The 144,179-nt window shown below is 39.4% G+C and overlaps 1 protein-coding gene and 1 non-coding gene across 2 annotated transcripts; both read right to left on the bottom strand.

Annotated features, from left to right (window-relative positions):
- Positions 1 to 52,788: 52,788 nt before the first annotated feature.
- Positions 52,789 to 53,002, bottom strand: LOC120888815 (small nucleolar RNA U3). Its single transcript, XR_005732492.2, has one exon. It is a non-coding gene; the product is annotated as a small nucleolar RNA U3 (small nucleolar RNA).
- A 14,842-nt stretch (positions 53,003 to 67,844) lies between these two features.
- Positions 67,845 to 101,164, bottom strand: Tnfsf11 (TNF superfamily member 11). The gene is made up of 5 exons (XM_005339671.3): positions 100,704 to 101,164; positions 93,681 to 93,848; positions 75,204 to 75,249; positions 75,028 to 75,126; positions 67,845 to 69,355 (listed from the first exon to the last, which is right to left on the bottom strand). The coding sequence occupies exons 1-5, from the start codon at positions 100,932 to 100,934 to the stop codon at positions 68,934 to 68,936; spliced, it is 966 nt and encodes a 321-aa protein (XP_005339728.2). The 5' UTR covers positions 100,935 to 101,164; the 3' UTR covers positions 67,845 to 68,933.
- Positions 101,165 to 144,179: the final 43,015 nt, after the last annotated feature.

Here is a 144,179-nt window from a genome sequence, read left to right as displayed (position 1 = left end):
GAGTGTGAAAATATCTCATTTGACATTTGATGTATATGGAAACGCTATTTTGGCTCTATTCGTTAGCCATTCTTTCATACAGGTTACATAACATTCATATCTTCACTGTGCCTGCATAGTGTCTTCCCTAAATTCACTGTTTTTGAATTGTTGAACCAGAAACCATTCCCCTTTTTAGTACCATTATGCTTCAATGAGGGACTTGAAGGAGAAAGATTAAAAATAACAATACCTATGTTTACTCTGCCTTCTTCAATCAGAGGGCAAGTCCCCAAGTTTTTTTGAAAATTACACATTTAAGTTAAGGCTATCTTTTGTTCTTCATTTATATTTCATCCATATATTTAATAAATGTAAATGAGGAATCAGTTGATATTGTGGATATCCCGAAACTTTTTAAAAAATCTTTTTAGTTGTATATGGACTCAATGCCTTTAATTTTTTTTTTTAACATGGTGCTAGAATTGAACCCAGTGCCTCACATTTGTGAGGTAAGTGCTCTATCACTGAACTAAAACTCCAGACTCAACCCTAAACTTCTTCATGAATTTGGGGGTTCAAATAGACTTTGAGAAGTCATGTGATAGTATTCTTGCTTGAAAAACACTCAATTCAAAAATAAAAACACTCTCCTATTGAAAGATCTATTGTGTTATTCTCCTTTAGGGTAGAAATATAAATAATCCCAAATCCCATGTCCACCTAGGAATTTAGATATTTTATTTCCCAGAATTTTCTGAGCATATGTTCATTACTAATCATATATAATATAAATGGTGTTTGTTTTGCAATAACTTTTATTTAAATGTTTACTGAGATTTCTGCATCATCCTCAAACTTGCTACATACATTGAACTACACAAGTGTAGTTCTTGTCTCACTTTTTTAAAAATTAGCAATTTTTTTAATATAAAAGAGAAGCTATATCTTTTTCCACAGTAATAAACAATGATTTTTCTATCTTATATCACATGCTGGGACAGTAAAAGTCCCAAATTTTCAAGTGAACTCTGCTTTCTCAAAGGTACATTGCTGAAACTTTGGCCTCTGGTATTAAATTCCCTCCAGATATCAGAGTCCATTCCACAGAAGTAGCATTAATCTCCTCTACTGAGACAGGATGTTCCCATTATTCACCAAGATAACTAGTTCCCAGATTTTGCTGACAATATCCTTTTTCAAATGTTCCGACCAAAGAGGTTGGCAAGAACCCACTGAAGAGAAGAAGACAGAGGGTTAAAGATCAGCCTTCCTACTGTTCAGAACATGAGTTATTTCAATTCTTATACTGAGAGATGTAGAAAAAACTCCAAGGTGTATTAAAACAGGTATTAAGTAAGAGATGAGTATGGTTTTCACACACACACACACACACACACACACACACACACACACAAATGGAATTTTATTTTGAGTACATATCACATAAAATCTGGAAAAAAAAACTTCTTGATGTTATATTTTTACTTTGGTTTCATACTTGAAGTATGATTTTTGGAAGCTCTATATATCATCCAGACTCTTTGGTCATTTGCATATAACTAAGTTCCCAAAAAAGCACACATATTATAAAAAATGGAGATGAGCAATCTATATCAACTTGCTAAAGTTAAAATATGCATCTGACGTTTACAAGAGAGGAGTGAACAGCTTATGTTGAAAACTGACTCATATGAAGTTGTCTTTCAAACAGATGTGGGGGGGCTTTTCTCTCAGTCCTTCATATTTTTAAAACATTATGGAGTGACTTTTTTATGACAAAACTCTCTGTATTGGACAATTTAATCACCAAATAAGCAGGTCTTCCAGATTAGAGCTCTACTAACAAGCTGTATTAGTTGAATCTGCATTACTATAATAAAATACCTGAAAGAGTTAGTGCAGCTAACTTTATAAAGAGAAAGGTTTATTTGGGTCATAGTCTTGGAGGTTCAGAGGCATGGCATTGGCACATCAGCCCAGTTCTTGGCTGTATCATATCATGGCAGACAGTAATAGTGAGAGTGCTTCAGGGAATAAGCAAGTGATCACATTTCAAACTAGAAGAGAGCAGCAGGGACCAGGTCTGTTCCTTATAAACATTTCTCTCATGAGAACTCAAGGGAGTTGCACACAAACTACCTCATACCCCACCCCCTGTGACCTAAGGACCTCCCACTGGGCTTTGCATCTGAAGGGTTTTATCACCTCTCAATAGCACTAACATGGCTTTTCACTACAGTGGACACTTCAGGAACTCTCAGATTACATGCATACCATAGCACTACGTAAGTTCAACTCTGTGTACTTCAGTTTCTTATTCTCCAAGAAAAGAAGAATTGTCCTTCATAGTCTCCAAACACATCTGGTTTCTGAATCTATTTTCCTGTAAAATGCCCATTTGGATAAATGGTGAGCTTAAATCAGCTAACATCAGTGGGAGCATCAACTACTACTTAGCCTCAATACACATGTTCTGTAGTCCTATACTAAGACTCTTAAGCATTATAGGATAGAAATATGATTATGAGTTTGGGTTAACTGGCTTTGTGAAGTTGACCATTTCAAAGACTGATAATCTGAGGTCTTCAGAAGAAGACAGTATGCATATGTGCTCATGTATGAGTGTGTGTAGGTAAGTGTGCTTGTGAGTTTAGAGGAAGATGAGAATATTGGTGTAGACAAGTTGAGAAAATGAAGATTTTTTCCTCCAAGGAATGCTGTTTCTGGGTTCTTTGGCAGTGTTGATAGAATATCACAATTTTATAAAAGGTCATGATTTAGTTCAACCATACCAATTTTAGATTATTCTCCTCCCTCTTTCAGGGCAAAGACACATGCAAGGTGCCCATTGATCTGTCACACATCCTAGTGAAAATGTCTGAATTAATGGACTGTTCAGGCTCAAAGAGTTTTTAAAGTTGAACGGCTTGGCATATTAAGAATTTCTTTTCTTTTTTTAGACATGACAACACATGAAGCAGATTATTCTGCTGTCAAATAAAGTTGCTACAAATATTATTTTCAAGGTAAGAGATTACAGGAAAAACAATTTCCAAAGGTAAGCACTTAACAATAATCACATCAGCACAATTTTCAGGGTTATGAAATCTTAACTGATTTAAAAAAAGATTGGCAAATTACAGTCCATAGACCAAGTGTGACCCACCATATATTTTTTTAAAATAAATCCTCACTGATACTCAGCCACACTCATTCATTTATATATTATCTGCTTACCTGCTGTGATGGCAGAATTAAGTAGTTGTGATAGACTATGTGTCAGAAAACCTGAAAAAAAAAAAAACTCTAGCTCTTTGCAGGAGAACTTTGCCAACTTCTGATCTAGATCAGAGGTTCTCAATTTTTACTACAACTTCTTCCCTTTTAAACATGCATGATTTTACTTGCATTTTGTGGACACTGATGGAAACTGAAACAAGGATGTAACATCATATGAATAGTATGAATTCTGAAAGGTTACTAAATGAAATTATTTGTCAGTTAAATAGCAATGAATATGAAGAAACACACACCACTTACTGGACCTAAAGATTATACTTTGTGTAAATGTGGATTGGAGCATCCTTTGAAATAAATCCAAGGATTTTCAAGGTTATATAGCCAGTTATTTAGGAAATCCAAATTAGACCAATCATCCCCACAATAAAACTTTTGGGAACAACATTCCTGAGCAATTATAGTAAAGGCTAAACTTTCAGAAGAATTCACTGCTTGGTGGGTTAGCTACTTCATTTGTGGAAAAATCTAATAAGGAAAGATTATTTCTTCACATGAAATCAAATCTACCTGCAGTCCTATCCCCTAGAGCTGACATGGATAAATCTTATTTCTGGAATGGAATATTCCAGTCCTTCAACTATATGATAATAATTTTCATCTTCCTCACACCAACCTCAGTTTTCTTTTGCCAGTTTCTCCAATTTTGTTTTTATAGCTTGTTCCCAAACCCTTCACTGTTCTGTTGATTTACTACAAATATATCTCAGTGTCTCAGGGTCTTATTTAATGGCAAAATTCAGCAGGACCTAACGTCAACATTCCAGACTTGTGTTCTAACATTAAAACAGGATATTTTAATGCACATTAAACTTCTGGCCCCAAATTGCACATCTCAACAGATTTTTATTTTTCCTACCTGAACCGTAAAGCCAGGAAGCTCTGAATCTGCTCATTAAACACATGCACCCATTCCTCTTTTCCTTTGAAAATAATTCAAGGTCTCTGAGAGTAATAGTACAAAGAACTTCACATATCCTTTACCTAGATTCACAATCATTCTACCCCACTTGCTTTATCATTTGCCCTCTGTGCATGTCTCTCGTTCTTATTCTCTTTTCCCTTCCTTCATCCTTTACCCTCTATTTTTATCTCATAATTTACTGCCATTTTTTTAACTATGTTAGTGCCCAGAGAGTCCCAGCTTGGGTAGTGAGAGCTCTTCAAGCTGGCTTCGGCATCCTTTCTGCATGCCCCATCATTTTTTTTTTTGAGCACTTTCTTCCTTATTTTTTTTTTTTTTGGCAGAGCAAAATATTCCAAGCTCACTTACACTGCACTGGCCCTGGATCCAGCACTTTTCCAAAGGGTGCTAGTTCCTTTTAATGGGGAATTGAATCTGTTGATGATAAATATATATATTTATGTGTGTATATACTGATATTTTAAAATCAATTGATATTTTAAAATCCTGGAAATATCTTAGAGATCCTATGGTACTCTTTCTTTAGATGGATAGGATAACTTCAGCCCACAGCATTCCTATGAATAACTCAAATAGTTATCTGGAAACAGCCAGGACCAAAAGTCAGGTCTCTTAACTTCCGAATATCTTTTTTGTTTTATAACCTTTTATCTCTCACCTAGCATGCAACCACAATCCATGTCACATTCCATTCTGTTGGTTTTGGTCCATCATTTCAAAATCTCAAGACATTAGTTTATGGACCAGTTTCCTCATTGGATATTCAATACTCACTCAAATACTCTAAAAGAAAGTTTCTAAACTGAGATTGGATCTATTTCCAACTTCGGAGGAGATTTTTTGAGCTGAGTTATAAATCTTTGAATAATGAGGTTTTTAATGAAACCAGGGCTAACACATCGTTAACTGTGAAGAGAGAATGGTTCTCCTATAATCACTATTTTTTTGGAGCTTAATGGAAAAATACAGAATATCGAAAATGTTTTCTTATTATTACATAATTTGTCAAAACCCCATCATTTATGCCACATTTTAAATGAGGTGGAATAGTTTTTAAAGATGCAACAGAGATCATTACAAAAGCCCTGGGATGCCAAATATAGAGAGGAAGGAGAGAGAAAGCAAAAAAGGGAAAAAAGAATTACTAAGCTTGCTATGTATCCAGGCACGAGCAGCACACATCAGCTTAGTTCATTGCCAACAGTCCACAGGGGGACATAATGTGAAAGTTAAAATGGGATCGAGATAGGCGTGTTGACAGTTCTGCATCCATAACATCCATCCATCCCAAGGCACCATCTGTTACATCTTCAGTCTTTTTGTGAGTATCAGCAATAGAGGTAATTAAGCAAATGAGCAGCTAAAAATTGAAGTTCTCAGAAAGGAGGAAGAGTTAGCAAAGATATGACAGTGAAGTGTCATTGTAAGAACAGGGGCTAAACACCTGGAGCCTCTTCTATGGGTAAGGCAGAGTGAATGGGCCTTGGAACCCATAAAGCCTCCAGCTTCCTGTTGCTCATAGTTGCAGGATCCGCTAGTGGCAAAGGGAAAATACTCTGATTTCCTTATTAAGAAAGATGGACAGATAAGCTTGGATGCCCTCTAAAAGGAAAAGAGACCAATTGCTTATAGTAGTGGTACCCAGACCATAATACCTTCACTCAAACATCTCCTAAGATCAGAGATCCTTTTAACAAAGTAAGCTGAAGTGCCAGTGGAAACTCCATCCTCTGCATTGAATCTGGGGTGACAGCAACAGACTGGTACTAAGCCAAGGACACAGGAAAGCCTAGCATGGCCCAACTAAGAGGAGGACTGAATCCTGAGCTGAACTACTGGGTCTACCAGAGCTAGGTTAGCTGAAGAGGAATATGGGCCATGATGTGAAATCATGCAACCTCCATAGCCCTTATGCAGGGACAAGCCCTGCACCCCTCTAGGTGCTCAGAGGGCTGAAGAGTCAAGAGGAAGGACATCCATATCCTAAATGAAATATGCTTTTGACAGTGAACTGTTGGGACCACAGAGGCAATTGAACTCCTTTATTCCAATTTTGGTCATATTTGCTTTTTGAGGTGCTGTTTTACTTGCATACCAATCTCTTGGTCTTTTAATACCTTAATCCCTTCCTTCCCTGACCCTTCCATTCCTTTCCCTTCCCCCAGCCTCACCCCCTGGGCCTGCAGGAATCTGACTTCACCTGGACTCTATAATCAGACATGGTCCTCTCCTTCCTGAGGAGGAGGAGAAGCCTTCCTGGAGTACCTTCACTTTGCCACTAACCACTCAGACCTCAGACTGCATTTCCAGTACCTGGCATCTGCCTTATTTTTTAGCCAGTCTCCTGCTAACAACTGGCTTCCTGGTTTTTTTCTGTCCCTGCCTGTGTCTCTGCTGTGCTTTCCTGACCAAATCCTTCCTTCTCAGGGAACAGAACCACATGACCTGGCAATGAGGCTTCACAGGCTTGACCACCACTGTGTTTGGATTTCTTCTGTCTTTTCCATCTACCACGAATTTCCTTCCAAAGGCTGTATATACAGGCTTAACTCTTGGCCTGTGGTAAACCTGTGATCCCCTGCCTGCCTCTAGCTACTTAAGATGCCCTTCACATACTTACTCTGTCCCCTCTCTTCTCAGTGGGCCCTGCTGATGAAAATCCTTCTTGGCCTGAGCCTTGGTTATAACAGGGACTTGTATCTTGAAATAGGTAAATGGTGCCTGTTGAGTGTCAGTCTGAGTAATGTTCTAGCAATACAGACGTACTCAGAAGAACCACTGTCCTGGCTGAGGGTAAGACTAGAGAGTATCAAAACTGTCCCAAATTCATGGACCCTTAAAGTAGTTTCAATTAGTTTCAGTTACCTGAACAAATTTGGAGGTGCAGTAATAAGCTCAACAATGTTTTCACACTGATTCAGCTAATAGATATCAAGCTATTTGCTCTCTGTACCTTATTGGTTAAGGTAGAAAAGGTAAGCAGCTGAGAATCTGCATTAAAATACAATTTAGTCAGTCAGGGAGAATTGTTCCTTGGTGGGAGTTGTTTGGTTTAAAGAAGGAAAATGCTGTCTATATACGCTCATATCAAAACTTTATAATAGCAAAATCTACCTTCTAGAGGACCAGGAACCCTCTTTCTAACATTTTTTTTTTTTGGTTTAGGACAATCTCAGACCAAGATAGAACCTGCAAAATGCCACCAAATACCCCAAGGAAGAATAGAAAGAGCGTCTCCAGCTATTTCGTGTGCATGTAGAACAAGTACCAGGATCACAGTACAATATAGGTAGTAGTACTCCATTGGGTCTCCAATAGCTATGACTCATATCAACAAGGAAACAACAATTCCCACTCTGTCAATCATCATATTCTGGAGTTTCTAAGAAGAAGATCTCTTGATGAGATTCAACATGGAAGAAGTTTATTACAGTACACGCCTATAGAAGAAAATGAGGAGGGATCCCAGGGAGTCTAAGAGAATCATCAGACCACTATGTAGGACTGACCCAGGGGGAAGAGAGAGAGAAAAGAAAGGAGGGTTGGGAAACAGGAAGTGCAATTTTAAGGGAAAATCAAGATGGCTATGGGATCAAAACTGTTTGTCAGAGGGTCATCACATCTCCTAAGAATGCCCTGCCTTATATTCCTGTGGTACTCATTGGAAAGCAGCCCCTAAGAAGGTGACCCCTCAAGTCCCCAGCACAAACTGATCTGGAAGACTTATTCTCATGTCCACCACAAAAGTGACTAATCCAGACTCTTACAAGTTGTTTATATGTTTGCACCCTGTCAGTTGACAACAATAACATTAACCACCACCACAACAAAACCCCTCAGGCCCAAAATGAAAATAAACAGTTAAGAGAAAGAAAGAAAAAGTAATAAGAACTACCTTTTTGGGGGCTGGGGATGTGGCTCAAGTGGTAGCTCGCTCGCCTGGCATGCATGCAGCACCACATACAAACAAAGATGTTGTGTCCGCCGAGAACTAAAAATATTAAAAAATTCTCTCTCTCTCTCTCACTCTCTCTTAAAAAAAAAAAGAAAATGTTAAAAAAAGAACTACCTTTTATTTAGTACCCACCAAGCACCAATCACTTTATGTCTTTGTAACTCTCACAACCACTTTGAAAAGTCATTTAAAGTGTGGTTAAATGACTTTTCTAAGGCCATATAGCCATCATATTGAATAGCTGGGATTTAAAAATATCTTATTATTATTCACTTACAAATTGTAGTTGAACACATTTATGGGGTACAAAGAGGAGCTATAGTTTGGACAAGTGCCCTGCAAAGGCTCATGTGTTAAAGGCTTGTTTCCCCCAACTGTGGTGCTATGGGGGGTTGGTTGAACCTTTAGGGGCCAAAGGGAAGGAAGTTAGGTCACTGGCAGGGACATGCCCATGAAAGAACTACTGGGACTCCAGCTCCTTCCTATATTTCTTTTTCACTTCCCAAATGCCATGAGGGAAGCAGGCCTCCTCTGCCACAAGAGAAAGATTCTAAGTCACAATACCGCTGACGGGCTTTTGAAAGAATTCCATGAGAAGTTAGCATGAGAAGGTGAACGTATTTCTAGGCTTCAGTTCTGTGGAAAAATTGGTGAATCAAATATGAAGATTAAAAAAGATTAAAAGAACCTCAAAAGATAGGAGCAATAATAGATGGATCATATGTCTTCTACAACTTTAACATTTTAGCAGTTACCATAGCAAGAAGGGTTCCAGCACATGTCTCCTCTGTGTGAGCATGAAAAGAATTTGGACTCTACTTCTTCCCATGGTCATGCAGCAGGCCTGAGGTGCTCAAACCCAGCAGATTCCAAAGGAAGGGCTGACTTAACTGGCTGCTAGGAGGTATCCTGTGAGTCCTTGGAATATTCTGCCTGATAAGTTTTATATATTTTTATGTATATGGGGCCTAGGGCCACACCAATTAGTTTATTCGAGCAATGTGCCTTATAGCAAGTTCCTAGTTTTGAATGTCTGAGGCTGTGGGACATACTGTGTCAGTTTCACCTCCACAGGCCATAGAGACTGAGTAGCTGAGGTTAGTCACATGAACCCTCCATGCCCATGTTACTGACCGCCAATAGAATCCCTGCCTTCCAGTCTCAGGTGAACTTCTCTGGTTGCCAATACTTCCGACATTTTGTCACACATCATTGCTGGGAGAATAAAACTGTATAACTCCACTGAGGGAGGACAACCAGGATCTCTGTGCCACATTTCTTCTAGACTCCTACCTATACAGTTCTTCACTTACTGCTTTAATCTGTATCCTTTCTCTTTAATAAACCATAACCAGGAGTACAGCTTCTGTGGATCTGATGAGATTTCCCAGAGAGTTTACCAAACCTGAGGGTGGATCTGGGGACACCAAGCATGATGTCTTTACTATTCCTTCTTTCCTTATCTTCCCCCAATCAACTTTCTTCTCCCTTTGTCATTTCCTTCCTTCCCTCCCCCAAAGCTCCATTCCTTAAAGACTGGCAGACCAATAAGCCCTCTTTACTGAGTATTTTTCTTTCCTCATTTCAAGCCTCACCAATAATGGTAATGTGACTGTGGTGTGCCTGTGTTTATAATTCTTTCTATTTTTAGATCTCAAATCACTTGACAAACAGCATCTAATCTTCTACACAAGGAAGGGTCCTGAAGTGTGATTCTTTCCACTGTACAAATGAGAAAACTGAGATCCAGGTGTGGCAGATTGTCTGCTCCTAGGTGATCCTTAGGGGTAGCAAACCTGGCTTTACTGGCTACGGCTTCAGGTCCTCAACTCCTTAGCTTGTTAAGACCACCTGATTAAATCATGACTGCACAGAGAAAAATGACTTTGAAAACAAGCCGACTCCAGTGCTTTCTGCCTCTCTCTCTGTTCCCTGGGGAACAGGCTTTCAGTCAGATGTTATCCTCACCAATTTCATTAGCATTGAGTTATAAGGATAAAAATATCCCACCTCTGTCACTGACAAGTTACCTTCTGCACTGAACTCTCCGATTCATCTTTTCTTTGGTGATTTTGTCAGTGACATGTTTGTTTTCAGCAAGGCAAAACCAAGCACAACTGATTCAGGGTGACCCAGGCTCTGTTCTGCTCTGAGCATCAATAAAATTGCCAGGTCAGCTTTGATTTCAAAAATTTGTGTTGTAGGTAATGATGATAGATGAGCTCACAGAACAGATTTGATTCTCAGTGATCAGACTGTTTCTGACAGCTATGAGGAAGGGGGAAGAATCATTTTGATCTACGGCATAGAACAGCTTCTTTGGATATGAATGTCATTGATGGGGAACTCAGATGAGCACCAAGATGCCATTTCTTCCCTGACAATTGGCCAATATTGATGAAGGAGTGGAAGCTACACTGCAGTCAGAGAAGCTGAGCAGGGAGAGTTGGGTGGTGGGACATGGAAAAAGCCAATCAAGGAGACCAAGTTTCAAATCAGTGGAATTCCATTTAAGATCTATTATGCCCAGCCACTAGTGTCATTCAGAGGACACAATCAGGTTCAAGCAAATGATTATGGTCCTCACACCGAGGTAATCTAAAAAGACGATTCCAGCCCAAGAAGGCAGTTTCTGGGCAATTGGGATCTGACAAGGGCTGTCACAGCCCCCACCGGAGACAGTAATGAGCAGGCAGGCTGTGGTAGTAATTAAAAATGGACTTTCCATGCAGTAGCTTCTCCCTGCCCCTGCTGTCCCTGAGCGGAGAAGATTCTCATGGATGGTTAGAACTGTCCTATGTAAGATTTTGTTCATGCATGGAATAAAATATACATAACACAAAATTTTTCATATTTTCTGGCATGGTTCCTCTGGGTAAGTTCCATTTATTAATCATTATACAAAAAAAATTGGCATTCATTTAAAGAGAAGAAGTTACTATATCCAAATATTTCATATTTTAGCATTGTGAAAGTTCTAATTTTATAACAGGGCTTTTTTAAATGGAGAAAACTTTGGGAAAAAATTTTTAAAAAGAAACTTAGATTTATTAGAGTACAAGATCCAAAACACGTATTTAGAAAATATAAAGTACCCAAATACCAACTTATACAGGTGATACAGGCTTCCTGGAGCCAAATGAGGCATTTATGAAGAAACACATTTAAAAACAGTCTAGATACATATTTACAGTTAGGTCAGTAAAGATAAAAACCATCTTTTTTGGCTTTGATGTTAGTCTAAGGAAAAAAGGAAATCAAACCAAAAAACCAACATTTATAACCTCAGTATGCTCCATGTTTTCTTAATAATGCATCTCATTAAAGTTAACTCCACATTATCTAATTTTTATCTTTAAATGAGAGTAGTGTAAAATTCCCACAATCTCAGGCAGGATAGGTGTTGTGAATGGTCACATTTTCAAATGCAAGTTCAAATCATCTGACTTTGGATTTAACTGATGAGGAATACAGACACTGGATGGCAATTTCATCAGGCTGGAAGGAACCTGCTGGCAAGTCCCTATCTCTTTCTAGTTACAGCCTTGTGGCCTTCACTTGTTGTTAAGTGGTCTCAGGTGGGTTCCCTGACCCTTGATCATCCCAGGGTTTTCAAAGGGTAAACAAGAAGCAGTCATTCAGTGCAGTGAGAATACTCCCCGCAAATGGACAGACACATGGCGAGGCTGGCTGGATTGTGGCTTCCTAAAACCTGGCTGGCTACAGCAAATGTATTATACATTTTTAAAGCAGAGCACAAAGTAACAAAGTCCTAACTCCCGAGTTAGCTCAACTGGCTAATCACAAGCTAGCTCACTTGAGAACCAGCAGGTGGTGAGTGGTGGCAACTCCAGAGCTGCAGACTCAGTCCCTTCAACTTAGTTACTAAGAACATGGAAAATGAGCCAGGATGCCGAGCAGGGCATTTTAATTATTTTTAAGTGTGCAATTCAGTGTCACACTTAAAAATTGACTTTTGAGTATATATTGAGTATATTCATGTGATTGTGCAACCATCACACTATCTTCAGATCTTTCTCGTCATCTCTAGCACAAGCTATGTACAGTCACTCTGTTTGCTCTCCCTGTAGCCCATGGTAACTATTAAGTTCCTTTCTGCCTCTATGAATTTGCTTATTCCAGATTCATCACATAAGTGGAATCATATAGCATATGTCCTTTTGTGACTGCCATACTTTACATAGTGTTTCCTAGGTTCTTGCATGTTGCTGCACATATTGTTACGGGCCAGGCTTTATAGGCAATGACCAAACAGACTCCGTTTTACCCTGAGACCCTATATCATGTAAGAAATGCTTCTCTGATGGGAAAGCTTGGCCTCTGTATCCATTAATAGTTACCTTGCATAACATACTTGGCAACAAAAAATAGCAATCCTTATACAATGTAAAATTGTTCTCTTTGGTTTCAATTTTTCTTGGGCAATGTACCTTGTCAGAGATTGATTGTCTAGACATTAGTAACCATTCTCTAACTTGTACTCAACTACATTTAACCCACTTCCCTTCAGCTTGCTTGCTGCTACGCCAACCTGGAAAGTCCTGTGGGAAATGCCAATGTACCCGTTGCATTGTCTCGCTAACTGTCCAATAAAGCTTCTGTACCTGCTTGCTTGCAGCTACGTCAACCCAGATGTGGTTTTTCCTTTTAAATATACTAAAATGCTCAGGCTCTGGGCTGTTCCTTGCAGAGACAGTTATGGGTCCTGCCAGGAGTAGTCGCTGGCTGGCCTGCTAAATAGAGGCCCTTCAATTTGGACAAAACTGGGACTTGGTGTTCTCTCAGTGACCTGCCCCACAACAATATCAGGATTTCATTCTTTTTAAGACTGAATAATATCCCATGATATGTAGTACAGAGCAGATTTTTGTTCTCCATTCATGTGCTGGTGTATGGTTGGGTTGTTTCCACCTTTTGGCTATAGCAAATAGTACTGCTGTGAACATGGGAACACCAGCTCCAACTTTCTGTTATTTTGGGTGTGTACCCCAAAATGAAATTGCTGGATGATATGATAATTCTCTGCTTAAGTATTTTTAAAGCTGCAGTATAAATGAGAATTTTAAAGTGTAGAAAACCTCATAGGTCTTTAGAGACAAAAGAGAAGTCATTCCCGACAAAAAGGAATGTATATTAACTGAAGAGGGAAGACATCCAGGCTAAGGGACACCAAAGCTAAACCGAGCACTGAAACCAAGGGATCCTAACTGCTGTCCCCTTGGGTGCCTAGTAGGAGCCAGATGTTAGGCATTGTTTTTTTTTTTTTTTTTTGAACCCAGAACTCTGGGTTGTGCGTTTTGTTTTGTTTTGTTTTCTCAGCACTATAAATATTTCATTCCACTCTTGTTTTGCTTGCATGATCTCTGAGAACAAGACAGAAGTAATTCTTATTTTTGCTCTTCTGTCGATGAGGTGCCCCCTACCTTGGCTTCTTTCAGCACTTAATCTTTAATCATTTTTTGTAGTTTGAATCTTATATGCCTATGTGTAGGTTCCCCCACATACATTGCCTTGGATTTTGTTTTTTTCATCATTTTTGAAACTGCCAAGACCTATGGTTTGGTATCTGACGTTAATTGTGGTGAAATTCTCAGTCATTATTGTTTCTGGGTTTTTTTTTCCCTATTCCTATTCACTGAGCCACATCCCCAGCCCTATCTTGTATTTTATTTAGAGACAGGGTCTGAGTTGCTTAGTGCCTTGTAAGTTGCTGAGTTAGCTTTGAACTGGAGATCCTCCTGCCTCAGCCTCCCAGGCCACTGGGGTTACAGACGTGCGCTACAGTGCCTGGGTAGAGTTAGGCATTCTTAACACAATCTAATTTAATTATCACATGAGCAGTATTATTATCCCTTTTTATTAATGAGTGGACTTTGTGGATGAAAGAAGGAGCAAATCCCAGTACTTAACAAATGACATCTACTTCTTCCCATCTCATTGGTGTTCAAGCCAGATGGTGTGACCAGGGAGGCTGAAGCCACAGCTGTTGTTGCTCATAGTACTGAAAACAGGTTCAGATCACTGCTCTACAATTTGTTAGGTCGGTCCAAGTGTTTGAGGAAATGTGAAAACATTCCACGTGCCTCCTTTCTCTATGTAAATCCAAGCTTATTACCTATATCATTCTACTTTTCTCTAAAGAACTCTTAAAGCAAGTCTTGTAAAGTTGTTCTACTAGCAAGAATTGTCTCTCTCTCTCTCTCTCTCTTTTTTTTTTTTTTTGGTCTTAGAAATTCTTTATTTCACTCCACTTTGGAGGATAATTTTACTGAATACAGAACTCTGGGTTGTACGTTTTGTTTTGTTTTGTTTTCTCAGCACTATAGATATTTCATTCCACTCTTGTTTTGCTTGCATGATCTCTGAGAACAAGACAGAAGTAATTCTTATTTTTGCTCTTCTGTCGATGAGGTGCCCCCTACCTTGGCTTCTTTCAGCACTTAATCCTTAATCATTTTTTTGTAGTTTGAATATTATATGCCTATGTGTAGGTTCCCCCACATACATTGCCTTGGATTTTATTTTTTTCATCATTTTTGGAACTTCCAAGACCTATGAATTGGTATCTGACATTAATTGTGGTAAAATTCTCAGTCATTATTGTTTCTGGTTTTTTTTCCCATTCCATTCTCTCTTTCTTCTCCTCTTACATTCCCATGATGTGTACATTACAACTTTTCTTCTTGTTCCACAGTTCTTGGATATTTGGTTCTAGGCTTTTTAATTTTTGTTTGTTTTTTCACTCTTTTTTCTCTTTGCTTTTCAGTTTTGAACATTTTCATTGATAAATCCTCAAGCTCAGATACTTTTACTCAGCTTTTTCCAGTCTACTGATAAGCCCATCAAAGACATTCTTCATTTCTGTTAAAATGTTGTTATTATCCTTGTTTTTATTGATTTGATTTGACTTTGTTGCAAGAACATTTAGCTCAAGATTTACTCTCTTAACAATTTTTAAGTGTATAATAAATATATTACTATTGACTATAGGTAAAATGCTGCACATCACATCTCTAGAGCTTATTCATCCTACTTAACTAAAAATTTATGCCCATCAATTAGTAAATCCCCATTTCCCTCTTCCTCCCAGCTCCTGACAACCACCATTCTACTCTACAATTTTATTTAATACTTTATGTAAATAGAACAGTAGTTTTCACAGCAGTTTTTATTTTTAGCATTGGTTTTTGGCTTCTTAGAATTGCCATATATATAAGTATAATGATCATTCATTCTTGCTTACTATCTATGCATTAAAGCACTTAGCCTATCAATCATAGTTGCTTCAAATTCCTATTAGAGTAGTTCCAACATCCCTGCCATATCTGAATCTGACTCTGCTACTTGCTCTGTCTCTTCAAACTGTTTTTGCCTTTTAGTATGCCTTGTAATTTTTTTCTTGTTACCAGACACAAGGTACTGTATAAAACGATCTGCCTTTGGTTATGTAGTAGCAAGTGTGGGGAAGGATAAGGATTCAAAAGTTCTACAAGCTTTTTCTGAGCCCATGTCACTGGACTGTGAAGTTCTCAAGTGCTTCTCAGACCACACACCCTTAAGAAGGGCAGGATGCCCTTAGATGCACTAGAGTTGGATATATCCTTACTCTAGGACAGGTAGGCTCTGATAAAAACCCCAGCAGATTAGGCTCTGGTTAAACAATTTTTTTTTCCTTTGAGTTAAGAACAAAATGCTCTCATATATTTCAAAATGGTTCTTTTTCTTTTTTCCCTGCTGGAAGCATGAGGGAATTTTCTCTGATATTCTCTATAAAAACCAAGTTGAGCTCCAGAAAGTAAAATTTACAAAGTGTAGGAGTCCTCCTGTGACTAGGTTCCCCCAGTGTTTTTAATTTCATTCTCATCTACAGTGGCCTCCAGCAATTTGTCAATAATAACTCAGGATTTCCAGCTTCAGTACAGTTTCCTGTGGAGGTTTTCGTTCCTGGCTGTCTGCTCTGGTAAGTTGTAATTCTATCTCTTCACTTGTCTCTCCAGTTTTGAGGCAGCAGTATTCCCTGTAACCTCAAAGATTGCTATAGTTTGTATCTTGAGTGTCCCCCAAAGCCTTGGACCCCAGTCCATGATATTATTGGGAGATGGTGGAAACTTTAAATTAGAGGTGGGGCCTAGCTGAAGGAAATTAGGTTACTGGGGACCTAACTCTGGAAAAGGATATTGTGACCCTTCCTGTCTCTTAGCTTATTGGCAGCCATGAGATGAACAAGTCTCCACTACCACCTTCTCCCACAAGATATACTGTGCCATCACAAGCCCAGAATAAAAGATCCAAATGATATGGAATTAAAAGCTAAAATTGTGGGCCTTAATAAACCTTTTCCCATATTAAGTTACTGGAATTCAACTGTCAACCTTGAAGGAGTAGGAAGTTTTCCTCCTCCCACAACCTTACTGCCAGTTTTTGGCAGCTCATATTGAAAGAGAAACCTGAGTTGAAGACCTGAAGTGTCAGTGCTCAGAATCTCATATAAGGATTTTCCAAATCCCAGGTTAGCATTTGGCAGACTTTTGTGAGGCTAAACTTTGTAATTAAAAGAGGCTGAGGAAACCATGACCTTATACCTTATACTACAGTAACTGTTGGAATAAACTTAAGCAAACTGAGTATGATATGAAAGATTTAATAGAAAAGGCTTGATTTTGAATCCCAGGGATTTTGCAGCCAATACAACTTGCACTTTTCTCGAACCTTCAGTTCCTCATCAGTACAGTGAGACGACTAACAATTATTTCACAGTGCGATGTTTATACATGAAGGTTATCACCATCATCATCATGATAGTCACCCACATCATTGTCATTAGTGAAGTTTGTTAAAGGAGGAAGGTGGAGGTAATTGATAGAATGAGGACCCTGTGAGGACAGGAAGGAGTGAGAAGTTTCCCTGGGGAAATAGGAAGGATACCTCTTTTTCTTGGATTTGATGCCAGGAAGTACTGTGGAATCAAACTTAGGTTGAAACTTATCTGGGTTGGCAGGAAAAGATAAATATGCTTTCTCTTGGCTTAAGAGAACATTATAAGATGATATTCTTTCTAATAATAATAATAATAATGTTCTTTTATGTGATTTTAAATGATTTTTCTAATAATAATGTTAACTTATGTGATTCTAAGCATCACTCTCATTTCCTGATCCTTTATTATATAATTGCAGGGACAAAGATATAGAAGATTTACTTGTGTCAGGGGAGAGAGGACCATCTCTACATGAAATATTTGTGCCCAAAGTCAATAGCTTGCTTACACATGCTGAGATATCAATGGATGTCCCTCTTTTAAGGTTTGTATCATCATTTGGAGGCCTGTATTATCATTTAGTTGCATATGCTATCATTGTGAGGAGGCAACACAAAATCCTAATTCAAAGGCCATCTGAGGCATTAAAGCTGTTTAGAGGAGGCATCTGCATATTGGCTCCATCTCCTGTAGTAACAATATATATACTTGGAGCTCAGAGTGTGCATAGATCAGGGGTAGTCCTGTCTCCGGAAAGAACATCCTGGAGGATTTTACATTATGCATTGAATTAATCAGATTTTTCCAGAGAAACACAGCCAATGGAGGAAGGGAAGGACAGAGCGAGATTGATTTGAATTGGCTCACGTGATTACAATAACTGACCAAGGTCAAGATTTTTAGGGAAGACCAAAAACCTGAAAACTCAAGGAAGTGTTAATGCTTTGGTTTTGAGTCAGAATTTCTTCTTCTTCTGGAAACCATTTGCTCTTAAAACCTTTAACTGACTAAATGAGGTCCACTCACATAATGGAAGGTAATTTTTAGCACTGATCCACATCTTCAGTCCTTATAAGTTTTTATTTTGAGACAGGTCTCACGAAGTTGCTCAGGGTCCTGCTGAGTTGTTGAGGCTGGCTTGAACTTATGATCCTCCTGCCTCAGCATCCCAAATCACTGGGATATAGGCATGTGCCATTGTGCCCAGCCCAAACTCACTTTTTAATGAGTACCTAAAATGCAATATAGAAGGCATCAAACAGTTCTTACTTGATGTGCAGCATCAGGGAAACCAAATGCTCAACAACATCAATGTGTACCTGCCCAGAACATTTTTGGGGAAACAGTTCTATGCTTATTAGTTTCATGGTTTTTCCAAAACTTCTTCTGTATCTAAGCACTTTCTTCATGGCAAAGAGTCCTGTCTTTGTTTTTTTATGCTCAGTGCTTCAGGAAATACAAAATGTTACCAGATAACTCTAGAGCAAGTTAATATAATGAAGCCACTGAGAGAATGCTGCAAAGTATTATTGATATAAAAAGAAGCAAGATATACAGGAAAAACCCAAATTCTGATATTTTTATAAAGCTTCAACTATTATTAAATATGCATAAGTGAAATCTTTATTGGGTTTTTTAAAAAATTATTTGCTACAAAAATCTTGCACCCCACTCCCTTGCTGCTCTTATATTGCTGGAGATAATTGACATATTTAAAATTCTACCTATCATAAGAAAAATGTCTTAACACTGCTTTCTGCTGGTATCAGAAAGGACATTAGTTCTCTGAACATTGTTTTTGCATAAGGGAAAAATGTTTTCTGCCCTATAAAGCTCTAATCTAGTCTTTGTTGTAAGTGACTTTGTAGGAGTTGGAGTAAAAACCACTCCCGTCCAACCAGGTATATGCATTAATCCAGTGTTATTTCCTTATGATGAGCCTTTGCCATTAGGGAACAGTGTTTGTCAGGAATTTTATTTATCCCCATATCTAACAATACCTGCCTCCCCCAAATTGGTGAAACCATTCACTAGCTTCTGCTTCCAGGACTATGCAAACCAAATCCTGACTTAGATGATGGTACTCATTATCTGAACATTTGGTTTTTCTCCTCTAACAGAAACATGGCAGCCCTGCCTTTCCTTAACTTGCTGAATTTAGGGTTGCCATTTAACTTGCTTTGATCAATGAATTGTGAATGGAAATGACTTAATGGGGAAGGCAATTTCCTAAACACATGCTGGACAGGCAAAATGTATACAATGTCACCAGAAGTGCTCCTAAAAGACCATCTGTCATTAAGTTCCACTCTTATACAGAAGTATCCCACTATATCTTGAGAGTAAACAATGTTATCAGAACTGATTTCCCATTTGCCTTAATAAATTCACCTTTACTTCATAAGTAATTTAAAAGAACAATGTTTTTAAATAGCTAATAACCTGCAACTACCAGTTGTATGTTTCCTATGTAGTCATATTTAAAAGATCATCAGGAGGACTTATATTTGTAAATCTAGCTTTTCAAGACTGAGAAGTTTAATATGTCTCAGTCACCCATTTTCTGCAGTGCATCCACAGTGATTTCAAATGTGAATTCCAGAATCCCCTTTAAAATAGAAAACAGAAACCCACATATTTAGTAAGTAAAAGTTTTGCTGACAATGCAGTTATTACATTTAACAGCTTGGGCATATTAAATTTGCTGAGGAATAAAATGAAGAGTTTGAAAAGGCCTAAAATAATATGGCAGCTTGATTTGTGTGGAGGATGATAATCTCTCCTCCATCTCAATTTATTTCATTAATGTGCCCAGAGAGAGAGTACGACATTTGCAATTAAGCAAGATAGAAACACAAACAGTGCCACCTTTTGGACAATGCGTAAACTTGATGCATATACACAGACATACCTACCTGGTCAGGTTACATACTCAAGTATCCACAAGCACCTACCAAAGACACCAATAAGATCTTGCTTTTATCATTAGTGAATTTCCAGGGAAGAAAAGTTTTTATTGGTACAATGGTAACGCAAGCCACTGTGCCTAAAAATAGTGTGTAACTTGCACCAGTCTGGCTTACCTGGAATAGTATATTCAGAATGGCTTTTTAACATCTCTATGGAAATGCTGCTGTGGCCATGTGTTTTTTTCTTGGAGCACATGAGGACATTTTTTTCTCCAAATCTAAATTCCTCTCTAAATCTAGGATGAAATGTATCTGGCTCAGGTGTCAGGTTTCAAAAAGCATGCGGATGGATGACATGTATAAAAATAGAAATGCCATTGCTATTCTGCTCATAACTGTTATTCATAACTGGAGTGGGAGAATAGAAAAGATAAACCTGTTTCACCAAAATTTGTTTTCTGTTGAATACTGCAGATCACGATAGTATTGGGCAATCTGAAAAAGATGACCAGTGCCTAAAAATGTAAGTATTTTAAAAGAAGAATTTCAAATTGTCATTCTAGTCCAGCATTTAAGAGCCATCTTACACTATTCTAAAAACTGCATGAATCCATCCTAAGGCCTCTAAAATTGTTGAGGCAATTATTGCTAGAAGACTTGGTTAGAGGAAAAAATGTGTCAAAGGGTGATTTTAAAGATGTGGAGAATATAAAATTAAAATGGAAGCAATTTTGATGATGATCACGAAGGGGAGGAGAATAGCTAACACTTACTGGGCCTCTACCACGCACCAGGTACGGTTTAAACATTGGAGGTGTTTGAACTCATTTAACCCTCCCCCAAACTTAATAAGGTAGATTCTTTTATAACTGCCATTTTTCAAGAGGAGAAACTGAGACAGAGAGAGTCTTGATACTTTGTCCAATGTCACCTAGTTAGCCAGTTAGCTGCTTACTAGAAAACCTCACATCAGTGGAAGCTGGAAATAACAGGATTTTCCTTGATAAAGAAGTAATGGGCCAAAGTCAGAATAAGGGCATAAATGCCAAGTGCACTTATTTATTCATTCAACAAATGCATAATTATTTGACCACCTATTCTAGGCAGGTACCTTGTCAGAGCTGGGGACTTAAGAAAACAAACTCCTGACTACATGAAACGTGCCTTGGGGTGGGACAGACACTATAGGGAAACATGCTACATTGTCTTTTGAAGAGGTGGAAAGCACAGAGATTGGGGACACTGTGCCAAACTCAAATCAATATGAGATGAGATGCTTGATTCCTGCTTCCAAAGTACATTGAGTCTGATGAGAAATACAGACAGACTGAAGACAAAAATGTGGTGTGACTTCTTGCTATGGGAGAGGTAAGCACTGAATGCCTGGAAGCCTGTAGGATCCCCCACCTAGGCTGGAATGAAGTTTTCAAAGGAGCCTTTTCAGAGATGGTGAGGTCTCCACTGAGAATTATAGAATGACTAGTGTTGACAAAAAGGAACTGTGGGTACACTTAGGAAATAATAAGCACAAAACAAAACCTGAGAATTGGGTACCATCCAGTAACCACACAGTGGGCTTAGAATATGTGTCAGGAAATGGCTGAACACAGGGGTCTGGAAGGTTGAGCAGAGGTCAGATCACACTACACCCCATTTGTCCTGAGAAGGAGTGGGGGCTAATTGTGAGGGCCATGGAAAACACGGAGGGGCTGGTGATGGCAGATGAGGCCACAGATTCCATTTTCTGCAGTGATCATTGCAATGTGATGAAATTCACGGCTGGGGACAGACAAGGTAAAGACAGGAGGATGAGTATGGAGATGGTCAGGGCTACCTAGGAGAGAGATGAGGGCATTGGAGAAGAGCAATGCCATTTCCAAGGCTGAGAAAAAGGCAGTGGTTTCCTGGATTTGAAGGAGGAATGGAAAAGGAGAATAGGAGGGTGAGCAGGTCACTTTTCCTGAGTTACGGGAAAGATGGTAGTGCTATTCACAAGAAGAAAAAACTCAAAAGGAGCAACACATGGGATTTTCAAGTGCTTTAAGATTGCTAGATATTCAGCAAGGCCAAATCTCACTGTTTCTTCATCAAATACACCACAATCTCTATCATCTCCAGGCATTTGAAAAACCTGTGGCCCGTATCTGTTCTTTCATCTTTCATGGCCTCCATTCCTTGACTTTCCCTGGGTAATTCCACTTCATGCCTCATTTCCTTGCTCTGACATCATTTCCTCCCCAGGTCCATAACCCCAGGCAGGGTGGGGCACTGGCTGCAAGGCCCAGCAGCTCCAGACATCTCTCTCCCTGCTGTATCAGAGTTTCTCTTTACTTGTCTCCCTTCCAAACTCAACAATAAACTCTGGATTCTTTACTACACAGTCCCTGCTGCATGACACACCCTCCAGAAATACACAGATGTCTCCATAAATGAGTGTCCTGCAAACCCATAGATACCCATGCCAGCCTCTAAAGAGGGATCTGAAATTAGAGATATGGATTTGGACGTCATCAATGGGCAGAAGCAATTTCCCTTCAATTGATGATCCCACAGTCCTAGGAGAGGAAAGTGGTTTTTTCAACATCATCCTGAAGGGCAGTGCCTATATATATATATAATATTTATTATGTCCAAAGCACCTTACATGTGTTTTCTTTGAGCACTTTTTATCTTCCCAGGAAAACAGGAGATGTTATACACTCATTTTCCTTTTTTTCCCCCTTCTTCTCTCTCTCCCCATCGATTTCTTTTTTAGCTCAGGTAAAAAGTCTTTCGAACTAACTTCAAAGATAACATAGATTCGCTGAAATAATACATAAACAAAAAGGTCTCTCCCCTCAATATCAGATAATGACCTTTCTTCAAGGACAACCGTGAAAACAATCTTCTTTCCTCCCCTGCTCCCCTTTTGTCTTCACCTGTCAGAGGTGCTTCATGTCTCCAGTCTCTCACATTCCTATGTGTCTGTTTCTCTTTAAGAATAGTCAGCTCAGTCCAGGTCCCCAAGTCCTAAATCCTTTCTATTTGTGGAACAGGATTCAGCAACAAATTTCATAGCTTCATTTTCCTACCAATTTCCCCCACTGAGTTAAAGAGATTTTTCTTTTCTGGAAGGTTAATGGAGACTCTGTTTCTGTGCACACCTTGTGTTCAGTGTCTAATCAAGATACAACCTGGTATGCTAATGAATGCTAATCAGGGTGGGTTATGGAGTGGCCATCTGTCACATCAGTTTATATCATTGCACCCCTCTGCTGGAAGGAATTACACTTTCCTACTCTGGTGAAGATTATTTAAATTCAATGGAGAATAAGGAGATTTTTGTCCCTGGTTCATGTCTCAGTAATCATCCTCATTATTCACATTTATTTTGTGCCTTTTTCCATACCCTAAGGATGATTGAACATCATACTCTCAGAGGACATGAAGAATGACACAAGACTAGTTAATAAATATTTAAATTCACAAAGGAATTATGGATTCTTACACAAATAAAGAAGTAAGTACATAAGAGATCTTTCTGAAATGCATAGCTGTGGATCCTCTGATTGCCTTCTGAATTGCTGGGTATTATTTTAAATTGGAAAGAAAGTGTGATTCTTAGTTGAATGGGTATGTCTTTCAAAAGTCTCTAAAAAAAGTATTGTAATAGGAATTTTGTGATTTTGTGGTAGCAGACTTTTTGTTAAAAAGATAATTTGAGTATAAATGTGGGTCCGTTGCAGTGATTGGAGAAGTGACTTCAATGTAGGCTGAAATGATTTACCTATTTGCCAGAATGCTAACATGGGTCTTTCCCTGGTTCAGATACTACAGTATAAGGCAGACCACCAGATGTGAAATTTCAGCATTCTTGGACACTCCTCCTCAACTTTCACATAGAAAGGGTATAACAGGAAGAAACTTTTGGAAGCAATTCAATTGAAGAGAAGTTTTGCTATGCTGGTTCTCTGCCAGTCTCCCTGTCCTAGCTCCTCAAGAGGACCTGGAAGGGTGCTAGTTCCCTTCCATCAAGCCTGATGGGGAACTACGTAAAGAGTATTAAGCATGAGGATGCATACCTGACCTGCTTCTGGGAAAGCACAAGTTTCCTGTGACAGTAGGATATTGGTGGCTGCATTACCATGGCCTATGCTACCAGAGCTGTCAGGGCAAAGAACTTATGAGTGTTTTCTATGCACCAGACTTGGACCATGCAGAAGACAGAGAAGTTGTTAGGTTAATATTTCCCAACAGTAGCTATGGTTGGTCAAATAAATTTTGATCTTTCTACAGGTTTTCTATAAACTCTTTAGTACAATGTTTGACATTTCAGAAATCCAAGCTTTTTCTTCAACACATGCAAAACCTAAAGTCCAGTGAGTGATTTCTCCAAGTCCATGCACATGTAGTTAAGGCTCAGAACATCCAGCAGAAGCATAGTAAAAATCTCTGGGTGAGCCACCAGCCTGCCAATTCAGACAAAGACATGCAATTTAAAACAATCAACAGTCACCTCTTTGTGTGCACAGGTCCACACAGCTGTCCTTTAGCAGAGAATAGGTCCCGGGCACAATTTAACAAAGATAAATGTACAAAGGTAGCACTCACCATTGGCTCCCAGTATGGCTCGGATAATGGATATAATGGGTTCATTTTGACCTCTATTTGTGATGGAGAAGGGGAAGGAACACTAACTGCTAGGCCTACCTTTGAGACCTGAATGCCTGAAGAAATCTGATTGAAGTAGAATGAAATAGAAGATAGAGAATTATGACTCCTTGTTACACAGAGGCACTTTTTCAAGACCTTTCATTTCTGCCATGACAAAACATCCCAGGAGAGGAAGCATTTTGCTATTGCCCAGTCAATAAGAAGAAAACAGAAAAGCAAAGCCACCATAGCCACACTGATCACTCTAAACACCCAGATATTGGAATAAGAGGTTTCCAAAAGAAAGACAAATCATGTTTTAACACCTACAAACACACACTCTTTTGCAAGCTTACTACTCTTTGAATCAATCTCACAGAAACATCTAAAGATTCAAAATTCATACACTGATCCCTTTGGTCATTTGTTTTCCATATTTTTACATTTTTTCCCTTCTGTATCAGCATTTTCAATTTTGAAACATAGATCCCCTGAGCCTGCAACCCATCCTTCTATTCTATAAATAGCAGGGGAGCTGTCAGAGGAAAGGTGGAGACATCTTATTTTCTAAAAAAGAAAAACTTTTTTATTAATAGCCAACTTCTAGGGATAATTCCTTGAATCCTTAATACTAAATATGAAGGAATTTCAAAAATGAATAAATAAGAACTTCATTTAGCAACCGGTCTGCTGGTCATGATGACTTTACCTTTAGTCTTATTACTGAAACCACTGCCTTGGTGGGAGGAGAGCACAATTGATGTTGGTTAAAGTCTACAAAATTTCAGTTGGACAGGAGAAATAAGTTCAAGAGATCTATAGTATAGCATGGAGACTGTAGTTAATAGCATTGTTATGTATACTTGAAAACTGTTTAGAGATTAGATTGCAAGTGTTCTCATCACACATAAACAAGCACATGCTATAGTTTGGGTCTTGAATATCCCACAAATACACTCCCATGTGGAAAGCTTGGCACTCTCTCCAGAGTGGCACTGTTGGGAAATCGTGCTACCTTTAAGAGGTGGGATCTAGTGGGCAATCTTAGGTCATTGGGGAGTATCCTCAAAGAAGAAGATCCGTTCTTCTTCCTCTTCTCTTATTTTCCAATCAGGAAGTGAATGGCTTTGCTCCCTGCTATATGTGTTGCCTACCCACAGGTCCCAAAGCACAGAGGCCAACCAATGATGGATGGAAACCTCTAAGACTATGAGCCAAAATAAACCTTTCCCCTTTATATGTTGATTATCTCAGGTATTTATTATGGTAATAAAAAACTGACTAACGCAGTATGTGAGGGTAACACATATGTTAATTAGCTTTATTTAACCATTCTACAATGTGAGTGTGTGTGTGTGTGTGTGTGTATTAGAATGCCAAGTTGTACATCAGAAATACACACAATTTATTCTACCTCTTTTTTTCTGGTTTCCCAGTTTATTTCTTTTTTCCCCTTGATTTATTATTCTTATTTCCATAAAATGATTAAAGTTCTTTTCTCTTCCCATTCCTTTCTACATGCCAAGATATATTTTGAGGAAAGAGGGTATGACTTCTCCATACCCCTGTCCATTTGAGGACCTCTTTGGCTTGTGTTGGCTTCACCCAGGGCCAGGAAGATTAACCCAGGGAATGCATGCTTCATGACCTGTTACTCATCAAGCTGTTCTTTAGACAGTCACCACATTGACCTGTATTTAAATTTTTGCAAGAGCAGGCCAGGTCCCACGTTGTCAAGAACAATAATAGACATCTTGAGTTGGCTTTTGTATTGTGCTGGCCCCTAGTTTCTTTTTTATTTCAACTCAACAGAAATCCATGCAAATCAGAAGGTGCTTGCCTGCTGCATGATTTATTACTCCATCTTTGAAGGATTCCTACATTTTATTTGGATATTGCAATCACATGTGTGTTGTGCCCAATGCTCTCTATCCTGAATGCAGGAATCTTTATTGCACTAACTAAGACATATTATTCACTGCTCCAGAGTTAACAGAAGGATTGATTTATTCAGGTACATAGTACTCACCCAGCAGCTGTTGAAATCAGAATCATTTGCTTAGAAAATCCATCATAATTAAAGAGTAAATTTCAAAATAAATTGTTATTGTTTTCATCTGCTGCCTGGCTGCATACCCCCTGTAAAGTACAAAAGACCTTTTTTCCTAACTATTTCTTTGAACCCCTTCTTTGGAACAACAGTTATGAAAGCAAGTGCCTTGGGAGGTTTTTGAGTGACAGCAGCCAGGGTTTGACCTCCTGATGCTGAGGTTGGCTTTCAACTTCATCTGACTTATGTTAACAAGCTGGTTCACCAGATGAGTTGGAACTCTTGAATCATCATACATCTCCCAGCTCCAAAGAAGCAAACAACCTAGAAATGGAAAATAGCTGCTCATCTATCCAACCAGGAGCCTGGTTCAATGTCTCACACAGTAAAGCATTCCTTTAGTGAAGGACTTCCCTGTGCTTGGGTGTTTCTCAGTAGAAATGCTGATTTGTTCTTGTCTGTTAGTCCATTCAGCTCATGTATCCCTTCAAAAGCATCCTACAAAACGTCATGGTAATCTTATTGATTTAACAGCAGAGTATGAGATTCAAAGAGGAAGATACTTTCAGAAATATGGTGGCAAATGCAAAACTGACCTTTGCTTAATAAAAAAACTGTTGCTTTCTTGTGGTGAACCACATTGTCTCTGGTGATGTTTTGAATATGATTTGTGTGTCCCCCAAGGGCTAATGTATTGAGAGCTTGGTCCCCAGTGTGATAATGTTGAGGGATTATGGGGCTTTTAAGAGGTGGGGCCAAGTGGGAGTTCATTAGGTCACTGGGTGTACTGCCTTCAGAAGGAATTAAGGTTAGTCTCATGAAGCTCTGAGTTAATTCTCACAGGAGCAAGTGGTGATGATAGAGCCCCTCCCTTCACTCTGGCTGCCTGTCTTGTATGTGACCTCTCTGTTACACACCCACTCCTGGCATGATGCCATCCTCCACAGGGTGATACTACAGGGACCCTCACCAGAGCTGGTCTCCTTATGGAGTTTCATCCTCCAAAACTATGGAGAGCAGTGATAGAAAATGGAAGAGCAGTGTCTGAGACTGGGGTCTCTGATGATCTCATGGCTGTGGCAAACCTAGTGCCTGGGAATGTTCCTGTGCAAGGATGCATAGCTGCAGTGGCAATTCCCTGCATGAGAAGGCTCTGTGGAAGAGTCTTATCAGCCTCCATCTTGATCTCAGACACATAGTTCCTGGAAATAGAGGAACTCTCCTGCTGGACAACCACATGTTTCACCAGTTCCTCTACTTCAGAAGCTGACCACTTCACAGTAACTTTAAACAACGGGACTTTCTTGAGAGCTACACAAAGCTCCTAACATTGCACGTTGCAACTGCAAACTGCAACTGCGGAAAAGCTACATACATGTTTCTAGCCCTGTAACTTTCTGAGTAAAAAGGATGATGCTTGCATAGTCTTTAACCTGATAATGAGACATAGAGAAATAAAGATGGCTGGCATAACTCTTTAGATCTGCTTCTCCATCAGAGAGAAGCACTCCACCTGATCCCAGCCATTTTATCTTCAAAATCCACATCTGTGAGTCTTTGTTTGAAATCCCCCATCATCCCTCACTGGTAACTGCTAGATTGGCTGCTAGATTGGTACCTGCTAATCTTGACTTCATGTTTACATGCCCTCCCTTTTAGCTAAATATATTTCTTACTATTTTTAGTAAGGTTAAGGCCCTGGGCTTGGGAGTCACATATCTCAGATAATTCCCACTCCACCACTTTCCAACAGTGTGACCTTAGACACATTATCAGGACAAACCATTTGAGATATGAGATTGTCATATATGTAGGTCAAAAACAGTCAAATACTAGCAATTTCATATGGTTAACCTTAATTCCTCTACATTTTAGTTTCTTCCTCTGGGTAAAGAGGCAAAAGTAAAGAATGGACTTTTTGGAGTTACTTTGAAAATCAAATACTGTCAAGACAGTATAGATGCTAGGTACAAGGTGAGTGTAGCTGTTTTTATCATGACCAGTATGGAGCCACAATTTCTGCTGAATCTGGTAAAACAGTCATTGTGCCAAATTTTGAGGCTCCAATATATTGTCCACTTTTTCAATGTGGAAATATTCACTTGTAAAGTTTGTAACATACCAAAAATCTGTAATCTGAATTACATGTTGTTCTTAGAGAGTTAGACATTGAGTTAAATTTTTAAATCAAAGTTGCCATCCTTGAGAAGGCATTCTCACTATATCTAAGACCTTGCAAAAAGAACTCTATGTTGTTTTATTTCCTGTTTATTTGGTCCTTGGGGAGGTTGAATGTTTTTCTGTATTTTTACTGGTCATTTGTATTACAATCAGAACTGTTTGGAACCCAAACAATTTGCAGAAGGAGAGGAGGTGGGAGGGTCTCAGGCAAACATTCTGAGTGTCATCACTTTCCTTTCCCATAGGAAATATTTCCTACCCTTTCTCCCCAGGGTCTTAACCAGCTCACAGTATCTAACCTTCTTCCCTACAATAACTTGTTTAACTGAAACCTTTTTGAATCAATATCATAGGGACAAAGGCAGCCACATCTCAATTTTAAAATACTAGCAATTGAGCAAATAAATAATATCAAAATACTAGTGTTAACCTTTTGCACCAATATTTAAACCAGTGGATAGTAATTTCTATGAGGTGTACCTTTTAATCCAAAGCAACAAGTTGATCCTGGCACCCATTCACAAAGTTTTTTTCCTAACCTCAAGAGAGGGAGAGAGAAGGAAGGAGAGAGAGAGTGTGTAGGAAAAAAATCATTATATAACCACTTTTCCTCTAGGAAAAAAACTTCTTTGCTGGTGGGAATCTTTGAGTTGCATGACATTTGTGTTAGCCAAGGCCCTGAACAATAGTTTCATATAAAGGAGCATCTAGTGAAACTAGTGAATGATCAAATGCTAAATTAGTGGTTAGTGGTATCAGCTGTAACTACTAAAAATGTTCAGAAAAGAAAGAAGGATTGTGAGCTGGAACTCAATGTCTCTCCACTGAGTGATCCAGAAGAAGGTGTCTATTCTCTGCTCTGCATCTGTATTTGTTTCTTTTCTATGATATCTGGCCCTTTCTCAGAAACCTCTAGAAATGCCTAATGATCTTAAGGAAATTTAGACTTTCAATCTAGAACGTCAAGATTCTGGACTGCATAATTTACACTCCCCATGATACCAAACTTTCCCCACTCCCAGTGCTGAACATATGGCTCTCGTTCAAGCAATCCTCTGAAGGAAATGATCATGTATCACCCCAAATAAATTGATTCTTCAACATAAATATTTGGGGGCTTAAAGCAATTAAAAAGCAGCAAGTGGTGGAAGACCTTTACAACCCCTCTTCCTTTCCCACCTAAAAACATTATATAAATTCTCCTTTACTGACCAAGAACATTCAGTTCAGAGATGGTAGCTGAAGAATCAGCAAACACACCTTCCTCCATTAGCTTACTCCCATATATACATCCCCATAGTTTCCCACCTCTGTTTTCCTTTGTTTTGTCATTTCTGTAAACTTAATTATTTTAAGACATTATATAAACTAGTTTTAAGCCATTGCTTTTGCATTTTCTTCTACATGATGTATGCATTATATCATGCATTATATACATTCCTCTACATTAATGTGTGCATTAATAAAATTGTTTGGGTTTTTTTTTCTGCCTTTTGTTACTTGGGTCTGTTTTAATGGTGAATTTATGAGGGCCAAGAAATTACATTTCCTCCCCAATACCTCTTTGACTTCGCCCACTTCTCACCTCTTGTTCTTAACTCTGAGCTTCCCCACTTTATGTTTATGTTCCCCTCTTTGGTACGGGATCCCAGGCTAGAGAGGGGCCTGACTTTGAGGACTCCCAATAGATCAGGTCTGGCCACTCACCCAAAAAATCAAATGGAAAAAGTAATTGTGAGGTAGAAAAGAAATTTATTTAGTATAGACATACTGGGGAGGACCAGGAGAACCTAGCATCCTCAGCCCCAACTTTGAGAAGCTAAAAAGAGCTTTGGGGTTAAATAGGGGAAGAAGTGTGTGTAGTCCAGCAGTCTTGGTCAGATTGTGGTGTGCTTGATCATTATCAGCAATAAGAAGTTTCTTGAGCGGCTGGGGATGTGGCTCAAGCGGTAGCGCGTTCACCTGGCATGCGTGTGGCCCAGGTTCCATCCTTAGCAAAGATGTTGTGTCCACCGAAAACTAAAAAAATAAATACTAAAAAAAAATTCTCTCTCTCTCTCTCTTAAAAAAAAAAAAAAAAGAAGAAGAAGAAGAAGAAGTTGCTTGGGGTAGGGGTGGGGTTTGAGGGGAGTTTCCACTGTTATCACAGGATGTTTATTGCTCGGATTCCAGTTGTTCCTGGAATATAAGGTGACAGAATGACTAAGGAAAAAAGGACAAGTTCAAAAGGCAACAGGGAGTTCATTTTAGGGCAATGAATGAAACTTCTAGGCACCCCTCTGGGGGTCTGGAACAGGACACTGGAAAAGCTGATAGCTGATAATCTATTGATTATGATGTCCCTAAAAATCTCAAAAATCCCATCATTACTCTTATTTTGGTGTCTTCAGCTTTGAGAGGGAAGGATTACCTGCTTTAGATGCTCAAATGGAATCTGACCCAAAGTTTAAGGAAGCAAAGGAGACAGATGCAAAACCAAGACAGAGATGCCAAGCTTTTACCCAGCTTTTGGTTAATGATTGGACATCTTCCAGGCAAAGTGAAGAATCGGTGCTTCTAGCAAAAGCTGCCAAGTCCCTATGACACTTTTATGAATGTTGAGACTCCTTCTCCTCTTCTTCCTTCCCCTGAATCTCCACATTTCCATCCAACTCCATTTAGTTCAGGTCACCCAATCCTTCAAACTTGACACAGCTGACAATCATGAAAATGGTGGTGGCCTGGAATTTTGTTTTGGTGTGGTGGCTTGGTTGCTTCCCTCGTTTGCTTTCTCACACAGTCCCATTGTGTGTTCCTGACTGCCCCAGTAAATTTAAAGCTCCTCAAGAACAGAAGCTGTGCCCTCTCTGTGTTCTGATGTTCCCCGTGGTGCTCCATGCTTCACACACAGTGGGTGCCCCAGAGTTGTTACTAACTGATGGGTGTAATGAAAGTTTCAACAGCCTCTCGAACCAATGGACCACAGAGTGGTGTCATCACACTGCTGTTTGTCTCAACCTCGAAACTCTGGGCAGAAAGCCAAAGCCCACCCAAGATGTTGTAATGGTCTTATAATGACACAGTATTTGTTTACAAGCCTCCTTAAGAGAAAGTCAATTTGTAGCATCAAAAGCCTTCTAGACATATTGTCTTATTAGCCCTCCTATTGTGACTTAAGGAACAACAGAAACCTTTACAGTAAAAAAGCAACCACAGTGGGAATGAATCCTGGGTTACATGTGTTCCTTAGTAACAACTGGGCATTTCTAAGACAATTGATGGAGAAATCTCTAGTTCCTCTACTCCTGGACACTTCCTTTGATTTCCTTGGCCAGTGGTGACCATTCCATTTTTGAAAACTCCTACAGTGTCCATTGTCTGGAGCATGCAAATTGGGATTTGGTGTTTTCCAGCAATTAGTAAACAATGCTGGCTAATAACAATGATAGTAAAGAAGTTAAGAAGGACATTCCTGTTAATTATCCCCTGAGTCAGAGTTCACAGCCACTTTTTCTTTTCAGTTTTTGCCTAAAAGTAAGTGGGCAATTAGAAAGCAATAATCTTGTTCTTGATCAACAACAGACTCCTGAGATGAAATAAGTGCATCCCCTAAATTCAAGTGTGTGGTACCACAGCTCCCTTCTCTTCCCCCAGGAAATGGGGCTGAAACATGGAAAGTCTCAGTCATTGGGTGGTGATGATATTAAGATACTTAACTTGTTTTTGCAGATCTTATATGTTTCCATGGAAATAACAGTTGGGAGCCAGCAAGTGAAAAATAAAAATTCTGGATAGTCCTCAGCTTTGGTTGCTGACAGAGAGCCAGATTTCCAAAGGAACTGAAGAATCTCAGAATCTTTGATCTGAAACTATATTATTTACTTTATTAAAATAATAATCCCATGGTTCCTTTTCCCCAAAAAACTTCTATTAATCTTCATGACTTTTAACTAATATTTAGGTCAATCTACAGACCCGGTTGTTGGCCCACTGTGATAAAGGGAATAGCCCTGGTATATAGTCCACAGAATACACAGGTTCAAATCTCACACAATTTCAGCAATGAAAAATGTGGGCAAATTATCTAGGCTCTCAGAGTCTCCATTTCTTTTTATATAAATGGTAAATTATTATTTCCAAGGTGATTATGGCATTAAATGAGAGGAAGTATAAGATACATTTAGTTTAGGATATTGTGCAGATGATCCATAAATGTACACTGGACCTTAAAGAAAAGACAGAAAAGCACAAAATACCTATTTGTTTCTGTTTCAGCCAATTCTTGTATTCATCAATGTTTTCACCAGGCTGAGAGGCAAACTACCCTTCAACATTAGGTTGCAATCCCTGACTCCAAATAAACTTCATGACATGTACCAGTTCCCTCTTGCTGATGTAACAAATTACCACAAACTCTTAAAACCTACACAAATTTATTAGCTTATTGCTTCTGGAGATTAGAAGGCCGGCACCTGTCTGACTAGATACTCTGCTGAGGGTCTTACAAGGCTGAAATCAAGGTATCAGCGGAAGCTGCAGCTGATGTCACATTTGAGGTTCACAGTCCTCTCCCAAGCTCACTGCTTGCTAGCAAAATTTAATTTCTTCTCATGTTCACTACATAGCCCTTCTATCTCAAGCCAGTGATCATACATTAAATCCTTCTCATACTTAAAATTTCTCTGCCTTCTGTATCAACCTAAGAGGAAGCTCTGTTTCCAAGGGTTCATATGACTACGTTGGGTCTGAGCAGATAATTCAGGATAATTTCCCATCTTAAGGCCAAACGGTGGAAGAGAGGGGGTGGATCCATGCAGAGAACAAAGAAGAGCAGACAGGTAATTTTTCAAGAAGGTAGATGAATAATCAGGTCAGCTGATTAGTAATTTAATTACATCTGAAAAGCATCCTTTACCATGTAGCATTTAAGATTGTAACACGAGGGGTAATGTCCATGGAATCCAAAATTCTGCCAAGCACACATGTGTTATATAGAATGAGAATATAGCATTAGGACTCTACCTGTTACAAATGGAGAACTAAAAAGCAGTGTGAAGTAACTATAGTCACCCATTGTCCAGGAGAAGAACCAATACAATAATCCAATTTCTCTTTAAGTGTTTGGATCTCCATGGCAAGCACACTACCTACTACCCCTCCAAGTCTTATTCTTCAAGCTTATTTTTATTCTAAACATCAGCACAGTTTTTTCTTGTCTCTTTTAGTTCAATTCAAAGGCAAGAAAAATAAAATTCAGAAAATTAAAATATACCATTATTTTATTAAATTTGTGTGACATTAAAAAAGAAAAGAAAAGAAATCCAAAAGTGAAGTGTATTTACTTTCTCTTCATAGAAACTGAATGGAGACAGATTTCAATCGTGTGACTGGCTCCATGGCAGAGAAGTTTCCCAGACCACTCTTCCCAGACCAAGGAAATGCCTCCACACAAGTTCTGGAATGCTTGTCAAAAGTTATGGGGCCAGTGAAGCTCCATTCTTGATTCCTCATCCACAAGGAACAGTATGTTATTTCTGTTAAGGAGGCTGGGCATGAAGAAAGCCTATAGTTGGTGAAAAAGGAAAAGTCTAGGCTAAACACATGAAGTTCAAGTATCTCAGTACCTTGCATAAACCATCAAGATGACATAGACAGGCTGAGGCTGCAGCTCAGTCGCAGAGTGCTAGCCTGGCATGTGTGAGGCACTGGGTTCCATCCTTAGCATCACATTAAAAAAAATAATAAAACAAATAAAGGTATTCTGTCCATCTACAACTACGAAAAAAAAGATGATATAGACACTCGCTTGCTGGCAGGTCCTCTGAAAGTGCTCACATTTAATTATTCATGAGAAGGAGTATAATATCTCCCTTTAAGCTCTATGCTTCTTAAGGGAGGTCTCAGAGATGTTACCAAGTTTGTAGTCAAAAGGGAACTTTCCCAGAAATGGTTACCTGATTTTGAGCAATCATTATTTCTAGGTAGGTCAAGAAACAAGACCTAAATTGGAAATGTGACCCATTTAGAGAAAATCTCCCCTAAGGTTCCAACACTGAGCCCTGAACACTCTCTTTGAACACTGATGCTCTGCAGTGAGCTGTGTTGTTCCTTTAGGCAAACAGCCAGGGACTGTAAATCTACTTAATTGTGGCTTCCTGTGAAGGTGTGATTCACATCTTCCCACTCAGAGCATATCCCCATATTAATGGACAGATGTCCATGGTTCCTTTTAAAATAATTCTAATTCTTTTGGAAAACAAGTATCCCCAAGTCCCCCAAAGCATTTGCATTTTGGTTTATAATGTGCTCACCAGGAAATGCTCTTGCTTGCTCAGTAAATATTACATTGACACGGAAGCACCTATCTCTAGAGAAAAACCCCTTACTCATAGTATTGCCTATACTTTCTTGGGGTATTATAGGAAAACCAGGTCACCAAAGCTAGAGACTGACTCATCTAATGCTAATTTTCCATAAGAGAGAGAGAGAGCAACATCCAAGGTGAAGCAAAGTTTGGATTAACAAAAGCAACCCTAGTGATATTTCATGAATATGGAGGTGGCAGGAGTCAGGGCAGACCAACTGCTGAAATAAACAACTCCTTCAAATCAGTGGCATGTCAAAGGAAAAATATATCTCGTTCCAGCCACAGATGAAAGCAGTGTTCCTTGCTAAATGATTCTTGGGCTTCTCCTTCTATGGAAACTCTGTGACCCAGGCTCCATCTGGTCTTCACAATCCCTTAAATCCTCAATGTTTTTGCCATTCAACTGGCAGATGGAAAAAAAAAAAGTGAGCCATGGTTTCCAAATTGTGCACCAAGCTGCTCTGGGGTGCTGCAATGAATTAATGGGAGTGTCATCAGATATTTTCTCTAAAATGTTTAGGGAAATCCAGTGATATTCAACATCTGGACACTCCAAAACTACTAGCTCAAGGTAGCTTTCAATTTCATCATTAAACCATGCTACATTAATTTTTATAACATTGTATCTTTTTTAACCTGAGTTTTCAGCTATTGCTGTGATTAAAAATAAAAACAACAACAACAACAAAATGTCACACGAAAATCAATGTACAACAGGAAATGAGGGCAGTGTATTCAATCAGATTTCCTGGTTAAGGGAGTTACATGTGCCTAAACAGGCATACACATCCCATTAATAAGTAATTGTGGTTATTTAAGAATGAAATAAAAATATCATTTGGCTTTTAATTCACATGTACTATTTTTTAGAAGCACAAAGTTATGAGGACATGAATACTTGTTAACTTGTTTGAATCTAACTATTTCGTAACTATAACTGTTGGGTATATCTTTGGCTGAAGATATCAGGAAAAATAATAATAATACCACAAACTGAGAATAGAGCCAAATCCAGAAGTAGGATACTAAAATTTAGATATGATACATCTTCCAAAAGCTTCTGTGAATGTAGGGATTTTTAGAGGTAAAATGATTAGATTATGAGAGCTGGAACCTAGTCAGTCCAGCCTAGTTTGAATGATTGGATAGTAACTGCAGGCAGGTGGGGCAAGGCTAGAGGAGGTGGGTCACTGGGGACATGTCCTGGAAGAGTACATTTTCCCTGTGGCCCCTTCTGCCTCTCTTTCTTGTTCTCTCTCACTCCCTGCCCGCCCTTCTCTCCCCCACTCTGCTTCCTGATCCACCATGAGCTGAGCAGCTTTTCTCCACTGGGCTCTTCCCCTTGATGTGCTGCCTCACCTTGAGCCTAGAACAATGGAGACGGTCATCTATGGACTAAGACCTCTGAAATCATGAGCCCCAAATAAACTTCTCCTCCTCTGAGTTGTTCTTGTTGGGTATTTTAGTATCAGTAATCTAAAAAAGCTGACTAAAACAGTATACATCATCTCAATCCAATCCCACTGATCAGAATTTACCCGGACGACTGTATTTGACAGCAAGGAAGGATGGGAAATGAAGTCTAGCTGTATGCCTAGGAGAAAAAGGAAAACAATTTAATGAAAAACTTATTCTCTATTGCAGAAATGGAAAGCAGAGGCACAGGACCCTCCCATGTCCCCAGTCTGACTTGCACTGAAATTGATACAGCATGTACTTAACAACTCTGAGCATCCTCATCATCCTTTCTAGAGTCCTTAAGAGTGACAAAACACTTAAAAACTGTAACTTACAACCTCATAAGCTTGGCAGAGGAAGGAGGGTCCTCTTATTTACTGATGAAGAAATAACTTACATGCACATGCTGAATTATTTCAAGTTCCCCCAGATAGTGTATAACAGAAATCAGACCCAAATCTAACTGTGACATAGCTCAAGGGTTCTTTCTACTACAGTAAATGGCTGGGCCAGCAGGACTTTATTAGAAGGTGTGAGGCTTGCACTTAATGACAGTAAGATGATCTCTTTGGCAGAAGGCAAGCAGAAGCAGGAAAGGGGGAGAAAATGGTCAAATAGCCCTTGTCCTACAAGCAGTGGATGGCGGTCATATCCCCAAAGTGATGCTTCTCAGGATAAGAACCCTATTTTACTGAGCAAGTATCGTGCCTGGGTCCCCTTGCTCAGTCTTGCCACTTCTACTAGCCTTGTACAGTCAGCTCTCAAACAGGAAAAATCACTGCTGCTGGGTCTGATCTACCAGGTGAATTGCTTTATAATTTTAGAAAATTTGTCTTGAGGACTCTTTTCTAATATAAATGAGATATGTAAAAAGTAGCCTGTTTCTTCTTTAAGGTTATCATTCCTAATGGAATAAAGGAGGCTGATCACAAGCAAAGCTTTTCTGGGGTTTGGAATCTATAACATGTACAATCCTTGTGTAGCATGTATAAGTGTATGTCTAACAGAGGCAGCTGTATAGCCTCTTCAATTCTCTTCTGCTCCAGTAGACAAAGGTACAAATCTGGAAGCACTGACCCTGAAGAAGTTGCAATCTATAGTTTTCCTTCTCTGAATGGTGGGCATGTGGTGAGGGATGACTGAACTATTGAAGATAGTTGAAAAAGAATTCTCTTGCATGGACAAACTTTATGTTACTGTATTTTCTGTTTACATTCATTTTCTTCTTCAAGCTTCAAATGAAATGGTTAGAGTCAGAGATTTCATCACTAGGTGTGGGTCAAGGGCCAATTGATTTTCTAATATGTTCCTCTTTTTCAGCAGTAAGCTAAAATATGTCCATTTGGGGACATGTGTAAGAGATGATTTGAGACCAGGCTCTGGGAAGAATCTGAGTTCCCTTGTGCTCATCAATGATTTATTGCTGCTTAAACCAGAACTAGCTTGCCTCCAAAGCCATACTTACAGCCAGACCAATTGAGTCTGACAGGGCAGAAGCTAAAATTATTGATGAAAGGATCGAGGACCACATTTGAGAAGTTTATTCCTCTGGTGTGGTTTTTAGATGTGCATGCAAGCGGCTCGCTCAGAACATTTACACCCTGCAGCTTTCTCTAGTCTAAAACATGAGTACTCTAGGTAGCTCTGTGGAGTACAGCATGAAGAATTCCCAGTTTTCTTTCCTGCCACCGAAGAGAAATCTTACAGACATTTTCATTTTTGCAAGGTACATTCACAGGAACTCAATATGTGTTGCTAGCAATCCATTGTACTCATAAAGATTTCTGGAGAGCCAGGGAAATAGCATGATCCTTGTTACTAATCATAGAAAAGAAAAATCCTAAAGTTTTCGGTGATTTGCATGAACTCATTTAATTGGGAAGAGAAGAGAATAAACTCAACCACTGATTTTCCAAGGCCTAAACAGTTTCCCACACATGAGAGCATGGTTTGGCTTAATCCCGTTTTATTCATGCACCCACCTGATGCTCAGTGTAGAGTTTCACTGGGACTACCATAACAAAGCACTGCAGACTTCAGGACTCAAACAACTGTTTTCTCATAGTTCTGGAGGCTGTAAGCTCAAGACCATGGTTCCAGTGGAGTTATTGTCTTGTGGGTTCTCCCTGGCTTGCAGGTGGCCAACTCTTCTCTGTGTCCTCACATGGCCCTTCCTCTGTGACATCTGTTTTTCTTCAAATACGGACACTGGTCCTATCAGATTAGGACCCCAAGCTAACAACCTTATCTAACCTAAATTACCTCTTTAAAGGCTCTACCTCCAAGGATAGTCTCATTGACAGGTTAGGGCTTCAATATATGAATGGGGGGAGGGGTGCACAATTCAATTCATTACTCTCAGCAATCAATACTTTTTGAGAACCTCCATCTACTATATAGCAGATGAGATGCAAATATTTTATATTCCTTGCATCATTTAATGCTCACAGCAACACAAAGGGGTGGGTGAAGCAGAAATCAATACTGAGTGTAGGAAGTGGTTAGAGAACAGGTAGTCACGAGCTCTCTGACTCCAGAATCCACACTCCAAGCCAGCGTAAGAAATTGCTCGTTTTGTCAGGATGAAACAGAATCTTATTACTTCTTTCATGTTTGTGACATATCTTCTCAAATAACAGAACTTTTAGAGGTAACCTAAAGGGATTATTAAGATTCAAAATTGCGCTGTAAGAATCATCAGATATAATCAGTATTCAGTCATTATACTGTGTCACAGGTTTCAATAAAAGCACCCAGAGTGACCCCTCTATTCACCTAATGGCCCTTTGGCCTCAAGCCACCATTTAAGCAGAACTGCTGTTGCCCTGACCAAGAGGCCAAGTTCATACTCATACATATTCTAAAAAGCATTGGACTTTCTCTGATGCTGCCTGTTGTTCTACTGTGCCCTGTTTCTCCCACTTGGAGTAATTTGTGCCCTGCATGATATCAAACTACACAGAAGGGCCTGAACTGTGTTCCACTAATGGTCATCTTTGTTACAAGATACTTCTTTAATTACAAGATAGAGCTTTCTGCACTGATAAAATTTGGCTGCCCAATTATGGATGCACCAGTGTACTGCTACAGACCAAGGGAAGACCCCTGAGCTAAGGCAGAATTGGAAATAACCTCATTGAGCTCTGCTCTTTTGGTTTGCCAAGGAAACCAAAGGAGTGAAATATCTAACTACTTGCATTCATCAAGTCAACAACTTTACAAAGCAAGTACATAAAGCACAAATTCAATATCTGAGTTTGTTTAGTAGCAAGAAAAGACATATTTGTGTATGATTTATGTCCTTTCTCCATGTACATTATTATAGTGTGGGTATGTGTGAGTATCACACCATACTGACAGGCTATGAATGTGTTATTCACATATGACTTTTACCTATTAAGCCATCTTGTAACTTCATGAAGAAAGTGGTTTCATTTCTTTGGCATCTTATTTCTACCCCCTCATCCCAGCCACAATTTGTAATTCTGTGATCTCTGTGAGCTTCACAGTGTTACTGAAGATTGAATGAAGTCATTTAGGGCAACACAGATTTGAAAGGTGAAGGTTTAAAGATAGCATAGACCTTTAAATTATAGGATTCTGAAATTCTTGGGGTCTGGGTGGGCTTGTGAAAGTTACTTAATATCTCTAAGATTCAGGTTTTTTTTCTTAAGAAAAACTAGGGGAAATAATGTCAACCCGGGGGGATTCCATTGGAATTAGAGTCAAGTGCAATGACTGGCAGTTTTCCAAAACCACTGATTACTGAGCAAGTAGATGAGTGAATGGAGTGTGGTGGGTTATTCCAGACAAAGCTCTCATGCTTTGAGAAGTTCTCTGTTACCACTTCTTCCCAACTAGAGGAGGTCAAGAAAATCATTGAAAACTTCAGCATTTTTCTTTTCCACATTTAGAAGCTGGGGTCCATGCTATCCCCTGCCTCTCTTGGAATTTTTATGGGTGGAATGGATTGCTAGTAACCCACAGTAGCTTCTGGAGAAGGAACCCCCCTGAATCATGATTCCAATAAATGATAACAATTCTATTATTATGGGTCATCACAGAATGAGGCTATTCCTAAGTAAGAACATGTCTGGGCTTAGGATGGAATGCAGAAATAATGAAAAAATGTTCACTGAATGAATTATCCAGAGAAGAAGGAATCAACATCTGGGATTAATTTTGTATCAAGAAACGAGAAGGCACCAAGAAATCTTGGTTAGTTAGCAACATTACTGAATTCAGGATGTGAACTAAGGCCCTGGACTTAGGATGGAAGAAATAAAAATGAAATAAAGATCATGAGGACATTTGACCAGTATCCCACTCTTTGGTATGTATACAAAGGAGTTAAAATCAGGACACTACAGTGACACAGCTGCTGTTTATAGTAGCTCAGTTCACAATAGCTAAGACATGGAGCCCTAGGAGCCCTTCAACAGATGAATGGATAAAGAAAATGTGATACATATACACAATGGAACATTACTCAGACTTAAAGAAGAATGAAATTATGGAATTTGCTGGTAAATGGATGGATCTATATAGATTATCATATTAAGTGAAATAAGCCAGTCCCCCCAAAACCAAAGGTTGAATGTTCTCTCTGATGTGTGGATGCTAACACTCAACAAGTGAGGCAGGGGAAGAAAGGGGGAAAGAAGGAAAGGGAGGGGGGCCAGGCTAGGAAAGACAATGGAATGGATTTGATATAATTTTCCTAAGTACATATATGAATACACCATAGTGAATCCCCATATCATGTACAACCACAAGACTGAGATCCTAATTAGAATTAAGATATACTCCATGTTTGTATAAATATGTAAAAATATATTCTACCTTCATGTATAACTAAACATAAAAAAATAATGAATTAAAAGAAAGATCATGATGAATTTAGAATAGTCATTAAAACACATACAACACTCCTAAATGGAGATTAGGCACTACATGACTAGGGCCCTGTAGTATTTATTTGGAACAGTTTATTGAGTACCTGCTATGTGGCAGGAGCTGTGCTACATTGTCACAATGGTGACAAGGCACAACTGGTTACTGACTGTTTTAGTCAGCTTAGATTAGCTATAACCAAAAGACCTGACAAGAACAGCTTGGAGGAGGAAAAATTCATTTGGGCTTGTGGTTTCAAAGGTTTAGTCCATGTTCACTCAATCAACTCCATAGTTCTAGGCCCAATGTGATGCAGAACATTATGGAGGAAGTGCTTGGAGGAGGAAATTAGCTCAGGATTTGGCAACTAGGAAGCAAAGAGAGAGCTCCACAAACCAGGAATAAAAAGTAAACCCTATAGACAAAATCCCAAGGACCTACGTTGTCCAGCCATACCCTACCCACCTATAGTTACCACATGTTAATCCATACCAGAGGAGAGTTAGGATACAACTCTCATAAACTAATCATTTCACCTCTGAATATTCTTGCATTGCCTCACACGTGAGCTTTTGGGGGACACCTCATATCCAAATCATAACACTGACCTCACTAAATTCAGAATCTAGTACACGAGAGAAATACTCATGTCCATTTTAGGACACTGAGAAATGGGTGTGTAGAAGTAAGAACAATGCATACTATGCTAAGTGTAGAAAAGAATGCTGCAGAAGCTCACAGGAGATATTTCTAACCTCCTGAGAAATGTTAGAAAAGATTTCCCAGAGGAAGTGATTTCTAGGTTGAACGATAAATGAATAGGAGTTACTGAGACAAATAAAGATGGAACAGTTTTCTAGAATGTTGGGACAAAGAGATCAGAGACCCAACTAATGAACATATGAAATGAACTAATGAAAATATGTCTATTCAAAACCCATTCATGAACGTTTATGGTATCTTTACTCGTAATTGTCAAACACTAACAGAAGCAAGATGTCCTTCCATAGGGAAATAAGCACCCTGTGGCATACTCATTCACCAGTATTAGTTAGTGATAAAAAAAGAACTGAGCTACTAAGCCATGAATAGAAATGGAGGAGACCTTAAATGTACATAAGTAAGTGAAGGAAACATCCTGAAAAGCCTACATACAGTATGACGTCATCCACATGACAATCTGTGGACACAGTACGATATCAGTACTTAACAGGGGTCAGGGAGGAGGAAGAGAAGAAGAGATAAATAGGGACAGTTTTAGATCCATGAGTTTATTCTGCAGAGCACGACGATGATGAAAACTTATCATAGCACATTGTCACAACCCACAGAATGTATGACACAGGATGAAATTTAATTAATAGTAGTGTGCCAATATTAGTCCATCAATTTTACAAGTGTGCCACTAATACAAGATGTTAACAGGGGAAACTAAAGTGGAGGTGGGGAATATAAGGGAACTCTCTGTATTCTCCATTCAATTTTTCTATAAACTTACATTGCTCTAAAAAAATAAAGTATATTAATAAATCAAAATTTTAAAGACATTCAAGGATCTGGAGGTACATGTTGAGAGCCACAGCCGAAGGGGCTCCAGCAAACTTCCAGCTGCCAGCAAACTTCCAGCTGCCAGCAAACTTCCAGCTGCCAGCTGATTGGCTCTGCGGTGATGCTCATTGGGCTGTTTCCTCGCCCTTTCAGACCATGGAGCTGCTCTTTGGGGGACTTTTTTGGCTCCGCCCATGCGACCCAGCCAATCGGCCTCAAGAGCAGGAGGAGTGTGGGAGGTTGAGAGGCTTGTGGGAAGCAGGTGGTGGCAGTTGGGCTCTGAGGGTTTTTCCTGAGGAGCTGTGTGGTTTGGTGTGTGTGTTCTAAAAATAAAGTTTATTTCTTTTGACAAGTGGCTCCTGAATTGTGCCCAGCCAGACTGCAGCTGGTACACTCAGTTTTGGAGTGCTTGCCTAGCATGTACAAGGCCCTGGGTTCTCTCTCTCACACTGGGAAAAAACAAAGACATTTTGCATAGCTGAACCACTGTCCCAGATATGCTGATGTTTGCTATGGGTGTGAGTAAATAACATTTAGAAAGGAAACTGGAGAGGTAGGTACTAGTTGGATCATCAAGAATCTGAGTCGGTGCACTCTGCCTTAAAAGCAATAGAAAATGTTACATACAACAGTGACAAAATCAGATATGCCTTCTTAAAGGGCAATTCTGATTGTGGGGTGGAGACTTCATTAAAAGGAGGAAGCATGAGAGGAAGGAGGCCAGGTGCTTTATCATCAACAGATAAAAGTGGAACGAATCATAGCAATAAGAACACAGAGAGGGGATGGAGAAAAGACATGCTTTAATATGATATAGATTTATTTGTTGGATGGTTGGATGTAGGTAGGAACAGAGAAAGAGTAGAGGACATTAGAAAAATGCTTTTAAAAAACAATCATACAAACCACATGGGAAATATATAAAGCATGCTTGTCAGAGGTTTCTAGAAAGAAAGCAAATGCAGGTAGGTCCTTCAGTAGGTCATCTGTCCTCCCTGTGATTAGCTGCCCACTCTGTGGTCCAGGGGACCTTCATGGGTATCTGAGGACCTTTGCAGAAGCTGTGGTAATCAGCTGGTAATTATCATTCAAGTTTCACATGAACTTTGAAATATTTTTGATAGATGTTAACCAAGTGTTGTCCAGGCCTCATAGAATGAAATTAAGAAAATGTACATAGAACTTCCTCAAGGAATTTATTTATTCTACTGCCTCTGACTTTGAAAAACTGTCGCTGTTAGAGAAAATATTGGTAGTTAAGTGTGAAGGACAGAAATGAGGCAACTATAGTTATTTATCTTTTTAAAATAGCATACATTGGTGCCTGTCTGATTATAAAAATAATATATGTGCAAAACAAAAAATTAGAAAATGTGGAAAAACACAAATTGAAAATACAAAATATTCATAACATCACTATTGAGAAAGCATTTTGATACTTAGCTTTTTAGGTTTTTTTCCTATGCATATATACCTTTACTTTAAAAGAAAAAAACTTGAGATCATTATGCAAATCTTGGTTTGTTTGTTTTTTCTCCCACCTAAATAATTGAGTTATTAGGGGAGATTGAGTGCTAGGTAGCTGCCTATCACAAAGATACAGTGGTTCCAGCAAGATATAAACCTTCTACCCTCTCACGAGCAGAGATGACAGGGGTTCCAGTTGCTCTGCAGATCTGCTAAAGAATGTTTCGATATGTATAATATGTCAAAATATACTCTACTGTCATGGGAATCTAAAAAGAACAAATAAAAAATACTGATATAGTAAGAGATGCCCCCAAATGTCAAGTATCAGAAACTACCAGATGTTGAATCAAGTGTCAGCTCAAAAGAATATACATTTAAGTTGAAAAACCACCTTCTTCCCATTACTTTACCTCATTTATCAAGAAAACATTTTGATACATCGATGTTTTAGAATCAATTAGATCCTTTTCTCAGGCTGCAAGAACACCGAGAACACATAATATATATGAAAATGAGTAGCTATAAAAAAAATAAAGAATATTTGGGGAAAAATGCTGAACTGAACATGTGAAGATTTCCTTGTCATTATTCCCTGAACAATGTAGTATAATGACAATTTGTACAGCATTTACATGGTGTTAAGTATTACAATTAATCTAGAGATCATTTAAAATACACAGGAAGATATTCAGGTATATGCACATTCTATGTCATTTACATAAGGGACTTGAGCTCATCTCCAGATTTTGGTATATGAACAAGGTTCCTGGAACCAATCCCCTGCAGATACTGAGAGAAAACTATAATACTTGTTGTTCCAAATTTCCTCAAACGTTGCATTTGTCTACATAGATAGAGCAGACCCAGGAGTCCCCACACACTAATCAAGACAAAGTGGGAAGGAGACATTGAGGAAATGGACAGTAAGCTGCTTCCTCTTTTAAGAATGTGCCCTGATAGTTTCTCACTTTTTTCTCACTTGCCATTTGCCAAAATTCACCCACATGTCTACACTCAGTTACAAGAAAGGTTGGGAAAAGTTTATCACTGCACAGCTATATGTTGCATAACCCTAGTGTGAAAGAGTTTGTCTCTAAATGTAAGAAGGAAAAGGATCCTGGGATGACAGTCAGAATCTACCTGAAGGACCACCCAGTTAGGGCTTCCACTCAAAGTCCAAGATTTCTTGGGGACGTGAAGTCTTCTCCATGAGGACAGGAGGTGACCAGATCTAGGGACTTATAAACTAATAGGCATGTTTTCTGATACCTTCCCCATACTTCAGTATAGTCAGACAAGATGGCTACAATAAAAACTCCCAATTTGGGAAGAGGGTGAAGGGGAAACAGAATCATTATGTTTCTTGAGAATGATGAAATCTTATTGAGGAAGAACTGTGACAAGTCTCAGCCAATGCAGAACCTTCCGTGGGCTGCAATCACTCGTTCGCCACTCTGGCAGAAATGCCTTTGTCCACTGACCTCTTGGAGACTCTGTTTGTCCACGGACTTCTGTGGCCACAACTAAAGCAGTGTGGGAGAGCAGGCCCTCCTTGGGGATGCACAGCTTTCCCGGGAGTTTCTTTGGGGATTAGAAAATTACAACTTTTGCAGGCCAGGTTTGTGGTTTCTTTGATCACATAATTCTTTCAAAATTCCTAGCAGTTTTTTGTACTATTTGCTTCCAATTGTTTCTATGAACATGCAAGCATAGCCCAAGATCTTGTCTGCATAAACCTTAAGTTTCTGAACACTGGTTTATTTATTCATCTCTGTATTTGGGCTCTTTTCTCTCCAGTAGCAACTTTGAGGCCATCTTAAATAACAGGCTTGCATGAGACAACAGTATGCTTAATTCTATATTTGCCATTGGATTGGCTTCCATGATGCCATTAACAACAGGTCCTGGAGAAAGGCTCATAGATAAAATATTCTCTCTTCCTGTTTCTGTTACTGAAGCCATACAATTTTCCAACTCCATGACACCTAAATTACTGTACTATTAGTCAATTCGGATTGTAGTCCCAAACACAGCAGACATTCCTATCAAAGCTGTGTTTCCTTCTGTCTCTGCTTGCAAAGTGGCAAATTCTTGCCAAAATTCATCTCCTTTATTGAAAGCAGCAAGAAGCAGCCAACAGAAATGATCATTCAGATTTTTGTCTCACTGTTTCCTCTGGAGTTCCAAGCATGATAAGCAGATAACCTACCTTCAAAGTTATCACAGGGACCAGTTTTATCAAATGTTTTAACATGGTTTGAGAAAAGTCACCAGCTTCTAGTCTGCAATCTCTCTTTTTGATTTTTGCTATCACAAAATTGTTAAATAAGAATGATATAATTGTATGTCTCTGTTACCCCTGAAGGATACTATTTCTGATATTGATTTGGGTTTAGTTATGATTCAGTTGTTATTATTACAAAAGACCTCAAAATGCAGTATTGCAAAATCAAGTGATTTTTTTCTCTCACAAAAAAAAAAAAGTTGGGGAACTGAAAAACATCTCTGTTCATGAGGTTATCCAAGGACCCAGGACTTAGTGTCTCACTTCTCCACTTTAGATGCATGAGCTGAGCTTGCTCACAGATGCTTTCCAGCCCAGGACAAGTGATAAGAAAGTGGAGGGGAAGCACTTCCTTTCTTTAGATGCATGTTACTATCAAGTTTTTCACATCACTCTGATCACATCTCCATTTTCAGAGAGAAGTGGAAGACCATGCTCCTTTTCAGAGCTTGGTGGTGTGGCTATCTACTACGAAATACAAGAAGACTAAATAAATGGATTCTAGAGGCAATTAGAGCCCTTACACACCAATCCATGATGAGTACCTCCCAGTATCCTTAAGTGGTTTTGCAAACAGAAATTTTATTGACTGTAAAATATTTTATCATATCCCTCTTTCATTGGTTTTTGTTTCCTGATTTATGCTGTAGTATAGGATGCCTTATTGAACATCTTTATTTAGTAGTTTTTATACATCTCTGGATCATTTACTTAAGAGAGATAGATACTTAGATATGGAAATGTTCTGTAGAAGCATTTTAAACAACTGCCTAATTGCCATTTCAGAAGATTGTAGCAATTTGTAATTCCAGCTGCAGTATGTAAAACTACTTCCTCCCCCAATAAGCTCTAATATTTAATATTTTACCATCTTAAAATCTTCCTTAATTTAATACATTCTTTTCTTTGAAAGTGCTTTTTACTCTCACAAGTGAAATCATCAACCTCAAATTATTTATTGACCACCTATAACAATAGTTTCTCTAAAAAGATCAAGGTAAGTAAAATGATTTTTAAAGGACTCATCTTGTTTAAAGGAATTATTTGAGGGGACTGGATGAGAATGGAAAAATTAGGCCAGAGTCCTTTAAATGAATTTTAAGCCATATATGTTTGTGTGTGGGACTCGTTTTCTAATTTAAAAAATAAATACAGTCTCCTGGGAAATTTGGAAAAAAAATAATAATAAAAAGGAGATTAGAATCACCCCAATTATACTAGAATAGAAAATCACCTTGTACCATTTCATTGTATATTTGCCGATTCTTCTTATTAACTATGTATATTTACATTTATATTTATTTTTTATAAAATTATTTTCTTTATATATATATATCATTTCATATTCTTTCTTCTTCACTTAAAAATATATTTCCTCATGAAATCCCTCAAAAATCTAAGTTTTAATGACTATATTATATGGCTACAATATAAGCTAACATTATTAAACACTTATTAAAATAGCAGCAGTTGAATTTAGTCCTTTTAAACACAATATAAAGATTATAACCCCTATGGTGGCAGATTTCATTATTGCACTTAATTCTTCATACACACACACACACACACACACACACACAGAGAGAGAGAGAGAGAGAGAGAGAGAGAGAGAGAGAGAGAGAGAGAGAGAGAGAGAGAGAGAGAGAGAGAGAGAGAGAGAGAGAGAGAGAGAGAGAGAGAGAGAGAAGAGTAGGGATCAATTCTTTGGAGCAAAGAATTTGTCAATGCCTGGAGATATCTTTGATTGTCCCACTGCAGGGATGCTACTGACATCTGGTGTATAGAGAGAGGCCAGGGATGCTGCTAATGCACAGGACAGCTCCCCACTCCCACAATAAAGAATTCTTTAGACTCAGGGTCAAGAGTGCCAAGGTTGATAAACCCAGCTGCAGATCATGCCCTTTACCTGTGTACTTTCTCTTCTTCTTCTTTCACTCCTTGGCTTGGAGATTGGCCAGTGTGACTTTCTTCATCCAGTAAAATAAGGTGGAAATTTCAAAGTAACATTTTCTTATACATGTTCACTACACTCTTCTGGCTTTTCTATTACTGTGTAAAGAAGACGCTCATTCCACTCTCTAGCGTAAGAGAGGAGGGTGATTGACACATGAAGCAGGGCCACCTCTGCAGACACACAGTGTCTCTGCAATGAGATGCAAAGCTGCCCAGTTAACTTACACATGTATGAGATAGGATAATGATTGTTGTTTTAGGCTAATGAATTTTGGAACAGGTTGTGTGTGTGTGAGTGTGTGTGTGTGTGTGTGTGTGTGTGTGTGTGTCTGTGTAACTGATACATTCTATGTGAAAACCAACTTGTCCCACATCACAAAATTAGTAAGTAAAAGAGTTAGTTTTCAAACTCAGACCTGATTGACTAGAAAGCCTACTCTTAACCTTTGGACCATATAGTCAGCTCTGTATCCACAAGTTCTGCATTCTCAGATTCAACAAACTGCAACCAACTGAAAATATTCTGGGGGGGAAAAATTGTGTCTGTACTGGACATGCTCAGAATTTTTCTCTTGTCATTATTTCCTAAACAATATAGTATAGCAACTAATTACATAGCATTTTTATGAGATTAGATGATATAAGTCATCTAGAGATGATTTAAAGTATACAGAACAATATGCATAGGTTAAATGTAAATATCATGCCATTTTCTACCAGGGATTGTGTATCTAGAAATTTCAGTATCTTAGTATCTATTGGGGAGTGGGGATGAATCCAATAAGATGGAAATTTCAAAGTAACATTTTCTTATGTATTTTCACTACACTCTTCTGGAACCAATCCCTCAGAGATAACAAGGGACAACTGTACGTCTTTCTAATACCATCATTTAGGTAGCTCTTCTTCTGTTGAATACCTAAGGTGTTTCCTGTGTTTTGTCACCATGAATAAAGCTTTCCTAAACATTTTTTATGTAAGTGTTTATCTCCCATTCTGATTTTTCTAGGTTAGAATTTCTCCACCAAAGGGTATGGACTTTTTTAAAAAATGCATATTTTTTAAGAGAATTAATTATTCAAATAGTTTTACTAATTAATAAAAACTCAATTAGTTAATTAAGAGTTTAATGTGTCCTATAGTCAACATTATAATTTTATATAAGATAGATAATGTATCATAAATGTGCTCTTAGGCAATGTTCATAAAATTTAAACTGCATGTGGAAACTGTCTTACAGATAGCCAAGGGATTTTATGTAACATGCAATATTTTGTGCTTTCGTATTGTATGTCATTGGCTGCACTTATATTCAGTTATAAGTTATTTCTTAAAGAACACAGCCCAATTCTATAGCAATTCCTTTGGGGAAGCTATTTTTAGGAAGGAATCAAGTCCTAAAAAGTGAACCTGTCTAAACAAGAGACTTGCTGAAGGTGACAGGGTTAGCAGCTATTGTGTAGCAGTGGACAAGTTAAAGCTGGCTGGGGGGTGATGGTTTTTAGAGGGCCTATGTCTAGTAAAAGGCATGTCTAACAGTGACATGTGAATAATGTTTTCACCTCAGTAAGCCTCAGTAAAAAAAGAGAGATGCAAAAGGCTCCCCAAAGCCAATACGTGACCCCACTACAGAAGGCAGGATTTATTTGTGTTGATTTTCACTTAGCATAACCACTTCAGCCCACAGAACACCACTGTCGAAACCCTCCTCCCAATGGGTGATGGTTAGCAGAAAACGATCCAGAGACCATCTAGGTTTTCCTAAAGGGAGGGTGAATGGAGAGGTAGACCTGAGGCAAGGAACCTAACCAGGGCTTTACTGTTGATGTTGCCCTTAGAAGACAGCAGGTCTGAGCCAACACCAACTCCGCCTCCAAGCCCCTTACCCTGGAGTATCTAACACTGGGACTCGCTGAGACCAGTGTGGTCCCAGAGGACCCTACACACAGAATGTCCCTGTGCTTGGAGATTGAGGCTCTGATTTAGCTTACCTAAAATTCTCAGAAATTTGATATTTTAATTTATGTTTTACAACTGAAGGCTGATAGGACAATGAAGCATTCACAGGGGACTTGGCATAGGCTCCGCTCCTGGGACGAGTGCAGCCACAACCTGAGGTGCTCACCCATCCTTCCTTCAGTCCATCCTTCCTTCTCCTCTTTTCAATATTCCTTGGATAGCCCTTAGTAACTGCTCGCTGTCCTGGGTACCATGTACATAAAGATGAATAAGACACAGTCCTCACACTAGTCAGGGAACAACAGGAAAATAAATAATTACATTACAACGGATGAGGCTGAACCAAAGTGCCACAGGTGCCCAGAGGAGGGACTGACTGATGATGGCCATGAGAGAAAAGAAAGCTTTACAGGGAAGTCAATGCAGGAATGCAGTGGAGTACCTCAGATAATGAAGCAGAGAAAGGGGAAAGGCTGTCTGACTGGTATGCAGAATTATGGAGGTGTGCAATTGTACATGTGGTCCCTGAGGCAGCAGGTGGCCCTGTGACATGACTGGGGCACAGTACACAGAGCTCTGCCAGGGGACAGAAATTTCAGGAAGAAAAAAAAAAAAACTTGCAAAAAGAGGCTGATGTTTTTTTGCACTCAATCTGCTGGCATCGAGAAATGATGTGAGGCTCGGAAGAGAGTGAGTGACAAGCCAGTAACCCTAGTTTAGAAAATTGTCCTGCTGAATGCAGTGAAGGGAGATTTCGGGAGCCTCACAGAAGCAAGAGTAAGGTAGGAAGAGCAGGCTGGGGCTTGGCCACATCAACTGGCTGACACAAAATCGACGGTTGCCCAGTTCAAACATGTTTCTCAGTCATCTTAATGACCAATTTCTGCAGCCATTTGGCCCAGTTGTACAGTTGATCTAAAGCAGTTGTTAAGTCATCTAGAAACTTGAAATGATTATTGATCTCGTTTGGAATGGTCAAACAAGTGGGGAAAAACAAGCCTTGAATGGGCTCCATCGGGCTAAGAGGGACTGATATTAAAGGAATGAAAATTTTTTATCCCAGATTCTCAGTATATTGAAAAGGGCAAAACAAATTTGATTTCAGTAAATTCTACATGGGCTAGAAATTCAGCCCTAGAAGCATTGCTGGTAAGCCAGGTAAGTTGGCGGTGTAGGGGATCATGGAAGTTCACACCTCTGTGAGGGAATTAGTGTCCAGTAGGGTTTTGCTGCAGAGAAAGCACTCATTTATGTTCTGTACACGAAAGTGCCCTCAAAGTCCTTATCAGTATTGTTCTCCATAAGCTAAGCATATAGCTCCCTCTACTCACATTTGAATTCAGGCTGGAGGCAAGTTTGTGGGAATTGCAAAACATTCTTTTTGCCACTGGGAGCCCTTCAGGGGTACTGTCCAAGCCTGGGCTAGTTTGTTTATTATCATTGAACAACCTTAAAGGGGCGACTTTTCAAGTTCAAGAGAAAAGGTAGCCCTCTATGTCTTTCTAGGTTGGTTCAGTTATGCTGCAACGACAGCTCCAAACCAAGAATTTATTTATTAAAAATAAGAGTTTATTTCCTGCTCACTCTACAGGTCCATTTGGGCATCAGTGGGAGTATTCGCCTCACCTGGTGCTTATTTTGCCTGCTGTTCAATATGCCAAGCCCTGAAGAGATGGATCTTGCAAAAGAAAAATTTTTTATTGATGAGGGGCCAAATATGAAGAGAGGCATTCCCTGGTTCAAAACTGCCTCCCCAAGGACAGGGCTTAAGGGAATTTGTGGGATGAAGAAAACAAGGTGGTTTGAGGTATGGGGAACGGTGATTGGAAGTAGGGAAAGAGGAGTAAACAATGGTCTGAACATACATAAACAAATTTCATGTCTATAGGATGCATGTTTTTTTTTTAAAGGTGGTGTTAGTATGATCTAAGGGTGGAATTTTCAGTCCTATGACATCTAAAGGTAACTCATCAGACAATTAAGCAGGCCCAAATGAAGGGTTCGTGGTTTCAACCAGTTTGAGACAGCTTCTGAGTTTATGAAAAAGTACTTAAACAATTGTTACCATAGTAACCATTCATCAGAGGAGTTACTAATAACAAAGCTAATGGAAATATAACGCTAAGCAAAGTGACCTCTACCATTTTTTTTTTTTTTTTTTTTTTTTACCACTCAGACTGTGGCCTCTCCCTCTTAACCTCAGAAGAGGATTAAGAACGATCATCAATGGCAAAAGGCAGTTGCAGTAAAGCAACACCCAGTGCCTGCTTCACGCTCAGGAGAGACCACTCAACTCCTCCTCGTGGTTTTCGGTACTCTACACGACCAGAGAAACTTCTCTAGTAACATACTATAGAAATGATCCCTGAAAGTATAGTCTTACCTCTACCATTTGTACTAAAAACAAACTAGTAAAAGCAAGTGAGGCTAGAGGGTTGATTCAGGTTTTTTTTTTCTCAATTTTACTTACTCTAGAACCCAAGATATTGGAAGATATGCCATATGGAAAGCTACTGATTTTGGAAATAAAGGAAAGAAATCAGTAGAGGTTTTTGCACCAGGAATTAAACGCTTCTGCGTAGGTGTCACTTAGCCTGAAAACCATGGTCTAGAACTAGTTATGTAAGTCCATCCGGTAATAAGGAGGTAGAGACATGTAATTCACCTTTAAGCTGGAAAGAAGCTAAGTGAATGTACAAGAAGTTTAATAGCTGCTATCACACCTTTCAAAAGCAGATGTAGGTGGCCTACTGCACTGAGCCCCTGGGAAAGCTTCTCACTGTGTCTTGCATTAAAAGAAACAGGTCTCAGAGGAGCTGGGACCCAAAGACCTTGGATGTGACAGCTCCACTTTGTGACCTGCACCTTCCAGTCCACACTCAGTTTCCACATGAGTATATGTCTTACCTTCTGCCAAGGAAATGAGACAAGTTACCTGACTGAAGTTCAAAGGAAGCTCTTCTGCAGGGAAATGCCTCACAGGACGGTACTTTTGACTATTAGGAAAGGTGGAGAACTGCTATGCCCTATTATGGCAAGAGTTGGGAAAACACTGCACCCACCATTAGTCCTTATCCCTTGCATCTGTGTTTGCACCTTCTTCTCCTCTCCACCTCTGTTGGGGCCTCCTTCCTCTCTTCAACTGCCCAGTGGTTTTATATTCCTTCAATGTACTTCTCATCTTGCCAAATCTGTTCTATTTCCCCTGTTTCTCTCTCTGCTCCTTTACCTGATAAACTCATGCTCACACTTCAGGCATTATCTCAGCTCTCAGCTCCTGGAAGTCCTCTCCAAACTTCCTAGCTGGATACCGTACCTCTCTTCTATATCCCCAAAGCCTCACAGGCATATTTTTATATTACTCTATATGGAAATGTAGTCTCCTATTTAACATTTCTAGAAGTTGGGAATTCTTTTGTTCATCCTTTCCCCCACCACACTGTCTGTTTGGCCCTAATAGATGTTGAATAAATGGAGGACTAAACTGCCACAAAGCCAAGAGGCTCAGGATGGTGCCCACAGATGCCCTGAAGAGGCCCCTCTTGCTGCTTTTCTCTAGATGGAAATTTCAAACACTCCAGAGTCACAAGTTGCAAGCCTGACAAAGTTGTGGCATTTTTAAAATCTGGCAACCCATCTCTAATAACCTAGAGCAAGCGCTGGGCAATAAGTGGATATCTACACCAGGAAGACTATTTCTATCATGAGAATCGGGAGGTTTCCTGAGCATAGCCAACAATGTTTATCATTCCATCCCAGACCTTTGTTCTGGTGTCAACTCATCATGTGCTAAATAAGAAGGAAAGGGGAAAGGAGCAAGTAGAACCTGGAATCCACTGTCAAAAGGAACTTTAGACTGCTATGGGTTTATATGAGTCCTGCCTGTGCACAGAGTAAGAAAATAAGAAGAGATGCCTGCTCACAGAAGAGTTGATCTGTCTCAGTTTAAAGCCTGTGTCTCTTGTTAGAACTGTAAAATCAACCAGAGCCCCAGTCATTAGGGGAGTGAAAGCTCCCCTCCATGATAATTCAGTCTTCTACGTGTCAAAGCTTCCACAGGTTCTTCTCATTGGCTAAGAAAGTCATTGTTGAGTATTTCAAATCAGCAATTAGCCAATTTGTTGTTCACAGCAGATCCAAAATAACTCTTTGAAATAAGAAGGACATGAAGAAGAGGAGTTAACTCTCTTCTGCAAAACAGGATATATGTCAACAGTTCTAAAGGCAAGAATGTTTGCTATTCTATGATGAGAGAGTCTTGCTAGTCATCCAGACAGTTGGTAATGTGTTTCTGCTCTTCAGATTGAACTTGTTCTATATGTTCCTTATGTTTGTCTTTGGAGGGTGTGTGGTTGATATGTGTGTATATGTGCATGTGTATGTTATTTAGTAGTTTCTCACTGAAAAACTGGTAGACTACAGGGGGTTGCCTACAATTCCCCCTTTGAAGAGATCTTGAAGGGAATTTGACTTGGTGTCCCATACTCTGGACCTCTCTGTAGAACTCACAATACAAAGAAGTTTCTGCTCATATTCATGCCTCCACCAACAACTCTAAACTTGATTAAAGGATTTGCAAGACCAGAGACTCAGGACTGCCTGGCATGTGTCAAAATTAAGGAGATGTGCTGCTTGTAAGCATGTTGCTAGGATGAGAGGTTGGTGTTTTCTGATAATGTGTGGAAGTGTTTCACTTATAAAGACTCAACCTAGAAGACACTCATGCTGAGGTGTGCAAAACCCAGTATAGAGAAGTAACATTAGAAGTTGGGATCTTTATGAAAAAGACTTTAAAAAGGCTCAACCCTGAATGCTTTTGCTTTGAAACATGGTGCATTAGTAGGACAATATTAGCTATGATAACAAAGAAATCCCCAATTATCCGTGGCTTAATACAATAGAAGTTTATTTCTCACTTATTTGGCAGGTTTTACTGACAAGGAACTGGCTTTTCTCTACATGAAGACTGAGAGGTCCAGACTCCTCCTATCTTGTTTGCCAGGTGTTCCTTAGACCATCAAAATCTGCAACTTCCAGCCTACATAGAAAGGAAAGAATGTTTCTTAACCCTCTTGTCTTGGCTGCTGGTGACATTTTACTTTTACTCATACTCCACTGGTAAGAACTTGTCATGTGTCTCTATGACATGAGCCTTGGAAAATGGAATCCCTGGCAAGGCAACCACTTCCCAGAAAGAAGCACAAACTTTTGATGGACAGGTAGGTATCTATAGCCTGTGTCTGCTGGAGAAAATTTAAATATCTAGTCCTTACATAATGCTCTCAGTGGTTTGGTAAAAGTGTTTAAGGATATCCAAATGCAGGATATGGTACCTTTGAAATCCAAATTGGTCATCAATATTGAGATCTTTTCCTAGAAATAGGGAATTTAAGATGTTGCATCTTGTCGTATATTTTGAACTCCAGAAGTCTGATTCCTTGCACTAAGAATTTAAGAATGAACCTTTGAACTAAACCATAGCCAATCCCTAGAAGGTGACCCATGTGATGCCTGAGGGTGGGGTCTCCTTGCTTCTTAGAAAGGACTGAGAAGGGATGGTCCCTTTAGTCCTCTGAAACCATCATATCTGGTTTTGATGGATGAAGCTGCTGTGATCATTTTGCTACCATCATGAAGGTGAAGCCAACACATGAATAAAAACAGAGCAGAGACAAAAATTCAGATCTGGTGCCCTGACATACTTCACCAGTAACCAGAGTTTCTGCAGGACTTTTTATTATGTGAGAAAACCAACTTACTAATTTTCTCATGTTTGAAGTCACTTTGAGTTTTATCTAATACCTACAGATAAAATCATCCTAAGCAATACCTTCCAAATACCTATGGACACACACACACAACACACACGCACACACACACTCACACACACATGAATACACACACACACACACACACACACACACACACACACACACCATATCTATCTACTCTTACCAATCCTTGCTGTCCAAAATGCTACTCCATAGTGAACCATTTCTTTCACTGGGGAATTTTCTTTTCTACCATAGTGCATATCACTGGGAGATTCTCTAGAAATGTTTTCTTTAAATTTTTTTTAAAAGTTTAAATTTTGTTCAGTGTTTATTGAGTACTTATTAAATATTAGACACTCCAGGCTGGGAAAAGTATAGCATAAAAGACAGGATGTAGATGGTCTTTGAAGATGTCTTTTTTATAAGAAAGGAGGATTATATAGGCCCCCATCTTTTTGGACTCTTCTCACTTTCACCATGAGGCTCCCCACACACCAATCAGCTCTACCAGGCAGAGAACAGAGTATAGACAAGCTCAGCAGAGAGGAGAAAGGTGGATTTGGCTCTGAGACTAATTCACTGATGCTTGGAGAACATTTTCACTTTGCCTGCAGGAGGGAGAAGATGATCCATTGCAACTGTGATTCATGAGTACTTCCCTTCCGCCTTTCCCCTTCTCTTCTACTTTAGTAATGGAAACGATGAAAGAGATAAAATAATTCTCAAGAAGGTGAATCCAAAGCTCACCAGGAGAAAAAAACATTTGAAATGTCAAATCCAAGTAGAATTAATTTTATTTTGTAGTTTCTTAATTAACTGGCAAAATGCCATGCATTTGTCCTATACATCATGATGTTTTGAACTGTAGGTTCACCGCGGGGTGGTTAAATAAGGCTAATTAACAAATGCATCAACTCACATAGTTATCATTGTTTTGTGTGTGGTGACAAAACTTAGCATCTACTGTCTTAGCATTTTTCGAGAATAAAATTTTTGGTCATTCACTATAGTCATCATATTATCAGTAAATCTCTTGAACTTATTTTTCCTACTTGAGATTGCATATTCTTTGTCCAACAGTCTAATTTGAATATTTGGGTCACTGGAGAAGCCAGGGCAAGAATTGATCACTCTGACTCATTAAGTCTTCCCTGAAAATGATTGCTGGTCCAGGAAGTGGCACCAAATCCTCAGAAATGATTGCTGGCTCTCAAAGGAGGGGGACAAAGATGAAGAATGAGCAGGTGCAGGAAAGCTGCTCAGGAAAGCTGCCAGAGGTCCATCAAGTCACACCATGTAGCTTGTCTTATTAGGGGACAGACAGATGTGAATGGTGGGAACAAAGGGTTAAAAGAATAATTCTATAAAATGGGCCCACTGTGCTGACCCCCACATGCTTTCTTTGCAAGAAGCAATTTGTCTGAAATCCTGCCTGACCTCAGTGGATAGGATATGTCACATCCCTCAGAAAACTACCTGTTATCTGCAAGAAAAAGCAGGCAGGAAATAATGCTGATAAGAGGAACCCAAGTTACTTTGAAGGAAGAGAGTTTTGTGACCAGATTCTAGAAAATAAGGATAATTCCTCCTAAACATAATATCTGAAAAAAATGATGAAGAATCCAATTAGAATCTGTCAGCATGGGTCAAGGTGATCCAGAGTTGCCATGGCAATGGGGACTTGAAAGTCAGAATGTCATCTTGCTATCAGTCAAAATTCAAGAGGTGGCCCTGGGCGGGATTCTCTGGAAACTTCCCTGGGAGGGATTCTCTGGAAACTTCCCTGGGATTCCCCAATAAAACTGAAGTGTTAGAGAGACACATTATCTCTCTCTTCTCTGAGATGAACTGCTCTCTTCCTTGAGAGTGTACCCTTTCCCTTTTCTTATTCCTTTGATAATCTCATTCCTGTTACTCTGAGCGGCATACCTGAAATCTTTCTGACTTGAGAGCAAGAATTAAGGTTTGAAGGGGTTTTTCAGGCTACCTCAATTTCCTGGAAGGCCTCAGCTCTGTAACGGTCTGAGTAGCTTCACAAATGGAGGCAGGCTTCAATTCCCATTACATTGTGTTCTTTATGACATATTTGCACATTTATTATTTTACTTGAACCCTCCACAACTCAAAAGGTAGGTGATGTGGCTATTATTTCAATTTTATGAAAAAAGAAGTGAAGTTACAGAAAGATTAAGTGTCTTATACAAAGTTAGGAAAAGATAGGACTAGATTTCTGATCTCCCAACAGAATGACTCCTCTTTCCACTTGTCATACTTCCCTGTCATGAGATTACAGGTAAGGCACTACACCTGAGAAAGTTCTCAATACAAAAAAAAAAGGCCCCCTTGTCTACAGCCTTACCTCCACTATTTACCCAATTTTATTTAGTCCCAGTAAGAAATTTGGGTGAGAATTCCAAGGTGTCAGGCAAAAAAAGATGAGCTGTGGTTACTCATGGTAGACACCGGATATGGGTGAATTCACCAATTATGCATTCAAGGAGCTTATACTGTGTTCTTCTTATTTGGAACTCAGCATCTTGGGAACACAAAAGAAGAACAGAGAACAGACTCTCACAGTACTAAAGCAGTTCCTACTCCTCTTGAAAGCAAGAGGAAGACTCAGGAAACAACTATAAGGTGGTAGAGATAAGACATGCCTTAGATTGTATGATTAGCTAACACAAACATTAGAATGGTAAGAACCTGGTCAGGTAAGAAGTGGGAAGACATTTCAGACAGAAAGAACTAGACCAATCACTTTGTCTGTGATAGCAGGATTGCAGGAGGAAACACTATTGTCTTATATTCACACTTCCACACACATTTCAGATGTCTCTTATATTTTTTTGAGTCTGTAAAATGGTTTAATAATAGTTGCTGCAAGAAATATAGTGAGAACTAAGAAACATATGTCTGAGAAGAGCCCTAGAGAAATGCTCAGTACCTAGGAGTGACATATCTTTCTTCTCCACAATCCCCAATGTTTAACCACGGACACATGCTGGCACTGAACTCCAAAATGGGAAGAAGCAAGCCCAGTTATGCCTTAATCATTGATCCAGGCAAGTGAAAATACATTGCATTGCTGGGTTTCAGTTCTTGCGACTAAAAGGCTCAGGGGTCACTCCAATTAAACTGAGCTGACTGGGCTATGCAAAATAACCACACAAGAGACACAAATACCTTTTTCTTTAGGGTCGCTGTGATGGCTTCTCTGACCTTAAGATTCCTCAGGAAGAGAGAGAGCGAGAGCACGCGCTGACCCCTTTTATTGAGGAGAAGCTATTCAAATGAGGTAAGGGGTCAGGTTTCAGGGGGCTGAGTCTATATTCATGATGTCCACTGTCAGCAGGTTGACTGACACCTGGGTAGGCCACACCCAAGGGCACAGTAAGAGAAGGGGACACACACAAGGCACTTCCATGGAAGATTCTATCCTAACAGGGCAAGGGGTTATATTACAAAGGAACAGGTGAGCACAGCTTCACCCATGGGGCTGTAGCAAGACACGCCCATGCACGAGACACCGACCCTGGAACCCAAGAAGGGTGGGGAAAGCTCTGCCACATTTCTGTGACTGAGCGCCTCAGCACCCAGCCGGGGAGTGAGACTCAGTCAAGTGCAAGGTTGGTCTCCCACATTGCATAAATCCTTTCTAGTAATAAAAAGAGAAATTGTGGGGTCCTCTTGTTGTTTGTGTGTGTACCTGTGAATGAAACCAGAATTTTGAGATGAGACTAGATTCCCTGCTTTGCCAATTTCCTTCTGGGTTCTTGTTGCACACATTTTGGAGAACAAAATCCACAGGCAAACACAGAAAAGAAAAGTAAATGCAGTAGGATTTATTTAAGCGAGAAGGGATAACTCAAGCCATGTGGGAGGGGAACTGATAGCAGAAAACCCCATTTTGGTGTGCTAGCTTAGGAGACTTTATAGTTCTGCATAGGACATGGAGCAAAATCCATGTTAAACAGGCATTGAAAACAGGACCAAAATCATTTTCAAAATCTATGTAAAACAGACATTGGAAATAGTAACAAGACTATGGCCTTTGAGTTTTAACTTTCCCTATCCAACTTCCATCTGGGTTCACCTCCATTCCTTGTTGACTTTCGTTCCCATTTTCCTGCCTCCACGTTTGGTTTCTGCATTTGAACAAGACCTCAATCAGGGCTCATCAATTATGATTGCTGACCTTTGATTATTCATATTCATTAAGACATAGGACAACTTTGCTACCTTTAATAGGTGCTAGGAGCCACTGCAAAAGTATTACATTCATATGGAAATTGGGCTCCTACTGTTCACCTAGGCCCATTTGGGGACTCAAGTTACAAGACTCCCGGAGAGTTCCCATTGGTTGGGGAAGGATGGTAGGAGGGTGTTCCGGGGGAAGTGGAGCCCCCCATGTCCGGTAGGGACACACGTGTGTGTGGACCGGCTTGTTAGGGGGACGCACACGGCCTCTCACAAAATAAAACTTTGTTTCAGTTCCATCTGGCTTGTGTTTTTGCGCTCAGCCGGGTTGCAGGATCGCAAGCCGGCGTGCACTGACAGCGACCCGCGAAAGCGCCCAGCAGGAAGGCGGCAGGTGAAAACAGCAGCGGGCAAGAGCGGAGCCAAGGCTCACGCGGCCCCCGCCGTCCAGCCTGCAGCAAATAGGGCCAAATTGAGTGGCCCAGAGAGGCGAGCCAGGAACTCAAAATGTAAGAAGTTGGAGATGGAGAAAATATATGTCCTTCTCCATATGCTGGGAAGGAATTCATTTTTGGTCCTGAGAGGCACCCATAGGGGTCAAGCTCCTGACAGGAACCATAAGGGAGAAACAATAATCTCCATAGATTCTTAGTTGGAATGAATCTCTGTTATAAAAAAAAAAAATCATTAACAAGAGAAAAACAAACAGAAGCTCATTAACTTGTATATTTTATATACACAAGTATGTATACATACCTTGAGAACAAGTAGCTCTGAAAAGACAACTTTGAATTCCAGTTAACATATCATCTTCCACTACAGAAACAAACAAACAAAACAACAACAACAAAAAACACACAGTAAATTTTCACAGAAGTAACAAGACAAAACCTTTCCTGCATCTTCTTCTTTGCAACTGCCTTCAACTTAACAATCCCCCATGTTTTGGGAAACCATATTCCGATCTCTCAGAGCATTTCCTGTAAACAAAAGGGAGCTAGTCAACTATGCAGAGGGATTCTGATGAACTTCAGGAATCCTTTTACTGACTGTGATGTGCAAGTTTGGACCAGACCTGAACTGCTCATGACAGCCAAAAGGAGGCTTAATTCTGTTACCAGCAACTTTTTCTCTGCCCTTTCATATACATTATTTTCCTCTCTCCTAAATACATCTTGGACCGATATTCTTAAATATTCATTTAAAGTAGATTAAGCTGATCTACTACATGTGGTTCAGGACCCACAGGCTGATAGTCCCAGAACATTGAATGAGTCTTTCCTTTCAGGGATGTCAATGATGACAAAAACCTACCTAAGTCCCTTGTTAAGATTGTGTCCAAAAAATTGCTTGATTTAATAATGTAAAGGCTATAGACATTAATAGTAACAGAGAATTAATTCCAAGGGATTTTATTGTAAGTCACAAATAAAAAAGGTTTTCTAAATCATGTTTTATTCCTTCCCTGTGATGGTTAATTTTAGGTGTCAATTTGACTGGATTAAGGATTACCTACCAAGCAAACTGGTAAGGCATTATCTTGGGGTGTGTCTGTAAGCATATTTCCAGGGGGAGATTTGTATGTGAGTCTGAGTGGACTAAGCAGAGAAGATCTGCCCTCAATATGGAAGGGCATGACCCAATTGGCTGGGCACCAAGATGGAACAAAAACAGGAAAGGCAGACTGATCTCTTTCTTGGAGCTGAGATACATTCTTTTTCTCCTGCCCTTGCACATCAGAGCTCCAGAGTCTTCAATCTTTGGATTGCAGGACTCAAACTCATAGTCTCCCAGGTTCTCAGGTCTTCAGACTCAGACTGAGCTACCCTATTGGCAACCCAGGGTCTCCAGTTTGGAAATAACTGGTCTTGGGACTTATTCTCTTTCCACAATGGCATGAACCAATTCCTTTAATAAATCCCCTCCCAGATAGATAGATAAATCCTTTGAGTCTTCCTCTCTGGAAAACCCTGATACATTCCCTTTAACCAGGTTTTTATGATTAATTTTTTTTTAATTTTGTAGTCCTGTTGGGCCCAAATCTTTACCATTTTCTCAGGCCATTGATACATTGCAGACGATAGCAGCTTGCAGGTCTGGGCTTCTCAGGGACAAGGTCTCAGGCTTTTATAAGAATCCTTAGTTTTGAGAGGTCAATGTTTCTACTTTAAAAGGAATCCTTTCTTATTATTCTGCACATGTACACACACACACACACACATACACAAATATACCTGACTTCAAATTCCTTTCAACAATTCATTAAAAACACACATACCTGGTTAAACAGCCATGCTGCAAGGATACCATCTTTACCTAAGCACTTTACGTGCTCAGGGAACATTTCAATTAATTTATCTCTGCATACTCTCTTGTTAATGGCAGAAAACAAGTTATCAAGCCATTTTTTTAAAAATTAACTCTGAGACTCTAGGCTTTGTTTAGGTATGCAGGAAAACAGCATACTAAATATGCATACCTTTGAAACTGCATTGCATATGATCCTTGTGTATATAAAATATACAAACTTGCATATATAAAGTATGCAATCTTCATCTTGTTTTCTAAAATCCGGAAGAACTGTGAGAAGTCAAGGGTTAGAAGGGATTGGCAGATATTGGATGCTAAACCAGGTTCCTGCAGGTTGCAATCTAAGGCAAAGGCTGTGAACAGCAAAAGGCAGCTCACAGGGAGAAGTCTCTTCTCCCCACTCTGAAAAGCTGGCACCTCAGTCTTCCAGCTCATGTGCTTTTCCCAAGCCTCTAGGGCACTCCATTTCAAAAGCACACAGGCCCACTGCCCAGAGCCTACATTCATTCAGTGCCATAAGCTGCAATTTCTTTTATTCATTAAAAAGATCAGTTTCAATGTGCTTTATTATTGAAATCAATGGCAATGTAGCAACAGTAGGAAAATTTTGAAATGTAGAAAACATTCATAATTCCACCTCCCTAACACAACAACATACTCATGTTTATCTACTCCCTCTGGGATTGTCTCCATGTGTTCACACTTTTAGAAATTTGCAGATCTAGGAATTTGCATCATTCTGGATTTTACTTATTCATTGTTCTCCCAATATCCATCTCTTCCTCCTAGGTTACCTGTCCCTCCCTAGAAGCTATGGCCCCAAAGATTGGATAGCAAGATGACTGGCCCAACAACAGTGGGGCTTAGACAATATCCCTTGGAAAGTATAGTGCACAGACCAGAGATACCCGCAAAAGGATCTCTGGGTCTTAAACCCCAGAACTTGTGAACATAATCTTGTTTAGAAAAAGGTCTTTGCAGATATAATTCAGAATCTTAAGAGATCATCCGGGATGATCACGGGGACACTGAATCCAATGACAAGTGTCCTTATGAGAAATAAAAGCAGAAAATGCACCAGGAGAAGTGAAGAAGGGCAGGTAAGATAGAAGCAGACATTGGAGTGACACAGCTACCAAGAACTCCGAGAGCCACTGGAGCCTGCAGGAGGCAAAGGGCTGTGCTCCAGAGCCTCCAGAGAAAGCACGGCCCTGCCAATGCCTTGATTCCAGACTCCCGACTCCAGGATTGAGAGGACACATTTCTGTTGTTTCAAGCCACCAATTTTGTGGTAATTTGTTATGGCACCCATAGCAAATTAATATGGAGTGTAAAAGCTTTTCCAGTTTCAAGGACAGGATTGCAACGAAGCTTCCAGAATCTGCCCCACAGGGGAACCTGTCTGCCTATCTGGACCATTCAGCCAAGGATCATGAGCATCTGGGGTTTCTACTTACACCCAGGGCTCCCTGGTGTCCTGGCAGAGTTCACCACCTGTAACCCTAGTCACCTGAAGTTCTGGTTCATTTCTGAGGATGTTAGCAGTCTCCTTCCACAACTGAATCCCTGTTTTTGAGCTGTTGCTCACATACTAAATTCATATCCACGTTAATGCCCTCAGGCCTGAATAGACATTGAGCCTCACCCCTGAGATGCACTCCCATCTCATTCCCATGGGCCAGGCACTCCCTACCACTCCTGTACTATTGACCTGGGTCTGAACGTAGATAGGACTTACATTTTGGATTGTGAATCACCTGTGTTGGTGATGCAGAAGATAGAGGAATTGAAGGTGCTGCACCTGTCCCTTGTACATATCGGATGTTCTTTAGGGGTTTTTCACCCCTACTATTCAAGATGTGTCCCTGAATTTTAGATAAACTCATCTAAACTCCTATCCCTGTTTCATGATTTAATATCTCATTTAGATATTTTCAATAAGTATTATATCATTTAGATATTTTCAATAAGTATTATTTGTGTTTCTCATGGAGTTGCATGTAAACTTTTCTCCTTTCATCTATTTATTTAGGATATTTTCCTTCTAAACTTAAATAAGCTACTTCATAACTGACTCAGATATCCCAGTGAAGCATGATGATCAACTTGGCTGGGCTAAGGGATGCCCAGATAGTTGATAAAATATCATTTACGGACATGCCTTATGAAGGTGTTTCCAGAAGAAATTAGCATTTGACTCACCCTTACCAATGTAGGTGGGCATCATCCAACTCACTGAAAGATCTAAATAGTATAAAATATATAGTATAAAAATGTATAAGAAGAGCTTACTCACATTCTTTGCTTGAGCTGGGGCATCCATTTCCTGTCCTTAGACATCAGCACTCCTGGCTTTGTCCATATCTGATTATATCATAGAGATTTTCCCTACAACTATCCAGAATACACATAAGATGCAATAGCAGCAAGCCTCTGCAAAGAAAATGTGTCAACATAAAAAGAGGGGGGAGGGTAATGATTAAAAACTATAATTTTTAAATTACCAAAATGTAGAAGTATCATAAAAATATTATTAATCAAAAGGGTAGTTTTTTGTTTTATAGATAAAACCCAACACTCACTGTATACATTTTGTTATAAAAAGTGACACAAGGCTAAATCATCATAATGTGAATCAATAACTAATTAGCATTTATAAATGCAGCTACTGGGAAACATATTTCAATTTCATTGCAAGGAAGCTGGAGAATCAATTAATAAAGCCAAAGTGAAAGCGAGGACATGTGTGGCCTGCCTCTGCTGGCTCCACAGGCATGGTAGGTTTGCAAGTTGAGTCAACGCTGTGACCACAAATGTACAAGTATAGCCTGATGCCACTCTCCCAAGCCAAGCCAATAAAATACACACACACAAAAAGATGAGGTCTGAGACCCTCAGCTTCCTACCAAAGTCATTGCGGAAATGGTCGTTTTCCAGATGGCCTCATGGAGATAAAGGAGACAGAAGGAAAGAGGGAAAGCAAGGACACTATACAAGAATTGCTGCTTACATAGAGTTTTGGAAAGAGGCAACAGTGCAGGGTCTGGTGCAGTCATAAAAAACTGATTCAAGAAGACAGATGGCTTTGAATTTGGCCTGATTTTCTTCTTTCTTATTTGACATGCATTAAGACTGAAATGGAGGAGATAAAATGAGCAACAATTCAGTTCGCCATTGCAGCCGGTATTTGTTGGTTTCCTGGCATGATTTTGTCACAACTCAATATATTTACTTAGCTGTGGCTGAGTGATGACTTGATCTAGTTCCATCTCAATCAGATGGAGCAGCCTCTTTATACCCTAAAGGCTACCAGAGAGACTAATTGGTCCTCCAGTCAAGAGCCAAGCATAATGGAGGTGGGGAGGATTGAAACACACACAGAAGAGTAAATATGGAAAAAAGGAATAAATGAAAAGAAAGAGCAGAAATGAGAAGTGGCCAAAGAGTGGGAAAATCAGGGTATTTCTTCCTGCATTTGAGACCCTATTGCTCAGAGCCTGACATGAACGTGATAGAAAAGAGAAGTCTTTTCCATACCTTCTGCCATATCCAATTGCTGTAGCTGCCTCCTTCCAGGCACAGGGTAATTCACACCAATATTTCATTAGTCATTATTCCAGCAAAGCTCTAAAACCCTGACCTACCCGGGTGATAATGTACAATAACGTCTGGCTGAATTCACAAGGTCTACTCTCCAGTCTCTCCATTGGTGTTGCAGACCATCTGCCTTGCTAGCCATTTGGCCAGTGCCCAGAATATCCTGGGTGCTTTCTATTCCTGGACCTTGGGTTTAGTTCATCCTTGAGAGATTGCAAGTTGGTTGCCTCTGAGTTTAAAAAAATAAGCTAATGGATATTCCATATCCACTTTTGAAGCTTTTTATCCCACTTCCTATCCAACCTGCTTTTATTTTCAGATCTTCCAATTCCTAAGATTGGATTTAAGAGCCTCCAAGCAGCCCACACCATGCAGCTTACCATGCCTCCCCAGGCTGGCACCCACTGGAATGGAAACTCAGAGGCTGGGAGAGTGCCAAGGTGACCACAGTGCCTGATACTACAACTAGCATATAGTTGGTGTTCAATAAATGAGACAAATAAACAAATGGATGGATGTTATACATCTTTGGAAATGATAAATGGATAGAAGAGCTGCTTAGCTAATGAGGCCATAAGAAAATTCTGCCAATGGAAAGTGGAGAAACTGTGATTGTAGCTCATCAAAATTAATTTTTTTCTGAAGCCAGGAAGCAGCGATTGGGGTATGCAACACAGCAGACATATTTTGTCTACCCATCTACCTCAAATTTACTGACAGTCTTAAAGTAATAGGAGTATTTTGGCCAATCAGTGAGTCCCACCATTATGGCTCTGCTATTTAAAATTTGCAATTTCTATTTTGCAGTATCTGCTGTACCTTCTCAGCTTCTATTCTGTCATAATCATCAAGAAACATTGTGCCTTCCCAAGGGAATCATTTTCTCTTCTCTCTCTCATATGAGTAGCCACCCTGGTTTAGGTAGTCCACCTACATACATTTCCATGAGGACAAGTGTCCAAGCCACTGATCTTTACTGTGTGTGAAGGTAGAAAACATTTAGATTTTCCTCCAGGCCAAACAGTTATTTTTCCAGGACATTATGAACTTGTACAAAACACTGTATTTTTCTCCTGATGTAAACATAACATAAACTTTTCCTTTATGAGTGAAGAACACTGTTTTCTATCTGGCTACATCCTTGCATACAAATCCCTTGCAAATTAATTTTCAAATTCCAAGGTTCATTAATTTAATTGAATCTGTTCCTAGTTTTTAATTAAATCTGCATTTCTCCCAGTAACCTTCAGAAAAAGATAGGAGCCACATTATCATATTGGAGAGAACAGGATCACAGAGCAAGACAGACATAAAAGAGAAATACAAAATCACAAGGCAGGTTTCATATAAATTTATTTTTGTACCAAAAAAATTAACTTTCAAAGGCAATGTTTTTATTGTACAGTATAAAATAATTCCCACTAACTTAAAACTTGGGTTATTCTTCGATGATAAACCACTAGTAGCTTTTCTATTTAAAAAAAAATTTACAATTTGCAGCGTTTGTAGAAAAAGACACCTGTTCAATAATTATATAAATACTCTTGACAGATTTCAGTAGCCTATTATGTATCCTTTTTGGCAATGTCAGCTTTCTAAAGTCAATTAGCTTCTAAATTTGAAAGGCACCTGGTAGCCAACATACCGCTTGTTATTCAAGGCATCCATTTTAATTTTTTTTTACACAGGTTTGACAAGTCTGAAAAAAATCTATTAAGTTAAAAAGAATGAAGAAATATACTACATTTGATATCAGGAAACAGTATTTTTCCCCCTTAGCTGCAAGTTTTCCCCAAGGGATTTACAAAGTGCACCAGTTAAATACGTCTGTACATTTAAAACATTAAATATGTCAACAGTGAGACATTTTTTAAATATTTCGAATCAAATACTATAGCACAAATATAATTTACAATACTTTGCACAGAAAACATTACATCTGAAATATAACTTTAGATATTATATAAAAATACATATATTTTCTCTCCTCACTAGAAAAAGTATTGTTTGCAGGTTCCAGCATGATGTAACAATTCAAAAGAACTTAACCCTTCAGAAGATCATCTGTTTACAATGAGATGATACCCTCTCCACTCGAGGTGCACAGTGGCCCATAAATCATGGGTTTGATCCAGAGAGCTCACCCCTCTTGGAGCCCAAAGAGCAACCATACTTGCTCCAATCTGGTTTAATTCTAGGAATTCATTACAAAATTGTAAAACCATTGTGTAACACGCCACCATAAGTCCAAGCTCACCCATTGGCTGTACATATGCATATTGTCTACAGGGTTGAGAGCATGGATAATGAGTTTGTACCATTGCGGGCCATGCCTCTTAGTAGTCTTACACACCTATATACATATTTCTTGGCTTGTTTAAGAGAAGTTTCCAAATATCTACGAAATATGTGATAATGCTCCACAGAATAGGTCTCAATCTATATCTCGAACTTTAAAAGCCCCAAAGTACGTTGCATCTTGATCTGGATCCAATAGGGAAGGGTTGGACACTTCAATGCTTATTTCTTCACCAGACCGTAGCTTAAAAAATCCTCCAACATTTATGGAATAAAAATGGAACTCTGAATTCCCTGACCAGTATTTGGTGCTCCCTCCTTTCATCAGGGTGTGAGAACTCGGGATTTTGATGCTGGTTTTAGTGACGTAGACCATCAGCTGAAGATACTCGGTTGCTAGATCTCCCGAGGTTTCATGATGTCGAAAGCAAATGTTGGCATACAGGTAATAGAAGCCATCTTGGTTAACCACTAGTTTTCCATTGCTCAAAGTCATATTGGAGATCTTGGCCCAACCCCGGTCATGGTACCAAGAGGACAGACTCACTTTGTGGGAACCTGTGGAGAGAGAGACGCCTGATTTATAATCCACTCCTGGAATGAGAAAGACAGTCTCACAATTCCATGAAGTCAGAGCAGAAAACGGCTTAACTGTCATTGTTCCTAGGGGAGAATAACTTCTTGGAATTTATTTTTCTATACAGGGAGAAATACATTCAGATGTATTTAGTGCTCTTTGGTAGGCACATTAGAGGGTACAAAGGCCAAAAATCTCACTTTTCCTGCCTCAAGGAAGCTGCAGTACATTAGAGTTAAGTATAAAATGGGCTCAGACAAGAGGCAAGGTGTTAGAACTGAACGGAGAGGTACAGATAATTGCTATGGGAATTCAAAGGGGAGAGAGATTATTTCCACCTAGAGGGATCAAAACTGACTTTGTGTTGTTGCTAACTGAGCCTGGGAACTTAAAAAGAGGAATAGGATTCAGCTCCACAGACAAGAGCAGACAGGTCATTCCAGATTGAAGAAAAAGGATTAGAAAGCCAACCACTAGAGCAAAGCAAGAAGCTAGCAGAGAAGGAGAATCCTCCTACCTCACATGTTTCTGCCTTTTCTTTTATTCTATGGAGAAGGATATGTAGGAGATGAAAATCTGGGTCACAGTAACTTTGAGCAAATGGCCAAACTCCTAAAATCTATTCTTATCACCATTTATTTTCCCCACCTCTAAAAGCCCATATGTCTCTCAGGCTCACACAACTAAAAAGCTATTCTCAGAGCAGCTGGAAAAAAAAAAAAAAAACACTTCATAATCCATTGTGACCGAAGTATAGTAAAATTTCTCCCCAGGGACCAAATGTTCCTTTAGTCCCTCCTCATTCCTGGAATGAGGTGACAACTAATCCTCATGCTTTTACCAGAACAGTGAAGAATTTCCAAAGAATATTCTAAATCAGGAGCAAGTCCAGTGCTTTTTTTTTTTCATATTACAAGTCTCTAATGTTTTTTACAGGCTTTAAAAATTGGTAATACCTCTATGACGTAATTAATTAATCAAAGATTTATATTTATGTGGATACTTATTATTCTACTGGAAAAGATGATAACTAATGAAACACTAAGTAGAAACACTATAGAAAGTCTAGAAAGATTTTTTTTTTCTTCAGGGAATTTTGTATATACTTAGGCTAACTGAAGGTCATCATCTCTCTGACATCAAAAGTCAAAACAGAGCTGAGTCTCAGATGGGTTGGGATTAGTTTCTGCAGCTCTGAGTTCTTGTCTATTTGTTATGACTGCCCAACAACTTAAGTCAGGTCTTGAGACAGTGAAGTAAAGAAATTGGCCCAGAGTCTTAGTGGATCCTCTGGTTAGGTGGATTCTAGGAGATCCCTGTAGACTAAGACACCCACTCAAGGTACATTCCCAGACTTGCCTGAGTCCTGGAGAACACTGAACATCTCATGCACCTTCCCCAAGAGAGCCACAAGTTGGAGAACATTCTACTGTCTCGGGGGTAGAGCCTGGAACCTCAAAAGCAGACTATTCCAAAGGCCAAGCAGGAAGTAGGACAAATAGAGGGGAAAAAATGTGACTTGGCCAGTCCACAGTGGGGCAACCCATCATTAGAAGACCAAGAACCCAGTGATTCCAATTCCCCGAGGCAGAAACAGAAGCCTTCCTGAGCTCTGCAGCCATCCACAGAGGGGCCACCACAGTCACTGCGGCTTCAAGGGTTCTCCACAGCAAGCTCCCTTCTTTTTACATAGGAGGTCTTATTTCATGGTTCACTCCAAATGTACATATCATCCTACAGTCCCAAGGGAGTCAACAGGAGACAATAGAACGGTATTCACCACATTGTCATAAACACTAGTGAAACAATTCCTCCAGGCTGGTAAATAGCTGCCTAATTCATGGACAGAGTTAATGAAAGATGTTTCCAACCTCAAGCCAGGCATGGTGGCGCATGCTTATGATCCCCAAAGCTTGGGAAGCTGAGGCAGGAGGATCTCAAGTTCAAAGCTAGCCTCAGTGACTCAGCAAGGTCCTAGGTAACTCAGTGAGACCCTGTCTCTAAATAAAATACAAAAGGAAGGGAGCTGGGGATGTGGCTATGTGATTAAGCCCCCCTGGATTCACTCCCCAGGACAAAAAAAAAAGTTTCCCACCTCAAATTATCCCATACTGCCTCCTACTTGTGTGCTGCATTCAATCCTTCAATTAATTATCTTATATCTCTTAATAGAGAGAAGCAGAATAGTGACATGAAGTCTATCCATTCAATGGAAGGGATTAGTTCATGTTAGAGTGGGATATGGCCAGAGAAGGCAAGGAAGAAATCTGAAATAAGAACTTTAACATTATACCACTCTTATGATTAGGGAATTCAAGTAGAATACATTGTTCTTTTCTATGAAACATCTCTGTTTTTATCCATCCACTGACTCATGTATTCACAGATTCATTCTGTTGATCTGTCGTGAAATAACAGTGTGGTGCTTTCTATAGACATTCATTCTGTCCATAATTAAGAATTATATCAAGTCGTACACCATCATGACACAACTAATCATAGAGAAAATAAAAAATGAGCATACAAAACACGACATTTTCATTTTTGCTGTTGCAAAGCACAAGGTTGACATTCAGTGACAAAAAATTTCCAAGCAAAAGCTACAGCAATTCACAATGATTGGGAAAACTGAGCTCAATGAGAGACAGAAGGGCTAGACAACAGGGAGGATTTGAGTCAAATCTGGACTGAGAAAAGGGAGTATATTGGTGAGGAAAAGTGTTTGAGTGTTCACAGCATCAACAGAAGAAAGTCAGGGAAGCTAAATATTAAGAAGAGAGAGCTCACATGTAGACAACAGTGGGGAAAAAACATGAGAAAAATATGCTGTGATTTGATTGGAGGGACTCCATATCACCCTGGGTTTCCAATACCCATGAGGTGTGCTGGTGGCCTCCTAACCAAGGCTCCCCAGCTTCTTCAGCCCTATGCTATGGTCCAGACTTCTGCAAATAGTTAGCCTGAGCACCCCAAAGAAAGCTACATATTCTGACCCCACAAAATACTTCCCAATGCGTCTTATGCAAGAAGCTTTGAAAATGCACAGATCTTGTAAGGCAGATCCTAATTTCATATGTGTAAATAAATGTGAAACAAAGCCATTAAAATGCAAAATTAAACCATCTTACTTTGGCCAACACTGGGAGATCAATGAACTTAAGGGGATGTTGGCCCACCAGAGCAACAAATTCTATTTTCTTACGCAGAAGCATATACTGACACATTTCCCTTAGTCACAAACCCAATAACTGTCAGAAAATAACCAGAAGTTCTTTCTTGTTATTTTGGCAATAGTTTGATTCTAGGTGCCTGCAGAGAGAGAGAGCTTTGCAACTAAAACATGCTTGCTATTGCCAAACAGACTTTGGCACACAGTCTAATGTAATATTTATCATATGCCATTTAAATGAACTGAAAAGATAAATGTAGGGTACATTCATAGCACATACGGCTGATACATAAGTATTAATTTGATTGCCTTTGCTAATGTGCAAAATAGTTTTCCACTCAGGGAAAATTAGTGTAGCTCCATCATAAAGGACACACAGACAAAGAGACAAAAATTGTTTATGAAGCAAATATCTGGGACAGGAATAGGTAGAATAGAAAATCCTCTAAAAACTCAAGTGTTAGTTTCTTACTTTCTAATGTCTCCAATCAAGAAATAGCCATCCATGGTCCATGCTATGATAATGGCTTCAAAATCACTTACTAAAATCTGGTACTTTTAAAAACTTAATTAAAAACAACGATAACAACAAAAAAAAAACTTGCCTTAAGTCATTTGCAAAACCAAGTGGAATAGTTATAATTATTTAAATAATCTCAAATAAAATAACAAATCCCAATCATGGAATGTTTTCCATATGCCACAATCTTCACAGCTACCCCATGAAGCAAGCAATATCTATGCCCATCTTAGACATGGCAAAGCCAAGGCAGAGACTAGTAAATTGTGCATGGTCATGGGTCCAGTAAGCAGGCCAGTGGCAGTCAGATTTTAGAGTCCCTGTCATGAGATACTCCACTAATCTAATTCTTAAAGGAAAAGAGAACTTAAAGGCTTTATTTTCCTGGGACAAAGCCAACTTGCTACAAGTACTATGTAGTCTGCTTATAGGATAATGTATAGCATAAAAAACATAGATTTAGGGATTAACTAAGTGGAACTCAACTTCTAATCCTCCTACCTCTGTGACTTTGAGCAAATGACAAACTATATAAACCTCTGTTTCCCTCTCTGCAAATTCTGAATAACAGTCATTGTGCCTCAACATTAGAGCAAGGACTACAAATAATGAACACAGACCAAAACGTCTGATCCATAAGTGGATCAGACATATTCAATACGTGTTCAATAAGTGGCATTATAATAATTAACAATGGTGTTCAATTATCACTCTATCTAATGCTTCTTGTTACCTTTTGATCCTTACCTAGCCCAAGGTGAGTGAGCAGTGGGTAGGATGATGGAATGCCCAGGGCATTAAGGTAGCTCAAGCACCTCTGGGTTTCCTCACTTTCAAAGGGTAATCAGGTCTCCGTGCCATTGAGCTAAACCCTACCCAGAGGAAATGACTAGTCTCTGAAGAAGGGGGAGAATGTCTCATTTTCTAGAGGACTGGTGTCTCTTAAAGACCATGCTGTTGAGCTCCTCCATGGGTCTCTACGGCAAATGGCTGAGTAGTTAACTACCTGGAGGAATTCATCCATCTCAGAGGTCAGCAATGGGGCTTTGTTACCTTTAGTGTGGGTAAAAACAGATGAGTACATCAAGGGATTGTCCTTCCCAATGATGTGATCTCAACCAGCAGTCATTTGAAATAAACAGGTAGTCTGATGATCTCAAAATGAAGTCTGCTGCTCCAGAATGAGAAGTGCTGGCTGTGGGGATTAGGAAGAGCAGGAACCCTGGGGTGTGGTGATACTCAAAGATTCTCTGTTAGTTGGAAGTCGAGGCCAGAGGGGAGAGAGCCAGAGGTCTTGCATGGCCAGACCTCTCTCACAAGTCTCAGAATGACAGCCCTTGGTGATGATCTCACTCAATACCTTAGAATCCCTGGCTTAGGACTTTTCTTGAATGAAAACTCTGTGTTAACATAGGCAGCAACTCTGGGTTAACATTGACCGCCCCGCCCACACACACATACATAAAAGCAGATCCTCTTCTCTCCTGCTGTGGGGATTTGGAATCCCATATGGCTGGCCCCAAAGGCCCTGCCTATAGACACCAGGTGGCCAAGGCTGTCTCTGATGGCACAGAGGGAAGACCTGGGTGCTGGCAGCAGCACAGGATACAGTGGTTCTGCCACACCATGTTTGCTTTGGGGTCATCTGGCCCAGGTGTGAATATTTGGCAGCTGCCATTTAAAGGTCAAGGAATCCTCCTCTCCTACTTCTTCAAGGGAAGAAGTAGGAGACTTCACTAGTCCTCATCCTCTGGTCTTTCTGAGAAATTATAATGTCCATTTCCAAAACATAGATCAACTGAAGACGAATGATTTTTTTTTCCGCTCTTGAAAATTTCAGTAACAGGCTAATAATATTTTTGATTATGTGAATGGAATGGTAAGTGATTCTCGAGATAGTTTTATAATTAAAATAGATATAATTAAAACTTACAAAAAACCCCCCAAAAAACAAAAAAACTTACCTGATGGGATGTTGGTGGCATTAATAGTGAGATGAGCAAAAGGCTGAGTTTCAGGCTTGCCCCTCTTGGCCAGATCAAACCAGGAACCTTCCATCATAGCTGGAGATGAGAGAAAGCACATTAACCCAAGGCTAGTGATCCTATGGGATCTCAAATAATCACAGATTCATGATTACCTTTCTCTGCTCGGATATGCTGTGACCCAACAATATGTTGTAACTCCTGAAAGAAAAAGGAAAAAGAGTTTCATTTATAAGCTTATTCTTTCTGTAAAGCAGTAGGACAATTCAGGAGTGTTAGACATGTGATCAATGAACCCTCTTTTCCTTCAAAAGATGCCAGAAGTGCAGAGACAGTGAAATTTCTGGATTATCTCATTAGCTATCAAAGGAGGTTCACCCCTAAAGAATTGGATGTCATTGTGCTTAAAAAGTCAACCATGCTCACCACCCACAAAACCCTTTGGACAATAGGGAGGAAATAGAAGACAAGGTAAATTATAAAACACAAAATAATTGAGCATAATTAAAAACTTGTAGCAGGTACACAAATGGAGATGAAGTTAACTAGGAATGTCACAATTACAGAGAATATATGACTCTCTTAAATCCTCAGGGAGGCTCTATTTATGTCTGTTTCATTAGTGAATTCCTGTTACAATGCTGAAGCTCAGCCCACAGGAAAGAGAATGATGCCTGGCTCCCAGTGGTTAATTTTTTTATTTTAAAGTCACAGTGTATTTAAAGTACTATATGGAAGTCTAAGAGCTTTTAGAGTACCAATAATTAACTCTAAATATTGCTCCAAATAGAGGTCTAGAAGCATAAGCCAGAAAACGAACGAACACGAGTGCATAAAGAGTTTAGGTAATTGCACATCTCAATTTGAGCCCTCAGAATGAAGGCACCAATAGGTAACACATGCCCACCTGAAGCCAGACATTAGCTAGCATTAAATGTGCCATCATGGGACCTAATAAGGTAGAGTGGATGAGAGCCCAGGCTTTCACACGGTTCAAATCCTTCATAAACTAGGATATTAACAGCCCATCTATCATCAGGTGGTTAAGAAGATTAAATGAGATAATGCAGGTAGGCACTTAGCTGAGTGCCCAGTAAATTCAGATATACAGATACTAGAAATGCCAGAGAGATCCCTAACTTCTGTTACTAAGGATAACCATTCATGCTAGCCCCAGCCATGATATTTAAAGGACAGACCATATAGAGCTTCAGTTTTTTGAGTGTCTGGGTAGGAGGGCTTTGAATAGATTAGACAGGCAAACAGATAAATGCAGACAGATGGATTCAAATAGATACAATAATACAGCTTCCATTGTTATAAGCTGTAAGTATAATGGAGATAACATTTATTCCTTTCTGTACCTTCAGGACCTTCCCCTCCCAGAGACAGGAGAAACCTATTCTGTTTTTAATGACCACTGGAGGACACCACTCAGCTGTCTTCGCTTACCTACTTGAAAGTCCTAAAATAGTGTGGTAACTTTGTGAAAGGAATCCTAGGGTTTATCTAAAGTCATCTTCTGCCCTGCTCTAGACTCAGGACACTGCACAGCCCTGGAGAAGTCATTTGTGGGCATTCTATAGGCCAATCCTATTGAATTGAACAATACAGTTGGCTTCTTTCTGCTGTTCACCTCCAGCCTCCCAAGTCCCTTCTCCAGATCTTTGGATTCCCCATAGTCCCCCAATGTTAGGAATTTCCTGGTTTGAGCTCCTCAGCATTCACAATGGAGATCATGATTTTAAACACACACACACACTGAATATTTTCACACATTTAAATACATGGTGAACACCGTGTATATTTACACATTGTATATATTTTTATACATTTACATAGATATAGTGTATCTTCATTCTGTATGAATTTATGCAATTTATATAAATGTATCTTTATGTGTTCTCTCATATGTATACATTGTATCACACTATACATTTATATATACAGGATTGTATCCTTATCCATTGTGTATATCATTACACATTCATAAATACATAAAGCTTCTTTTTACCTGATTACTAGCTCTTAAAAGATTGGAATAGGAACCTTGGAGACTTAAAGCTACCCTCTCATTTTCCCTCCAGCACTGATCTGCCTCACCATCAGAGGAGAAAGGAAGGAGTGCCGAACAAAGCAGAGCTAAGTATGGCATATGCCTGCAAATGCCAGTTTCGTGATTTTTCTCTGCAAACACCCTTATTATCTAGACAAACAAGGAAAGATCCTTTGTTCCTGCTCAGTGGTTTTCAAACTTGAGTGTGAATGACCACCTCAGGGAGGATGATGGAAGACAGATTGCAGGGCCAGCCCAGAGTTTCTGATCCAGATGGGAGGTGGGACCTGAGAATTTGCATTTCTAACAGGTGAGCTGGTGCTGTTGGCCTGGGACATCATTTGAGTATGACAACCCCTTTCACATCCGCAAACATTCACAGATGGGCAAATGGGGAGGTTATCATGAAGCTTGAGACTTGGGCAGAAGCAGCAGAAGATTTAAGCCACTGATTAAACAGACAGGAATTAGTTTGTTCATTCTCACCTGGGAACAAACACTTCTCGCCCATGTAATCAGTGACTTCTAGGTCAGAGCTGCCACAGACCCATTTAGTTACAAGAAAATTCAATAAATAGCACCTCTCAGAAGCACTTTCAATGACTGCTTGTAAAGAAAAAAAAAAGAGAAAGAAAGAAAGCTTCATGCCCCAGGATGAATGAAATCTCTAGAGACTCAAAAGGTAATGCTGCTCTTATGTTATATCTCTCAGGGATCCGAGAACTGCAATTTCTCTTAGAAATTCTAAAGGAAATTTTCAATTAAAAAGAAAAAAAGAAAGGGGGGGCTTGTAATATTTCTACAACTTTGAGTTACAAAAATTGTAGCCCCAATATGTGTATCACCACCCCACATTTTTGAGTTCTAAAATCATTGTTATTTATGTACAAGCATGATATAGCATCCTCTAAGAGAACACTTTTAGGGTATTTGGTGGTTGAGCACCGTAACAAAAATAAAATAAAATAAAGTTAACATGGGAATTCCAGTGAGGAACCTGGTTGTACTTTAAGGGAAGCTTTTGGGTTGCCTTGGCCCCATCCACAGCCAGTCTACTTGATATTTTTTTTTAAAAAAATGCTCCCAGGTGATTCTAATATGCAGCAGGTGTTAGGAAACATTATTGCTAATTGAGTGTTCCCATGAAAAGCTGTTTGGTGACACCTCTGTTTAGTCGAAGGTTTATTATAATCTCACAAATTATTTTTCTATTCCATGTACTGAAAGTTAAATAACTTCTTACATTTGTAGCTAACCAACTGTTTCCTTGTAGGATCACATTTTACTCTTATGAGAATCAGAGCCTGGATACCTATTATTATCCTCATTTTTCAGACTGAGAAATGGAGTTAGAGAGAGAGTAAGGTCTCATCTAATAAAACTGGGGCTTGAACCTCTGTCTTCCAGAGCTACACCCATGCCCCTTTAGAAGGCATCATAACGAATGCTCTTGAGAGCCCCAAGAATCCTCAGAGCATGGTTGTTTCTCTGCAGTAGTTAACTCTGAGGAGGAGGCACACCTTGACTGGGCATCTGGCTTCTGGGTTCCCGGGTGTGACAGGGCAGAGGCCTGCCACAAAACTGAGGCAGCCTCAGAGGCCCCTTCTTCAAACGCTGATTCTTGCAATCATGCCAGGAAGATTTCAGACAAGTTGCTCAGAGTAACGGGCATGAGTTTATTAGAAGGGATAAGAAAGGGGAAAGTGGGCACTCTCAAAAGAGAGAGCGGGTCCTCTTGGAGAAAAGGATATGACATGACCTTCCTGCCCTCCAGTTTTATTGGGGGTCCCAGGGAGGTTTCTAGAGAGTCCCACTCAGGTTCACTTTTTGACTTTTGACTAACAGGAGAAGGATGACATCAGACTTCTGAGTCTCTACAGCCCACAACAACTCTGGGTCACTTTGGCCTAGGTTAACCAGTTCTAATTGGAACCTGTTCTTACAGATTTTGTGGCTAGAGGGAATTATCCTTATCTCCCTGAGTTCTGAGATCTAGTCTATGTAAGGGTCAAACAGTCCCCCTCTTCACTGTAACTTGTGTTCTTCTTATCAACATTTCAGGCCTTTGCAACATTGCAGATAACAGGTCGATCACAGAGAAATGTAATATGTCCTGTGGACTTAAGCCAGGCAGCAATGCAGATAAATTGCCTTTTAAAAGAGAAAGAAAGGAAGGAAGGAAGAAAGAAAAACAAGAAAGAAAGCATGTGTGGGTCATCAAAGTGGTCCCAGATTATAGAATTATTCCCTTAACCTTATGTTCCCACCACTTGAATCTGTTCCCTATCACTGGAGAATGACAAAAGGAGCCCAAACCTCAGGAAACACGACCCCAGACTTTTAAGAGGCTTCAGAATGCAACTGACTCAAAACTGGTCAAATATGTTCTGGGCTAAACTGACAAATTCCCCAAACTAAGGCCTGCAGGCCCTATGAATAAGGGGCAGGACATCTGCTAACACCACAGTGTCAAGTCCGTTCCACAGAACAGAGCCACCCTACTTGGTCACCTCTTCAAGGATCAGATACTTTGCTACATGTATTCCAAGCATAGATCTTTCTCAAATGTCCCCCAATATTTTTGTTTTTTAATATTATAGAAACCCTCCCATAAAACGTACCCAAACTTCACCTCAACTAATAATTTCATTTATTTTCTAAGCTTCACATTTATACTGATTTTCATCCTCATTAGTCCTATATATCTCAAGTTAATGAGAGTGTTTTTAAATATGTAGAGTTCTTTATTCCTAAATCTTATTCAGACATTGCTTCTGGTTTCTTTGAATTCACAAAGTTCTAATAATCTAATTTGGGGAAAACACTACAAAGAGCATCCTAACTCCTTTTTTTTTTTCCTGAACAAATTATTCAGATGAAAGAGATCTTTAAAAAAAAAACCATATATGCGTTTTATCTTACTTTAAGCCAGCTATAAATTAATAAAACCAGTTAAATCTCTGGATAAACATCTAATGCAATCACATTACCTACACTAACAGAATGCCCACAGATTTGCATAAAGAAGTTCAGGTGGCTTTGACACATCTCCCAGAAAATAGCCTGAGAAGAAGCTCTGCAGGAACAGCTTTCAGTGTGAGCAAGCTGGGCAAAGGGCATTCCCAGCCTTCTTTTGGCTTCAAGCCACTATTGAGTTATCTTCAAGAGAACTTAATGTTCTGCACCGCCCGCCTCCCCAAAGCTCAGCTATCGGCTTTCTCTGAATTCGGCAGAGTTATTATCTGCTACTTTCAAAAAGCAAAAAGAATTGGCTCTTGATTACTATAAACTATCCACGATGACTAGGATCATTACCTACAATAAGTTACTAAGAAAGTCCCATGAATGAATGAATTTATTTGTGGTCACTGTAAAAAGTAGCCTTTTCAGAAAATTGATTCATTATTAAATAAGCATAATTTGGGCTTAGTTATTTATGATCGTTTCCTTTAACCCTTCAAAATAGGACCAAAAAAAAAAAAAAAAAAAAAAGGAAAACTCAACTACTGCAGGCAACCAGAGAAATCAGCTGCCAATTCAAGGATTAAAGAAACCCTCTGACACACTGCCACCTAGTGGACAATGTCCAAAATTGACAGGCCTGGGACAACACCGGTTTTTAAAACAATAAAGAGGAAGTTTCTGGATGTTTAAAAAAATCTTTTCATTGTGACGTTTTTCTATTTAAACTGCATAACTTTTCATCTTTGCTGTCAAAGTATATTTGAACAGACAGGAAAACAACCGATATATATATATTTTTTTTCTTTCAAACCTCAACTTTCACTTAACTCATAGAAAAAAAATGTTGAGATTTCACAATTTCTCCTCCAGGAAACAAAGTACACAACAGATCAATGTGATTGTGTAACTGTGGTCTCTAGTGCTGCCTCTCTTCAACTCTTCTTGAACTCAACATCCAAGAAACACAATTCCCATGAGTGTGATAGCAAAATTTACTCCAGTCTGTTAGGACCCGGCTCTCTTCAGAACCTTGAACATCTTTTAATACATTGTTAGGATCTCTTGCCAAACACAGGGAGGAAGGAGACATCCCAAAGCTGGCTCCATCTTGATTAAGTCAAGACCCCTTTGGGGAGTCTGCACTCTATAAGAATAAACATAAACACTTATGAGTACTTTTAAGTCCTTGGAGTAGTTATGGGAATTTTGCTCCAGGTAATGTAAACATTTACAACAAACTCTAAGCCTGCTTTGCAAACTCATCTGAATAACTGCCCCAAACAAGACTTTGGCAACATTTCAATCCAGGAGTGAATGTTATTAAATTGGTCTTAAGTTTGTTTGACTGCATTTTTTGCATCCTATGAAATAATATAAACAGATTTAAGTTCCAACTGGAGACATCCCCAGCTGCAAAGATCCCCTGAAAAGGTCAAGTTACTAGAGTTTGGGTTTATCTGGACTAAAAATCCACCTGTGCAATGTGATGTAAACTCTGTGTTCCGTGTGGTACCTGTCAATCAGAGCACAGAAGAAGCAATTTGTACAGCCAGATGCTTTGGAAACCACTGGTTCCAGTCCATAGCTGGGGTCTCAGGTGGCTGCTTCCCTCTGCAATACCAGTAGCAGCTGCAGGGACATCTGGCTGGTTGAACAAGGATTTAACACCTCGTTTACCAGATATAATGCAGGGTTCATACACTTGTTAACATATGTAATGCTTTCATTTTAATATCTTAATGATACCTTTCATGTAATTCTTCTCCAACCTAGTTACAAGAATAGTGCATTCATCAGTGAGTTAACACATGAATACCACACATGGGTTGTTTCTGAAAATGAATAGCCAGTTTCCTATTCCTGCAGGGGAGTCCTGCAGTCTTCCACCTGGTAAGTAGCTCAGCAATTCATCCCCTCCTCTCCAGCTACCACCTCTTTCAAGCTTCCTGGCTTTTATCCCTTCTCGAATTTTAATAACAGCCTCCTACCTCTTTGCCCTGTCTCCTGCCCTCCTCAGACTGATCCATTGCTACTAGAATGAACATCCTAAAGTACAGGTAGAAACAAGTCCCTTCTCTGCTTAAAATCCTCCAGGAACAGCTTGCACACTTCAGGAATAAGTCCACATCCCTCACTAGGGCTTATGAAGCTCTGAATGACTAAGCCTATGTGATATTGTGATATAAAAAGAAATAACATCATTGGTCTTCATCTCAGGTTCCTGGCACAGAACTCCTAAAATTATTGTAATTTCCTGACAGGTAGGAATGATGAAAGCATCTTTTTGTTGTTTTTAATATATCATATCCACCCTCCTCCCAGGGCCTGGGAGGAGGGAGGATATGATATATTCCAACTAGATCTGAATTTATGCTAAGGAGGTGACTCTTAGAGAAACCAAACAGAAGACTAGAGGATTAGAGCTTCAGCTCCACCCTCTGACCTTCAGGGAGGGAGAGGGGCTGGAGATTGAGTTCAATCACAAATAGTCAAAGATTTAATCAATCATGCCTACCTAACATACCCTCCACCAAAATACTATGTAATAGAATTGTGTTCTTTATAATACATTGGTAATAGTAACTAAAGTGCTTCCCTGAAATCTGTAAACTGTTCAAGCAAACTACTGTACCTGAGAAAGGGGTCACCTGAAAAGCCCCCTCCCCACACACACATGCATTTGTAACTGGTTGGTCAGAAGCACAAGTAACAGCTAGTCTCAGTTGTGGTGGTCTAGGCCTGTAATCCTAGCAACTGTGGAGGCTGAGGCGGAAGGATCACAAATTTGAGGTCAGTCTCAGCAACTTAGCAAGGCCCTCAGCAATTTAGTGAGACCCTGCCTCAAAATAAAAAGGGCAGGGGTTATAGCTCACTGGTTAAGTACTCCTGGGTTCAAATCCCATTTCCAAAAAGAAGAAGAAAAAGGAGAAGGAGTTGGAGAAAGAGAAGAAAGAGGAGAAGAAGGAGGAGGAGCAGCAGTTATTGTCTAGAGAAGTAGAAACCACTTAAGGTGAGAAAAACCTCAAACATTGAGTGTGAAGAGTGTTGTGCATGTAGAGAACACAGCAGCTTTTCCTTTAGCCTGGTTAGACTCCAGGTCCTCCTGCTAGTCCTCCCCTGCACCACCAGCCTCAAGGGCTCTCTGGAACTCCTTGGGTTCCAGTCTCTTGGAACTACTGACAGCTCTACTGCAAGACCCCTGACTCACGCAGACCTCACTCAGCTGACATCACCAGCTCTTCCTTAATCACAGAGCTGCCATCTCCACGTGTTCTTAGTTTACAAAGCATAGAAAAAGCAGCCACCACGTGAGGGACAGCAACATGAGAGACAAGATTTGGAATCTCTCTCTCAGCTTTCCTCCCTCCCCCTAAAATTCATACTGACCTTTCAATCCATAGGGCCTGGGAGAAGGGGGGATATGATATACGACCTGGAAGGAGCAGGTGACCCTCCAGGTCCTTACGAAGTCAGTGGAGACAGTTCAAAAACATCCTGAAGCAAAGAACTTTAAGAGGAGAATCCATTGAGTAGTGAGCTGCCTAAATACAAGCAGATTGCAAACTGTGCTTCTAACCCATTTCCTTAGAGCACAGCCCACAAGATATCTGGAAGTGGGGAGCCCGGAGCATGGAGGAAAGGGTCAGGGAGTGAGGTGGGTGAGGGCTCCTGCAGCTCAGGAAGAATAGGGGAGGGGGGAAGCTTGATGGGGTGTAGATCCCACTAATCCTGAAGGTAAAAAAACATATCCAACCTAAATTTCTAACTTTTATTGATCCCTAGAAATCTTTACTTTTCAATATAAAACTATCGCCTATAAAAATAAAAATTCTCCCAATGCCAGTCTCTCAACACAGATTCTGCACACCCTTGCTCTTAATCTCTCCACCTCCTACCTCATCAGCCACCACCATCTGACAGCTGTCTATGAAAATTCTCAGTGAAGAACTTGACCAAGATATGGGTTGAGCTCCTCCCCCAGCCCAAATACAGTCACCAGGGCATCATTTCTGCCAAGAGAAGTCTGAAAAGTAGAAGAGACATGTCTTCACAAATGGCTAATGAACCCTATCCACTGAGGGGCTGAGGAATATTGTGGCCTTGTTTTCATAAAGCAGAGCGATGCTTTTCCTGGCAGTGTGATGGGTATGCTGGGAATAGAAAATTAGTTTTTATTGTTTAACCTTCATGGTTTAAATGAGGAAGCTTCTGCTGCAGTTAAAGGTCCCCTTGGGCATTCATAAAGGAGCTGTATGACAGCAATATTAGTCTTCATAAAGAGCCCAATTTTAAAATGTCTGACACCATGCTACTTGTTAAAAAAGTTTAATCAAGGGGTTTGGCAGAGTTACTGCAATGTGGCATCTTGGGCTAACTGTGCTGTTTACCATGCCCCTGCTTTCCTTTGCCAATCGAAAAATAATAATGCCACCCTTACCTTGGCAGTGCTTTCTACACTTGCAAAGCTTCATCTCCTTTGAAAAAAAAAAAAGGCTTATTCTAGCACACTTTCCCCCCAAAAGTGTTTCTCACCGCTAGGAAGCAAAGTCAAAGGGGTGCAGAAAAAGCTGGGCCACCCATTAGAGACAGATGAGGCCAGGAAGGGAAGGCCATGGTCACCAGGGAAGAAGTGCCCCAGCTTCAAGGTCCCTAATATGTAGAAGCCACAAGGAGGGAGGAAGCTTCCCTTTCAAAGAAGCAGGACAACATTGTACTTGGGAGTGACCTCCAGCCCTCCATGAATCTTATGATTTACAATGTGCCTAGCTTATGATAACAGTAACCAATTAGATACCCAATTATACCTACAGCAGGGGTGGGCATAGATTATTCATTTATTAAATTTGTTCTTTAAACTTTCATTAGGCATCTACTTTATACCTGCCACTGGGGACAGAAATGAAACATTACATGGTCCCTGTCCTTGGAAGGCTCACATTTGAGTGAGTCAGAGCAATCCCAGCTCACATGGTTAGTGAAGAGCTACTAGACCACAGGCAGGTGGGCAGGTATCAGTGGGCACCTCCTTTGGAACATAATGCCTAAGTTGAGAGACAGGAAGAGAGATGATCACACAAGAAGGGCCCTGGGTTCAATCTCTGGTACCAAAAAAAGGAGGAGGAGGAGGAGGAGGAGGAGGAGGAGGAGGAGGAGGAGGAGGAGGAGGAGGAGGAAGAGAAAATATTGGGGGTGGGAGGGCTGGGATGGAATTTAAAGATCAGGCTCCAGGCTCCTAATTCATTCATACATCCATTCAACAAAGTTTGGTGATGGCTCCAAGAGATCAGCCTCCAGTAGGTCATAAGAATACTGTGGTCAGGGGACAGATACCCTCTTTATCCTTGCTGTGGAGAGGTAAAAGAATGCAGCCAGGTGAGGGAAGGTCAAGCACTTTAGTATGGGGTTGGGGGGCAGGTGTGGCTGCTGAGATGGAGCAATCAAGGTAATGAGATTGGGGCAGCAGAGGTTAATGAAGGTTTTCAGAATACAGAGGACTCATGGTACTTACTCAGCAGCTCAGATTTTTATCCTGACTACAGGGATCCCCTGAAGGGTATTTTAACCAGGAAAGTAAGTGATATGTTCAGATGCATTTTAGAAGTCGCTCGGCCTTGGAGAGGGTGGATAAGGCAATGAGGACATGGACAGAGAGGTTATTTGCAATGATCTAGGCAAGAAATTATAATGGCCTATATTTACATAAACAGAGTAGAGAGAAGAACATGAATGCTGTGTAAGGAGATAGAATTCACAGGATGGGGAAGGGGAAGTTAGCTAGTAAAAGCATAAGACCACCTTTTGGCTCCTGGTCTGAGTGATGGAGATGACATTACTGACTTACATCCTTCACCATGGAAGCGGGGAGCAGATAAGCAGCAGCATCGTGGGCATGAGGACAAGGGCTCCAATTCACCAAAACATTGATGAGTATGAGCTTTTTCGGGTATAATTAGTATTTTCACTATTGTCACTGCTACCTCCTAAACCCTAGCATTCTCAAAAGCCAAAGATTATAGGCTGGGGTAGCATCCCAGGATGTTTCACGAGAATGGAACTTTCCCAGAATGGAACTCTAGATTTCAAAAAGTCCCAGCCACATTATTCATCTGATCACCTCAGATACAGACAGCTCTCTACAAGGCCCAGGGCCACCTTTCCCACATCATGCAGCCTCGGTTCAAGTTCACAGCAGACACTTTATTCACAAATGGCTTGTCTGTCCAGTGGCTCTCGCCTCTCCTTAGGATGCTTTGGAGAAGTGACAGGAGCACGCCCAGCCCACCAAAACAGAATCTCCAGTGATGGATTCAGGAGCCCTTTTATATCATCATCATTAGTAATATGGGCCTCTAGTAAATCTTAAGATTCAGCAAGCCAGAGAAGCATTGCTCTGGGACACCACTTTTTCCCTGATTGCAGAGGTTTTCCCTCTCCTTCGATGAGCCCTGCCTAGCAAAACAATCCAATCTGTGAAAGACCCTCAGTCCCATTTATTTCTAGAAGCAGCCCAAGATCTCAGGCCACATAACAAATGCTCCCCTTTCATGCACATCCTTTCAGTTCTATGTTTCTTTAAAGATGTCTACCTGGAATCCTTTTCTTCTTCCCTGGGGTATATGTAGCACAAATATAAGCCCATCTCTGACAATGTCATGCACCAGTTATTTCCGTCTTGCAAACATCCTAACTCCTGCCTTCTTCCCTGGGTCTCCCTGAGATTGAACACACTGCCAAAAGCCTATTGTTGGGCAAAAGGCAGTAGATGGCCTTGGTTTTAAAGGAAAACTCTGTGGGTCTGACTTCAAATTTCCCATAAAGACAGCTTTTATAAATGCAAAATATGATTGGGGTTGAATTGCAGTTCCCAAAACTGTATGGCAAACAGAGATGAAATCCTATTGGAAAACCACTACATGACTAACATCTTGATTTGGGAACATCAATGCCCCAAAACTCAAGTTTCCTTGTGGGTTTATGAGAAAATTTCTTGGGCACAAGAAATTTTGTATACTTATATACAAAGGCAAAGAGACAATGAATAGGGTTTAATTTTTCCCCTTGTCTTTCTTTTTGTTAACCAGAAAGCAAATGAGAAATAATGGCTATAAAACAAGTCTATGCATTACAATTTTACAAGCAGATACAATCTATTTAAATTTTAATTGATTTCTTATTTACTTTAGCTTAAAATTAGGAATGGCTTCTTACAATAATCAAGACTGAAATTCTGAGGGATTTACTCTATATATGGCGAAAACACAATCACTTCATCTAAGAACTTTTTAGTTTTAAATTAATGCTCTTGAATTCACAAAACCTAGCAAAAATTGTTAGGTTTATTCAACATCACAAATGTATTTAAATGGACATCCATAAAACTTCCTCCAAAAGATAAAGGTTGTTTAAAAAAGAAAGAAAGGAAGGAAGGAGGAAAGGAAGGGAGGGAAGGACGGAGGGAGAAATAAAAGAAAATGTTGACTATGGAAACTTTTTATAGACTTGTGTATTCAGAGTTAACTCTTGCTTGTCCATTTTCCTAACTATTCAGGGTCTAGTGAATGTCAGAGTCTCCTCATTCTTCCCTCACACCCATGCTCTCCTTTTGCCTATTAGTTATAGGCAATCTGCTTCCTTAAGGTTTATGGACAAATGAGCTATCTGCTAGAGACAACATTGTCCAGCCTCCTCTGAAGCAAGGTATGGTCTTAAGAGTAGCCTCCAGCCAATAGGATGCTATTAGTAGTAATGTCTCAACTCCTAGGTACCACACTGACTTTTTCTTTAATCCCTTCCCTGTCTAGAGGAGAATGAGTAAAAGGAGGGGAGTATGGGGGTGTGAAGGATGGTGGAATGAGAAGAAATTTTCACCCTTTGTACGTGTAGGATTGCACAAATGATGTCACACTGCATTGTGTGCAACCAGAGAAATGAAAAGTTGTGCTCCACTTATGTACAATGAGTTGAAATGCATTCTGCTATCATGTACAACTAATTAGAACAAATAATTTTTTAAAATTTCATATTAATGTCATCAAAAAGAAAAATAAAAACCGCAGGGTATACAAAAAGAAAGAGGGGGCTGGGGTTATGGCTCAGTGGTAGAGTGTCTGCCTCACATGTGTGAGGCACTGGGTTTGATCCTCAGTACCACATAAAAATAAATAAATAAAACAAAGGTATTGTGTCTATCAAAATATTAAAAAAAGAAAAGAAGAAATGACAACAAATGGAAATATAAACTTGGACACAGAATGACGGGACATGTTGTGGATGGAGAGGCATCCCTACTAATCCTGGGTGGCTCACCTCTGGATTCTTCAGGGGATACTGTGCATTTACATTTGGAATCCTGAAGGAGTTGAGGATCCGCCCCCCCCCCCCCCCCCCCGGAATCAAGAAAGAACTGGAGGTAAAAATGACTTGTTCCACAACTATGGCTCCCTGGTCATTCTCTAATAAGTCATTTGTTAGAGGTTCTGAGACCTACAATCTGCGAAACGCCTAAGCGATGACTGATTGGTAGTCATTATCATCACTGGAGTGCAGTTACAAATCTTGATAGAACCCTACTTATATAAGAAGCCAGAGTCAAGTTTTTACTTCCCACTGTAGGCCTGCCTCTCTACATTGTGAGCAGGCCAAGAAGAGGTGAGAAGAATGTGGATCAAATGACAAGTCCAGCTGGATACAGCATCTAACATAAATTAACCTGTTTTATGACTGTATGAAGCATTACTACCTTGGCCTATGATATTCATAGTTATCAGTTTTAGCTCTGATGAAGCATCGGGTAAGAACCAGGTTTATAACATTCTTGAATGGCTTTATGAGTTGATGAGTTGGTAGAAGTCCTCATTCATTCAAAACTATTCCTTTCTGAAGTTCAATAAGTCATCCATCACTTACCTGTTCTTATTCAAGTTCATTCCTGAAAATACATTATGGACAGTGTATCCAAATGTGTGCAAACTGACTAGAGCTGTGTCCTGATGGATCTTGAAGTTTTGTTCCATAGTCACCAAACATTTCTAATGATTTAGCTCTAACCGGGGAAAATATTTTAATGCTCCCAAATACACATAGATACTTACTTAAAATATTAAATAAAAACACTCCTGGATATTATGCACATCACAAAATATTCACCATCTAACACCCATCTTTTAAAAGCTAATACCAAATAATAAATATACTGATGAGTGCTCATGCTTCCTCTCTACCTCCTAGGAGATAACCTTGAATTCATTGGACTTCTCACTTTGGAGAGCAACGTGATTTGTGTCACCTGTATATTGATCTTCTTCACATCATTCTTTCAATTATATTTGCAAGTAAGTTTCAGAGAGTTTTTCAGAAACAAGCCAATGTGCAGTCAACAACCTGGCACACTAAAGTCAGGCAGAGTCAGGGCCTCACCAGAGGGCACAGAATGTATAGTTAGCACATAAACAGATGGCTCTCCACGGAGACTGGTCAGGAGGTAGGAGGGCCAAGTGTCCTTCTTGCCACGCAAGGTAGTCCTCATTAAGGCCTGAGCTCACCATTCTCCCCACCCCCACCATGGCTAGCAGAGGCCAAGGAGGCTGCCAAAACTGAAAACAAGAATCGCTTTACAAATCAGACACCATTATTTATACCAGTGTTTTCTTTATTGTCATAGACTGTTATGACAGACTTTATAAACTGTGGTTGGTAGAATTGGATCACTGAGAGGCTCTCAGAGCTCTGTGCTAAATGGGGGGGAAAAGCCAAGAAAACCCAACCACAAACAAAAAAAGAGGGAAAAAACTGCATTACTTGTCTGACCAAAGACAGGCTGGGTAAACACCACTTTTTGCACACATATAATGTGATATTGTGCTTATGTCTGGTATTTGTTACCACTGGATGGGTTGGTTGATCTCTCAATAATGATTGCAGCCACACATGTAATTTTGCTTTATGGATTCACTTGATATCTAAGTTAGAACTAAGAGTAAAAATTACAAACTACTAATAAATGCCTAATACATCATCCTATTTTTAGCAGTGTCAAGAAAAATAAGAAATCTGATTATATTGGCAAGTTGTACAGAATATCATATTAACCAATAATCCTCATCAAAGGATAATTCATTTGACATATAATTAATTTGGCTAGGATAAGAGAAAAGTAAAACCTTGGATATATATAAGAAAAGGTGTGGCATCGTGCCTAGAACAGCATGTATACTTAACAGATTGCTGGTTGATTTTAATGATAAGATATGGATAACACTCATCTCCTCCCTGGTCTAGGGAAAAGAAATGGTATCTTATATCCAGTACACATTGGTTTATTATAATTTGCACATTACACCAATATGCATTAGTATATTCTAGCAGTTTTTAAAAGGATTACTGTGTATATTATTATCTATGTGAAAAAGTTAAAATCCAATGGCACAACAAAAACAAATGCGAAATAAATGAAATAAAGTTCTACTCATCCTGTTAGTCTTAATAACCTATTACTATAATTAAAACAATAACAAAAGAAGTTGATTAATTTTGCCTGCCCAAAAATCTTTGTCCTTCTGGTTTTCCGGGCACCGAATCGCTCATAATTAATGTTACTCATTTGGAATACTGAAACATATCTCCAAAAGCCTCCCCAAATAGTAAAAATTCTGCCATTTTTTGCTTATCAACACCTTTAAGTACAAGTTGGCTTTTTATACTATCTAAGCAGTCACTCAGAAATCTTGAAGGAAATTGATAAGTTCTGATGGGGCAGGTAGTGGAAGAAAATTCCACAAACAACAGAGAATGTTAGAGAGCCATCAGATGGTCTGCATTTGCTTTCCCTTGGGACATGATGAAAGGCTAAAATTTTTTTTAAAAAGTAAACAAATTGTTCCAATCCCACTTTTTAATATCTAAACTATGTCCACTTATGGAATACAATTATATACTAAATTATACACACACCAACACCCACATATACAGATACACAATAAGATCTACTCAAAGGTGTTTGTTCTTTTCTATGAATTTGTCTGCTATCCTTTACCCAAGATATACTGCAATAATTACTATGCCTATACATAGTTATGTCTGTATATTATCTAATTCTATTTTAAATGTCTCTGTAGAGTTTTCTAGTTTTATTTATATAGGCCTTGTACGTTTCTTATTACATTTATTTTTAGGGCATTTATTTTACAAATTACATATGGAATTGTTAATTCATATTTTCTAATTATTGTTGGAAAATGGGACAACTAGTGATTATTACTTATTCATTTTTATAAACAGATTTGTTTTGTTTTGCCTGTAGCCTTTCAGTTACATTTGAATTTTCCTAAGTACATAATCATGCCACATGCAAATTATGCCTTCTCCTCTCTTCTATTTTCTTATTTTACTGTTTGTTATAATTGCATTTCCTAGCACCTCCAGAAACAATGTTAAATAATGTGAGGACAGTGGGCCTCTTTCTTGTGTTCCTCGCTTTAAGAGAAATGCTCCTAATTTTCATCCTTAGCTAATTTGCAGTTTGAGATATTTCTGAAATATCAAGAATCCATCTAACTATATTTTCTAATGGAATAGCAAAATGTTTTCAGTCACATCTCAGGCTCTAGGAAATCACATGTTTTTCTTCTTTGACCTATTGTTAAGATACATTCTTGGATTCTTATAGTAAATGTTCATGGTATCTACTCTTAATATTATTTATTTCCAAAATTATGTTGGCTGGTCTTGAATACTATTTCTTCCATAATAAACTAAAAAGATACTTTTTTAGGAACAAGAGCATCAAAGAAATTAAAAGTTTATCTCTTTGTTTTAAGGATATAAAATATGGGTTGATCTAAACAGAAAATTAAGACACAATAATTTACCTAACTAAAATCATTTGAATAAGGGATTCAGTTTTCAATTAAAGATTATTCCTGCCAGGCGTGGTGGCCCATACCTGTAATCCTAATGGCTCGAGACTGAGACAGGAGGATCTCTAGTTCAGAGCCAGCCTCAGCAACTGCAAGGCACTAAGCAACTCAGTGAGACCATGTCTCTAAATATAATACAAAATAGGGCTGAGAATGTGGCTCAGTGATTGAGTGCCCCTGAGGTCAATCCCCGGTACTCCTCCCAGATAAAAAGAGAGAGATTATTCCTAGTACACATATATAGCTGTTTGTAGATTGATCACCCAGTATTTGAGAAGCTTCACAGACAGAGTAAAAAATAAACTAATGACATGAAACATAACAATGAAAATGAATAGATTAGCAGAATTGCTATTGCTATACCTCAAAAATTATAACGTAAGACAAAAAGAACCATGAAATTAAAGCACATTTTATACACCTATTGCATAAAGTTAAGCACTTACTAATTATAATGAAAAACTAATTTTCATAAGCAACGTACTTTTTTATACGTATCAGAATATGTATGTTATTCTAAGATACACATTTTCTACAGTACAATATTCCTGAAATTAAGATGCAACTAGAATCTATGATGATCATGCTCAATTTTTTAATCAATATCTTTTCTTTCTTAGTGAGCATGAAATAATGAAGAAGCTGAAAGTAGGTGGTATCTTAAATTTGATAAAATCCAAAGCAAACCTAAACTCTACGTGGGTTACAGACATTTACCTCTGTTAGTTAGTTTTACCAAAAACAGCTTCATCTCCCTACCTTTACTCTGATTGAGAGATACACTCATAAAAGTATGCTATTACTCTATATGGATTTTTTAAAATAAACTAAAATTAAATTTACATTTAATGGTTTTTAGGACTCCAGAATTTATTTTGAGATGATACAAAATAATCCAGGCAGTTGCAAAATAGAAGTTGGGATGTATAGATGGATGCAGATGTGGTGCTGAAAAGCAATGCACACTCTTTAGTTGTTATTGTTGTTTTGTTTCGAATAGAAGTCACTGTCGGGTTCTACCCAGTTTTTGGTGCAGCCAGTAGGTAAAAAATAATTCTGAGCTACAGAATCCTTAGGTGGTTTTTTTTTTCTAGGAAATAAAACAGGCAGCTATTATAGTATTTCTCAATTGAAGCTGTTGGTGTAACAGAAACCATTGGTCTTCTCTGTCCCCATCTCCTTTATTGTCCATCAGTCCCATAAAATGAAGAAACAGACAGAATTTCCATTTGTACCACCACATCATTTTCTGCTGTGCATGCTTATCTCCCAGTTACAATTGCTTTTCATCAGAGCCCCGGATCTCAGATGTAGAAGAGGGGATCCTACCATTTCAAAATTAATGTAAAGAAAATAGCTACCAGGAAATCCTGTGAATCTAAGGAATGGTTTATATCTTCAGGAATTTAAACTAGCAACCATAGGGCACCTTTGTGCTCTTTCCAAGTACAAATTTAAATCCCTCCTCTTAAATAGAAAGGAAAGAAAAGAATTTTGCATGAATGTCTCTGTATGCCATAATTAACCACTACCACTTTGAAAGAATTCTGCTAATCTCTTTAAAACATTCTCTTTAACTCTTTTACAAATCACTAAAATAAAAAGAACAGAGTCAATAGCACTTGGCAAGTTTTTAATATTTGCTAATTGTAGAATCAGCAAGGGCCCTTAACTTATTAACCTCAGTGTGGACTTACCTTTTGCACGGCTCCTTGAAAGGCCTGTTTAATTCTCCTACACGAATCAGGTATTAATTTTGTGTCTTCATTCTCCAAAGTTGTGTCTTTCAAGTCTGCATTTTCGTGGAGTCTCAAAATTCTATAAATGCAGTGAGTGCCATCTTCAGATAGTCTATTCGGATCCATCTGAGCAGGGAGAAAGTAAGGACATTAGGAGGAGTTACTGTTAATTATTCTACTGTTTAATAAAGTGTGACTTGAGAACAAAAAAGTTCATTCTTGCAAGAGTTTTTATGTCCCCAATGATTAACAGTTAATATAATTACCCTTCAGTTGATGAAAACATTGACTTCTAATTCATTTTGATGAGTAGCTAACTATCATCCACAACCAAAGTGAAGTTGGGTGGTAGATTTTCATAATCAGAAATGTGTGATTCACAGGGAGCTTCTCAAGACTAATAACCTGAAAGTCCTCAGAGGGAGGGCATCAAGGAAATCACCTGTGACCAGTAGAGGTAGAAAAAGGTTTTGTCTCTAAGACATATGCAGCAGGCTAGATGGGATTTTGAAGCACACATAAATCAGGGGAAATTAACACCATCTCTAATCCCCATACCTGCCTGGTCTTTTGCCTTAATCAGTGAATATTTTAATCATCCAAAGGGAGAGAGAAATCTATTTCATAACTCTAAACCAAACCTGAAGCCATAAGTATAATTCCTCTTTTAGTTGAAACTCTCTTCAGTATTTCTCAAATTGGAGTAGTACATCTATCAGAGGGTGTTTGGAAATATATGTGGGATATATTTGGTGTCACATTAGGGTGGGGAGGGCTGTATAAGCATCACTTGGAACAAGGTGTATACTAGGGAATGCTAAAATTTGTGAAATGTAAGGGATTGTACCACCTACATTATTCTCTGGGTTTATTAGTTGATCATTTGGTTAAAACAGGTATCTAGCACCAGCACTTCTTTAAGCACTGCTATACATTGCCTGTCAGCTCCTGACTGGCAAGCTTCCAGTGGTTTCTGGCAAGGGCTTAGGCAAACTTTTGCAATGGTTTCAACTGCTAAATAAAGAAAACTGATAATCAGCCATAGATATTTTAATAATAATAGATTCACTTGTCCTTTCTTTTAAAAAATTCAAGGTACTTTATGTGCATTTGCTTATTAGTAGATACAAACTAGACCCCAAAAAATTGGGAAAAAAAAAGGAAGAACTGTACAAGTTTACACTAACCAAAGCTCAGTCAGAATTAATACTAAGTCACTCTTTCAGTCAGGTGCTGTGGCGCATGCTTGTAATCCCAGTGACTTGGGAGGCTGAGGTGGAAGGATCGCAAGTTCAAAGCCAGTCTCAGCAATGGCAAGGTTCTAAGCAATTCAGTGAGACCCTGTCTCTAAAGAAAACACAAAAATATGGCTGGGGATGTGGCCCAGTGGTTGAGTGCCCCTGGGTTCAATCTCCAGTACCAAAAAAGCCGGGGGGGGGGGGAGTCACTCTTTCTCTGATTTAATTAGTTTTTTAAAAAATATGAAAATATGTACAGGTTTATTAACCACCATCAGAAATAAACTGGAAAGTATTCCATCTATATCTGAAATTCCCCAAAATAAAATGACAGCCTTTTAAAAGTATGCACTCACGAAGGAAAATTTTATTATTCCAGTCTTACAAATATAAGGATGATCTATAATCAAGAAGTACCACCATAAAGCAAAACTATTTGCAAACTATGTTTATTTCTCCTATTTTCTTTAGAATAATTAATGTGAATCAGAATGTGTGAGTGTTTATAGAAGAACAGCTCCCAATCACATCATTTTTTTTCTTTTTAAGGCTCATGTTATGGTTTTGATATGAGGTGTTCCCCAAAAGCTCCTGTGTGAGACAATACAAGACCTTTCAGAAGTGAAATGATTGGGTTATGAGAGCTTTAACCTAATCAGTGCATTAATTCATGTGAATAGATTAACTAGGTGGCTGAAGGAGATTGGTCCCTGAGGGCATGATTTGGGGGCATAGATTGTGTTCTGGTTGAGCAGAATCTCTCTCTGCTTCCTGATTGTCATGTGCTGAGCTTTTTCCCTCTGACAAGCCCTCCTGCCATGATGTTATGCCTCCCCTCCAGAACAGAGCTAAAGAGTTGGCCATCTATGGACTGAGATCTCTGAATCTGTGAGCCCAAAATAAACTTTTCTTCCTCTAAAGTTGTTATTGTCAGGTCTTTTGGTCACAGCAACACACACACACACACACACACACACACACAAAAGCTGACTAAAACTGCTCACTTATGCCTAAAAGTATCCTACAAAATCAGGAAAGCTTGGGCAACCAATATGAAGGGTCACCAAGTTCAGACCTCAGAAAAGAAAGCAGAATCATGAGAAGACCTCAGTTGGCTTAGCACCAGAAAAGTGTGGAGCTGAAGGAACAATGTGTCATTCATAGAGCAATGCCTGGGAACCCTACCATTGGTTAAGCTTGAGCCTTAATGACAAACTAAGCTGTGTAACAGGAGCAGTGGTCCCCTGCATTCTTAGTACTCTCTAAGTGGAGTCCAAGCAGCCCCAGAAACACGGGATCACCAGAAGCTTGTCAGAAATTCAGAATCTTAGACTCCACTCGAGCACACTACCTATATTAAAATTAGAGAAATGATGTCTTAAAATGTCAAGTACACAAACATATAGATTTCTGCTCTTAAAATGACATCAAATTTCTCTGGACACTAGTTTTAAAATCAGTATCATTAATTAGTATGAAAATACTGACTCATTAATAATGGTTTGATGATTTGATACAAATAAATAGAATGCAAAGATCTTTTCCTTTATCTCTTAAAAAAATGCCTGAGCCCAGATCTTACTCCCAACTCTGGGCCAATTTCATCAAGATCACTAAAAATAGAGTCCAGTTGTTGAATCTTTTCCCCAAGTACTTGGAAAATGTAGTTCAGATCCACTGTTTGCAACTCAAGTATGTTTAAAATCTCAATTGTTTTTCCCCAAAGAAATCTTAATTGCATGTCATAATTAATTTTGATATACTCATTTATTTTGTTTATTTAAGGATCACTTGTGAGAAATCATTTTTAACCTACAACTAAATGTCTTTCTCCTTCCAGTGTACAGGAAGAAAGAGGTGAACAGAGGTTTGGGGCATATGAGGCCAAGCACATACACAGGTCAACTTCTATGTGAAGGAAATGCAAAGCAGGGAGCAGGATTAATGACAGAGACACAGCAAGCACTCATTAAAGAACTAAATGAAGGTATCTCCTACCCAACAACCTATTTCTTGGCACACAACAATCTAGATAAAGGATTGAAATGACTGAAAACTTGTACTATTTTAGCTAGTAACTAGATTATATGCACATTATAAATTAGAAATGAACAAATGTGGTGCAAATCACTGATAGCATCTTGAGTAAATTAAATATGCCAGGTACTATGCTAGGTACCACTACCACAACAACAACAAAAAAGTGAGCAAAACAGGCAGTCTCTATCTTCATGGAAATTACACTCAACTGAAGAACACAACAATTCCTCAAAAGATCTGAGCAAACTGAGTTACAAAAGAAGTCACTGTACCTAGGCATGTCTGAAAACACTAAATCTTAAATATCTGATTTTAAAAAGGAGTTTTAAAATGCACTTATCAGATGAAGTGGTACCTGTGAAACAAACTTTTTAAAATATAAACTTCTTTGAAACTTAATCATTTGTTGGGTTCAATGAGGCAGGATGCTTGACATTTGTGTTACTTCGTTATCTTTTTTTTTTTTTTTTCCCAAACAGGCAGCTAGCACATCTCCACATCAGATTTTCAGCGGGGAGGTTTGTCCTGGGTAAAAAGCAGCCAAAGAGGTTGGTATGCGCATTTTGAGAAGTTGAGGTGAGGAGTTAAAAGGGCCAAGGAGCTTGAGTTTTCTGAAAAACTTATCTTACAGCTAAACTCTAAACTTTGAATTCGTTATGTGAATGTTTTAAAAAATGCACAAATATTACAAGCAACATTTTAGAAGATTTTTTCTTTGTAAACCAAAGTATGAATACTATGTGTTAAATATATAGCACAAACCACATGCTATTTTCTCTTTGGCAAGGTTGGTAGGGGAAAAGCCAATCTACATTGGATCTAGTACATATATTTAAAACAAGATAAACTAGGCATAAGCAATATAAAACAGTCAGAGGGACTAATTCATTGTTAACTATTGAAACATGAAATGAGAATGGGAAAAAAATTTTCGAAGTTGCTAATTTTTATACTTCTCTGAGCATCTTTCTAAATGCATCTAAAGCTTAAAAAAAACTTGTTTGTTTCTTAAGAGTTTGCATAACTTCTTTCCCCTACCTTTATACTAAAACAATAAAATTGGATTCCTTTATCATTTTTAACTGCAGTCTATAAACATATTCCCTGATACTAGATGATGTCATTTTCTTCAGATGAATTCAGAAATCCCGAGTACTTGGTCCACAGCTTTCAAAAAACTTTTGTAATTTGGCACCAAGTTCTGATTCAAAGGACCCGATAAAAGCAAAAATGTTGTCAGTGACAACATTTTGTTTCTTAGCCAGAACTGTGAAAGAAGACCTTCAAAATAAATAAAAGTGGAAAAAAAAAACCTGTAGATCAACCCCTATTTACCCATAACCCAGCTACTACAATTACAACACATGGCCAATCTTATTCTATTTACTTTGCTACCTCCCCTCACCATCAATTATTTTGAAATAAATTCCAGACACCAAGAATTTCATTTGTCACTATTTCAGAACCTTTTCCTAAATGATTAGGATTTCTTTAGGAATCAAATGTAGACACTAAACTCAATAAAATGCTATGAGAGCTGATGGTGTATTCATATGAACACCTTACTTCTAATACCAGTTCTTTACAAAAGGAGATGACCTTTTAAAAATGTAGTGCAGAATTGGGTGCAGAATAATAACTAAAATGTTTTCATAAGTCTTAAGAGAAACCCAATCTTCGTGGCAGTTAGGGAAATTGTACTCAGAAATCTGATGACATTAAAGTCTCCTAAAGAAAAACTTAGAGCTGAGCTTACTAACTCACAGTTGTGCTTTGGGGAAAGGTTTTGAATGTTCTGCTGTTATTTCTGTGCTATCCAGATGATGATAGGTGACCATCAGGACAGATCTCTCAGCCCACTCCATTACTGGAATTCCTTTGTGAAAGCTGAACAACTGGAACAAGAACTCAGCTGGTCACTCATTTCTACAGAGCCAAGCCAATTTCCATCATGGTCCCTAGAATTCATCCCTTGCCCACTGCTCTATGTTGAACACTTGCTTCACTATGTAAGCTGGGGAAATGCCATGTCCCTAAGGTGGTAAAAAAAGATAAGAGAAGGGTAGTATCATTATTGGAGATATCCTCTGGTATGTGGCACCATGCATACAGTAAACAGACATTGTGTATTGAAATAATTGATTCTGAAGTCACATTCCATAGTACAACTTAGGCTCTCAATACACAAGCATTAAATGAAGGTTGTTAACAAAATTCAGGATGGGAAAAAATGGATAAACCATTCATTTGTTTTTACCTATATTTTATTTATTTATTTTTATGTGGTGCTGAGAATAGAACCCAGTGCTTCAATGTGCTAGTCAAGCACTCTATCACTGAGCCACAACCCCAGCCCCCAAACCATTCATACTTGACTGCAAAGCATTCCAATGAAGTTTAAAAGGTTGTCACTTTCATATGGATTTGTGTAATCCATGTCACAAGCAAACCACTCCAAAAATCGTGTTTTAGAAAAAAGTTCTCACCAGGGAAAAATTATGTTTATTAACATGAAATTACAAATTTTCTGAAGGATTGTTCATAGCATTTCTATTTTTGTTTTCGTACATAATTACACTAGTGCTATAAAATGCATACTAATGAATAATGAATGCTTATCAGAAAACCTGTGAATGAAAGTGGGAGTTCAAGGTCAAAAACCCATGCAATCCAAGCAATGCATTGTTTTGATGCATTCAATTTGGTTTAGTAATCACCTTTGAGTCTGAAAACCAATCAAGTCCAAACCCAACTTTCTTTTCCCATAAAAAAAAAATGCACAGTCAGCCCTCCACTTCCTCTGAGAAAGAGTTCACAGCACTAGACAAGAATATTTGAATGAATCCAACCAACTGCACTGCAATTTCCAAGAAAACACAAGAGCATAAACCACCAGAAAGCATAATATTACAAATTTACCCCTTCCTTTCTACTATCTCCCTGCAGTTCTAAGCCCTCCTGCACAGCCTCTTCATCTTTTCGAAGGTTGGTTAGCCGCTAGATTGAAGCGAGGCTGTGCCAGCACACATACCTTGCTTCCTTCCTCCGCCCACCTCACTGTCAGGCACGTGGGGCTGTCCCTCTTCCTTCGCCCCTTAGAGCTGAGCCCCACAGGACAGCGAGGCAGCAGCACAGCTCCTGTCTAGGCGACTCCAGCAGCGCCGTCATTCAGCCCATCTCATGCACTGGGCTTCGCCCCCAGGACTTCAAAGGCTGAGGGCACCTCGCGGCCCTCCAGCACTGGGGCTGGAGGATACCTGCAAAGCAACCCATCCCAGGAACTGGGTGGTGGGCGGGAAGCGAAAAGGTCAATGCCCACCTGAAGGCGCTCATTTTCCCCCCTAAGTGGACTCAAGTTGACCCTTAACTCCAAGTGAGAAATGGAAGGGAGAGAAAGTGTGCAATGACTTCCAGGAGAGGTGAGCGGCCCCTGTTATTTCCGGGGGGGGGGGGGGGATTCAAACCCAACATCTGGCCCGACACGTGCAGCCTCTGCGCGCTGCAGGACAGGGCTATGGATTAGGAGAATCGGGCAGGTGCGCCCGCGGTCTTTAGCCACCCTCCCTCTCTTGGAGTCACTTTCCCCTCCTGAAGTGGCAAGGTCAGGGGAACCGAGCCTGGTCGCCGGACTCAGTTTCTCTCCACTGCTGGACGGAAAAAGTGACGGCGCCGACCACGCGCACCTGGGGAAGGCGTCACTCACCTGAGCTCTGAAGTAAAGGAACAGGGCGACGCTGCAGACCACCTGGCCCAATCCCAGGCCCAAGAGAGCCACGAACATGGAGCGTGAGGCCGCAGGAGGCGAGTGCGACGCAGCGGGTGCGGGCGGCGACGGGGCGTGCAGAGGGCCCTCGTGCGGGGCGCCGGAGCCGCCGCTGCCCATCTCCTCTGAGCCGCGCAGGTACTTGGTGTAGTCTCGGCTGGCACGGCGCATGGCGCTCGGCCCGCTCTCTCGGGCGCTGTCCTCCCTCTACCGCTCCCTCCCTTTCTCTTCTGCCCACCGCCAACTCCAAAGGCAGCCTCGAAGCAGGCTCGGGGCCAAGCGGGACCTCAACGTGGAGCGCACTCTGGGAGCCCCGCGGTGGCTCCTGGATCGCGGAGAACCGGCAGGGCGCCCTGGGCAGCCCCAACTCTTATAAACCGCATGGAGAGGGCTGGCCTCCGGAGCCAATCAGCCCTGGCGAGGCTGCCTCTTCCACTCCCACCTCTGGCTCCCCTTCCTTCCTCTTGCCCTCCCTCTCTTCCTCACTCTCTTACTAGAAGGCCTCCTCCCCATCTGGGCCCACAGAAGAGGCTAAGAGTGGTTCCAGGGGTTACTGACTCCCTTGCCCATCCTCAGCTGCCCTTCTGGAGACCCAAAATATGGTCTGGGGAAGATGTAGAGGAGTCCTTTGGGTAAAGGAGGGGGGGCACATCATGGATATTTCTTAGAGCAGTTCTTATCTCTGGGCCTTGGTTTCCTGCATAGGATTTAAAAGGTTAATTTGATCATCTCCCAAGACGCTTTTTGGATCCTTCCCAAAAATTCAGCAAGGAACATCCTCAAGGATCTTAATTATTTAGTCTCTAATGTGGTTCCAAATATAGCCACATAGATTCCCAGTTTGGGGAACACTTAGAAGATTCCAGAATTCCCTTCCCAAAACACTGTTTCTGCATCTTCAAAGTAACTTTGAGAGAGGCAGGTTGTGTGAATGCGGTAGCAGCGAGCCTAGAAACACCAACACAGAAAAAAACGCAAAGAATAGAGCATAGGGGTGCCCTGCACAGCCAGAAGCAGGCAATCCAGGAGGGCTCACGCAACAGGAAGAAGGGTTGTACAAATCTGGTAATAGGGTTGAATGTTAGTTTCGCTGTAAAAGAAAAGTTGGTCCGCTTGGTGAAAAAACTGAAAATATTAGCATAGCTCACAATTGTTCTGATACATCGTCAGAGGGAAGGAGGGAGGTGCTGGACAATTTAAACACCTATAAAACTTAGGATATTTCCACTTTTAAAATGATACTTGTTTTGCATCTTTTTTTCTGCCTAGTTCTCTAATGGGTATTTTTATTATGCAACATTTATCACAAATAACACATCATTGAATTATTAAAACAATTCTTCTAAGTTGAACATTTAGAGCTCAGTGTTTGTTAAAGAAGAGTGACTGAGGGCTGGGGTTCTAGCTCAGTGGTAGGGCATTTTCCTGGCATGTGTAAGGCACTGGGTTAGACTCTCAGCACTGCATATAAATAAAATAAAAATCCATTGACAATTAAATTTTTTTAATAAAATAAAGAGTGACTGAGTTGTATTTTTTTTAAAAGTGTCCATACAAATGAAATGATTATGTGTATGTTTATCTAAATGCCTCTAATATTAATGTGTGTGTGTGTGTGTTTGATAGGGAAAGTGGAAAAAAATATTTTAACTCCAGCAGAGAAATAATTAACATTAATCTTCTATTCCATGCAGTCTTGGCTTCTTTCTACTTTTCATTTATTAGCGTTGGGAAGTAGGTTTATTTCCTCCTTCTCCTCCTCCTTCCTCTTATTTTTCTTCCTTATTTGGAAAACAATTCTGTATTTTATTCTTCTTATAAGTCTTTATTAAGATCAAATATTTTTCAATCTATTATAACAACTAAATCCATAATGATACTCTTCCATTTTTAACAAGTTTTAATGTAAAAATGTTTTATACATTTTTTGTACATGTTTTTTCATTCCTTTCAATCTTGATTTTCAGGTTACTAGAAGATCCTTCAAATTTCTGATTCATGTCAGGTGTGTTTGACCAAGTATCTTTATTTTGGGGACATGTTACATCCCTAAGAGTTCTTTACATGTCATTCCTATTGCTTGGCAATTATTTTCCATTATTATTCAGAAGAGGTCATCCCATTGTACTCTGTCTTCTAGAGGCTGGGTTGGAAACTCTACTGTCAATCTACTGACTGCTTCTTCCAAGGTAATGTCTTTCTCAGCTATTTATTTATTCATTTGCCAACATTCCACTCCCCAATGATTGTGTCAACCCCAAATGTTCAAGGACTTTTTATTATTCACCTCTATAACATTCATCATTTCCTAGAATATTGCTTCATATTATAGGCACACAGTAAATATTTGTTGGATTAAAATGAGTGAAGGAACCCTCAAAGCCTTTGCCTATCTCCATGTTCAAGTCACACCATTTCTCCCTGAATTAATCACATCTCCTCACTGATCCTGCTACCTTTATTCTTGCTTGCCCTAAACAGTTCTGTACACACTGATAAGGACTTCCTTTTAAAAAGCAAAAATATGTATCATCTCTATATTCATAATAGCTTCTAAGTATTGCCTGTATAAAGTCTAAAATCTTGAGATTAAAAATCCATAAATAGCACTTTCTAAACTGGATCAAGACTCAGCTTCAAATGCTTCCCCTTGTTGGGGTCTACTCTCCATCCCCCCATCTAATGACCCTCCTGCTCACTCATCCTCTCTCATTCAAGTGAGAGACTTCTCCAGGAGTCCTCCTCTGCTCCCCTAGCCCAGGGTGGTGCCCTTTGGATTTTGGTTTTTCTCCTACATGACACTTGTGCATTCATTTATTCACTCCATAGTTATGTTAGTGAGAATCCACTAAGTTCAAGCATTGAGCTGAAACCTGGAAACTCGGTCATCAAGATAGAATATGAGGCTTGACCTCTGATGAGAAAAAATACTGAAGAAATGATTACACAGATAATTAGCAAGACCCTGGTGATTGCTTCAAAGGCAAAGTGCAAGTACAATGACAACTAATGACAGTGGGGTCTAAACATATTCTGGAGAGTCAGAGAAGGCTCATAGATAAAGATGATAATTACAACTGATCCCAAAGTAACAGCCTCCCAGGGAGAAAGCGACCAGGGGCCTTTCTTAGGCAAGGGATGGCTGTATTGCTATAATTACTTTTAAAATATGTCTTACTCATTGCATATGCCTGTCTTATTTAGCATAGATTCGTTAATATTTGTTCACATATAAATATATAAACTGATTAATTTATTTTCAAGCTAATAAAGTGATTAAGCTGAAGCCTAATGAAATGATAGGTATTAAGAGATGCCAGGACCCAGAACATAACTGAAGATTCAAAGTATATGTCAGTACTGAACTATAAATAACACAATGATTAGATTAACATTACTCAAGCTATATTTCCTTGTACCTTGGAATACTAAGACAGGATTCTTATAGACTTAAGTGACAATTTGTTAGTTCATATAGTTGAAAATGTAGGGTTTGGTCTACATTCTGGCATGGTTGGATATAGGACTGAATCAAACAAATGAGTCAGAAGATTAAGTTAACCCAATGCAGATCTCATGGTCTAAGAAGAGGGCACAAATAGTTTTCAAAGGAAAATTAATGTGCAGATGTGAGAAAGGAAAGGAATTGATGCTACTCTGCTAGTCAAGTGAAAGTAGCAGTTCAGTAATTCTGCTAGGTCAGCAATTTTCAAACTTTTTGGTCTCAGCTCTTCTTTACATTTTTAAAAATTACTGCAGACCCCAAGGAGCTTTCATTTATGTGAGTTATGATTACAAATATTTGATATTTTAGAAATCCAAACAGAATTTTTTAACATATTGGCATGTTAATATAATGTCACTTTGTTTTTAGAAACCCAGACTTAAAATGAAAAAAGTGGCACTGTTTTACATCTTTTCAAATCTCTTCACTATTTGGCTTAGTAGATCTTCCTATCCATTTCTGTACTGACTCTGTTACAACGTTGTACATTGTTTTAGTTAGATTTTTAATTTCTGTGAACAAAATATCCCATAAAAACAACCTGGAGAAGGAAAAGTTTATTTGGGGCTCCAGAGGTCTCAGTCTGAAAAATGAACAACCCCCTTGCTCTGAGCCCAAGTTGAGGCAGCACATCATGGGGGAAGGGCCCAGTGGAGGAAAGCTGCTCAGCTCATGGCAGGGTCAGGAAGCAGAGGCAGAGCAGGAGAAACAGTTCACTGGGCAAATGCACCCTTCCAGGCCACACCCTAGTGACCCACCTCCTCTAACTATACCTCACCTGCCTACAGTTGTCACCCCATCTGTTCATTAAAAGTAGGATGAACTAATTAGGTTACAGCTCTCATACCCTCATCATTTCATTTCTGAATATTTCTGCATAACAAGAGCTGATGTATCTCATATCCAAACCATAACATTCCTTCCCTGGCCCCCAAAAGTTCTTCTCCATCTCACAAAGCAAAATGCATTTAGTCCATCCCTAAGAGTTCTGTATTTTTAACAACTTCAGCATTACCCAAAAGTCTAAGTCCAAAGTCTTTTCTGAGACTCAAGGCAAACACTCAGCTGTGAACCCCTGTAAAAATCAAAAGCAAATGACATTTATTCAATATAAAGTGGTACAATGTAAATATTCCTGTTTCAAGGATTAGAGGCATAGAAATAAGAGGTGATGCCAAAGCAAGACCAAGACCCAGACAGGCAAATAGGTCCTGTAATTGTGTGTACAATATCTATGACACACGACTGTGCAATGTGCTCTCCAAAGGGTTTGGGCAGGCCCAACTCTTTGGCCTTGCTATTTGTAGCCCATAGGTCCTCTCTTTTCACCTATTTCTCTCTGCAACCAAAAAATTTTCTCAGTAGACCATCCTTATTACTGGCATCTCTTAATTCTTGGGATCTCTATTCCAGCTTTGGCTTGACCTTTATGGCTTCATATATCACCCTCCCAGGAACAACCGGCAAGGATTCCAATCCTGCTGCACTTTGCATGGCCTCCTAGATCCTCCTTTGAAATCTCAATGGAAGCCTCCATCCCCTTAACTCAAGCATCCTGCAGTCCTGCAGAACCAGCACCACACAGATGACACTAAGGCTTGCTGCCGTAACTGAGTTGTGCAATGCCTGGGCTCCCTGTGATCACAGCTGCTGAGGTCTCTGAGTGCCTGCAAAATGACTAAGCATAGCGAAACAACTTTTTAGGCCCCATGTTATGGTTTGGATATGAGATATGTAAGCAAGGTGCCCCATTATCTCTTCTCAAAAAATTTTCCCTTCTATATCTTGGACCCTGCAGTGATCTTACAAATTCCTAAGATGCCCTCATACCATCTTTCTCATTGACTCTGTGCAAAGTGCTTAACATCTCTTTAGGGACTATAATCTCTTCAAAGAGCACAATTTCCTTACCCCAGCTTTACATGTACTTTTCTGGCCAAACTGCAGCTTTTTAAAATCCTTTGGCTCTATTTCTATTCCTGTTTCTCAAAGAAAACCTGGCTAAAAGCTGCCAGCCATGTCACTGACTGAATGCCATACTGCCTGGAAGTTTTCTTTGCCAGATAAATTAGTCCATCTCTTACCAACCTGGGGCCTTCTGAGAAACTGAGGCAGCATGAAGACCCCTTCTTCAACCCCGAATTCTTGGGATCAAGTCAGAAATATTTCGGATATGTTGCTCAGAGTAACAGGAAAGGAGAAAGGGATACTTTCAAAAGAGAGTGTGTCTGTCAGAGAGGAGAGACACAATGTGCCTCTCCTGTGCTCCAGTTAAGTGAGGGGGGGGGGGGTCCCAGAGAAGTTTCTAGAGGCCCACCCAGGTCCACCTCATGGCTTTTTACTGATAGCAAGGTGACATCAGACTTTCAAGTTCCCACACTCACAGCAACTCTAGATCACATTGGCCCAGGCTAACTAGTTCTAGTTGGATTCTTAACTGTATATTCTTATAGATTTTATGGTTAGGAGGAACTATCCTTATCTTCCAGAGTTTCAGGATCTGGTCACAAAAGTCTCCTTCAGAGTAACTTAGGTTTCTCTTATCAGCATTATTTTGGGCCTACATTTCTCCTGCAGTGAACAGGTAGTTTGCTGAGGAATATGACATAGCCTGTCCACAGAGGCAGGGCTGCAGGTAAATCGCTTCTTGGAAAAGAAAGCCTGTGAGAGTCAGCACAGTGGGCCCATTTTATAGAATTATTCTCTTAACCTTGTGTTCTCACTATCCTCATCTGTCTATTCCCTAACACTTTTAAATTCAGCCTCACACGGAGTCTCAAGACATGCATAAAATCTATCCAGGTTCTCTGCCAGAATATAACACCAATGACCTCTATTCCAATTCCCAAAGGTCCTCATTCCCACAGAAACCTTATCAGTGGCATTAATGTCCAAATGTATATTGTAATTTTTTTTGAAAAAGGATTTAGTGTTCAGAATCCTAAAAATCTTTTAATACTTTTTCTTCACACATCAAGGATTTAAGGAACACGATTTGGACAAAAAAAAAGAAGAACCTAAATGACAGAGACCTGTTGGACATGAATGGACAGTACAACACAAATGGTCTAAGTATCAGTATAATTATCAGTGGTCAGGAGGCATACAGAAAAGGAGAGGCAAGGGACATGGAGAATGGTGAAGACTGAAAAATTGGAGAAAAGCATTTGAAGTCCATTCTAAAGTATTAGAATGAAGTATTACATTCGGTTAGGCCTTTTATCTTTTAAGAAGCTTTTCTTGATACCCTTTTTCCTAGGTTGAGTATCACTTTTCTATGATTCTTTACTACACTATGTACATATGTTTATCATATCTCTGAAGCCTTATTTTATCTTCTTTAATTTATTTATCTGTCTCACCTACTAGACTCTAAGCTCTTTGAGACAGAGCTTACATGTTTTCTGAAGGCTCACGTGTTTAACACTTTGTGCCCAGTGTGTGGCGCTATTGGGGATGTGGTAGAACTTTAGGAGGTGGAACCTGGTGAGAGGAAGGTAGGTCATGGGGGAGGATAAGCCTGTGACAGGAATATCTGGACACCATTCTCTTCTCTTTTTCTTTTTTTCACTTCCCAGCTCCCACGAGCAGATTTACTCCACCATGTGGGTCTACTATGATGTTCTGCCTCACCACAGACACCAAAGCAATGGAACCAACCAACCATGGACTGAAACCAGGGCCAAAATAAACTTTTCCTCCTTTAGATTGATTTACCTCAGGAATTTTGTCACAGTAATAGATACCTAACACAGGCGGTCATTATCTTTGTACTACTACTGCATTAACCAGTGCTTTGTGAGTTTTGGTAAAATGAATGAACAAGTTAAAATTTTACAAAATTTCCTAGCATTCCAATAAGATGGCTGGACTGGGAAAAAGACAAAGTTTGAGTGCCAATATATAATATCACTCTCCAAATATAATAATAGCCTAACTTAAGGAGGAAAGCATACAGCAAACTTACAGGTAAAATATACCCTTGCCTAGATAATAAGGAGAAATGAATACATATATTTTTATGCCAGTTTTGTAGAATTTTAATGCCAGGCTATAAAACTTAAGAAAACATGAACTTGAGTGACTTTCAGATTTTATGTAATTACGTATTGCAGTAGTTTTCCAACTTTTTTAGTCTTAGAATTAAAATGTTCAGAAAGTGGCAACCCCTAAATGCTTTTAAAATATGGTTGTATCTATCAATATTTTCCATTTTAGAAATTCAAACAGGGGCTGGAGATGTGGCTCAAGTGGTAGCGCGCTCGCCTGGCACGCATGCGGCCCAGGTTTGATCCTCAGCACCACATACAAACAAAGATGTTGTGTCCGCTGAGAACTAACTAACTAACTAAATAAATAAATAAATAAATATTTTTTTTAAAAAAAGAAATTCAAACAGAATTTTTTATTTGACATAATGTATAATATATTTTATGAAAAATAGTTATATTTTGAAAAACAAAAATGCATTAGTGAAAAGATCACATTGTCTGTTTTGCAAACCCCTTTAATAGGGGGACACTGTTCAGCCATCTACTTCTATACTCAATCTACTGTTCAGCCATCTACTTCTATACTCAATCTATTGTGATTCATTGTTTTTCTTGAAGTATATGATGAAAATATAGCCTCACATAATATACATAGTTAGAAGAGAAAGGAATAATTATTGTCTTTTCTACTACATCAAAACTCAACAGTATCATTTAATAACTATTAGTTGCACCATAAAATCTAAAATCATTAGTGATATTTTCCTACTCTGTGATAACAATATCTATTGTTTTCTCTTGCCTCTTTGATTTAATCTTTTATCCAGGGATGATTTTGAACTTTAGGCATTGGTCACTCAGAAAATATTGATTCATTGAGTTCCACAGATCGTCTAAATGCTGATATGTTACATTAAACACAATCAAATACCTGAGTCCACTTATATCATCACTGACTTCATCAGAAAATGTTCAGTATAGGGAAGCCAAGTTCACAAGAGGCAAAAATTTCCAAAAGTTCTTATTTTTCCTTGAAAGCTAGAATTGTATTACTGGCAACCAGTACTGTCAGTTGTCTTTCTTAAGTTGAAAGCCTCATTATGTTCATTTTCCTGATAGTGTCTTCCGAGTACCCAAACCTAAAAAGCATAGTTTATCTGTCTTTTTTTTTTCAGTTTGCAACTCAATCACAAGGGCTTCTACATGACACATCACAATCATGTGGCAGAAGTGCTTTAATGCATACTTCCTATTGTGCCCCACAGAATATTGTTTAAATGTGTATTTGAATGTCAAAGTATAACAAAAATAATTTTCCCTGCTCCGCCAAGGACATCCTTAGGTGAAACTGGTCTTTTCATTTTGAAGCATGAAGTATGTACCAGTTATGAACACAGTGATTATAAAGATAGTTTTCATGTCGGCTATGTTTGATTTGTGATATGATTGCAGTGTTTTATCATCAGTACAAATCTCTACATAGTTTTAAAAATAAAACTAATCCTGATCTTGATATTATAAAGATAGCTTTGATCTTGGGATCTCTGAATGGGTCTCAAGGATCCTAAGGGTGTGAAGAGACCACACTTGGAAAACCATTGATCTATTAGATGGAGACATAGTTTAATAAAAAGCTGTGCATAGTACAGGCTTGTTTTAGTACATATGATAAATACACAGTCAAAAAGTTCTTAGAGTCATTAAAATCTAGGTATCTGAAGCAAGAAAGAAATTTCTATCTTTCAGAAAGGAAATGGGCAAAGGGGAAAGGAAGACATTTGAGTTAAGAAACACCAAGCAATGGGCCTCTGCTGGAGTAGCACCACTTTCTTTAGCAATCAGTTGTGTCAATCATCCCCTTAGGCCTCCAGTATGACTTCCCACCTGTCTAGCTGATGCCAAGACTAGTGGCCTAACTATCTCATATACCACTTACACTGCTTTTAGTTTTCCACTAAGGAATTCATCAGAGTCCATTCCTTCTTCAACCATGGGACTATCGCAAGAATAAGGTTGCTATTTATACCTCTGATTCAATCTGAGCCAGCCAAATTCCATCTTTTATATGTTGTGCTACTTATTAAGCTTTCATATGAAGAAAAGTTTCTGTGACCAAAATAAACAAGCATAATATTTCTAGCAACACCAAAACTAAAGACAAGTTGAAATAAGAAACTGCTATTGAGTTTTAAGTACGAAAGTTGTATTGGATAGATAATTTAAATATATCATTCTGGGGGCTGAGTTGAGGTTGGATTTGAGAGGTGATTTCCTGAAGGCAGGTAGTCCTGCTAGACATAGGAGTAGGCCTCTAGTAAGGGATGATATTAATTGAGACACAGAGGGAAGAACCCTATTAAATGGCCCACAGCCTGAGGAAAGACAGTCAAATGCAATGTTAAACCTAACAACTAAACCCAGTCTGTTCAGGCTTGAAATGTAGTTCCAATATCCTTATCTACCCAATCAGGGACAGTTTACTCTCTGAGCCCTCACTGATATAACAGAGATGGGGACAGCATTATCCACATCATAGGGTTATAATAAGAACTAATAGTTGATTTAGATAAAGTGCTTTGAATACTGCCTAGCAGAGAGTTGATAATATTAGCGGTTATAATTTTTTTAAATAGGTAGAATTTGATGGGTGGGCAAGAAAGGTAGCAGGTGGGAGAGTTAACACTCAGACTTTTGATTTGGGTGGCTAGTTGGATTATGACACCATAAATCAAGACAAAATCACAGAAAGGTTTGGTAATGCTAACAGGATGAAGTCATTCATGAAAGATCACACTTTATCATTTCAAATGTCGACTTACTTCTATACAATCCATTCATCTTACCACTCCCACACATTTCCTCAGTTTTATAAGTCTTTGATATTCCATCTTTACCTTGCATCATTTGAATGAACACACATGCTATTTTTGCAATAAAGAGTAAACAAATATTTTATACAAACACGAATATACGTGGAGACAGAGAGAAAGAGAGATTATAAATCTTTGGCTCACATGATTATGGAGGCTAACAAATTCCATGATCTGCTGTCTGCAGGTTGGAGACCTACAAGAGCTAGTGGTATATAGTTTGAAGGTCTAAGAGCCACAGAGGTGTACAGATTCCCATCTGAAGGCCTGAGAACTGGGAGCACCAAGGACAGGAGAAGACAGATGTCCCAGTTCAAACAGTCAAGCAGAGAATGAATTTCCCTTCCTCAACCTTTTGGGTATATCCAAGCCCTCAATCGGTTGGATGAGGTCTACTCACATTGGGGAGGTTCTGCTTTTCTCTGTTCCCCCAATTCAAAGGCTGCAGTCTTCTAGAAATACCCTCACGGACACACCCAGAAAAAATGTTTAGTCAGATACTGGGTACCCCCAGCCCAGCCCTCTTGACACATAAAATTAACCATCATTCTTTCTTTAGAGAAAAGAGTAAATAAATGTTTTGTAGTCTTAATATGGTGATATAAAAAGTCCATCATTCATGATATTCTAATAGTCAAAATGCTCCATAACTATTTGGTCATTACTTTACAAATCTTCCCTTTCTATATTTCTACCCATTCAGTTGATTTAAGAGCAACTTTTCTTCTTCAGAGGTGAAGTTTTTGGCTGGATTACAAGGGTTTTCCTATCATTATATCCTACTAGAAATCCAGATTTAGCTTCCCATATCTTTTCACTTTACTTTCCTCTGAATATGTTCAGGATAAACTTGGATTCTGAGTCTTATCTTCATTGAAAAGATAATAGTCCTTTAACTTTTGGTACCGGGTATTAAACCCAGGGGCACTTAACGAATTGGCCACATCGCCAGCCCTTTTTCATTTTTTATTTTTTAGGCAGGGTCTCATTAAATTCCTTAGGACCTCACCTAGTTGCTGAGTCTGGCTTAGAACTTGTGATCCTCCTGCCTCAGCCTCTTGAGCCATTGGGATTGCAGATGCCACAGCACCTGGCAATTTTTTTCCAACTTCTAATTCTGAAAATTCACGTTGTCAATATTTCCATAATACATTTACCATTACTATTCACATCTTTATGGAAAAGGCTTCTGTGAGATACTTTCAATTTAGATTCAGTATCTTCAAATTTTACATTTGTGATATAATATTTAAATCATATTATCTTTTTGGTTACATATTACATTTTATGAGAGTGATACCCAGGCTTAGAATTCTGTGACAACTAAAAGTTGGTGGAGGCCTCCAAAAAACTGATTGTGGGATGTGTTTGTTACTCCAGAAACAATTATGTGATCATACCATTCAAAATGATGACCTCTGTATATATCTATTTTTTTTTATTTTATTGATACTACAGTAGTAATTTCTGGTTAAAGAAGAAAAAGAAAAAAAAATACAATGATATCCCAAACTCTTAATAAATGGGTAGAAATATATTATGATACAAATTTTTCCATATGATGTCTTAATAAGGATTACTATAATGACAAGGATGGCATATTTCAAGAACCTTGCTTTTCTCTTTATTCTCCATTCCTCAGCTCCTCTCTCCTCACTGACTTATGCTCTGCCCTCTGTTCTTCTCTGTGCCTAGAAGGCTCACCTTCATTGCCTGCATCACCTGAGCTCTCCTGATCTGTAACTGAGCAAACTCCAGTGGGAGGCATGGGTAGTGATCTATTGATAAAGGCACAAGAAGAGAGAAACCAACATCCTGATTCTCTCCCATCCCAGACCCTAGCCTCATTGAGATTTTAGTCATGGCTACACCTGGCTTTTCCTCCTCTACAGATAAAGCTTTGTCTAGGCTCTGGTAACACCTTCCTCTCTCCTTGTCCCTTTGCACCAAAGAGTATCTATTAGCTTCTTGTTGGTGCTGTAACAAATTATCACAAATTTAGTGAATTAAAAGAAAACAAATATATTACCTTACAGTTTTGGAGGTTAGAAGTCTAAAATGTGTCTGCAGGGCTGCTCTTTGGGGCTGTTGTTGTTGTTGTTGTTTTGGAGTTCCGAGGGGAGTTTCTGCTCCCTTTTCCAGGTTCTATAAATCATCTATATTCCTTTGCTTGCAAACTCCTTCATCTTCAAAGCTGATTGCTCCAATCTGTGACCTCAGTTTCTGTCCAGACATCTCTCTCTTACTCTACTTACTATCTCCTCTCAATAGAAGACTTGTGATGGCATAGCACCTATTAAGATAATCCATGATGTGGGCTGGGGCTGGGGCTCAGCGGTAGCACACTGGCCTGGCACATGTGAGGCACTGGGTTTGATTCTCAGCACCACAAACAGTGATCCCACTTAGGTGCATGTTAATCCAACTGCCAAAATCCAAAGACAAAGACCTTAGAACTACTCAGCAATCTTAATTTTTCTGTTTCTTTGGCTGGAAATCTCAAGCAGGCCTCATAATTTCTTTTTCACACTGAAGAATGCTCTGAACACTTTTAATTTGGAAAACACATTCAGTTCAATAATTCAAAAAATGGATCCAGTTTAGTAATAAAAACATTATTCCATTTAAAGTTAAATGTTCTTCCCTGCCACAGTTCAGAATTATCAGTCTTAGAATAAGTTTTGATGGTGAGAGGGGCTGCTTTGGACAGGTTGGGGTAAGGAATAACAAAGAACAAATGGGGTTTTATTTTTTTTAATTTAATTTAATTTAATTATTTTTTATTCGCACAACCAACATTTATTATGTTTTCTGTGTGCAAGATTCTTTTTTCTCCACACGACAGCAGTGGAAAGCATTATAATTCTTATTACACATATAGGGCACAATTTTTCATATCTCTGAATATAAAAAGTATGTTCACACCAATTTATGCCTTTATACATGGACTTTGTTGTTGTTTTTTTGCATTATAATTCTTAATACACAAATATATCACAATTTTTGCATCTCTTTTGTATATAAAGTAAGTTGATACCTAATCCAAGTCTTCATACAAATGGGGTTTTACTTGACTGATAAAGTTATAATCTGACCCAAGGCTCCCTGGGCTTGGTGAAGTGTTCAGAGTTAACTCTTTAAAAGGGCACTTTCATGCTTTCCTTGAAGCTTTTCCCTCTAGAAACATCTGGCTAAAGCTCCCTCTCCCTGGCCAACTCCTACAATTCCTTCCCTACTCCTCAATTTCTGAAACTACTAGTACAACTCACTTTTTTTTCTTTCTAGACACAGCCTGCCTCACAGGAAGCCTTCTTGGATCCAGTCCCTCAGACTGTCCCCTCCCTGGCTGCCCACATCATGTCCCTGGTACACATTTCAGCCCTGTTGTCAATGAAAACATAGTTTGTTTTCATTGTGTGAAGCTTCATCTTAGCTCGGCCACCAAACAGGCAGCTCCAGCCACAACCAAGTACTTTTAGACTTCTTAGACATGGAACGAATTCCACTCTGTCACCTTGAACTTCACAACAAATTCCAACTTCCAACCGCTTACCTTAAGGCCCCTCTCAAGTTATTTCCTGATTACTTCAAGTTCAATCATGTACATCTTTAACTTCACTTCCGGCTTCCTTCTCTGCAAGCATCTTTCCCTGAAATATGGAAGCCTTTACCACCTAGTCTTTGGTTCCCACTTTAACATGCTGTTACACAAGCAAACAGCCACTTACCATACAGTATAATCAGTGAGATGTGTCTTGGGAGCACATGAGAGAAAAAATTCTTAACCTAGACCTAAAGACTCGGGAGTCCAGAAGAGACTTCTTGGAGGAAAACATATTTAAAATGAGACTTGTGGGATGAGTAATAGTTATCCAAGCAAAGTGGGAAAACACACATATCAAGGCCAAGGAACAAAACAGGGCGTATTCAAGGAACTGAAAATTTAGTATAACTCAAATGAGGGTGAGGAAGGAAGAGGAGAAGACATGACCGGAAAAATAAGCAGGAATCAAGTCATATAAAGTCTTTGTCTCTTAAGATAAAAATTTGCATTTTATTCAAAGATCAATGGAGAGTCATTGAAAGTACTCTTTCCCCTCAGGAAAGCAGCATGTTCTGGTTTGCAACTTAGAACATGCTTAGGCTGCAGTGTGGAGAATGGATCAGGGGAGGGTAAAAGACGGACAGAGCAAGTCTGGAGTAGAGAGTCAGTTATAGGTCACTGCCAAATCAGGCTTGGAACACATGGTGGGCAGAAGTGGTAGAGAGCTGTGATGGATCTCAGAGTCACTCTGGTACAGAATCCCATTGGGTTTGGTGACAGACTGGCAATGGGAAGGGGAAAAAAGGGGAAAAAAGAAGCAGTCAAAGATGGCCCACGGGTTGCTGCCAGTCCCTGTATGAGAACCCAGGAATAGAGCAGCCTGGATGAGCTCCACCTCACATTTGCAGGTGTGAGAATCCCGTGAAGTCTCCTGCTTCTGTTGATTGAATCACCTCTTGTTTAGCCTGGTCTTTGCCCAGGTTCTACCTCCTTCTGACTTTCCCCAAATCCCTAGAGTTTCCCAAGAGCCCTCTCTCTTTGTCCTTTCCTCACCTTTATCCTACCACTTTCTTCCTAACAGTGACTTTATTTATACAGTCATCTTCCCCAGCAGACTTGGATAAGAGTCATTAAGATATGGAATCTATATTATTCACTATTTGTACCTTCAATGCTTAGTAAATTCCGGGCACATAGTAGGCACTTAAATCAATGTTGTTGAATGAAGTGGATCCTTCTGAATCTTAAAATACTGAAGCTGCAATGCATATGTCAAAATACTCATGAGATATTTCTGAGTAAGCACATTTTAGAAATAACCAGTGTGGCAGATATTATCACAACAAACAGGTATCAGGTACACACATGCAAACAAGGCACTGTTAGCCTTCTGGGAAAGGTAGAAGAAAAGACCAAAATTGAGATATTCTAATGGAACTTTGTTCATATAGGTTGCATTGGTTGTCTGAGGAGAAGCACTCTTAGTGCTGACTACAGATCCTATATTCTTTCTGCAATTACAACTGCCTTTCATGAAACAGCACACAGGCTGTACTGGAAGTCCCTGTGCAAAAGAGAGAATAGAAAAAAAGGAATTGTTTTAAGCATGTGAATATTCCAGCTCTACTACAGAATGAAAAATTTGGAAAATTCTGCCCTAAAACAAAGAGGTTAAAAATAGGGACTCTGAGGCCACATGTTCTGTGATCAAATCCAGGCTACGTTGGACTCTGTTGGCTGGATGGACTCTATGTAATGTTTTCTTTCATGCAGCCAGTGTGTTTCAGTGGTGAGATGAAACTCACGAGATTGTTATGAGTTTAATATAAGTTAATATATATGAACTCCTTAGTCAGATTTTTTTTAAAGTAGGTGGAGTCTCCCTATTTCCCAGGCTGGCCTTAAACTCCTAAGCTCAAGGAATCCTCCCACCTCAGCCTCTCAAATAGCTGGGACAACTAGTTTGCATCCCTGTGCTAACATCAGTCAGTACTGACGACACTGAGGAAAGACGCTATCACAAAGTCTATGCACTTTACTTAGAGTAATTACAAGTCTAAGTAGAAGAGTCATTCAGCTTCTTGTCTTTGAAAATAAAACCAGTGTGTATGAAGAGAGAACAGTTGAAGCCAAGAGATGGACCTCCCAGTAGTAAAGTTTATGTACCAACGGCAGTTAGAAATGGTAGGGGAAACAGAGGAGGAGCCAGGAGAGTTATCAAGGGAAGTAAGGAAAACAGAGGTCACAAGCCAGTATGTCACAGTAGGATAATGCTGAGACCTAGTGCATGCAGCTGACAGTGCCAGACCTTGAGAAAACGTTGGAATACATCAGTACACTTACTTTCTCTAGCACAGACAGTCTATAAGGACGTTTATATCATGACTGAACAGAAACCTCAAGACACAAAAGTTAAGTTTAATTGTTTGTTTTTGGAAAATTCATTTTTCAATTGTAAATTATTTTTGAAATAAAAATAGTAAAATCTTTGAGAAAGACATAGATCAGTATTAATAATCAGCCAACTGTTCAGCTATGTTAGCATATCAGAACTTATTTTTTTATTCTTATCAGCATATGAGCGGAAACCTCAGGACAAGTGGGCAGACAACCGCAAAACCTCACTTTATTTTTGACATTTGCATTCACATTTGACATTCACTCTTTTTATATGTGATTTTGATGAAAATTGTGTGACTCATCTATTTGTAAGACTATGGAATTCCTTCATATTTTAAAAAATGAGCATTTCTCAGAACTCTGCACTGAATTATTTCAACCATTTTGGGACTGTAAGGGGTTCCCTGATAAAAACCAAACTGCCTTGAAAGGCAATGTCTGTTGTTGGAATTGTAAAACCCATCATGGACAGAGGCTGCATGGAAATAATGTAGAGTGGGTTAGTCATCAGATGGGCAGTTAATCTGGGTAATCTGTGAGGTTGTATCCAGTCCTGACATACAAACTGCCCATCTTAATTGCCCTTTAGGTGTTATTGAAATTTGCAAAACATTTTAAATGGAAAAAAAATTCAGGGATTCAACCCAGGGTGCTCTACCACTGAGTTACATCTGTAGTACTTTTTATTTTTTATTTTGAGTCTAGGTCTTGCTAAATTGCCCAGGCTGATCTTGAACATGATCTGCCTGCCTCAGCCTTCAGATTAGCTGTGAAACATATTCTTAAGAGGTCCTATTCAGGAGCTGGGGTTGTGGCTCAATGATAGAGCACTTGCTTTGTGTGTGTGAGGCACTGGGTTCGATTCTCAGCACCACATACAAATAAATGAGTAAAATAAAGGTCCATCAACAACAAAAAATAAAAAATTTTAAAAGAGGTCCTATTCAGATCTTCCTATCAGCCTGGCTGTTCATTATCTGTATCCAATAGAACATTCTGCAATGACAAGGTGCTCTATATCTGTGCTGCTAAATATGAAAGCCTTTAGATACATATGCCTGAGGATACTGGACATTTGACAAGTAAAACCAAAGTGCTAAATTTCCCCAGTTCCTCACTAGTCATGGCCTAAAGTTGCCACATTGGAGAGGACAGATCTATACTGGCTTTTTAAAATCTCTGATTAACATTTGCTCATTAATATCTTGCATTAATAGTATGGAGCCCAGACCCATCAATACTAAAGCCTAGGGAATCTTCCTTTGCCAGGGTTTACCATAGTCAGATACATTGAAGATCAATGATTCAACCATTCTGGAGAGAGTCTAAGAGGAAATTAGAACTCAGAGGAAATTAAATTTCATTTTTTCTTAGAGCCTATTACAGAGGCTGGCACCGAGTAGCCTTCAATGAATATTGTATATTTTTCTTTAATCCCTTGAACTTCTTTCTCCAAAGGTATACCATAGGCTTCTTTTAAACATAATACCAGTCTCTTATTTCATTTTCACTGTGCCAGAACTACAAGGATAATAAAAGTTCAGGAACTTCATGAACCAGCTCAGCACATGAACTCAGAGATTAGTCAACAACTTAAACAAACAAAGCTAGCCAGCTGGTCCCCGCTCTACTTTACCACAGTCTGGGGTAGGGAAAAAGTCATTTAGGAAATGAGTTGAGAGTCTTTCTCTTTCTTTCCCATCATCCCCCTATCTCCCAATTCATCAGTTTAACCTGCAAAACTTTTGACAGATGATAGAGGAGGTGGCAGATGATCTTGGGGACCTCTCCATTCATTTACCCCATAACTGTTCTCAGAGGTGTCTTTCCATGTGACCCAGTTGAACCCACATCTTGCAGGCACCTACCCCAGTGTGACACAGCATATCTCCCTGTATTCGGATCTTCCTGTCAGTCTGGATGAGCCTCCCCACCACAGACCTGCAGCCACAGAGGATGGGAAGAATACAGCAGCTCCGTGAGCTCTTGCATTTTGGTGTTTTATGTCCAAGGGGGGTTGTTTTGCAACACCAAGAAGAGTTTAGACAAATAAACATGATCAGGACACACTATAATTAATGGGCTCAACCACACAGCCAAACTGCCCATCTTCATAATTTCAGACTGTTTGGCTTCACCTTAGGACTTTGCTTTCTCTTTCACAGCTTCATTTGGGAAAGCAGGTCCCATCCAGGCTGGGATGAGTAGGTGGTTCATTCAGTACCCGCTGCTAAACAGAAGACCTGCTTTTCACTGTTTTGTTGCATGTCAATTTTGCTGGCTGAGTTTCTCTACCACTTCCTCCACTGGTGAAAAAGGTAAGGAGCCCAGACCCATCAATACTAAAGCTTAGGGAATCTTCCTTTGCCAGGGTTTACCATAGTCAGAAATAAATAAACAGGTTTTGTTGCAGGCTGAAATTCAGTACTTCGTTGTGTTGTCCCAAAACTCGTGTGCTGAATTTCTAACCCCAAATACCTCAGAATGTGACTGTATTTGGAAGAAGGGTATTAATAGAGGAGATTAATTTAAATTGAGTTCATTGAATGGACCCTAATCTGACCTGACAGTACTTATAAGAAGAAATATAGAAACAAACACACACAGAGGGAAGAGATTCTAAAGACAGGAAGATGACATAGGGAGACAGCCATGGACAAGGCATGGAGAAAAACATGGAACAGGTTCTCCCCTGGGCCCTGATGACAACTTGATCTCGGACTTCATTGTGGGAAGATAAATTTCTGTTGTTAAGGCACCTGATCTGTGGTACTCAGTGGAGAGAGGGTCCCTTTGCCTGGCGTCCTTCTTCCTTTTCTTGAGCGCAGAGCTAGAAGAAACCCCAGGGCACTCCCTGCCCTCAGATTGGTACTATTTTTCCTCCATGGACAGTTTCATTCAAAATGTAGAAATTTAGTTGATACCTCTCTCTCTTTGCCTCTTTCTCTCCTATTGTCCAGAATAAACTAGTCTTTAGAGCCCCAAGATCCAACTTTCCTCCAGAGAAGCCAGAGGAGCCCTGAGTGGTTCCCAGAGCCCTCGCCAATTCTTCCAAGCTTGGCTCCAGGAAAATGCAGGTTGCTATGAAAAAAAAAAATGATGCTTCTGGTCCAAGAATTACTTGGTCTATGGGAATAAAATATCTGCTCTATAAAATACTTTCTTCTGTGTACCACCCCTGTTATGGTTTGGATACAAGGTATCTCCCAAAAGCTCAAGTGTAAGACAATATAGGAAAGTTTAAAGATGAAGTGATAGGATTTTGAGAACCTTAATCTAACCAATGCATTAATCCACTTCAATGGATTAATTGAGTGAAAAGTGTAGGTAAGTGGGGTGTGGCAGGAGGAGGTGGGTGACTGGGGCGTGATTTCAGGTTTACATGTTATCCGTGGTGAGAACTCTCTCTCTCTCTCTTTCTCTGTTTCCTGGTGAAATATTCTTCGCTGCTTTCCACCACCACACTCCTCCCCCATGATGTTCTAACTCACCTCAGGACCCAAAGAAAGGAGCCGGCCATCTATGGACTAAGTTCTCTGAAAGCACAAGCCTTCACATAAACTTCTCCCCCCCCCCCAGTTGTTCTTGTCAGGTCTTTGAAAAAACTATTAATGAGGGTTAGGGCTGTAGCTCAGTGGCAGAGCACTTGCCTAGCATGTGTGAGGCACTGGGTTCGATCCTCAGCATCACATAAAAATAAACAAATAAAGGCATTTTGTCCATTTACAACTACAACAAAAAATTTTTTGAAAAGACTATTCGTGAATTGAATGATAAATTGCCTTTAATTTTATTCAAAAGTTGTCTTTATTGTATTGCTCATCCACAAGTAGGTGATTGATTCCTTTTGCTAGTCTAGATTGCCATATTATTACTCCTATAATTAACCATATCTTGAGAACCCCCAAAGGCTACTTCCAACCACAGAACACTCTTCTGCTCTATCCCAATGCCTGCCTTAGGCTGGATCTATCTCTCCAAGACTACTGAGCCTTGGGGATTAAGAATAGGGGTCAGAACAAACACCAAGGCACAAAAAGATTTTGCTTCGGTGACTATCTAAAACTGTCAAATAATCCATCAGCATGATTTAGATGTCTAGTACTATATCATGCATGGAAAGCTACCAGAGATCTAAATCACCTCAGACAGAACTAGATCTCTAATCTGGGATTTTGAGAACCTTAATCTAACCATACTGAGAGGAGACTTGGGTGAGGAGAGATGGTGAAACACAGTTCAGCTATTAAGAGAAGGCATTATTACAAATGCCCAGGGACAGGAAGTTGAGCCACTTCACTGGCAAAGCACGTACCAGGAAAAAACACTGTGGCCAAGCAATAAGGTGACCCATTTCTTGCTGCAGCCCTAACTGTCCTTCCTCTGACTCCATAATTTAAGATATTTAGAACACAAAGGGTGTTCAGTGGCCCCAAATTTCCCATTCCTCAGGTCCACTAACCCTTCAGGGAGAAAATTCCCGCCAGCTTCTTTTCCAGTAGCTCTTGGGAGGAAAGTGTCATTAATTTGACCCAAGGAGCTCACTTCAAGCATTTAAAAAAAACAATTCCCATCAATTAAGTTCTTTGTAGCTGACCCAGCTCTATCACACTATGATTTTAATTAGCTTTTATAATTTTAACATAAATTATACTTAATGTAAATTTAATTCAATATAAACTCAGTACATATCTCTATAAAAAGATAAACATCAAGAAGAAAGCAATTATTCATAATCACTCACTGGTGAAAATAAATGTAAATAATTCAGCATATGTACATCAGTAACTACCTTTTATAAACAAAACCTTCATAGATAAAGGTTTGGTGCTATTTTTTATCATCATGTTTATTTTAATATCCACAGCTGCTTGATGACACTAAAAATAAATCACCAAGCTTTCGGTTTTAAATCATAAATTATTTACACATCAAATAGCCTTATCCTATTTCTAGAACCACTTAATCATTAAAACTCCTTGAAATTAAAGTCGAAGGAAGGAAGAATAAGGGTTCTAGGGACGGGTAAGTATTAAACACTTCACTTTTTTTTAAATTTTCAACTTAGAAATTTAGTGGTTTGTTCTTTAGGGACAAAAACTATCCATGGTTTCGGTCAAAGCAACCGAAAATAAATGTCATGCTTTCCACTTTAATAGCAGCACCCCATAATTTACTTAGCCTTTGACTATTGCTGGACATTCAAATTGTTTCCAATTTTTGGTTCTCAAAATGATGTGATGCACTTTACGGGGTATGGATATTTTGCTAATGTCCGTATTTGATTCTTAGACTCTCTTCCCAGAAGAATTACTAGATAGAAAGGAAAAATAGTAAAGCCCTTGATTCCTATGTTAAGCTATAATTTATACTCTTGCAGCCAACACTGTCTCCAAAAGAGCATAGTCTTTCATAATCTTTAAGTTTACCATTCAACCTGCCCCTCACCAGATTCAACACTTCAGTTCCTTTAAACTTTTAAGCTTCTCTCCAAGGAGAGATAAGACTCCAAGCTCTCAAGGAATTACAATCAGTCTTGAATAGAGAAGCCTGCAAACTACAAGATTCTTCAAACTGGATGAAAGAGCCTTTGGAGTCCCTTGTTCCAGGAAATTGCACACAGGTTGCACTTGCTCCCTCATATGTATGTTCTCTCCGGGTCTTGGAGAGTTGCTGTCCTTGCTTTAATGATAAAAAAGGGATAATAGATGCAATGGCTGTATTGATTAGGACTAAAACTAGCATAATTGTTCTGGAAAACATAGATGTATGTATGAAGACAAGGCAACATATTATATTTTTCAATAAGGTCATCCCAATTGATATATAGTGACTCTACTTATAGATGTTATTTTCTCATTCAACAAATTGGAAGTAGGAGTTCCATATGTACCTGGTACTATGATGAATGTTGGGCAGACAGTGGCAAACATCATGGACATAGCTTCCATCCACCCATGTGGACTTTAGTTCATGTGGTTGAGTGTGTGTAAATAGTATGAAGGCATCCCCATGAAGTCAGAAGGGGATGTCTTCCTGCCCAGCTGGGAAAGCCTGTGAACCTCACAATGCAGTCTGCCCTTTCTGTTATCAGCCCAGCCAGCCTTGCTCCTAAGTCTTCCCACACCTTCAGAAGAGAAATATCTGTAAGTTTGCCTTGCCTCTCTAAACTTTCCATTGGGAAGAATCAATGCAGCAAGCAACCACAGAGGCACAGCACTGGATTTAATGAAAAAGGAAAGATGCCTCTACCCAACCACCTCCAGCCCCCACCTAGATGCTTCCATGAAGGTACTCAGTAAACAGGAAAACTCATCACACCAACTGTGACCTACTATCTTTGAAGCCAGACTGGCCGGTTTCCTATGCAAATAAAGCCTCTTTGCTGTGTCTGGGGCAGGTTTTATGTGTAGAGCAACTGATCAAATCCTAGGGTTCTGGACCTGGAGATCACCATGACCCCAGATCATCCTGAGCATTTCTGTTCATAGTGCTGGTCTGTCCAGGAGTGTTTGCCATCTGTTTCTTTGCCTGTCTGTTTGGCTATTTGTTTGTCTTCTCTCCAAATCTTTAGCAATTCAAAAATAAACACCAGAAACCGAAATCCACTGAAAACATTGACAAACGTCCTGCAACCGTGCTTGATGGCGTTGAAGCCAAGGAAGTGGGGCTGGGGGGACAGGGTGTTGGTGGGTGTTCCCAGTTCCTATGGTCGCAGCCTTAGCCACAGCTTTAAAACACATGGTATCGGGTTCTCAGCTAGCCCCCTCGGCGGGGAAAGCTGGGAGTTTCTGACCTCCTTTGGGGTTAAGGCTGCTGGTCTGAGTCTGTGCGTAAGCGAGTGGTCACAGTCCTTAATTGCAAAGGGGAAGTGGTCAGAAAACACACTCTGTGCTGGCGAGATTGATAACTTGTAAGATATCTTGGAAGAACGCCAGGAAATAACAACGAGGTTGCATGTGAAACTAAATATACATACATCACTTGCATGTTTGCTTATAATTTCCAACATGTTCTGAAAAGAAAGAAAAAGCAAACAAAGGGAAACCAGTTTGAGATGGAGTTCGTAACATAACCAACAATGTTCTGTGCCCTTTCTTCAGAGAAGAGCACACACTGAAATAGTAACAGCTGACATTAACTGTGACAATTACTAGGTTCTGGGTACTAATAACATGCTTCTTATGTATTCACTTATGAATCTATCATAAAAATCTTACAAAACAATCATTTGTCCCCATTTTATAGATAATGAAATTGAAGTCCAGAAATTTAAGTCATATGTAGAGTCCCTGCAACCCAGTAAGTTACTATAACCAAGATTTGTCCCCAAATGGCTCTAGGTTTCAAACACTTAACAACTACATCCTGCTGCCATTTAGGGTTGAATAAATCTACCCAGTTCAAAACAAACTTTTCACCTGAAAAAAAGTCATGAATTTTGGATTATTCTGCTAATAAAGCTGCTTCTATCAAGACCAAGTTACGTATATGAAGTTTCCTCAAAAAACTAAAAATAGAACTATCAGGTGGTCCAGCTATACCATTCTTCAGTATCTACCCGAAATAATTAATTCTTTAATTAATACCTGCCTATTTGTATCTATCATGACACGATTCACAATAGCCAAGTTATGGAATCAATCTAGGTGTCCATCAACAGATGAATTTAAAAAAAGAAAATGTGGCATATATACACCATGGAGTTTTATTGATCCATAAAGAAGAAAGAAATTATGTCATTTGCAGGGGAATGAGTGGAACTGGAGATCATCATGCTAAGTCAAATAAACCACTCAGAATGATAAGTATTATATGTTTTCTTTCATAAATGGAAGTTAAGAGGAAAAATGTCACAAATGCAGAAGAAAGACCATTAGTGTAAAGGCAGGGAATGAAGGGACAGGAGAGGGAGAAAGTAAGCAGAGGTACTAGGTAGTGACATTGATCAAATTATGTTACATGTCTGCTCGAATATGCCACAACAAAATGCACTATTCTGTAGAATTAATATGCACCAATTAAAAAAAAGTCACAAGGATCAAAAATGGTTTTATTTATTTATCAATATTTTCTTAGTGCTGGGGATTAAACCAGGGCCTCTTACATGCTAGACAAGCACTCTGCCACTGAGCTATATGCCCAACCAGTTTTCATTTTATTTTGAGACAGGCTCTGGGTAAATTGTCCAGTCTGGCCTTGAACTTGAGATCCTCCTGCCTGAGCTTCCTAAACAGCTGGGATGGTAGATCTGTGCCATTGTGCCTGGCTAAGAGTGGTTTGAAATTGTTAAGTCAGGCTCAGTGAGGCCTATAAATTGGGAAGCATGTTACTTTCATGATGCTTTCACATTTCTTAAGAAGAAAGCAATCTAGAGAAAGACAATAAACTTTGACCATACGCAGCTTCCAATTTGACATCAAATGTTGTTTCTGTTTGCGCCACCATGTTCTGGCCTGAAGTAAAGGAATTATTACCAGGCTATTCTGTGATATTGCTCCTGGAGTTCAAAGTAGTTACATCTAGAAACATAATACAACCTTAGAAGTGGTAGACAATGAAACTGAAACCACAAAGCACACTTGGTGATCATATGCCCACACTTTGTCTTCCAGGAAAAACATGAGAAAGAGTTACTGTGCTTTATGATCTGACTCTGTTGAAAACAAAAGCCACACATTTTTATTTTTGCTTTTTGTCCTTTGTTTTTTGTCTCTGAAGAGTGGTGGATTTGCTGGAGCTTGTTTGAAAGCCTTTGCTGGGCGACCTGAAGACTCTAAGTTCAACGAAAACTCATTGCCTGTCAACTGTATGAAGACCATGCTAAATCTGGAGGACAAAAAGCTGAAAAGACAAAGGCCTTGCCTTCCACCAGCTCACAGGGATAAGAGTGTCATCACTGTCTTCCTTAGGAGGTAGGCTGGAAAATAGACCTGGGACTTAAAGAGGAAATAACAAAGATGGGATAAATGTCTTTGGGGAATGTGGGGTTTAAAGTAATCTTTGTGAGTAAAGTAGTCAATATGTCAATGTGTAATGAGAGAAAAAAAAGAAAGTTTAAGGTCAAGGAAATATTTATAACTAGAACATAGATGTGAGAGAGTACCCAGCAGATCTCAGACTGACGTGGGGTAGGCAGCAGCAGGGACTGGGGTGTATGCACACCTTCCCTGTGTGTACCTGGGGAGAAAACAGGTGGATGTTCTAGTGAGGCCTGAAAACAGAGGCCAGGGTAATGCTCTGTGAGTTCTTGAATGTAGACAAAGGATTATAGATTTATTCTGCATGTCCAGGGGTTGGATGTTCAACCAAGTTTCTGAGCATTGAATGACATGATCAGGCATGTAATTTAATAAGATTTTAGATGGCCTTTAGACAGAGCACACCAGTTGTAATGTCACAGTGACCCTACTCATCAGATCCAGAGAGGACTCGAGTGACAGCATTCCTGAACTCTGTTTCCAGTGCTGACTCTGGCTTTAGTGTAGGCCTTCATACAAGATCAGTTTGGTCCTTGTTTTTCCCTGGAGAATAATGGTATAACTAATATTTCACCACAATATAACATGGTAGACAAGCACACACTATGTGATACTGAAATTATATGGGAACCACCAATCCAACACTCATGGGCTCATCCATTTTCATGGAGCACAAAGCCTGCAACAAAAGACTATTTTGACCCTGTAGGCATTATAGTGAGTGTTAAATGGATCCCAAGTTCCAGATTCAGACACCAAGATCTGTGAGTGAGCTGCATGTCTGTTATCTTGGTGATGCCTGGCAAATGGTATAACCTTGGTAGATCACCTTGCTTGGGCTGCTATGACAAAATGCCACAAACTAGATGACTTAAGTAATAGAAACTTACTTTTTTATTGTTCTGGAGACGAACAATGTTGGCAGGTTGATTCTTTCTGAGGGCTGAGAAAAACATCTGTTCCAGGCCTTTCTGTTTGGCTATAGATGATTGTCTTCATGTTACCATGGCTTTCTCTCTACAAGTCTGTTTCTGTGTCCAGTTTCACCCTTGTATAAGGATGACAGTTTATTGGTTTAAGTCCCGTTCTATGACCTCATTTTAATTGAATTACCTCTGTGAACACCCTGTCTTCAAAACAGTCACATTCTGAGGTACTACAGGTTAGGATTCTACCTTTAGGAAGACACCACTCAACATATAATACTCAATTTTCTTACCTGTGACAAGGCACTAATAAAATTATTTACCTATTATACGTGCTAGAAGTGGCTCAGGCTTATGACTTGCTTAGACCAGTTCTTGCTACAAAGTAAGCAGTCAGTAAATAATCACTAGTGTTGCATGCATCAACCAAGGAATGGAGAACGTTCTCCATCCCTGCCTCTCCATCCTGACAGCTCAAAGTGAGGCTGGTTAACAAGTAAGCAAACCACCAAAATCTCTTTCAGTTTCTTATAAAAATGATCACAGTGACTCTTAACTCATCATCCATTTGGATGTAAGCATTCTGCACCAAGCAGTTTCCTTCTAGAAATTGGAAAAAGGAGGCAGACAACACTTTTCTGTTTTCCTCTTGGAAAAGATAAACCTCATTGCATCTGTAAACACAGACTGACAGCATCTAATGGATGAGCTTGTCTAACCACAGCCTAGGGCTGCAGCATCCTGACCCACACTACCTCAGTGTCCCTCGTGCAGGACCAGAGAAGCCAGCATAGCCCTGGGAAAGGCTGTGTTTAACTGTCTGTGCCGAGTCAGCAGCTAGTGTGTGAGGATGGCTATTTGTGGGAGGCGCCCAAGAGTGGCTATTATTTTAAAAGAAATTCTCATAGAAAAAAAAAAATCACTGGATTTAAAATAAATAAATGGGCTCATGGAAGTTGAATAAAATTGTAATGTAAGTGAAACGCTGAGTGTTGGATCATGTCCACCCACCACTGATGAAGACAGCTGTCACAAGCTCTGAGTTTTCAGTTCTTTCAGGATTCACATGATAATAATGGTAAGAAAAAAAAAAAGAATGCTTTCAAAATAATAGTTCATGTCATTGATAATGCTTGCTCATAAAATTGAAAAGGTAGCTTGCTTTGGGCACACACACATGACTGGCTCTAATAGAAAAGATGCACACACATATGCTTTGTTTTGTTTTATTTATTCACATTCTAACATCTCTGAAATTGGTATGCATATTAAAATGGACGTGAAAAGAAGCATTGTGTCCTAGTTTCATGGGTTGCATTCTTTTGTTTACTTTCTTCATGGTATATGAAAATACTCTGCAGCTCACAATCAATAGTGATAACAGAGTCAATGAAATATTTAGCAAGTCTAAATTTCTTCATCCTCATTGTATTTCTCTGAATTTCTCCTGGGTCTATGTTGTGCTGTTAGCAAGAACATCTTCAAGCCACAAATGCAGTACAAAATGGACACAGTTTAGTATTCTAACCAATATCACACAGCAAATGAGTCGTAAGTGATTCAGACTCAAAAATCATGGATTGGTTCTACTAGATCGTGCACATAATAAATATGAGATTTTAGAGCAGCCACAAAATTCAGTATGTGTGTGTTGTAGTTGTTGTTTTAACTTTGTAGCTTGAGCTGTATGATATAGTTTGGAAAAAGAAGTAAGATGAAGAAGGGATGGGGGCGTAGATCAGTGGTGAAGTGCTTGTCTAGCTTTGAAAAGGGGGGAGGTAAGCTAAAGCCATGTAAGCAGGAAGTAGATGTAAGAAGCCTGAGAGGCAAAGGATGATAGAGGCTCTGAGCCTCTGAAGATTATGAGGACCCAGCCTTTAGACTGTGTGAGATACTGTCCTTACTTACATTCTTAGTCTTACATTCAAACTTTCAGCTCTACAAAAGCAACCATGCATTTTCAATTATTGACATTCTGAAGGGCTGGGCATCCAATTAGTGCTGAATGAATAGCTCCTTTTCTTTATTTTATTTTTTGTCTGTTCATTTAGATATACATGACAGCATATTTTGACATATTTTACACACACGGAGTATAACTTATTCTAATTAGGTCCCATTCTTGTGGTTGTACATGAGGCGGAGGAGTTAATACTGGTCGTGTATTCATATAGGAATAGCTCCCTTTCTTAAGAAAGAGTCCATATCCTATTCCTGATATGATATCTACCATATCCGAGTACAGAAGACAAACAGAGATGGATAAAGGTGAAGATTTCTACCCTGAGCTCTAGGAGTCTTACAGTAGAACTAAGGTCTCCAGGTCTTCAGTGCCGTGTGAGGCCAAAAGAAATTTTTAATTTGTTCCCATAAATTAAGAACTGATCAGTCCTGTTAATTTAGCTGCTGGCTTTATGTAAGCAATTCTTTTCTTTTAAATATCTCTCTAAAAATAACCTTATTTTATACTACACTAGACTATCATGTTTCCAGTAGCACAGTTTTTGTGCCCAACAGCACAACCCAACAAGGTTAGATAGACGTGAGCTTATTTAAGGTCAAAATACACTCTTCTGTCATGTATCTAAAAAGAACAAACAAAAAAATTTCACAAAAAGGAAACAAGGGTATTTATAAACAGAGAAAGGATTGAGTAGCTTCTCTATGTGATGCCAGGGAAACAAAGCCTTGTGTCCTTTCTTCTCCTGTTATGCACAGTGGAAATAATAGTCATGATTTAAGATGGTGTCTTTAATACAGCCTAGGAAGGACAATATAATTGAAGAAGAAAGATCTATAAAGAAAACAATGCATATATATTAATAATATTTATTTCTCTTTCCCACTTCCCATCCACACAGGAGGCTTCCCATTCAGCTTATGCCATGTTTACTTGCTGTGCACAAAGAAGATCAACAGATATTTGCTGGGAACATTAAATACCAAGCTCTCTGCTAGACTCCAAGAATATGATGTTGAACAAAACAGATGCAATCCTGGCAATCATGGGGTTTAAACAAGTTACTGGGACAGCCACCAAATCCCCCACCCAGCTCTTCTGTGTATTTTCTCAGTGAGCATTTTTTCCTTGAGTTTGCAGAGCAAACAGAAGTGTGACCTCGGGTGTTTATGCTGGAAATCCTAGTAAGATGGAATCTCTAGTGGAGGAGAACATCTCTATCATCTCTGCCCGTGGCCTGGAATTTTCTCTTTGCATCCCCTAAGTGTCATTGAGTTGCAATAATAGAGGTGAAAGTGCTTCAGGACCTATAGAGATCTGTCCCAAATTCCCATTATTGTTCGTGCATTATGCTTATTCGCCCTGCATCCCCAGCACTGTCTGGTCAAGATGGGAAGAGTTCATGGCTTCATTAGTCCTCCGTGTGCAACACTTTCTGAAGCTTTCATCCAGAAATAGTGAATTTCAACAGTCCACAGGGACTAAAGTGGAAAAAAGACAAAAACGGAAGCAGAGAGAGAGTGTTTAAAGTGGAACAGAGTGGAGAAAATAGACTTAATTTGAACACGAGGTGTGAGGTCTTGAATCAGTAGCAATCTATTGAGTGATGGATATTTTTACTGACATACTTAGATCTTATAAATCCGATGTATTTTCTTGAGAATTTTGATTTGTGAAGAGGAGGAAGGACCAAGAGAAGTGGTCTATTATTTTATATGTCATTATAGACTTGGGATAGAACCACAAACCAGAAACTGAGGAGCCAGACAAGGTCACGACCCACCAGCAATACCACTATCAGTCATTATCATCAAATATACTTTCTTTTGCCTACTGCTGAAAACCCTGCTAGAGTTTGTCTGGAAAAAAAAAATCATATGCTGTAATGAACTAGAATTTCCTTTTTTGCTAGTGAGTTTTAAAATTATCAGTTGTGTAGCCAAGAGCCCTGGGCAGCTGCTGCTATTGAGATGTGCCTGGAAGGCTCAGGATTTCCTTGCTTTGAACAAAAGACTGGGACTCCTTCCTCATCATCTTGGAAAAAGAGCTTCTGGTGGCACCTGTCCAGCCTCTTGCATTCTTTCAAAAGATTTCTTGGCCCACAGAAAGAGAGGTGGTAGCAGGTACTGGTGGATTACTAACTAGCAAGGGAGATTTGTTAAAAGATATATAACTAAAGAATAGATGTAGTATTTTAGAGGATCCTGAGGATCAGATGTTAGCTCAGCAGACTCATGTGAACCTGTAACCCCTATTCCCCCCAAAAAAAGGGGCGGGGGGAGGAAGGAAGGAACAAAAGAAGGAGGAAATAAATTAATGCTAGCATCCTATATCTTATGATCCAGAAAAGGAGATAAATGTTAACAGCATCATTTTTCACTAGTATGAAATCATACATGTGATGAGAGCTATAAAGGAGCCCTCTGTAATGATACTAGTACGCTTGGCAGGGCAGCCTGGTTCCTTCTGAGTGGTCAAGAAGGCTTCCCCAAGGAAGTGATGCTTGAGCTGACAGATGACCACCTACGCTTTAACCAAGAGAATATGCAGGAGGAAAATGTCAGGCCAATGGCGGCATGTGCCAAGGCCATGTGGCTGGATGAATCACAGCCCGCTTGAGGATGAAAGATGAGCTGGGTTGTTGTTAAAGCCCAGAGGACAAGGGAGTGAACAGGAGGGGGAAAGGAGGCTGCAGACAGTTGGATCACACAGAGCCACGTCAGTCAGCGAGGGATTTTGTCTTCATCCTAACAAAATGAAAAGGTCCAAAAGGTTTAGGCACAAGACAAATATATTTTTAAAAGATCACTGTAGCTACAGTGTAGAGAACAGATTTTTGGAGGGCAAGAGGGTTAGAGGAGATCAGTTAGGAGGATAAAGAAGTTATCAGCGATAAGAAGACTATAAGTTAGTCTAAGGAATTGAAGAGGAAAAGCAGAGGACAGAATTGCAGAAAGGTGATATATATATATATATAAAATCACAAGGTACTCATGTCTCCTACCACTATGGCTCAGTGGAAAATTTTAAGCTAGTTCAATCTAGACCTGTGACTCTTAACAGGGTCAGTTTTATTCCCCAGAGGACATTAATAATGTCTAGAATCATTTTGGGTTGATGATGCTACTGGCATCTATTGAATGTAGTCCAGAGGGGTTTCTACACATCCTATAATGCACAAGACCGCCCTCAACAATTCTCCAGCTCAAAATGTCAATAATGCCAAGATCGAGTGGACCTAGTCCACACACACTTTATCCTTACAAGGACTCCCCACTGCCCAAAAGTGGATAAATCTCCCCCTCATATCACCTATGAATAATAGAGACATGGAATGGGAATTGTCCACAGGAGAGAAGTAAGAAGGACCCACCAGTGGCTACTTATCCTATGCCAAGCTCACAGCTCTGGCAAAGCTCCTTGCTACAGGTGGGGACTTGGACATTCTGCACCGTCATCCTCCCTTCCTTCCCTCCTTATACCTTGCATCTTTCACAAAGGCTTTGAGAGCCCTTTGCATCCAGATCTCTCAGTTAGGTCCTGTCTAGTTTTTGAAGTCTTTGTTTCTTTGGCTGGATATTCTTTTCTAATAAAACAGTAGTTTACCTTTCTTGGCTGGCTCTATGGTACTTGACATATCTTATACCAATCCTTTAAAATTCGGTTAAAGACTAAACCCCAAATAACAGGGGTCTTTTTATACCTTTCTATGGGGGTCATCTGGCCACCTCCATAGTGGCCCCAGACACTGCCCTGATCCTCAAAGTAGCAGAATGTGTCTTTATGCATAGGCATGCCTTCCTGCAGCCCCATGGATCGAGCTACACTCACCTGTTCCTTTGTGATATTACCCTTTTGTCTGTTTGGGATAGAATGTTCTGTGGAAACGCCCTTTGTGTGTCCTCTTTTCTGGCTCTGCCTTTGGGTGTGGCCTTCCTAGATGTCAATCAACCTGCTGACAGCAGACATCAGGAATCTAGACTCAGTCTCCTGAAACCTGACCCCTTGCCTCATTTGAATGGCTTCTCCTCAATGAAAGGGATCAGCACACTCTCTCTCTCTCTCTCTCTCTCTCTCTCTCTCTCTCTCTCTCTCTCTCTCTCTCCTCCCTCTCTCTCTCTCTCTCCAGACCCTTAAGGTCAGAGGAGCCATCACAGGACCCCCAAAGAAAAAGGTATCTCTGTCTCTTCTGTGGTTATTCCGCACAGCCCAGTTCCCCTGGAGTGACCCTGAGTGTTTTTGTCACCAGGAACGTGACACCTTTCCCTCTGGGATCCTCCCTCATCTCTTCATCAGCCAACACTCACCTTCTCCAGACGGCTTCCAGAAAAGTGAACTCTCAACCATCTCTCAAAAGCTTGGCTATGTCTTCTCCCAAAGAGTGAGTCACCCCCATAGACAATGAACCTTCCTTAAAACATCTCTGCTGATTTTTCTTCTCATGCAGACTTCCTTTCTTGTTCTCATAGAGAGAGGCCTGCCTGAATCTCCCTTCTATTTCAAGATATGGAATCATAACCCCTGCTTCTTGCAGCACACAGTCTCCATGATATCACAAGGTGGACCAAAAAACGAGCAGATGAGTAAGATAGAATGGATGAGAATAGTGACTGTCAAAACACCAACAATAAAAAAGAAATATGGTAACTATGTTCTACAAATGAATACAAATTTTCTGCATTTTCATGCAGAGAAAACACTATCACCATAATAATACTCTGCAGTGTAGAAACCCAAACTATTTGGTCTTTTATCATACCCCAGATGGAGTTTATTTATTTTCCAAAGTCCATCTTACCCCTATATTCTTATTGTTCTCCATTTCTAAAAGAACACCATATTACCCTTGGAAGAACAATGATGACTCTGGAGGATTTGTTGATGGCAGTCTTTCACATGAAAAGCTTACAAAAAAAAAAGACTTTGATTTTAGACTGATTGATTTTTAAAAGAAGATTGGCTTCCCTCCAGGAAGTTCCAAAGAAAAATTTGATTTTGTTTTCTCTCATACTCTTAGGGAATCAATGATTCATGCTTACCTTGCTGTTAGGATGATTATGACAAATAGGTGAATTATACTGATATTCAAGGCAGATGCACAGAGCAACATGAGGCTGTTTTTTATTTATACTATGATTTTCAAACACTAACCCAAACTAAAAGAAATGCATGTGGTATGTGCCAATAACCAAAGTCATTTCTATATGTTCAATGCATAGTTTCAGGAAAGGAGGAAATAAATCCAAATATCCTGGACTAGGACCTATATTGGGAATAGACTGTGCCTCTACCAAGTTATTTCAAGGTTACTAGATAGTAGCTTACTGGCTCCCTGATGGTATTTAGAAATGTTTACATTTCTCACATTTTAAAGTTGGAGTCTGGTGTGTGTGTGCAGTTCAGTGGTTGAATGCTTACCTAGCATTCATGAAGCCCTGAGTTCAATCCCCAGCACTGCAAAAAATAAAAAATACAGTTGATTTCTTATTAAAATGCAAGTGTTAACCAAATAAACTAAATTTATTCATTGTAAGTGTTTACGCTGTATTAGTCAAGGTTCTCCAGAGAAACAGAATGAAGGGTTGTGTGTGTGTGTGTGTGTGTATTAAATAAGTCAATTCCTTAATAAGCCACTCTCTACATGTGTGTGTGTTTTTGTGTACATTTGTACATATGTATGCAGAGAGTGATTTTTTTCAAGGAATTGGTTTATACAATTGTTGAGGCTGGCAAATTTAACGTCCCAAGGGTAGGCAGACATATCGAGAACCAAGAGTGGTATGGCAGTCTGGATTCCAGAGGCAGTCTGTAGGAATGATTTCCTTTCTCCTGCGGGGTACCCTTGTTCTGTTTACTCTAAAGGCGTTCAGTTGATTGGAAGAGGCCCACACATGTGGAGAGCAATCTGCTTTACTCAAAGTCTACTGATTTAAGTGTAAATTCTGTCTAAACAATACCCTCACAACATCTAGGTCTAGTATTTGACCAAACCACTGGGCACATAACATACAAGCTGACACATAAAATTAACTATCATAACACCTTGGTTTAAATTACCATATTTGTCAGTTCCCTGAAGGTTCTGTATATGGGAAAGACTATTTTGACAGGCATAAGAAAAGAGAAGAAGGGCGGAGAGAAAAAAAGGGCAAGAATCCCCAGCCTCAGGGAGCATTAGTCAAACTGTCTTAGAGAATTCAAGGCCAAGAAGGCAACAGTAGAGACCCTTGGACCACTTTTGAACTAGAGCTTTGTTGAGCCTCTGTGTCTAGTTAGGATTCATACAAGAAATAGCAAGAAGTAACATTTATTGATTGGCACTCACCCTGTACTTACTTTTTTAAAATATATCTATTCATTTAATCTTCCCCAAATGAAATAACACTGGTTCTATTATTGTCTCCACTTTACAAATAAGAAAAATTTAGATCCAGAGAGGTTCAGCAACTTGGCCAGGAACATACAAGGGGAAATCCACAGAGCTGGGATTCAAACCTCTGCAATCTGCCAGCAGAGCCTGTACTCATGATCACAGTTGCATCATCTCTAAAACTGCTACTGATGATGTTATCCAATATGTCATTCTTTGTTCTTTGTGTCAGGACATATACATACAATATGTTCCTTTTAGTACCAAGAAAAAAGATTGCATCTCCCAAGAACTTAGTTTATTTAGATGTATCAGATAACATGACCCAATGGCTTTCTTCTTTTGTACAGTTCTTTTTCAATAACCTCTGTTTATGAATGTTTATTTTTCAAGTTACTCCAAAACCTATTTGTAAGTAGGAAGGGTATACATAAATCTTAAAAGATATGTAGTATGTTATATATTACACTGTGGCCTAAAACAATCATATAGATATAGACATTGAGAAATTTCACATTCTTGAAGAAGTCTTATTACCCCAGAAAACAAAGTCATAAAAGTGATTTCTTTGATGATAATAGATGAGACTCAAATAAACTCCAAGCTTCCAAGGACTGACATTCTAAGTAGGTATAGATAGGAAGGATTCACTGCAAATTCCAGGCTTTGGGGGGAAAAAGCTCTTGCTTTTTTCCAGCACCTGGAGAAGCCAACCACCCAGGTTAGCTCTTCCCAGGGGTTCATTTATAGAATACTGAAAAGCATGCAAGATTCCTGGGAGAAGGGGATTCAGGAGGAAACACGGTCTTGGATCTCTGCAGTTAGACTAACACCTGAAACATGCTGAGGGAAAATCAATGTCTGTAGTGGTCTACAGCATTCTGGAAAAACAAGTCTACTCATTGGGATTGGTCCCTGGTTCTGCTTCCCATCATGTTCCTGTTTCTACTGACTTGCCTTTTTGTTGAGCCAGATCCAAGTTATCTACTCCTTGGTCTTGATTATTGTGTGTACCACCTGGCCTCTATGTTCTGTCACCATCTGACACCAAGCTTGTCACTCCCCTTTTACCATCAAATCTGTTTTCCCTAACATCTGCCTCCCTCTCTCTTGTTGTCAGCATCCTGTCTTATCTCAGCCCACCAATGGCACAGCAAAACACTGCCCTGATCTCAGCCCTTCACAGTGGCATGGCAGTTCCCACTTATCCATGATACAGAAATCAGGTCCACCACCCGATAGCCTATGACCTTTCACACTGAGGTGTAGGGTCCCAGCCCTGGTTCCTTTCTACATGTGTCTGATTCAAGTTTGATGGGACTCTGCAATGTGTGGTTTACATCCTAGTGTGAGCTGAAGCATACGAGGAGCTGTGGGCAGGCATCTCTTTACTCATATAGGGAGAAATTTCCAATGAGCCAGCTACTTGAACTGGGATGCCAGTGGGCCACATTCCTTATGTGCTCTGAACCAGCAACAGCAGGAAAAACCAGGTCAGAAAATACTTACCCCGAGGTTATGAGACAATCTGGAAAGTCCAGAGAACTCCATGAGGTATACCTCACAAACCACACACAGATCCTAGCCATGGGGTGATTCTTACACTGGGCCAAAGGATACTTGGGATGCAGGAATCTTGAAGCCTCCCATGGCCACTGGAATCTAATGTTCTCACTGATTGGCTGACAACACCTACAAGTCTTTAACCTTTTCTCATTGTGGTCCTGGGGATACTGTGTTAAGGAAGCACATCATTGCTTGAACATCCCATGGTCTCTGAGTTTGAATTCTGAGTCATTCTGCAGGACCTCCAGGCTCATGTACACCAAACTACCCATGTGGAGTAACATTTGGTACTGTGATTACTAGAGGGTATCTGGCTTTTGAAGTCTTTTTGAAGTCTTCCAGCATCGTCCTGATGGTCAATCAGCCATCAACCTGGCACATCCAGGAACAATGATTGACAGGTACTTATAGGAGAAAAACTGTTCAAATATAGCATTTTTTTTTCTAATGGAGCCTGAGTCACCTTGGGTCAAAGGTATACATGGATTAAAAACATAACTTCAGGGGGATGTGGCTCCAGCGGTAACGTGCTCCTCTGGCATGCACGGTGCACTGGGTTCGATCCTCAGCACCACATAAAAATGAAATAAAGATGTTGTGTCCACCGAAAACTAAAAAATAAATATTAAAAAATTCTCTCTCTCTCTCTCTCTCTCTCAAAAAAATAATAACTTCAGTAATGAGGCAGACTCAGTGAAATTTTGTATCAGAAAAAATCCATATGACTGCAAATGATAAAAGATCAAACCCAAGTTAGCTTAAGTAAAAGTGGAATTTACTGATCCACATTAAGGCAAAGTCTAAGGATAGTGCTCAATGGCTTTGGGTTTAGCTAGATTTGGAGTCTAAAGAAAGCCAATAGGATATAATTTTTTCTCTCCTTCAACCTCACAATTTTATCTTCCTCCATGGTGACTGTAGGCACAGAGGGCACAAGGTAATAAGGTACTAGTAGCAGATTCAGCCCTTACACCTTTGGGGATTTCAGAGATACTAAGTCCATTTCCCAACCACTATAAGAATCTCTCTGCAGTTCCATGTCATTCTCCCATATTGGCCTAATTTGGGTCATGTTCCTTCCAGAACCAATCCCAGTGGCTAGGGCAGGTAATACATGATTGGGCTTGATTAAGCACACAAGCCCCTCTCAGGACCCCAGGGAGGAGTCAGTGTCCCTAAATCATAATCACAAATAGTAAAGAGGAGCAGATCTCTTGATAAGATTGAAGTGCCATCATCACAGGAAGGGAGAGTGGACAACTAGTGGAACAAACAGCAAAAGTTTACCCCAGATTCCCAGGACTGCCTTACAACTAGGCCTTAGTTTCTGCTGTACTTATTTCTATATTCCTGACCTAGCAACCCACAATCTCTTTGATGATGTGTGTCCTTCCCCCGCCCCTCCCGGTTCTGCCTATTGAACCCCAATTCCTCTGAAGCCTCAGTCATGCACCAAGTCTAACTGAAACCTGCTGTATGGTATTCCCAATTGATCCTCCTAATTCTACCACTTACTGTCATACTAAAAGTTGGAAGGACCTGGATTTATGTGATTCAGTCTAAAAGAGACAAATCCATAAACATGTTAATCAAACAGATAGCTAGCTGTGGAAAATTGAAGAAACTTCTTTAGGAATGTACCCCAAGAAGAAAAAAGATAAGCAGGTGACAGCTACAGAGAAACAAAAGTGCTTGTAACACACATCCTTTCTCACAACAACTGGCTGCTAGACTGTGCCCGGCATGTAAACAGCTGTTATTCACATGTGACCTGTGTATGTGCACATTTGCACACTCATGCATGAGATCAATAGTGGAGTATGGGGAAAAGTGCTCCCTGAAATTCTTTTGTTGATGGTAATCAGTAAATGTAATCTTTTGCACCTCTAATGAGGAACTGGAGGGCTGCTCCGTGTTTTTTTTTGCTGGGAACTTATTTAACTCTAATGTTTCCATGATGATTTCTGAGTGGATGCACAAGTGTTACTGGTGTGTAAGGGCTACAGTAATGCACTGGTGACTTGAATAGGATTAATGCCTTTGCATGGAGGCCTGGCTTATGCATGGAGAAAACCTGCGTTATGATTTTGCCTGTATGCAACAAGGAGGCTTTTATCTCCTTCACCCCCACTTCCACCCCTGGAACTCATGAATCCACTCCAAAAAAAATGTATTGAGTGTGTATTGCATACAAGGAACCCTCTTAGGATCTAGACCTGAAATACAGAAGGCAGGAGGGAAAGAAGAAAGGGAAGGGGAGAGATGGAGAGGGATGGGGAAGAGAAGAGAAGAAGAGAGGAGAGAAGGAATTAGGAATGAGTACAGCAAAGTCTAAGGCCTGGTCATGATAAGAAAGAAAAACCAGAAAATTATTTTCAGCAAAAGTGTTATCCTTTTGAAATTATTTCTTATATTAATCTTCTAGAAACAGAGTCCACACAAGATAGCTTTAAATTCAACCGAGTTCTGAGAAATAATACATTCTCAGACTTGTTTGAGGTAGAGTTTTTATGGTGGTGTTTTTCTTGGTTTTATTTGCATGAGTAAAAAAAAAAAAAAAAAGAATTAAAAAAAAAAAAGCTTACCAAGCATAGCTGTAAGGCTTTTAGTTTCAACAAGCTATTAAAATTGCTTCTTAGTTCAAAGCGTGGGGTTTTATTTTTCATGTGCATATCTTGTTCAAAAAAGGAGCCCCATAATTTTCTTCTAAATTTAGATTATTTTATAAATTTTCAGTTTCTTTTCATTTACTTAATCATCCAAAATGCTTTTATATGAGCATGAAAAAAGAAGAAAGAAAGCCAAGTTTTTTTTTTAATTCCTTAACAAAAAAATTTGCATTTATGACTTCAGATGTGATTCTTTAGGTAGACTGGATTTAGAGAAGGAAGACTTGCAAATAATTGCTAGCCACATTTCTGTCTAATGGTTTTAACTTGTTTACATTCCCTATCCAGAAAGTGATTTAAATCATTTTCTACTTCCTCATTCAGAATTAATTATTCTTTGCTTTAAAAAAAAATTTTGTCACAAGGATGTAATAAAACATTTTAATCAGCTTTGTGACTGAGTAGAACCATCTATCATTGAATGGAACACCAGTCTTGGGAAGCATTGGCTTGACCTCTTGCATGTCTAACTTTGGGGTCTAGGAGTTGAATGTCCTCTGAAGTGGAAGAATAATCATTTGTGGGGAAGTGAAAGTTGATGTTTCATTTGAAGATGCTAGTGCTGACAAATTGCTTGCCAAGCACATGAAGTTGGCTAGGAGACAAAGTTACTTGCAACACAGTATTGGGTGAAAATTTTGAACTGTAACAGATTTCCTCGTTCTAATCAAAATAATTTGCAGAACAAATATGTGGTTTGTAAAAAATGTATTTGAAAAATGTGGAGCATTAAAAAATAAATCCTCACCAGACACAATGGTGCATGCCTGTAATCCCAGTGACTCAGAAGGCTGAGGCAGGAGGATCGAGAGTTCAAAGCCAGCCTCAACAAAAGTGAGGCACTAAGCAACTCAATGAGACCCTGTCTCTAAATAAAATACAGAATGGGGTTGGGGATGTGGCTCAGTGGTCAAGTGCCCCTGAGTTCACTCCCTGGTACCTCAAAAAAATAAAATAACTCCTCATTGCTCCCTGCCGAGTCCCATGAAGTCAAATTTAGATTCATAAAAGTTGTACCACATTCTAGGAGTTCATATTTAGCTCTGCCATCCAATGAGACCATAGAAATCAAAGGAGATCCTTTGCACAGTTGGATTCTTATACCAAAATCAATTGATATCATGACTCTTTGGCTATTCAAATCTTCTGGAGACAAGAGTGACAGGACATGTATTCTAGACAAAAGAAAAAAGAAAACTTCTGATGGTTATATTAGATGTCCAAGAGCCTGCCAATTTTGACCTTTCTAAGTTTTATCTTGTAAACATGTATTAGAAGTTAAATAGTGTTATTCAAGGATTTCAGTTATCACTTAGGAGACTTTCAAGGGCAATAGTAGCCCCTGACTACTTTGCTAATCAAATGCAGCTTTGACCTCAGTTTAAGAATTTTTGTGTTTTTAATAATTATTATTATTTTACAAAATAAGCCCTTTGATTTATTTTTCTAGCAACTTAACAAATTAATTTAATGCCTTTCTTTCCCTCCAGATAACATGGTACACCAGGGAGAATATTGACTTTAAAGGAAGATGGAGGTGGATTGAAATGTGGAGTCATCACTTAAGAATTGTGAAAACAGGACTGGAGTTGTGGCTCAGTGGTAGAGCACTTGTCTTGCATGCTTGGGGCACTGTGTTCGATCCCCAGCACCACATAAATAAATGAAATAAAGGTATTGTGCCCATCTACAACTAAAAAAAAAGTCTTTAAAAAAAAAAAACTGCGAGAACACAGATTATGAATCACTCATCCCCAGTACTAGCTGTATCTCTTGTGTGCAGTGACAAAAACTGGCTTGATTTAGATGGTTGAGGATTAAAAAAGAAATAATATGTACAAAGTATCAGATAATTCTTGGCACATAATTATTGCTAGATAAGCTTTATTTCGTTTTTTGGGGTGTTTCTTTCCTTTTCTTTTCTTTTCCAATGAGTCCTCTGCCCATAAGTTAAATGGATTCACACTTGGGCTTTATTTGCAGGTCTCTAATTTTTGTCAGGCGCCCCGTTCCTGTGACCAGATGACACATGTTAATGCACCTATAATATTGCTCCTCTTATCACAGATGTTACCCATTTGTTCAACGAGCACCTGCTCAGTATCTCTTCCTGACAGGCCATTTGCTCGGGAATGTCAAGATGAAGAAGACCCAGAGCCAGCGCTCAAAACGCTGACTACCTTCTGAGGGAGATGGGCAAGAGTCATGACTACACGGCAGTGTTGTAAGTTCTATCTGGAGGGTGAATCTCATTTTCCTAGATCTGCACACAAAGTTTGAGACAGGCTGACGAGTGACAGTAGAGGGGAGAGGAAAGTCTAAGCAGGCCCACCAGAAGTGCTATCCAGGCAAGAGGGGAACAGCTGGGGATGAAGGGAAGAATTTTTCCAGAGGGAAAAAGAAAATGCTTTCACCTTCCTGGCACAAAACCCATCACACACAGCATTCCTAGTCGTGTACTCAGATTCATCATAGCTAAAGATGTCAAAACTATTCGAGCATCTGCTGTGGCCTAAGTAGAATACTCAAAGGATGTAAAGACTGAATTAGCACTTACATGGCCTTCAGGAAGTTCGTGATCTAGCTAAAAGAGTTAGATACTCGGCCAATTACCTGGCAAGGCTGGAGCCGTCAAAGCTGTCCAGGGCTGATGAGTGCTGCAGGGTGATTTAATTTAACTTGTCTCACAGCTAAAAGGGTGGAGCGTCAAAGTGTTAGAGCCCCAGATTTCCAGCTCTGAGACCAAGCTGGAATAAGTCCAAAAGCACTAGTTCAGCTCAAAAGAGATGTTTTCAAGTTGAGCGCTTGAAAGTGAACAAATTGCAATTTGTTTCATATCTTAAGATAATACAAAATTTCATGAATCAAGAATAAAAAATTAAGCAGTGGGGAAGAAAGCAATTGACTTAGATATCCTTGGAAGTGTTTTGACTGGGTGCTATAAAGCTAAACACAAAAAGGATATAGCACATAAACACTGTATTCGGGTTGGTAAATTTGTTCCTCACAGGGATACAGGTTCATAATTCCAAAGCTGTTTTACAAGCATAATAGGGTTGAGCTAATAAGTAAAGATATTATAGATAAAGAGGTCCAGGTTTCTTAAAACCAGAGAAACAAGTTCTAAATAAGAAAAATAAAGGTAGAATAAATCTAGTGGTGTTGGATTGTATTTGGAGAAAACAGTGTGAACCTGTTTTTCTTAAAAATACATATACACACACAGGTACATATATATCTGTATGTGTGTGTGTATAAATGTGTGCATGGATAGGTTGGCATACATATATATCTCTAGTTTTGGGAGTGTCTGGAAACAGTAATATCCCAGTAACAGTGAGCACTTCTGATACCCAGATCTTGGTTTCTAGATGTTATTTTCTTTTTTTTTTTTTTTTACTTTTTCTTTCTTTTTTTGGTCCCAGGGATTGAACTCAGGGGCATTTACCACTGAGCCACATATCCAGACCTTTTTTAAAAAATATTTTATTTAATGATAGGGTCTCACTGAGTTGCTCAGGGCCTTGCTAAATTGCTAAGGCTGTCTTTGAACTCACAATCCTCCTGCCTCAGCCTCCAAAGCCACTGGGATTACAGGTGTACACCACCTTACCTAGCCTAAATGTTAGTTTCTAATAAAAAGAATCAGGGCATTCCTTGTAGAAGTGGTTGAATTCAAAGCTGGGCAGGGAAAATACAAAATAAGCAGTATTTTTTTTAAAAAGGACTGAGCATATATTGAAAGTTCACAAGGGCCTACTTCAGAAAGATTCCAGTGACCAAATCTGAATCAATTTGAGACACAAAATAAATAATGATAGCATTGGGTCCTAAGCCAAAAGATGAAATAAATATCCTTGAGTCCATCTGATATAAATAAATAACTGAATAAATAAATAAATAAATGGCAGAAAAGAAATAGCTTTTCCTTACAAGTCCCATTAATAAATGTAGAAGGAATAAAGGAACTAAAGTCCCATGATTAGACCACAGTGGTAATTATTATGGTCAAGATTCACTGGTGAATGATAAAGCTAGTGGGAAAATATTTAAGGGGAAACAGGATATGTGCATAGGCTGAAAGTATATCTCCCAAAATACCCTTGTATTAATTTTAATTTTACAGTGGTAAAATCTGTAGCCAAGTGAACCAAGTTAACATCATCAGTTAAAAGACAAATCATCCGTGTGTACAACTGATAGGATGCATTGAGAAAAGCACTTGTCCTCTGTGGGATTCTTCCTAATAATCATGAGAAATATCAGGCAAATCCAAAATGAGCCCATTTTAGAAAATAACATTTTTCAGAAATGTCAAGGTCATGAAAGACAAGAAAATTCTGGTAAACTCACAGATTCAAGACTAAAAAGACATGGCAAATAAATTCAAAGTGCCATCTGGTAACAAGAAGGAAAAGTCCTTGGTAGAAAATGGAAAATTGGTAAAATCTCAACCAAGTCTTAAGTTAATTGAATTATGTCAGTCTTAATTTCTTAATACTGATCATTTTACTACTATTGTGTATGATGTTAACATTATGAAAAACTATGTGAAAGGAACTGTGTTCTGTTTTGCAATTGTTTTGTAAGTCTGGAATGATCTCAAAATAAAAACTTTAAAAATAGTTGAAAA

Source organism: Ictidomys tridecemlineatus, chromosome 6, assembly GCF_052094955.1.
Source record: "Ictidomys tridecemlineatus isolate mIctTri1 chromosome 6, mIctTri1.hap1, whole genome shotgun sequence".
Lineage (NCBI taxonomy): Eukaryota > Metazoa > Chordata > Mammalia > Rodentia > Sciuridae > Ictidomys > Ictidomys tridecemlineatus.
This window is presented reverse-complemented; position numbering and strand designations above follow the sequence as displayed.

Bases quoted from the DNA above. Each gene is read 5' to 3' on its own strand.
- Tnfsf11 (XM_005339671.3), bottom strand. From the start codon at position 100,934: ATGCGCCGTGCCAGCCGAGACTACACCAAGTACCTGCGCGGCTCAGAG. The intron at 93,849-100,703 runs GTGAGTGACGCC...CTCCCTGCTCAG, and splicing joins TCCTTTACTTCAGAGCTCAG to ATGGATCCGAATAGACTATC. The intron at 75,127-75,203 runs GTAATCATGAAT...TCTCATCTCCAG, and splicing joins GCATATCCGAGCAGAGAAAG to CTATGATGGAAGGTTCCTGG.